Here is a 144,179-nt window from a genome sequence, read left to right as displayed (position 1 = left end):
GCTATTGACTTGTGACCTTCTATGCCTTGTTCCGTATCCCGAGGGACCTCGGTTGAGATAGGCTGATTGACCGGAGTATAGGGCTGGACTTGTTCCAAAATGAATTCACTGGATACAAGTTGGGCATAAGCATTCCCTTCTATCATTTCCTGTTCAGGTGCCTTGGTATCCATGATATCTTCATCTACTTGTATGGTGTCAGTAGGGTCTTGCTCAGTGATATCAGGATCTTGCTCGGTGACATCAACTATTTCAACTTCAGCTTGCTCACCAACATTCTTGATTCGAAATATTTCCTACCATTTTTCTTTGGTCTCATTCTCTACATCCAAGTAAAGGCCATTCATCAATTTCAGGGCTCTTTGCTTGACTAGGAATTTTGTGTGGTAGTTTTTCAGATGTTCGGTGATCTCATCTACCGACATGTCTGGGAAAAGATGTACCAGACTTCTTTCTCTCATCTATTTCTCTAAGTCCATTGCATACTTCCACCTATTGTCAATATGCAAATATAATTCATTTGGAAGAGATTTACATAATTCCAATGGGACCAATCAAAATTTCAATAGTGTGCAGATGACAGCTTATTCTATTTGTCTCTTTTCATCATCAGATCTGGATTCATATTTTACATATCTGAATGATCCAAATCCACCATATTGCTTCATATTAGCACAAAAATTTTCAACACTATGTACATTTACCTTTGTACTCTTGACAATCTGAAATTTGTTTTTGTCTTTGGATTCAGTATCACTAGACTCTTTAGTCAAAATGAGTCTCCGAGTAGATTTCTTGTAAGTTTTTGTTACCTTGGGTGCAACAACATTCTTTGGTTTCTTACTTAGTGATGCTGCAGATGCTCTTGTGTTAGGTCGCTTTGCTAGAGGAGTCGGTGACACTTTGGATGTATCTTGTTTGTTTCTTTTCAAACCTTTCCCTTTAGGCAATTTAGTGCTCAGTGTTATAGCTGCCTCTTGGGCTTCAGATTCCTCTTCGGTGATGGCTATAGTGCCCTTGACAGGTGTGGAGGAAGAACCTTCTCCAAATTTCTCTGTTAATGCCTTGATCATTTTTGTTGCCTTCCTTGTAGCTTTGGGTACTACAATGCTCATTTTTACTTTTTCCTTCACTTCTTCATATGTTCCATACCTCAGCTCGGTAGCATGCCTTGGTAATGTAAGAAAAGCATCTATCTACTATTGTGTGATGTCAAAATCAATCTCATAACCCATAGGTGGCAAAGATTGAGTTCTTGGTTCCACAACATTAACATAGCAGTAATCAGTGTCCACTTCAAAACATATGTCATCCTTGTATTTTTCCACTAACTTGGGTGGAATTCTATATCTGTTATACATCTTCTCCTGAAACTTGCAGAAATAATCATCCATAATATCATTAAAATTATCACCTAGCTTCTTGATGAATTCATTGATTTGATGGGTGATTGGTCGGTGTAGTTCCCAAACAACTTTACCGACTGATGGAAAGAATTTTTCAAAATAGAAAAACATGCATACCAGAAGTGATCCAAATTTTAGTGTATTAGCCAAATTGTTCTTCTTTGGCTTCCTTATGGTATTGAGATTATCAAATAGGTTTTTCAACAATACCTCACATAAATCAATTTTCATGTCTTTCTTCACAATTTTATATGCTAAGTCGACTGCTACATAGGGTACACTGTTTTCCCTTGCTGATGGGAAGAAACAATAACCTATTACTCTAATGGCAAACTTTAGCTCTGCATCAGTGAGGTTGTTCAATTTTAGTCCCCTGCAATCAGATTCTACTCCGGTTAAACTGATCAATTCCTTCTGTGATATCATTTTCTGAGCTCGGGCATGATCATAAATAGGGTAACCGGTGATCAAATGAATGATTTCCTTGGTGATCTTAAACAGTTGCTCTTCTAGCCACATGAAGTCATCATGAACTCTGCTCAAAACAAACTTGACCCATTGGGGTTTGAAGACACGAGGATAGGTTAGGGCTTCGGTCAATCCCTTAATTTTGATGTGTTCATATTTGCTATCTATTTTACCATCGGTACGCAACTCATCATATGTGTCTTTGATCTCAACATGACCTAGTTCTTCAACTCAACATTTAGTAAAGAATCTCACATCCTCGAATAATAAAACTATCTGGAATGAGTGAAAATGCAGTTTTGTCATCCGGTTCAGATGCAATTTTGGGAGTTAAAGAGTATTTCAGTGAGGGATTTTTGATGTTCTCAACAACAACGGGATTCTAGATTTTAGGCGCCATTGCAGAATTCAGATAAATACTAACAAAAGATCCTTAGGGTTTGAAGACTTTCAAACAATAGATGCTTTCTACTTAGCAGATAATAACAACTGGATATGATTGGTAAACTATCTTGATAATGCATTGTGATTGATGTAAATACCTTTGAATTTTCTTCGGAGGAGGTTTGATCACCTTTGATTCGCTTTTCTTTGCTTTCTTGAAAACTTGGTGAGTGAAAAATGACCACACAATAGCTTTAAGTATTCATTATACCTCATGGAGCTTCATGTAGTTAGGTCAGAAAACATTAAATGCACTAGGTACCACTACTTCCCTTTTTATGCTTTTACCGAGTAGCCAGACTTCCTGCATTTACCGACTTGACAGGCTTCCAAAAGACTTTGATAAAATTTCAAATTTTCTAATGCATCTTTAATTATGCAGATTTTGAATTAAGTACAAAATAAAATAGGAACTATTAAGATTTGACCTCTGAGATAATGCAGTCCCTTCATACCTTTACCGATTAATTTGGAATATGTGCACCTAGCTCGGTAGGTAAGGTGCTTTCTTCATTTGACACAATTTCCTTCTTTTTCCAAATCATCTGTAATTTGCCTTTTATTTCCTCAGTGTCTCCTCTAGGTTGATCTCTGCAATCTCCAGCCAAGTGTCCAACTTTGTGACAATGAAAACATGCCATACCAGGATTTTTCCATGATCTTCGGTTGTTCATTCTAAACCTTATAAAGCAGTTGGCACTTATATGTCCATATCTTCCACAAAATTCACACCATATCATTGTATTGTAATCCCATGGTACTGGTAAGGATCTGTGTGAGTTCGGTAGTCTCTAGTATTTGCTCGGTGTGTAGACCACATATAGTTTTTCTGCTTAAACCAACACTCCTCGGTACTATGTCCATATCTATTGCAGTTTTTACAAAACCCTTTGAATTTTGCCTTCTTATAATTGCTAGTAGACTTTTTCCTACATTGGTTAGATGTGTGACCATATTTGTTGCAATTGTGACAATAACCATTAGACCTAGTGACATTCGGTTGCTTACCTTTTCGGATTTGACACATGTTAGCAGTGTGACCTTGTTTTCCATAGTAGTTGCAAACAAGCTTCTTTCCTTTGATATTCTTCTTATTTCCAGCTTGCTTTGATGATTCTCCTCTCTCGGTTTTATGAATTCCCTTCTCGGTAGAGTCTTTTCCTTTGTAACTGAGTCTTGTTTCTTTGTTGGGTCTTCTTGTATTCAGTTGCTCATCCAACATCTTTGATGCTTCATAACTCTTCTTCAATGTTTCTTTGGATTTATTCTCTGTTTCAAGTTCATCGGTCAATCTTGATATTTCGAATTTCAATGCTTGATTCTCATTATCCTTCAAATTTGCTTCATGATGTGCATAACCCAATTGATCTGACAGATTACTTTGTATTCCAATCATCCTAGTGATTTCATCATTCTTTTTAGATACTAATGCTTCAAGATGTTGTTTTTCTCTTTCTAGATCTCTTACTTTATCCTCAGCTATCCTCAATGCATCAAGATTTTTAGTCATCTGTGTGCTGAAATGTTCATGTCCTCTTTTCATTGCTTTTAGCTGATCAGTCAGTGCTTTGTTCTTCTCCTTTAGTTCTTCAATCATCTCTTCAGTCTCTTCAGATATACTGTTCTCAGATGATGTTTCAATTTGTTCCACTAACTCTTGAGAGTCCTACAAATCATCAGATAATCTCCTTCTAACTTTCAATGATTTTTGCATTTGTCTTTGCATGTCTGCAATCACTTGATTAGCATGATCCAGCTCTTCTTACAGATACACAATTCTCTGAGATTGTTTATAGCCTTCCATTGATAAGATCTTTCTCTTTAGGTTGTTAATCCTTTCTCCAAGATTCAAGCTCTGATACCAATTGTTAGGCCTAATATGGAAAGCTAATGTACTGAGAGGGGAGGGGTGAATCAGTACTTCAAATCCTTTTATCAACAATATCTTTACTGTTATGCATAAACCACAAACTGCTGTAACATAACATAAATCTAAAACAAATAAATAACAATCATACATGATTCACTGCATAACACATATATTTTGGTTACGCAGAAACTCTTGGTTAGAGAGAAAAATTGCAGTGACGATGGCACCCACAACTTCACTACTGCAATAATAAAGGTTGCTCGGTTAGAGCTACATGTTCAACTATTTCTGATAGCTTACCCTATTAGGAGTATCAAGATCATTAGATCTACCTTGCTAAAGGATTTTACAACACTTAAACTAAATGCTACACCTAGTTAAAGGCTTTACAATTTATAGACTTTGTTAGAGTCGTTTACCCTGTTAAAGGTTTCTCTTACAACTTCAAAATATTACAATAAAATCTTTACAAATATCTGCAACTTTACATCTGTAATGTTATAGCAGATTCTATGTGCTCAAAATGAGATTACCTTGCTTATAGCATACCTCGATAACCCATAGAATAACTCGGAAAACCCTTCTGTTTACTCTATTCTTTGACTGTTCTCTGAAATCCTTCTCGGTGACCTCTGTGTCTCTGTAACAGTCATAACACTTAGTGCTTTCTTATGTATCACACACGTCTTTCTTCATACACCTATATGTATCTCTATCTGATCTCAATCCATGTTGTATAAATAGATCTCTTATGTTGGTGATCAGGTTCATTGCTTCGATCTTACAAACATGATTTATTGAATGAATAACTATACAAAATATTTCATTGGCTAGATGACCTCAAAATCATACACAATCTTTAAGTGCAATTTCCAATATGACAACGGTTCTATGTTCTTCGATCTTGTAACACATTTCCCATGCATGCCTAGATTCAATGAATCTGGTAACATGTTTCACTCGGTGTATATCAACTCGGTGTATCATTGTTTCTGTTCGGTAGACATGGAATATTACTCGGTAGACATCTCGGTGAATACTAGGCTCTGTGACTACTTTCTTCTATAACCGACTATTTTGTGCATATCGACTGAATGTTTTGGTAGTAGTAACTGACTAGAGTATATAGAATGACTTTGGATATAAAACTAATGACAACTATAATAAGTAGTAACAGAAAGAAGTTGAGCATACAACTGTATACACTCTAAACATAGCTAAATTAAGAGTTAAATCCAAGCACAAACCTTATAAATTATGGTATGGTTTAAGTCAACTTCTGTCAAGTATTTAAATAATTTTGGAAGTAAGTGTTTCATTAAAAGAGATGATGAAGACTTAGGGAACTTTGAGTCAAGATGTGATGATTGGATTTTCCTTCGCTATTCTACACATAGTAAGGTTGCATACAAGTGTTACAATAAAAGGATAATAAAAATATTGGAGAGTGCTAATGTAAAGGTTGATGAGAAGTTGTAGGTTAGTGAGAATCAAATGAAAACTATTGAGGAAGAATCTGAATCTAAAACACAAATAGAAGTTTCAAAGGAAGAAGAAGGGACATCAAGCAAACTTGTGGAAGAACCTAAGGTAGAAGAGTTAGCAAGAAAACTAGTGGAAACACTTGTTCCTATCACCAAAATCATAGGATATAAAAATCCTTTCAAAAATCTTCTAAAGAATCATCCTCAAGATCAAATAATTTGAAACAAAGAGGCAGAAGTTCACACACGAAGAAGGGCAGAAAAATTAGGAGACCAAGTAAATTTTTGTCTATTATCAAAAATAGAGCCTAAGACTTACACTGAAGCCAATAAAGATGAATGTTGGATCAAGGCTATGGAAGCTGAGTCAGATCGAAAAGAACAAGGCATGAGAACTAGTTCCTAGACCTAAAGGTAAGAATGTTATTGGTGCAAAGTGGGTATTTAGAAACAAGCTAGATGAATGTGGTAAAGTTGTAAGAAATAAAGCTAGATTTGTTTATAAAGAATACACTTAGGTTGATGGTATAGAATTTGATGACACATTTGCACTGATGGTTAGACTTGAAGCCATAAGGATATTCCTGGGCCTTTTAGTTTATAAAAACTTCAAAATCTATCAAATTGATGTTAAAATAACCTTTCTTAATGGATATCTTGATGAAGAAGTCTGTATAGAGCAACTTGAACGTTTTGTATGTGAAGATAATTCTGATCATGTCTATAGGATAAAAAAAGCCTTATATGGTTTGAAGCAAGATCCTAGAACTTGGCACTCTAGGTTAGATAATCATCTATTGGAACAAGGATTTACAAGAGGAGGTGTTGGTAGCAATTTATATGTAATAATGCAAAGTGAGGATGTTCTTATTGTATAAGTTTATGGAGATTACATAATATTTGGTTGCAACAATGATGATATTTACAAAATGTTTTCAAACCTCATGCAATCAAAAATTGAAATGTCCATTCTTGGATAGTTGTCCTTCTTTCTTAGATTCTAGATTTATCAACTTGAAAACAATATATTCCTATCTAAAACCAAGTATGCAACAAATTTTCTTAACAGGTGTCAAATGAATGAATGTAAACAAGTGGGAACACCCATGGTAACAGTCTGCATGTTGAGTAAGACTGATGATTTACCTGATGTTGAGTAAGATTGATGATTCACCTGATGTTGATCAAGCTAGCTATAGGTCTATGATAGAAAGTCTATTATAGCTTACAACATCTAGGCCTAATATCATGCAAGTAGTGTGTTTAGTTGCTAGGTTTCAGTCCTCTCCAAAAGTGTCTCATGTTATTGTAGTCAAGAGGATATTTAGATTTGTTCAAGGCACATTTTACCATGGTTTGTGGTATCCTAGACACAATGATTTTTTAATAACTACCTATACCAATGTTGATTAGGCAAGGTGCCTAGATGACATGAAGAGTACTAGTGGAACAACTATCTTTTTAGGAAATAGACTTGTGTGTTGGCATAACAAAAAATGTGAGGCCCTACCCCGAGCCGTCATAACATTGCAGTTATTTCTCATGTTTTGGACCTATTATTGATACTTTATTTTGATGCATTATGGACATAGATTCTATATGATCCAGTGATTGGATAATATTGATATGGTGTATGCCATTTATCTCTGATTTGCACTACTTTATTTTGATGCGAGAAATTATGGATGCATGCTTTATAAATGATTAAATTTCATGATGATTATGATGATGCCATTTAGTAGATTATTTTATGTGGATTTTATTGGATAATTGGATATTTGATTATTATAATTGAAATTGTATGCAAATATCTGAATTGTATTCTTTTCATATGTTAATATTATATGTGAGTATTGGGATTACTAATGTACAAAGTGAGATGTGTAGCAAAAGTAATCCATGTGACCATGAAAACTATTTGAAGAATCAAGCTAGACCTATGTGCGTTTGTGAAGTCAAGGGTTGTCTATTTGGAGAGACAACACCTCGTGTGTAAATGTGTTTTATTTGTAAATGTTTATGATTGAATGTGTGTTTAATTTGAATTTGTTAAATTTATTAATTCCAAAAAAGGGACATTGCCATGTGTATTTAAGTATTGTGTAATTGTGTGATGTCACTTGACACATGTGTTGTGAAGCGAGTTGGCAGTGACATGTCCCTTGAAGGGAATTTGTTTTATCGATGCAATTTTCAAAATATCTTAGTATGGTCCCAACAAAGCCTTGGATATGGAGCCATTAGAAAGGTCAACTCAAGGTTGACCCGTAGGTAAATTTTGGGTGAGTTTCTAGAGGGTTAAACTAACTCTTAAGGTTAGGTTAGGGGCATTTTTAAAGGTCCATATATTATACCTATTGGTAAAGGATAATTTTAGCCATGTGTCCACTCCCAAGTGTCTATCTAGTCACCTCAAAAGTTGAGTTTTTTAAAATGCCCAAATTTAAACTTTTGAGAATCTTACCTAGGTTAGACAACCTCCCAATTGAGTGATATTTGCTCTTCCCCATTTCTCTTTTACCTTTTTGGGTTGCCTTGTTTAAAGAGTTTGTAACGTGTTGAGAAGAGCAACCTATGAAAATCTCTCACCCTTCCCAAGAGGATTGGAAAGAGTGAGGAGAGTCTTCTTAGGGAATGGTTTGGGAGGGAGAATTTTGATCACCCACTCTCCATTTTTGGAGACATATAATTTTTGTTCAATTTTTTTTAAGTTTTTGGAGTTGGATTCTTCTAAGTCTTGAGAAGGAAAAAGAGTAGTGGATTGGGCAGCTCTCCTATAAATTCTTCTCATTTTCATTTGTAGATTTTAAGGCTAGTTGAAATACTTCTTTACATATGCATGTATTGTTTATGTGAAAAGATTGTTTGTGCTTTTCTATGGTTGTTTTCTTTTTAGGCTTGGGAAGATTGTTTTTAGTCCTTCCTTGTGTATTTTCTTGCATGTTGCATGATATATGTTTTTGGGTGTTTCAAGGCCATACTCACCCTTTGGAGGGTAGAGTAGCCTTGGGAGTGAAGGGCTGTTTGACAACCTAAGAGTGTAGAGACTCTCTTCTTGGAAGAGAGTGACACATAAGGGTTATGGGGCCCTTGCTGCATTGCTATTTTTTATGTTTATGCAATGGGGGTCATAAGGGGAGATTTTGGACTTGTATGCCATGGGGGACATAAGGGTGGTCTAGGACAAGTTTGTGGCTTGTGATGGTTCTATTTTGGCAGCCTTGTAAAGGCATTGGGTTCTCCATATTGCAGATTCTCCTCTAGGTATTTGGTCCACCTTCACCCCACAAAGAAATAGTCACTTGGTGACTTTGTTTATCCTTGAGATGAGAGTTCTATGGTTGTGAGTCTTCTTGTGTTATGTTTGCAATGGTTGTATCCCATTTAGCCTTGGTTCTCCTAGCTCGGGGGTGGCTTAATGTAAGCCTAGGTTGGGAGGTGAGCCTCCATGGTCACAACCTACAAATGTTATTGTAGGTTTGCTTAGAATAAAGAATGGAGTGAAGTCTACTTGCAAGTTCCTATTTTTAATATGTTGAGTTTAAAAAAAAGAAGATGTATTTTGACAAGCCCTCAGTTGGTTGAAATGAAGAGGCTTGAGTTTGTAATCTTCCTATTTTGTGTAAAGGAAAAAAAAGAAGAAACAGGTATATTTTTAATTGAGTAGTTCATTTCTAGAAATAAAAAAAGAAGAAAGACATTTGAGTTACTTTTATGTATTTGTTTATTGCTTGAAAAAGATGGAAATAAATCTGTTATGTTTTATTAGTTAATAAAATGTATGCATGTTGGAAATGGAAAAGAAAAAAATAGATGAATATTTAAGTTGTTTCATTCTGTTATTTTTATCATTCTGCCAAAATAAGTGTTAGAAATGCAGTTATAAATAAAAAGGAAAAGCTATTTCTGTCTATAGTTTTAAGAGGAAATGTAGGAAAAATACTTTTAAGTGTTAGTTTAAATCTTCTTTTAGATTTTCATCTTGCTGTTTTATTTATCAAAAAGAAATGAGAAAGAATTAGTTGCAGCTGCTAAATATATTATTTCTGTTATTTCTCATACTCGTTTTTAAGTTAGTGTAACAGAAAATAAAAGTGCAGATTTAGGAATATAAACACACACACACACACACACATGTTAAATATTCTAAATACCTATTATTTTGCATCAATCTAATCTGCTATTATAAGAAAAATTAAATAGATCTGTTACTGCATCTAAGTCAAAAAGAAAGATTTCATATATATTAGATTTTACATGCATTTAATATTCTGAAAAAAAAAAGATAAGATTATTTAAATATGTATAAAGATATTTTAACATTTAATATTCTAGTTAAATAGATCAGATCATTTAAATTTGAATAAACATATTTGTGCATATATATATATATTTGAAATATATACCCTGAAATACACATATCCCTTTGGTCGAATACATACATACATATATATATATATATATATATATATATATATATATATATATATATATATATATATATATATATATATTAAAGCTGCTGTTAAAAAAAAAAAAAATTGCATGTGAATTTTTTTTTTGGAAGGGCGGGGTTTTTGTTGTGTGCCCACGGGCCGCGACCACATAGTGGTCCGCAACCACTGTGTGGGTTGCGACCCACACAGGAGGCCATGCAACCCCTCTGCTCCCTCTCACACTTCAGCCCCTCTGTCTACCACATCCTCCCTCGGCCATCCTTCGGCCATGTCGACGCCATGCTCACCTGCACACACACACACACAAAAAAATAATGGTAAGTATTGCCCAATAAAACCCTAACCCAATTTCAGGTTAGGGTAAAATAAAATGAAAAAGAAAAGAAAAGAAGAGAGTATTAGGTTTTTAAATAAACCCTAGTTAGGGTTGAAAAAAAAAAAAGAGATAATAATAAAAGAAGGAAAATAATAAAGGAGAGGGAAAATATTTCTTTTTAAAATTTGAAATGGGGATTTGCCCCATTTAATTTAAGTTATTATTTTGTTTAGTTGACTATTTAGGTAATTTAATGGAAGATATAAAGAATTAATTATATAGCAATATTATACTCATGTTGGGTAAATTTATTAAGATGTTTTGTAATAAATTTTTTAAACAGTATAATGATTAAATTTAAGTTAAGGAGGCATTTTAAATGTCAAATATTAAATATTTGATTATTTGAATGTTAAGGAAGTAGTTTCATGTCAAATAGTTTAATGTCAAATATTAAATATTAAATATTTAATGTTGGGGAAATTTATTTCGTCAATTAAATGAGGTTATTGGCTAGGTTATTATTATATTTGATTTAGTTAATTTTAATAGACGGATTTAAACACGTTATTACTATTGCTTGATTAATTATTTTAAATTCAATGAAATATGTGTTAACATTATTTAATTAGTCCAAAAGCAATTAAATACTATTTGGGATGATTAATACCTCTGGATTAATAATTGAATAATTATTTGGGGTAAATTGATTAAATTAATAAACAAAGATGTGATGATCCCTTGGGGTAGGATTATTCAAGTTAATAAATTAAATTGTAAATGTTATGTTTGTGGAGTTAATTAAATTAACTTTAGGAACCCATTCTTTTAACACATGAGATAACCCTTAGTATAGCCAAACTTATTTATCTCATCTTTATCGTAGAGTATCTAGTGTTTTTAAATTGTTTTAAAAAAATTTGATGTTGCATTTTTGCCCAAAAGTTTGGGCATGACATTTTGGTATCAGAGCAAGCTTTCTAACACTAGGAACCTTTCTCCATCACGTTTCAATTTCAATATTATTTTCTTTTAAAAATTATTATTTATTTATTTATTTACTTTATTTTATTTTATTGATCATTAAAGATGCCGCTTATTACGTGACAAGCTCATAAGCACGGTAGGGGTTCTAGACGTGCTCGTTTGACACGCAGAGATGTTTTGCGCGATGAGCCAGTTCCAGAAGGGGATCATGAAGCTCCTCCCGAACAACCGATTGACCCTAACCGAGACATTTTGGTTGCACTTCAGAACCTGATAGGAATAGTTTAGGATAGAATCCCTATAGTAGATCGTCAGGTAGAGCACCAGTTTTCTGAGCTATAGATCAACAACTAGGGAGTGGAGTAGGAGTCCACCTCCTAACCATATAGAGGCTCAGGCTGAGCATGAGCCTGAGCCTGAGTCGGTCCATCTACCTGAACCACCTCCAGTTGTGGCATTAGTAATTTTAGAGAGAGCACCCCGTGATCTTGGGGATCAGATCAGAGAGATTTTACATCTTCAATCACCATCATTTGTAGGATCTACCGATGGGGTAGAGGCTGAGGCTTGGCTATTGAGTCTAGAGAGGTGCTTTAGATTACATCCCTATGAGAGCAATGTGAAGGCACACATTTCTATTCACCTTTTGAGAGGGATGACTTCCACATGGTGGAGGTAGGAGGAGTACAAGAATGATATAGTTGCAGACACCGTCACTTGGGACATCTTTACAGAGAGATTCAGAGACAGATACATATTAGAGCACTTTAGGCAGTGTAGGATTGATGAGTTTTATGACCTTTAGCAGAAGGGTCTCTTATTGTCCCAGTATGAGAGCAAGTTCTTCGAGCTCTTACCCTATGTTGACTACCTGAATGATGAGAAGCTATGTGTCAACTGGTTTATCAGAGGATTGAATGTCAGTATAGCAGGACCGGTTAGGATGACAACTCCAAGAAGCCTTCGGGTTTCCATGGAGAAGGCCTTGATATCAGAGGAGATTCAGGGTAGAGCTCAGGACAGGCAGGATCGACATCAAAACCAAAACGCTATACCTCAGTCTTTTGGGTTTCAGAAACCCCACTGGTGTTAGGTCGCAAAGACAACTGAGAGGGGGGGGGGGCTGAATCAGTTGTCAAATAAATTCAAACCAAAAAAAACTTAATCAACTTAATGCTTAATTGCTATATCGGTAAGGATTAGTGCATGAAACATAAAGACAAAGTCATCCACAACACATAACACCAATATTTGTACATGGAAACCCTGTAAGGGAAAAAACCACGGTAGGAAACCTTACCCACAATTAGATGATACTACTGCAGATAGTAAGTGTACATAAATGGGGTCTGCACATGCAGAAAGGCCAAGCGCCTATAGCTCACTGCTCAATCATAAAATGGGAGTCACACTGACTACAGTTGGATGGTTAAATCCAATAAGAATGTACTGCACAAAATAGCATCTTCATATGTTGGATTCAGTACCGGTGTAGTTCTGATTGTCTTCACAAAAACCCTTCTTCAATCTTCAAATGATGTTTACGTATATAGCTTTGCTTATTCTCGCATATACCTTCACACAATCCTTTTTCACATTCCGCATTTGATCTTACATTTATACCATAACCTAAGACCAATTTTAGTAGGTCGACTCTACAAGATATTACAATAAAAACATTTTACAAACAATACAATATCCGATGCAATAACCGATTGAACATGTTGGCTTAATGCATTTACAACAATAATTAATCATTTCCATAGTGTGCCATGCTGATCTAGAAAAGATAAACCTGCCAGTGTAACCCTGAACCTATTTGCCGGTAACAACAAATATGCGAATGCTAATGTACCAATAAACAAAACTCCAAAACAAAGTATTCACACAATGTCTTCGACATAACCAAGTGTTTTCTATATCATTCCAAGTGCCAGTGATCATTATATCTTGCTGGTGTACCAGATACCGATGACTATGCATGAGTCACTTGCTTGTCGATGAATGTTGCTGATTCTCCAAAGTGCTAGAGTTTTAGTAGGTGTTGACATCAATGACAAAACCATACCAAAATATTAACAACTAGAAGGCTAATCATAGACATTCATCGGGGTCCTTCAAAACCCCTCCTCCTTAGCAGCCACAACAGAATCAGAGGCAAGGGCCTCCAGAGGGTCAGCAGGGCTTTAAGCCTAAGTAGTGGCAGACACAGGGTTCTAGGCGCGATCAGCGATCACAGGTTCCATACACACCTCCGACACAAAATCAACAATCCTCTAGGGGTGGTTTCAGTGGATCAAGTAGGCCAAGAGGACAAGCATACTCTAGGCCACAGGGTGTTCAGTTTTAGAAATGTGGTGCTTGTTTCACTTGTGGGGCCATGGGACACATGGTGAGAGAGTGTCCACAAGATCAGATGGTTGGCAGTCAGCGGATGACAGGTTCAGAGCCTACAATTGGGGACATGGGTAAGTCCCATAGAGTCTTCGCAGTGGTTGACAACTGCCAAGCAGAACATCAGGCCACAATCATAAGGCTGCATGTATGATTAGAGATAGCAATGTTTCTATCTTGTTTGATTCAGGAGCTACAGATTCTTTTATATCTCTATTGGTTGTGGAGTGTTGTGAGCTAGTGGCAACTAGGCAAGGTGTTAGTTGGGAAGTGGAGTTGGCTTTAGAAGCTAGAGTGTTAGTTGGGTCAGTGGTTAGGGATTGTCAGCTTCAGATTGGGAGTACAACCACCTTAGTAGACCTCCGAGTCACGCCTCTAGGATCTTATGGAATTATTCTTGGCATGGATTGGCTATAACCCCACAAAGCCAAGATGGATTGTTGCCAGAAAAAGATCGAGTGTGTGGATGATCATGGTACCTCCATAGTAATTTCAGGGATTCAGAGACCCGTATCACTTAGTATGATTTCTGCTATGCAGCTTAAGTGGAGCATGCGAAAGGGATGCTAGTTATTTGCCATCACCATCAGTGATAGAGAGGAAGAGAATGAAAAGGAGGCTTCCCTAGACAATGATCCTATCCTTAAGGAATTTGTAGATATGTTTCCTTCCAAGCTACCTAGTATGCCACCTAGTAGAGAGATTTATTTTCATACAGATCTTGTACCAGGAGTTGAGCCAGTTTCAAGAGCACCATATAGGATGACCACTAATAAGTTTAATGAGCTCAAGATGCCGCTTGAGGAACTCTTAGAGAAAGGTCACATTCATCCTAGCGTCTCCCCTGGGGCGCACCAATCATCTTTGTAAAGAAGAAGGATGGATCCCTTTGGCTATGTATGGATTACAGACAGTTGAACAAAGTGACCATCAAGAACCGATACCTTTTGCTCAGGATCAACGACTTATTTGATCAACTTTAGGGTGCCAAAGTATTTTCTAAGATAGATATGAAGTCAAGGTACCATCAATTGAGGATAGTAGAGAGCAATATCCACAAGAGCACTTTACATATTAGGTATGGTCACTATGAGTTCACCGTGGTTCCTTTTGGTCTTACGAATGCTCCAGCTGTATTCGTGATTCTCATGAATGGGGTATTTTGCACTTTCCTTGACCGATTTGTGATTGTGTTCCTTGACGACATATTGATATATTCTCAGAATGAGAAGGAGCACGAGGAGCACTTGAGACAGGTTTTGCAGTGCTTGAGAGACAATCAGTTGTATGACAGTTTGTCAAAGTGTGTACTCTTTAGAGAAGAGGTCAGATATCTAGGGAATGTTATATCCGGTGATGGGATCTCAGTTGACCCGAAGATTAGAGCTATTATGGATTGGCTAGTGGCAACTAGTGTGACAGAAGTCAGAAGTTTCATTTGTCTAGTAGGGTACTACATATGCTTCATTAAGGGGTTCTCTAGGGTTGCACATCCTATTACATCTCTTTAGCGAAAGGGAAAGAAATTGGAGTGGACAAAAAAGTGTGTGAGGGCCTTTCAAGAACTCAAAAGAGCACTCACTAGTGCACCTATTCTTGTTGTGCTAGATCCCTCGGCCGATTTCATAGTATGTATAGATGCTTCCTTGGATGGTTTAGGAGTAGTCCTTATGCAAGAGGGTCAAGCTATAGCATATGAGTCTAGGAAAATTAAGACTCACGAGCTTAGCTACCCTACTCATCACCTTGAACTTGTAGTAGTAGTGCACACACTTGTGAGCTGGAGACATTTTCTTTTGGGTTATCATTTTGTGCTTCATTTCGATCATCAGAGCTTGCAGTACATATTTACTCAGCCTAATCTTAATGCTCGTCAGAGAATATGGATGGAGTTTTTATGTGAGTATGATTTTGATGTTCACTACATCAAGGGGAAAACATAGTTGCAGATGCCTTGAGTAGGAGACGTCATGAGATATGCTCCATGTCTATAGACGCAGAATTGAGAGGTTGTATATTGCAGCAGCTGCTAGAGGATGAGTGTTATTTAGAGGTATGCCAGGTAGTGCGATCTCAGGAGACCCTAGAAGGGAAGTATGCAGACTATTCATTAGAGTTTGATGGACTACTACACCATAGAGGGTGCATCTTTTTACCTTCTTCTGAAGGATTGCATGATTTCATTGTGATGGAGGCTCATAGAGCTCCTTATGCAGCACATCCCGGAGTTAAGAAGATGCATGCCGATTTGAGGCAATTATATCATTGGCCAGGTATGTGGCAATTCATTGCTGTACTAGTAGCCCAATGCCTTGAGTGCTAGAGAGTCAAGGTGGAGCACCGCCATCCAAGTGGGTTTCTCCAATCTCATGCAATAGTAGAGTGGAAGTGGGATACTATATCAATGGATTTTGGCATTGGTCTTCCTATGTCGTCGCGTCATCATGATGCCATCATGGTGATAGTTGACAAGTTGACCAAAGTGGTCCAATTTTTGCTAGTTCAGACTACCTTCACAGCACTAGTAGTGGCACAGGTATTCTTGTGGGATATTGTCAGACTTCATGGCATTCCATGTAAGATTATTTTAGACAGAGATTCCCTCTTCACTTTTTCCTTTTGGAAGGTGTGATAGGTAGCAATGGGTACTAGACTCAACTTTAGCGCAACCTATCATCTCGAAATGAATAGACAGACATAGAAGGTAAACCAGGTGTTATAAGACATGCTCTGTATGTACATCATGGATCATCAGACCAGATAGGAAGAATACCTTCATTTGGTAAAGTTTGCCTATAATAATGGGCATCACACTTCTTTGGGGATGCCACCTTTTCAGGCTTTGTACAACAGACCTTGCAGGACACCTTTGAGTTGGAACCGCATTGAAGATAGAGTATCTATTGGTCTTGAGATAGTTCGAGATATGGAGCAACAGGTGGATTTGACTAGATAACGCCTTAGAGAGGCACAAGATAGACAGAAGAAGTATGCAGATGCAAAGATGATAGATCGTAGCTTCATGGTTGGGGATAGAGTTTTCTTGAGAGTGCGACTGCATAAGAGTCCAATCTGTTATGGAAAGGATTCTAAGCTCACACCTCGCTTTGTTGGGCCATTTGAGATCCTTGAGAGGATAGGACTAGTTGCATATCATCCAAATTTGCCACCTAGCATGTCACGCATTGATGATGTGTTTCATGTATCAATTTGGAGGAAATATATTTATGATGAGTCTCATATTCTAGATTGGGATGCCTTGAAGGTGGAGTCGGATGGGTAGCTAGCTTTGGAACCCATTCATATCTTAGATCATCGGACGCTAGCTCTTCGAGGCAGAGAGATGGACTAGGTTAGGGTCTAGTCAGATTGTTATGACGAGGTTACGACATCATGGGAGGAAGGAGCACAAATGAGATCTCAATACCCCCATCTTTTTGATGAACTCTAGGAGGATGTTGATGCCTAGAGGGGGAGGGTGTGAGGCTCTACCTCGAGCCATCATAACATTGTAGTTATTTCTCATGTTTTGGACCTATTATTGATACTTTATGGAAATAGATTCTATATAATCCAGTAATTGGATAATATTGATATGGTGTATGTCATTTATCTCTGATTTGTAGTACTTTATTTTGGTGCTAGAAATTATGGATGCATGCTTTATAAATAATTAAATTTCATGATGATTATGATGATGCCATTTAGTAGATTATTTTATGTGGATTTTATTGGATAATTGGAAACTTGATTATTATAATTGAAATTGTATGCAAATGTCTAAATTGTATTATTTTCATATGTTAATATTATATGTGATTATTAGGATTACTAATGTGCAAAGTGAGATGTGTAGGAAAAGTAATCCATGTGACCATGGAAACTATTCAGAGAATCAAGCTAAACCTATGTGCATTTATGAAGCCAAGGGTTGTCTATTTGGAGAGACAACACCTCGTGTGTAAATATGTTTTATTTGTAAATGTTTATTCTTGAATGTGTGTTTAATTTGAATTTGTTAAATTTATTAATTCCAAAAAAGGGACATTGCCATGTGTATTTAAGTACTGTGTAATTGTGTGGTGTCATTTGACACATGTGTTGTGAAGTGAGTTGGCAGTTACCCGTCCCTTGGAGGGAATTTGTTTTACCAGTGCATTTTTCAAAATATCTTAGTATGGTCCCAAGAAAGTCTTGGAAAGGGAGCAATTAGAAAGGTCAACTCAAGGTTGACCCGTAGGTAAACTTTGGGTGAGTTTCTAGAGGGTTAAACTAACTCCTAAGGTTAGGTTAGGGGAATTTTTAAAGGTCCATATGTTATACCTATGGGTAAAGGCTAATTTTAGCCATGTTTCCACTCCCTGGTGTTTGTCTAGTCACCTCAAAAGTTGAGTTTTTGAAGATGGCCAAATTTCAACTTTTGAGAATCTTACCTAGGTTAGACAACCTCCCAATTGAGTGATATTTGCTCTTCCCCATTTCTCTTTTACCTTTTTGGTTTGCCTTGTTTAGAGAGCTTGTAAGGTGTTGGGAAGAAAAACCTATAAAAATCTCTCACCCTTCCCAAAAGGATTGGAAAGAGTGAGGAGAGTCTTCTTAGGGAATGGTTTGGGAGGGAGAATTTTGATCACCCACTCTCTATTTTTGGAGACATAGAATTTTCGTTCAAGTTTTGTTTAGTTTTTGGAGTTGGATTCTTCTAAGTCTTGAGAAGTAAAAAGAGTAGTGGATTGGGCAGCTCCTACAACTTCTCCTCATTTCCATTTGTAGATTTTAAGGTTGGTTGAAATACTTCTTTACATATGCTTGTATTGTTTATGTGAAAATATTGTTTGTGCTTTTCTATGGTTGTTTTCTTTGTAGGCTTGGGAAGATTGTTTTGATCCCTTCCTTGTGTATTTTTTTGCCTGTTGCATGATATATGTTTTTGGGTGTTTCAAGGCCATACTCACCCTTGGGAGGGTAGATTAGCATTGGGGGTGAAGGGTTGTTTGTTGGCATTATGTGAACCGGTATAAGGACATAATGATATTGTATGTTGTCATTGATGTCAATATGTGATACAAAGTGAACTGACATATGTGATATGTGAGAAGAGAGAATCGACATATGTGTGAACCAATATATATGCCAAAGTGAAGCGGTGTATTTGCTCAAGGTGAACCGACATGTAGTTATGGGAACCAGTACATGGAAGCATTGTATGGCTACCGGTTGGTAGGCAGTTTCCACTTTAGGATTTCCAGTTGGAATACCTCAAGCCTGTGTGACTCAATCGGTGATCTTTGTGTGATGAGTTAGCAGTATAACGGAGAACAGGTCATGTTGCCATGTAAGCCCTAAGCGCGTGAAGGATCTTGCATGAAGAAGACTATTCCTATCTACCTCGGGAATGTGTGAAGTTTGTCAAACAGTGATAACGCATGATGGGTTATCAGTCGCCATGAAATCAGTGGATAATGGACGATGGAGAATGTCTTGAGATCGATTAAAGATTGTTGCATTTAATGCAGTATGATTCAACGGCCAAGATTGAACCGCTTGAATTGCTTAACTTAATAGGTTTAGGGTTTAGGGGTTTTGCTACCGATCTGTCTGTTTCCTATAAGGTCGATGTTGTGTTTCTTTCTAAGGTTGTTGGCAAAAGTTGTGTATGTGTATCCAAGGGAAGTGATACGTGATTCTTGCCAGACAAAAGGAGAGAAGAGATACCTACAAAGTGAATGTGCAGAAGGTGAAGAGGAGCCAAAATGGATCCACATTAGCAATGAGTGCTGTTACCAGATCATTGTAATTCCTATTGATCTTTAACCACTTCAACAGTTGTGAAATCCCTTAACAGGGTAGCCTTAACCGGGTTGATACAAATCCCTTAACAGGGTAGCTTTAACTGGCTTGATTCAAATCCCTTAACAGGGTAACTCAAAGTTATTGAGTTCTGGGAAGCTATAGAGCTCTAGAGATCATTTAGCTATTGAGTTCTTGAAATCCTCTAACAAGGTAACCCTAACCGGGTTTAACCCTTAACCAGGTATTGTAGCCATCCCTTAACTAGGTGATCCCTAACAGGATCGGTTCCTAGCAGAACCTATTGTAATGTCTTTAACCGGACAAGGCTCCTAACAGAGCGGACTTCTAAAGAGTTCAAAAGCAGCTTGTGGGTATTCATCCCCACCGTGGTTTTTCCCAGTTGGGTTTCCAAGTGAAAAATATGTGTGTCATGTGTGATGCTTTTATCTTGTGATTCTTTGTTATTACCTATTGAGCATATGATGGTTCTGTGTTTTATGCCTATCTATAAAACATATTGAACTAACTATTGTGAAGATCTGATGATAGTTTACCTATTCATGCATGAGGGTGTAATGGTACTATAGTATTGAGCTAAGAGGAAAGCTTAGTGAGTGACTAGTTTATGATTGTTTTACTTATTCTAGGTCTTACCGGTTGCACTCTGTTTCAACTAGTATCACTGCTTGCCTGTCATTTGAAGTATTTGCTGTTAAACTGGTTTTGGACTGTATTTTTGTTTGTACTGATTCACCCCCCCCTCTTAGTACCAGTGTAGACACCTAAAATTGTCATGTCTAATTAAATAAATATTTTTATATATTTAATTATTTTAGCCTAATTCTTCTATTAATTAAATAAATCCTTATTTATTTAATTAATTCATTTATCCTCTTCTAGCCTTATTTCTCATTTAAATAAATACATTTATTTATTTAAATTATCCTTTTCCTAAATTAAATAAATATCCTATTTATTTAATTGATCCCACTTACTCTATTAATTAAATAAATCTTTATTTATTTAATTAATTCATTAGCCTTTTCTACCTATGACACATGTCATTCATCTCTTAATTCATACACTACCTACCCTTTCATTATTTTATTATTTTCTTTACCTACCCTCTAATCATAGCCGACCTCTTTTACACCTCTCAATCTTATCCCTCCATTTCATATAGTGTCTTCTATATAAGGAGATGCTTCCTTCATTATCAAACCTTGGGTAATCAATTTATGCACTTGAATACACTACGCTTTTCATAGGAGATCCTACTTGCAACCACATTTCTGTTCTTTGTTGAGCTCTTGTGCACATAAAATCTGAGAGCAAATATATCAAGCAAGATCAATGGAGATAGGAAGAATGGAGATTCAAACCCTATTGGACATGTGATGATATAATCTTTGTGATTTCATTTGATTTGCATTGTCTTAGGTAATCTTCATATGTTATGGTGGATCTTTGTTGTTGTTAGGCTAGGGTTTTGTGGTTGAATTCATTTAGCATTTCAATATCATTGTATGCATTTTCACCATATACATTTTGGCACACCCGGTGGGACTCTTGTCCCTTTTGCATTTAACATCCTTGTTGCAGATTTTGTGTATTGAAGTTGCAGATCTGACATTTTCGACAGTATTTTGGTATTTTCGCGTCTACGTACTTTTGGATTGAGTTTTTGGTTTTATACCATGTCTGCGAGATCTAGGATCGCGTCCACACCCTCGACAGTATTTTATTTTATTTTTTTTGCAGATTCCAGAAATCGTGTCTGTGTTCCTTAGTCGCGTCTGTGGGGTTTTTAGGCACGTCTACATCTAGAAACTGCATCTGCGTTCCGGAGCCGCATCTGTGTTTCACAGAAGCGTGTTTGCATCCAGAAGCCACGTTTGTGTTTATGGTAACCGCGTCTGTGTGCACTAATTTCATTTTTAGGGTTTTCAGTGATTTAGTTTTTAGTCATTCAATTTTTTTTTTTTAGATCTGGTTTATTTTGAGCTAACATTTTCAGATCTAGCTAATGAAATTGGTGCAGCTTGTCTTGAGAGAAAAATCGTTTAGTCGAAGGCCCCCATTTCAAAAAGTCTTTTGGATCTAAAATTTACCTAACTTGTGTGTTTGCAGGAAGGGGTGATCATTTGAAACAATCCAAACTACTAACAAATCTTTGTTGTAGGACCTTGGCAAGGGTTTTTGATCTTTATTGTGTGCCTTGTTCTCATAGACTAGAAAACACTTCAATTGGTGCTTTAAAATTGAATCATTGTCTTTTGTGTCTTGAGCAATAGGCTCTTTTTGTTTAATCTTTAAAGGGCCTGTCTCCCCGTGTGGTCATTAGGACTACTAGTGAGGAGAGAATGACCCAAGTGGTAGCAAACAAAAAGCCATCTTCTTCCAAACCACTATAAATAACTGTATTCATGGTGAAAACTATGAATAATGTGTGCTGATTAGTTCATACCAACACTATGTCTCCCCATAAACCCGTTTGATCAAATTTATTTGATCATTTGTAGGGCGTAACCCCTACCGGTTAGGAGCCTTCTGTATTTATAGAGCTGAAAGTGCCACATGTATGGCCACATGAGAAGATGCCCTTACTAGTACCTTTTTGTTTTAGAAGCCAAAATCCTTCTAGTTGTTGGGGCAGGAGGTCGGACCTTTGGTAGCGGCCCACACACATACGGTTCTTAGTAGAGATACAAAGTTCGCCATGAGGAGTTTTCGTGGGGACTGATGCTTGGCTACCCCAAGAAGTGAGTGCCGAGGGTGGAGCCAGTGGGGTCAAGCATCTAAGTATCTGCTCTGAATGGCGTAGCCTCGGGGGATACTCCATGTGGGATCAACAACTATTGTCTTGGCCAGGCATAAGAATTGTGCTTGACTTATTTTAAACATTCAAACATTCAAGACTAAACATTAAAACATTGTGTCTTTTGTGTCTTCAAGTGTATGCAAAACAATTTTACATCAAACAAAACACTTTCTTTGAGTCATTTTTCAGTCTAAACACTTGCAAACATTGAGTCCTCATCAACATTATGTCCTCTTGTCACGAAAAAATAGTCAAACATTCAGATTTGGTCACAACAAAGCAACTTCACAGATTGGTAAAAAAATACACAAATTTTGCAGAAACGCGTCTGTGTCTGACATAATAGTGTCTGTGTCGTATAACTGCGTCTATAAGGGCATAAACACATCTATGTTTTGAGAAACTTCGCATTTACAAAATCTCAGAAATGCATCTGTGTCTATCAGAGTAGCGTTTGTGTCATTTAAGTGTGTCTTTGAAGTATATAGACACGTCTGTGTTCAGGATTGAGAACTTTCATAATTCAGCAAACAAGAACAGTCAGTTTCGGACTTATTGAGCTTCCTAGGTTATCTCTTCAGGTTTTCACCTAGCATTCAACCTGTCTTTGGGTCTCACAAAGTCCATCATTGCTTTACACCTTACATTATATTCATATTTGTCTAAACTTGAGTCAAAAGGTCACTTGCTTGTCCTCATCATACTTTGTCAACACACTGCATACAACAACATTTTGCTAAGTGGTCCCTCATCAAGGTCTATCACCTTTGGGTCTCATTTGGTCTTACTTAGAGTCAAGGTCAACTTACCTCATCAAGAGAAACTATCATCTCTTTGGAAGCCATGCCTACTCTACTACATACATACTTGGTTTTACACTTTGGACATTGCAAGTAAACCTTAGATTCATTTACATTCCATCCAACTCTTGGTCTTCCATACTCTTTCCATTTTTCATCTAGTCTCACACATCTTGGTCAGTACCTAGTTCATGGTTGAAACTCGTTCCCAAAAATCTAGGAGAGAAACTAAAGAGGCTCAAGAGTCCGCAAACATGAATGTCTATGAGTATGACAATGATATCTTTTTCAATTCTGATCATAACACATTACCTAACATGGATGCTTATAGAAACATTCCAAATGTTGAGCACATGGACACTAAAAACAACAATGATACACACAATGATGATATGGACAACTTTTCAGTACATTCAATAGAAGTGGAAGGATCCATTATGGATCCCCATTTCAATAAATTGGTTGAGGAAATAATGAGGGATAGACAATATTTTTTACAAATGATGGCACAAAGTGGAGCCAAGATACCTCATGATTTTAACATGTCTCAAATAATGGAAACTCAACCTTTGCAACAAACTCACCTCAACATGGATCAAAGGAGGCCTAATAGTGGAGGCAATAGAGGACCCCATCTTGTGCTTGAATCACCATCATCTTTGTTTCAAAAACCAGAGGTCCCATACACACATGGTCAAGCATATGATACTTATCTCCGCAGACCATTATGGAAGTCTTATGCAGAAAAATATGCTCAATCACATACCAATGCTAAGGAACCACCAAAGCAATTGGATATTCAAAGGCATGCTCAGAATTTGGACACAAGGAAACCCCGCATCAAATTTGGGGGCAACACACTAGAACAAACTCATGACATTCCTATAGAGTATGGTATACATGGACAAAGTAGATATTCCATTCCTCACCATGACTCTATACCAAGTGGTTCATATATGCAACATCATTATAGAGCTCCTCCATATGAACATGTGTATGATCAATATCATACATATATGCAACATGCTCCTCCTCCAATTGGTGCCTCAAGCATGGGGTATGGTCCAAGAAGTCGATCTCCACCTAAGAACAATTTGGAGCAACAAATCAGGGACTTACAAAGGAAAATGGAGGACATAAATACACTGAAGCCAACATACACAATGAGAGATATATGTCCTTATCCATTTGACAAGAGCATTCCAATGCCTCCTTTTCCTACACACTTTGTGACACCTAAGTTTGATAAATACAGAGGCAAAGGGGATCCTAAGGCACATATAAGATAGTTTTTCATAGCTTGCATTGAGGTAGCTTGAGAAGAGACATATTTGATGAGATTATTCCCACAAAGCTTAGGTGATCAAGCTATGGAATGGTTCTCCCAGCTTCCACCTGGAATTAAGTCATGGGGTGACTTAGCAGAGGCATTTATCCAACATTTCTCATACAACATAGAGACAGACATATCAGTCACTACTTTGTGTAACACCAAGCAAAAGGATGGAGAGTCTTTTTCATCATTTTTACAAAGATGGAGGAATCTAGCTAGTAGATGCTCCTATGAAATTCCACAAAAACAAATGGTGGATATGTTCACCCAGAATGTTAACAAAGACATTGACTATGATTTAAGGAAAGCTTGTTTGTCCACCTTCAAGGACGTCATTGAAAAAGGCTTAGCGACAGAAAAGGTCCTAGTTGAACAAGGAGTCATTAAGATATTCAAGGAAAACAAAGATGACTTTAAAGGAAAAGATAAGCCAAGATTTTGGAATAAAAACAAGAACACAGTCAATGATGGTGTTGTTGATGCCAATACAGTGCGACCCAAAATCATTTTTTTGGGATCAGGCTCTACAAACAATCAAGTGAATACTCAAACAACTTCTAGATCATGAAGGAAGTACACCCCATTGGGAGAACCACTTGAGTCAGTTTTCAAGAAGCTAGTGGCAAACAAAGTAATCACAATTCCAGATTTTCCTCCATATGAGCCAAAGGTCAAACCAAATTGGTGGAATGATGATGAGTATTGTGAATTCCATAAGAGAAAGGGTCATAAAATAGGAAATTGTCATCGACTGAAGAACATCATACAAGATCTCATTGATAGAGGTGACATTGAGATTGAAGGACACTCATCCAACCAAGAACATGAAATGTTTAAGGAACCATTCCGAAAGCATGACAAGGGAAAAGCTGCAGCCACAAATGACCAGACCAACTATACCAGAGCATCCTATAACTATTATTCAACTATCAATCATATTTCAATGGATAATTATGTCTCTACTATTATCATCAAGGACAAAACCCCTGAGAATTCTACCCAGAGACCTAAGATTGTCCTAAAAGGCATTGGATCTTCTTCCGAACCTACCTCTATATGTAATATCACAACTCGTCGAGGTAAATTCACTTTGCAAGGTGCTCCAGCTAAAAACACCGCTTCTTCATCAACCAAGCCTGAATATGACCTTGTAGAACAGTTAGGGAAGACACCTACGCTTATCTCCATCCTTGATCTCTTACGCATATCCCCCGCACATAAAGCTATTCTTGACAAAATTTTGAGAGACACTGCTGTTCCTACTGATTTTAATGTGGACTAGTTTCAAGCCATGGTGGGATACCTTTCCATTACACACTCTCTTACATTCACAGAAGCCGATGATGCCTCCGTAAGTCACCCACATAATGCACCATTACACATTGAAGCCTTCATACACAAACATAGAATCAAATGAGTCCTGATAGATGGAGGAGTAGGTCTAAACATTTGTACATTGAGCACTATTAAACAATTGGGATATTCTGACAAAGCTGTGAATTCTACAAACAAAATTACCATCAAAGCATATGATGATGAAGAGCGTTCATCCAAGGGCACAGTCACCTTACCTCTCAGAGTTGGGCCAGTTACAAAGGATGTGGTTTGTCAAGTACTAGATCTTGATCTCACATACAACATATTGCTAGGATGTCCTTGGATTCATGAAATGAGGGCGATCCCATCTACATATCACCAATGCATCAAGTTTCCTCACAATGGAGTTGAAATAACAGTTAATGGAGATCCTAATCCATTCATATATTGCAATAACTTGAGACCAAAAACTGAGACCATCATTCCCAGTAATCACGAAGCTATTCCTTCTTCTACATACATTGATCCTGAGTCATTAAAACCTTCGACATCAAAACAAGGTGAACTTAAGGGCAAATTCCAGGACAAGGGCATGGGTGAATACACTTTGAATCAGACCATGTACTTACAACAAGTCATGAGTTCACCAAAAGAATATGGAAGACCACATCCTAATAAGCAGGTTTCTATCATTATACTCAAATGGGACCCTACTATCTTTCAAAGATGGGGTGAACTAGAAGAGGAAGACTTATACAAAATGCTTTACAAAGACCTTGAAAATGATACACAAGATCACATCAATATACCATGTGAGAAGTATGGCAAAGGGTTCAAGATTCTACAAAAATTTAGGTATGATGGCAAAAGCCCTCTTAGGTTAAGAAAGGAAGGCATCATTGAACCTTTACAACCTAAATTGACATTCAAAAAGGAACGTTCGAAGGGACTTGGTTTCGTGACTTCCAAGGTCCACACTCAAAGGACAGAAGAAGCATTACAGATCAAAGCTGCCAAAATTCAACAAGAGAATCGCTATTCCACAGACTCCAATGAATGGGAATGGGGTTTAGACAAATCCTCTAGTGACTATGAGCTCACCGAGACATTCAGAGAACCAAGTGAACCAACAGAAGAAGAGGAATTTAATAGGAAATTCAAAGTTGGTCAAGAAACAACCCCAGAGGATCCCATAGAGTCTTTGCCTCTAGGTCCTGGGTTGAAATCACATAGAATGAGAACACCTATCCCGAAATGCGCTACTAGTGATGATAATTTGGATTCGTTCATGATCGAGACTGATGAGGAGAGTGCCAACGATGACCTTGATAACTACCTCGACATACCTGAATATAACTGCATCTTCACTCTTAACCCCGCTAACTTTGAAGACATCAAAGGCCTTCCCCTTGTTCACCACCAACTTATTGACTGGGACCATGCAGGACCTGCACAGTTTGACACATTCCAAAATGATGAAGCCCTTATTGACTATCTTGGCATATGAGAGGATATTCCTCTTGGGGACCATAAAGTGGGATACACTATAGAACTCAACAGTGTGGCATATTTTGGTGAGGGTGTCGGACCTTCCAGTCACAAAAATATAAAAATAAAAACAAACCAAGGGTCTTATGGCAAAAACCACATTATGGCCCTGTCTGACCCCAAAAAAGTAAAAAGAAAGGATGTATCTGAGGGCAAAAACCTCTCTGAGGCACCTGAAGATGGAAGGCTCGACATTCTCCCAACATCATATGAGGAAAAGTCATCCATGTTGGTAGAGGAGACTATTAAAACAAACATTGGCACCGAAGAAGTTCCACACAACATATTCCTGGCTCAATCTTTGACAGAGTCAGAAAGGTCAAAATTCATAAGTTCCTTCATGGAATGACAAATCAACTTTGCATGGTCATACGCTGATATGCCTGGATTGGATCCGGATTTGGTAATGCATCATTTGATAGTTAATCCAGGGGAAAAACCAGTGAAACAAAAATTAAGAAAGATGCATCCACAAGTGGCATTACTAGTCAAAGCAGAACTTGAGAAATTATTGGGTGTTGAATTCATACGTCCAATTGATTATCCTGAATGGATCTCCAACTTAGTACCTGTCAATAAACCAGATCGTAGCATCAGAATATGTACAAATTTTAGAGACATCAACAAAGCTTGTCCTAAGGATGATTTTCCATTACCAAATATGGACTTAATCGTCGATCTCACAACAGGTCATGCGATGTTATCTTTGATGGATGGATTCTCTGGTTACAATCAAATAAAAATTGCATCCGAGGATCAACACAAAATGACATTTACTTGTCCTTGGGGAACCTTCTTCTGGAATGTCATGCCCTTTGGGCTAAAAAATGCAGGTGCTACATATCAAAGAGCCATGACTACTATCTTTTATGATCTCATGCACGTTACTGTGGAAGATTATGTTGACGACCTCTTGGACAAATCAATAGATAGAAATACACATTTGGACATACTTTCAGTCATCTTTGATCAGTTGGAAAAATATAAAGTAAGATTAAACCCCAAGAAATGTGTCTTTGGAGTAACCTCCAGGAAGCTCTTGGGATTCATTGTATCAAAAAGAGGAATTGAAGCCAATCCAGCAAAAGTCAAGGCCATCCTAGAGATGCAACCACCATGAAACATCAGTCAACTTCGATCTTTGCAAGGGAGACTTCAATCCATACGAAGATTCATAGCACAACTTGCAGATAAATGTAATCCCTTTCAGCACTTGCTACATAAAAACATCAAATTCAAATGGGATGATAACTATCAATAGGCTTTCCAGATACTCAAAGATTATCTTCTGAATCTGCCAGTTTTGATGCCACTAGTTCCAGATCAGCCTTTATTACTATACATATCAGCTACTTCAATAGCATTGGGGGCACTCTTAGCACAACAAGTTGCTGAAGGCAAAGAAAAGGCAATGTACTATATCAGTCGTACATTGGTGGGAAATGAGCTAAACTACACACCAATTGAGCATGCATGTCTCACCGTGGTCTTTGCTTCGCAGAAATTACAACATTACATGCTAACTCATAAGACTAAGTTGGTTGCAAGGATCGATCCATTGAAATACCTTCTCAATAAAGCAATGCTTACTGGGCGACTAGCCAAATGGGTAATGATCCTGAGTGAATTCAACATTGAGTATGTGGATAGAAAAGCAATAAAAGGAGAAGCTATCATAGATCAATTAGGAGATGCCCCCATGATAGATGATGTTCCTCTAATTTTAGAATTTCCATATGAATCCATTTTAACAGTGTCACATGCAAAGCCATGGCAACTATACTTTGACGGCTCATACACACAACATGGGACAGGAGCTGGCATCCTCTTCATAACTCCTCAAGGGGATTCTATACCAAAATCATATCGATTATCATTTCCCTCCACTGATAATATAGTAGAATATGAGGCATTAACAACAAGATTACGGATTGCAGTTTAGTGGAAGATCCAGGAACTTCTTGTTTTTGGGGACTCTCAACTTGTAATTCATCAAGCAACTGATGATTACCAAACAAAGGATGAGAAATTAATTCCTTACAAAAGAATGGTGGATGACCTAAAATAACATTTCACAAAGATGGACTTTGAGCAGATACCAAGAGAGCAGAATCAAGCCGCAGATGCCATGGCTACAATTGCTTCACTGATCGATCTACCTCCAAATGAGACCCGCTATGAGTTCTTGGTGGATAACCTTTTGGTTCCTTCATATGAAATCACTCCTACTGAGATAATATGTGTCATTGGTCCTGAGTCCTAGTTATATGGTTCCATTTTCACATACCTTCATGATAATACCTTTCCTCTTGACCTATCCAATAACCAACATCGCACTTTCATTCGCCAATCTTCTCGATACGTTATTTTAGCCGATGTCCTATACCATCGAGGTCTAGATGGTACTCTTCTTAGATGTTTGGAAAGCAACGAAGCTCAGATTGCATTACGTAAAGTACATGAAGGGATATGTGGTCCACATTCTAGTGGTCCTACCTTAGCCAAGAAACTTATCAGGACTAGATATTATTGGCCCAATATGGAAAAAGATTCATATCAGTTTGTTAGGAAATGTAAGCAATGTCAACTTCATGGAGACCTCATCCATGCGCCAGCACAAGAACTTCAACCAATTGCAACTCCTTGGCCCTTTTGTCAGTGGGGACTCTATCTCACAGGCAAGATTCACCCTCCATCCTCCAATGGTCATAAATTCATTATCACTGCCACAGAGTATTTCACAAAATGGATCGAAGTCATGCCTCTCATGCAAGTCACTAGAAAACAAATTGCTATATTCATTCTCAACTATATCATTTGTTGATATAGTATTCCTGTTTCCATTAACACCGATAACGGGTGTCCCTTGAAAAATTAGGATGTTCGTGAACTCTGTGACCGCTTCCATATTTCCCATCGTTTCTCCACACCATATTACCCCCAAGGTAATGGTCAAGTTGAGGCATCTAATAAAACAATCCTTAAAATATTAAAAAAGATAGTCGACGACGCTGGCCGTGATTGGCATATCCAACTTAATCCTGCACTTTGGGCCTACCACACAAGTGTCTGCACACCTACAGGAGCTCACCCTATTCACTTGTCTATGGCGCTGAAGCTATCTTGCCTATTGAGGTCAAGCTACCCTCTTTATGAGTCTCTTTGCAAAACATTATCAGTGATGAAGACTATAGGGTCTCTTGCTTACAAGAACTTGAACTATTGGATGAATGAAGACAAATTGCTTTTAATCATCTCAAGGCTTATCAACAACGAATGAGTCGCAGCTACAATCACAAAGTCAAGCCTCACACATTTGAGGTAGGTGATTTGGTTCTCAGAGAAAACCCCAAAAATCAGCAAGACAGAGAGAAGAAGGGCAAGTTCGAACCAAACTGGCTTGGTCCTTACATCATTACAACAACATATGGATCTGGGGCATATCTGCTCTCAACCATGGAGGGTGAACATTTAGAGGATCTTATCAACAACATATGGATCTGGGGCATATCTGCTCTCAACCATGGAGGGTGAACATTTAGAGGATCTTATCAACAACATGCACCTTTACAGGTTTTACACATAGCTCTTCTGAGTATCCTAATTCAAAATACAAAAAAAATCATAAAACAAAAAAATTGTTACTTGGTGAAAACCTGGCAAATAGGCGCCTTGTGACAACAAAAAAAAATCAAAAAAAATAAAATAATGAAGAGAAATAAATTCGTCCAATGGTGAAAACCACTTCGGTGGTGCCTTGGGCAAGTACCATGATGAAAACCGGGTCACCGGCACCATGCGTAGAGACATTTCTCCTCCCTCCTTCAGGATTCCATTTCATCCTTTCACTTTGCACACACTCACAACCTCTCCATCCATAATAAACTTACCCATTCCCATCATGGCTTGTTATTGATCTACCCAAGATTGGTTAGCCATTTATAATAAACATTCCTTTTTGCCCCTTTTCCATCCATAATAAATTAGCTCCTATCTGTGGCTAAGGAAAATCCTACGTCTAGTAATGGGTGTGGAACTAAGAACATCACATGTTTCGAGGAGTATAGTTTCTTCCAGTTTTCTTCAGTCTATTCATGCACAATCTACAATAAAGTAGCATTTGCATCACAATCCGCAATAAATTTCCGTCTTCTCTGCAATAAAGTATTGGTTTCATGGATTCAGTCAGTTTTAGATGAGACACAACAACAACAACAATGGGCTTCAACAAATCAAATCTTTCAACACACTCAGACAACTTATGGTTCAGTACTATCTATCCTTTTTGTGAAAGTAAACATTGTGACCACAATCAAATAAGACTTATACAAGTGACAAGAGACACTAAACTTGAGGACTACAGTGGATGTTGGTGTCGAGTCTTGGTTTTCTTTTGATTTAATCTTTTTGGTGACATGTCTTTTAGATTTTCCAGGATGTCTCTAACTAGAGATTTTTATCTCCAGGATGTCTTTGACTAGAAAGGCGAGGATGGGGTATTGTCACCTATTTTTCTTTGCTGTCTATGGATTGTCTCTTAGTAATGCTATGACTTGTCCAAGGATATGAGGACCCTGTGGGTCTAGTATGAACTGGGTCATTCCTTGTTTGTGACTGTCTTATCTCCATGCAAACAGGTACAATGACTTTCTGGATTGAACGTATGCCTCGATTGTCATAACCTTGCCATAATAAAGCTCAATGATGATAAAGCACAAGAAGCTCTTTCACTTTCATATCTTCTATTTTCCATCCCCCTTTTTGGATTGACTTCCATCATCCTTCCCGAGTCCATGTAGCCCATTATCACATGACTGAGTACAATGACACACCAAAAACATTTGCATTTCATCTAGTTGCACTTGCATTACCACATATTAGCATTTCATACATACATATAGATATCACAATTGCATCACATCCTGCACACAACTCATGTTAGCACATTTTATATTTTCATCATATAAATAATCATTTGCATTATCATATTTATTTGCATTTCATACATTCACATTTGCATTGGCATAACATATAAAACATAAAAGAACAAAAATATTGCATTTCCTCATATACATATTTGCATCCCTATCATAAGCATCACATAGAAACATACATCATTGAAACACACATCACATAGGTACACATGCATATAACTGCCGCAAGGATGAATCATCTCATATATATATCTCAAAATCATAAGTGTCATGATACAATGATGTCAAAATCATATGGCTACAATCACCTGAAGGTGTCATAATACAAAATGGTACAAAACTGATACATAAGAATCCATTGATCACTCCTGCCAGTACTACTAGTAGTGCTAACCCTGTCACTGTCATCGTGTCCCATGCCACATGTCCAGCTCTCATCTCTAGGCCTAGATCTTGAAATACTCATCTCAGGGCCTCCCTATCTCCCTCTCGATCATAAGGAATCAGCTCCCCATCAATTGGTATCCGCAGAATCCTGTAAACATCCTCTAAGGTGACTGTCATCTCACCCATCGGTAAATGAAACGTACAAGTCTCTGAGTGCCATCTCTCAGCCAACACAATCAGCAACCCCATGTTTGCCCGAAACTTAGGCACATACATAATATGTCGCAAACCCATACCCTCAATAGTAGCCCTATCCTCGAATGTCAACTCTAGTCGCAACCTCTGCGTCGATGGGAATCTCTCTCACGACTCCAGCATAGGCAAATACTCCAGTAGTCAAGCAAATCAATCACGTCAGTCATAGTGGCATTCACTGTTTATCACAAAATGCTACTTTTTTATCTAAGTGCATATGGTACTCTATCCTAGTAACACTCACTACTCATCACAAAGTGTTGCTTTTATCCTAGTGACACTCACTATTCATCACAAAGTGTTGCTTTTTATCCTAGTGGTACTCCTTGTTCATCACAAAGTAGTACGTTTTTTTGCACTCCCTGTTCATCACAAAGTGTTGCTCATATTTTCACTCACTATTAATCACAAAGTGTTGCTCCTTTTAGTACTCCCTGTTCATCACAAAGTACTATGTCTTGGTACTCACTATTCATCACAAAGTGCCTCGATCTATCCTGGTCTTCCCTATAGGACCTTCTTGAGTGTATCCTCTCAGTAGCTTATCCAATCGACAGCGTATGTTCATCACAGAACTGCCGATTTGACCTTGAAGACATAAACGCGACTTGATGACATAAACGTGCTGATGGATTGCATAAATGCACCTGCTCTGCACAGACGCGTCTACAATACACAGATATGCCTATGCTCTACATAGATGCGCCTGTCCTACACAAACGTGCCCACATTTCACAAATGCGCCTGAACAACGCAGATGCGCTCGCATTTGACATAGACGCTTTTCCTAGCATAGACGTGCCTAGCACAAACACAGACACGCCTAGCCAACATAGACGTGCCTGGCACCTACGCAGATGCACCTACACATTTTTGGACATTTTTGACATTTCCTAAACATGAATTTGTTGTGCTACCTAACATGCATTAATGACAACAATTATTGCAACAAAGTACAAAGAGGTTTTGTGGTACTCACCGACTCTCCTGCCTCTGCTGGCCTCTGAAATTGGCAAACGCGATCGAATCTGTGAACCAATGCCATTGCTCTTGACTACTGCTACTCTATCTCGCTCTGCACTCTGATCTCTTGGATGTGTGGATGACAATGAAGATGTTTTCCCGTCATGGTCTATCTTATAGACTACCCTAGCCCTCATTTCCCGAGTCAATCTTTATTATCCTGTGACTCTGTCACTCTATCCGGTCAGTCCATGCTAGCCTTTCTTTCTTATCGAGAGATTGTCTGAGATCTTTCTAGACATTTTCATCCAATCTCTCGAGGGGGCATATCATTCCCATCTAGGGGCAACATTGTATTAGTTCATCTAATCTTCTTTGAAACAACGCGACAAGCTGCATTGTCTCAAAGAGGGGCAAAATGTAGACACCTAAAATTGTCATGTCTAATTAAATAAATATCTTTATTTATTTAATTATTTTAGCCTAATTCTTCTATTAATTAAATAAATCCTTATTTATTTAATTAATTCATTTATCCTCTTCTAGCCTTATTTCTCATTTAAATAAATACATTTATTTATTTAAATTATCCTTTTCCTAAATTAAATAAATATCTTATTTATTTAATTGATCCCACTTCCTCTATTAATTAAATAAATCTTTATTTATTTAATTAATTCATTAGCCTTTTCTACCTATGACACATGTCATTCATCTCTTAATTCATACACTACCTACCCTTTCATTATTTTATTATTTTCTTTACCTACTCTCTAATCATAGCCGACCTCTTTTACACCTCTCAATCTTATCCCTCCATTTCATATAGTGTCTTCTATATAAGGAGATGCTTCCTTCATTATCAAACCTTGGCTAATCAATTTATGCACTTGACTACACTATGCTTTTCATAGGAGATCCTACTTGCAACCACATTTTCGTTTTTTGTTGAGCTCTTGTGCACATAAAATCTGAGAGAAAATATATCAAGCAAGATCAATGGAGATAGGAAGAATGGAGATTCAAAACCTATTGGACATGTGATGGTATAATCTTTGTGATTTCATTTAATTTGCATTGTCTTAGGTAATCTTCATATGTTATGGTGGATTTTTGTTGTTGTTAGGCTAGGGTTTTGTGGTTGAATTCATTTAGCCTTTCAATATTGTTGTATCCATTTTCACCATACACAACGAGTTTGGTACTATTCATTCAGCATTGAGTTATCAATTGGTATCAGAGCTCTCTAGGTCCTTTGTGTTGTAAGCTTAACCACTTGAGGTAAAGATCCCAGTCAAATGATGAAGAGGGAAGGTCCAAAGTTTAACAGGGAAAATTTCGGTATATGGAAAGATAGGATGAAGATATTCATCAGAAGCATGGGTGCTCAACACTGGAGTTATGTTGAGAATGTCTATGTTGTCCCTACCGGTACTCTCACGGATGACCAAAAGAGAGAGATACAAGAAAATGGGCAAGTCATGGAAGCCCTCATTAGTAGTCTATCTGACATTGAGTTTATTGATGTTCAGGACAAGGTAAATCCCAAAGAGGTATGGGATGATCTTGAAAATATCTATGGTGGTGATGAACATGTAAAACAGGCTAAGGAAGAAAGCCTAAGAGGGAAGTTTGAAGATATGCGGATGGTTGAAGGTGAGACCATTCAGCAGTATGGAATAAGAATCAAAATGGTTGTTGGAGAAATCAAGAGTGCAGGTGGTAAAATAGAAGATTCCACTGTGGTAAGCAAAGTCCTGAGATCCCTGTTGCCGGTCTATGCAATAAGGGTTGCTGCTATTCAGGAGCTGAGATCAATAGACAAGACTAAGGTATCCTTGGACTCCATCATAGCCAAGCTAACAACCTATGAGCTAAATAGTTTTTATGGCATTGTTCAAAAGACTGAATCAACATTTAAAGCCTCTGCTTTACCGTCCAGAAAAGGAAAAGAAGCTACCACTAGTGGTGAACCTAGTCAGAGCAGAGAAATGAATGATGAGGAGATTGTGATGGCATTTGAAGCTCTCCTTGCCAGAAAGCTTCCTAAAGGAACCGGTAAATACAAAGGTAAGCTACCTTTGAAATACTTTTCTTGTAACCGGATAGGACATATTTCTATAAACTGTCCTAATGGCGATAACAAGGACAAACCAGAAAGGTTCAGGAAATTCAAAGGAGGAAACCAGAGAAACTGTTTTGTGGCAGTTGATGAAGGTGTCACAGATGAGGAATCAGAAGATGAAGAGAATGAAGACATTGTGTTTGTTGCTGTAAAGGAAGATGTGGCAGACAAGAAGGCTCTTGTCTCTAGGTTTGATAATTCCAATGAGTGGATCATTGACAATGGCTGTTCTCACCATATGACTGGTGACCGAAGCGAGTTTCTATCCTTGGAGGAGTATGATGGTGGTGTGGTTCTCTTTGGAAATGATGTACCATGCATGGTCAAAGGAAAAGGGTCCATCTCTCTAAATGGAAAGAGCAGTGCTGACAATGTGTACTAAGTTGATGGTCTCAGACACAACCTTCTGAGTGTTGCCTAACTAAATGACAATGGCCTCACTCTGGAATTCAAGAATGGAGTTTGCAGAATCAAAGGAAAAGATGGTGAATTGGTGGTCACTGGCATGCAGACCAAAGGTAACCTATTTCATCTGAATGCAAATATAATTACATGTCTTACGGCTAAGCTTGATGATAGCTGGATAAGGCATATGAGACTCTACCATGTAAACTTTGATAACATTGTGAAGGCTAGTAAGATCAAGGCAGTTAGAGGGTTGCCAGTGCTAAGTAAACTGGATAATACCTTATGCAGAGAGTGTCAATTGGGGAAAATGTCTTCCTCAACTTTTAAAGGTAAATATTTCACTGCTGACAACTTGCTTGATCTTGTGCATACTGATTTGTGTGGTCCTATGAAAACTAGAAGTGTGCAGGGTGATAGGTACTTCATGATTCTCACTGATGATTGCTCAAGAATGATGTGGGTCACATTCTTGAAAGACAAGTCTGAAGCTTTTGTGAAATTCAAAGCTTTTAGAGCATTAGTGGAGAAGGAAAGTGGTAAAAGGATCAAGTGTCTCCGAACTGATCAAGGAGGGGAATTCACTTCCGATGAATTCAACAAGTATTGTGAAGAATTTGGCATCAAAATGCAACTATCTGCCCCCCAGACTCCACAATAGAATGGCCTAGCAGAGAGGAATAACTGGACTATGGTTGAAGTAGCTAGAACCATGTTGATTCAAGGAAAGGTAGCTCACACCTTTTGGAGAGAAGCGGTGAGCACTGCAGTCTACACTATGAACCGGGTACTCATCAAGAAAGGTAAGGACAAAACTCCTTATGAGTATTGGACCGGTAAGACACCTATGGTTAGCTACTTTAAGGTATTTGGCAACAAATGTTACATCAAGAGGAGTGAACATCAGGGTAAATTTGAAACTAAATCCGATGAGGGAATATTCTTAAGATATTCCACCAAGAGTAAAGCTCTCAAGTGTTACAACAATAGGACTTAGAGAATTATGGAAAGTGTCAGTGTAAGAGTTGATGAATCCTCTGAGAAAATTGAGGAAACTGGTAGTGAGCAAGCTGTAAATGAACCGGTTGCAACCTTCTGAGAACTGGTTGTTAGTCAACCAAGTACCAGTAATAGTGTTCCTAAACCGGTGAATGCTGATACTGATGAAGATGAGGATGAAGAGGAAAAGCAAGAAGAACTAGTCAAGACCATTCCTCGGTATGTCAAGCTGAATCATGATCCTAAGAAGATCATAGGAGACAATGATGCAGGAATTCTTACAAGAAGAAAGGTCAGAGAAAAGTCATGTATGATCTTTGAATTTGAGCCTAAATCATTCAAAAAGGCTCATAAAGATGGAGACTGGATCAAGGCAATGGAGGAGGAACTTGACCAGATAGAGAAAAAAGGTACATGGTCCTTGGTACCCAGATTAGAGCATAAAAATGTCATTGGCACCAAATGGGTGTTTAGAAACAAGCTGAATGAGGATGGCACAGTGATTAGGAATAAAGCTAGATTGGTGTGCAAAGGATATGCTCAAGAAGAAGGAGAAGACTATGGAGAAACCTTTGCTCTTGTAGCCAGATTAGAAGGAGTTCATATGCTTCTTGCATATGCAGCTTTTAAAGAGTTCAAAGTATATCAAATGGATGTAAAATCTGCATTCCTAAATGGTGTACTTGAAGAGGAGGTGTATATAGAGCAACCAGATGGGTTTTCCCTATCTGAAGACAGTGATATGGTGTGCAGGCTACATAAAGCCTTATATGGTCTAAAGCAAGCACCTAGGGCATGGTATGAGTGCCTACATTCCCATCTTGTAAAGATTGGATTTGAGAGAACAAGTGAAGATAGCAATATCTACTTGAAGCTTGAAGGAGATCAGATCCTGATCTGTGAGGTTTTTGTTGATGACATTATCTTTGGTGGAGATGACAAGATGAGTCATGAGTTTGCTGATGAGATGAAGAAAGAGTTTGGGATGTCACTCATAGGGGAGATTAAGTTCTTCATTGGACTGCAGATCCAACAGATGAAAGATGGAATCTTTATCACTCAGTCCAAAAATGTCAAAGACGTGTTGAAGATCTTTGGCATGGAAGATAGCAAACCGGTTGGTACACCGATGGTGACGGGTTGCAAATTGACAAAAGAGGATGATTCCGCATTGGTTGATGAGAAGGAATACCGATCAATGATTGCTAAGTTGTATTATGTAGTGCATAGCAGACCGAATATTGCAAATGTAGTTGGCATTACTGCAAGGTTCTAGAAAAGTCAAAGAGAATCCCACTTAGTTGCAGTCAAGCGGATTCTCAAGTATCTGAAGGGAACCATTGACTATGGATTGTGGTACCCATACAACAATGATTTCATTCTGAAGTATTCATAGATACTGATTGGGCAGGTAATGTGGATGACTGGAAAAGCACAACCAGTGGTGCATTCTTTCTTGGTGGTAGACTAGTCTCATGGATGAGTAAAAAGCAGAGTTGTATCTCTCAGTCTACAATGGAAGCGGAGTATGTTATAGCTTTCATGAACTGCACTCAGACAATCTGGATGAAGCATGTTTTAAATGGCTTCAAAATCCTTGTATCTGAACCGATAAGTATATTTTATGATAACACAAGTGCTATCAATATCTCAAAGAATCCGGTTTTACATTCTAGAACCAAGCATTTTGAGCTTAAGTATCATTTCTTGAGGGAAAAGGTTCAGAACAAAGAGATTGCACTGGAACATGTTTCTAGTAAGGAGCAGTTAGCAGACATATTCACCAAGCCTCTCCTAAAGACTACATTTGTGCATTTAAGAGGTGAATTGGGGGTACTGCCCCTTCAGGAGGTGAACTAAAAGTACATGTTCCACATCAGTCAGGTATTGCATAGTCAAATTTTTTGTTGATTGATGTGTTGAAGGATGCTACTCCTTAGGAGGAGCAACATAATGGAACAGGGATGCTTGTGCCTCCACTTTGGCATTGTTGTCAAAGGGGGAGAAGGAGTGAAGCGGAAAAGATATCTGCAGAAAATGGGGGAGAAGATGTGAAGCAGAGAGATATCTTTGTATATTGTCATCAATGCCAAAGGGGGAGATTGTTGGCATTATGTGAACCGGTATAAGGACATAATGATATTGTATGTTGTCATTGATGTCAATATGTGATATGAAGTGAACTGACATATGTGATATGTGAGAAGAGAGAACCAACATATGTGTGAACCGGTATATATGCCAAAGTGAAGCAGTGTATTTGCTCAAGGTGAACTGGCATGTAGTTATGGGAACCGACACATGGAAGCATTGTATGGATACTAGTTGGTAGGTAGTTTCCACTTCAGGATTTTCGGTTGGAGTACCTCAAGCCTGTGTGACTCAATTGGTGATCTTTGTGTGATGAGTTCACAGTATAACGAAGAATAGGTCGTGTTTCCACGTAAGCCCTGTGCGCATGAAGGATCTTGCATGAAGAAGACTCTTCCTATCTACCTCGGGAATGTGAGAAGTTTGTCAAACGGTGATAACGCATGATGGGTTATCAGTCGCCATGAAATTGGTGGATAATGGATGATGGAGAATTTCTTGAGATCGATTCAAGATTGTTGCATTTAATATAGAATGATTCAACGGTCAGGATTGAACCGCTTGAATTGCTTAACCTAACAGGTTTAGGGTTTAGGGTTTTTGCTACCGATTTGTCTATTTCCTATAAGGTCGATGTTGCGTTTCTTTCTAAGGTTGTTGGAAAAATTTGTGTGTGTGTATCCAAGGAAAGTGATACGTGATTCTTGCCAGACCAAAGGAGAGATGAGATACCTGCAAAGTGAATGTGCAGAAGGTGAAGAGGAGCCAAAACAGATCTGCATTAGCATTAAGTGCTGTTACCAAATCATTGTAATTCCTATTGATCTTTAACCACTTCAATAGTTGTGAAATCCCTTAACAGGGTAGCCTTAACCGGCTTGATACAAATCCCTTAACAGGGTAGCTTTAACTGGCTTGATTCAAATCCCTTAACAGGGTAACTCAAAGTTATTGAGTTCTGGGAAGCTATAGAGCTCTAGAGATCCTTTAGCTATTGAGTTCTTGAAATCCTCTAACAAGGTAACCCTAACCGGGTTTAACGCTTAACCGGGTATTGTATCCATCCCTTAACTGGGCGATCCCTAACAGGATTAGTTCCTAGCAAAACCTATTGTAATGTCTTTAACCGGACAAGGCTCCTAACAGAGCAGACTTCTAAAGAGTTTAAAAGTAGCTTGTGGGTATTCATCCCCACTGTGGTTTTTCCTAGTTGGGTTTCCACGTGAAAAATATGTGTGTCATGTGTGATGCTTTTATCTTGTGATGCTTTGTTATTACCTATTGAGCATATGATGGTTCTGTGTTTTATGCCTGTCTATAAAACATATTGAACTAACTATTGTGAAGATCTGATGATAGTTTACCTATTCATGCATGAGGGTGTAATGGTACTATAGTGTTGAGCTAAGAGGAAAGCTTAGTGAGTGATCGGTTTATGATTTTTTTAGTTATTCTGGGTCTTACCGGTTGCACTCTGTTTCAACTAGTATCACTGCTTGCCAGTCATTTGGAGTATTTGCTGTCAAACCGATTTTGGACTGTATTTTTGTTTGTACTGGTTCAGCCCCCCCTCTCAATACCAGTTTGGTAATATTAGTTCATCATTGAGTTATCATTTGGGTGTTTCAAAGGCATACTCACCCTTGGGAGGGTAGATTAGCATTGGGGGTGAAGGGCTGTTTGACAGCCTAAGAGTGTAGAGACTCTCTTCTTGGAAGAGAGTGACACACAAGGGTTATTGGGCCCTTGCTACATTGTTATTTTTATGTTTATGCAATGAGGGTCATAAGGGGAGATTTTGGGCTTGCATGCCATGGGGGACATAAGGGTATTTTGGGACAAGTTTGTGGCTTGTGATGGTTCTATTTTGGCAGCCTTGTAAAGACATTGTGTTCTCAATATTACAGATTCTCCTTTAGGTATTTGGTCCTCCTTCACCCCACAAAGAAGTAGTCACTTGGTGACTTTGTTTATCCTTGGGATGGGAGTTCTATGGTTGTGAGTCTTCTTGTGTGATGTTTGCATTGGTTGTATCCCGTTTAGCCTTGGTTCTCCTAGCTAAGGGGTGGCTTCAAGTAAGCCTAGGTTGGAAGGTGAGCCTCCATGGTCACAACCTACACATGTTATTATATGTTTGCTTGGAATAAATAATGGAGTGGAGTCTACTTGCAAGTTCCTATTTTTTATAAGTTGAGTTTTAAAAAAAGAAAATATATTTTGACAAGCCCTCATTTGGTTGAAATGAAGAGGCTTGAGTTTGCAATCTTCCTATTTTGTGTAAAGGAAAAAAATGAATAGAAGTATTTTTAATTGAGTAGTTCATTTCTAGAAAAAAAAAAGAAAAGAAAGAAAGACATTTGAGTTACTTTTATGTATTTGTTTATTCCTTAAAAAAGATGGAAATAAATCTGTTATGTTTTATAAGTTAATAAAATGTATGCATGTTAGAAATGGAAAATAAAAAAATAGATGAATATTTAAGTTGTTTCATTCTGTTATTTTTATCATTTTGCAAAAATAAGTGTTAGAAATGCAGTTATAAATAAAAAGGAAAAGCTATTTTTGTCTATAGTTTTAAAAGGAAATGTAGGAAAAATACTTTTAAGTGTTAGTTTAAATCTTCTTTTAGATTTTCATCTTGTTGTTTTATTTATCAAAAAGAAATGAGAAAAAATTAGTTGCAGCTGTTAAATAAATTATTTCTGTTATTTGTCATACTTGTTTCTAAGTCAGTGTAACATAAAATAAAAGTGCAGATTTAGGAACACACACACACACACACAGATATATATATATATATATATTCTAAATACTTATTATTTTGCATGAATCTAATCTGATGTCATAAGAAAAATTAAATAGATATGTTACTGCATCTAAGTCAAAAAGAAAGATTTCATATATATCATATTTTACATGCATTTAATATTCTAAAAAAAAAGATAAGATTATTTAAATCTGTACAAAGGTATTTGTAACATTTAATATTCTGGTTAAACAGATCAGATTATTTAAATCTGAATAAACATTTGTGCATATATATATATATATATATATTTGAAATATATACCCAGAAATACACATATCCCTTTGGCATAACACACACACACAAACACACAGAGATATATATATATATATATTAAAGCTTCTGTTAAAAAAAATAATAAAAGAAAGAAATTTCCTTAAAAAAAAAAAAATTGCATGTGAATTTTTTATTTGGAAGGGCGGGGTTTTCGTTGTGTGCCTGTAGGCCACGACCACACAGTGGTCCACAACCATTGTGTGAGCTACGACCCACATAGGAGGCCGTGCCTCCTGTGTGGTTCGCGACCCACCGATGGCACCATGACCACTACCGCCTTGGCCTCTCCTTAAACTGCAACCCCTCCACCCCCTCTCGCACACCACCGCCACCCTCTCTCGCACTTCAGCCCCTCTGTGTGTCACATCCTCCCTCGGCCCTCCTTCGGCCATGCCGCTGCCATGCTCACCTGCACACACACACACACAAATAAAATAATGGTAAGTATTGCCCAATAAAACCCTAACCCAATTTTGGGTTAGGTAAATTAAAATGAAAAAGAAAAGAAAAGAAGAGAGTATTAGGTTTTCAAATAAACCCTAGTTAGGGTTGAAAAGATAAAAAAGAGAGGAGATAATAATAAAAGAAGTAAAATAATAAAGGAAAGGGAAAATATTTTTTTTTTAAATTTGAAATGAGAATTGCCCCATTTAAGTTATTATTTTCTTTAGTTTACTATTTAGGGAATTTAATGGAAGATGTAAAGAATTAATTATATAACAATATTATACTGATGTTGGGTAAATTTATCAAGATGTTTTCTAATAAATTTTTTAAATAGTATAATGATTAAATTTAAGTTAAGGAGGCATTTTAAATGTCAAATATTAAATATTTGATTATTTGAATGTTAAGGAGGTATTTTAATGTCAAATATTAAATATTTAATATTTAATGTTGGGGAAATTCATTTCGTCAATTAAATGAGGTTATTGGCTAGGTTATTATTATATTTGATTTAGTTAATTTTAATAGACGGATTTAAACACGTTATTACTATTGCTTGTTTAATTATTTAAAATTCAATAAAATATGTGTTAACATTATTTGATTAGTCCAAAAGCAATTAAATACTATTTGGGATGATTAATACCTCTAGATTAATAATTGAAGAATTATTTGGGCTAAATTGATTAAATTAATAAACAAAGTTGTGATGACCCCTTGGGGTAGGATTATTCAAGTTAAAAAAAATAAAAATTGTAAACGTTATACTTTTGGAGTTAATTAAATTAACTTTAGGAACCCATTCTTTTAACACATGAGATAACCCTTAGTATAGCCAAGCTTATTTATCTCATCTTTATCATAGAGTATCTAGTATTTTTATGTTGTTTTAAAAAAAAATGTTGTTGCATTTTTGCCAAAAAGTTTGGGCATGACAAAAAATAAGTCAATACCTTTGTCCATAGCAGAGACACAGTATATAGCTGCCACTTCATGTTGTACACAAGTTCTTTGGATGGTGCAAACACTTTCATAAATGAAGGTTCAAGTTCCTAAATCATTTTCCATCTTGTGTGATAACACAAATGCAATCAATATTTCTAAAAATTCTATTCAATACTTAAGAACAAAGCACATTGATATTAGACATCACTTTTTGAGATAGCAAGCTATAGCAACTATAGTTACTATGAGTTATGTTTCTATTTCCATAGACCAAGTAGCAAATATTTTTAATATACCCTTTCCCAAGGAGGATTTTGCAAGTCTGGGATAGAGGTTGGGTGTCTTACCCTTCTCCTTTATTCACTAATTCATCAAATTATGTTTTGGTTTTAGTGGGAGCATATGTCTATTTTTCTTCTTTGTTACCTGAAACCCCTTGTTTCTCCTCATTGTCATTGATGTCAAAGGGGGAGATGAGACCAATAATGGATGTTATTATTTCCTATAATAAAGTTCTATCATATGCTTCGGACAATGGGTTGTTTTATTTTGATGATAGTTGGTGATTCATGTGCAACATATACTAGGAAGTGTTTGTCCTGTTTTAGAATGGCAGTAGAGGAGGATAGATGTGTCTTTTGGAATCATCTTGTAGGTTGATGGGTAATGATGTGAATTGAAATGATGATCTTTGTGCAATCTAATATAATTTAGATAAGGGGGAGTAAGAGTGCAATTACTATAGATGTTGACATCAATGCTAAAGGGGGAATTTGTTGGCATTGTGTTTGTCATTGATGTCAAGCACTAAGCATTGGATGTTTGCGGTGAAATTTTTACTTCTTGTCATCATGAGGACAAGAGAAAATCAATATGTAATAGGAACAACCAATTAGGAGTATGTAATAGTAATAGGAACTTTGTATACTGTTTACATCTTAAATATGTTTTCTTCAAGCTCTCGTGCTGAGAAAGTAATCATAGTTTAGCAACTAAGGATTGCAGTGAGTGCATGTAGTTTCTGTACCTATCATGACATAATGATCACAAAAAGTAGTTACATCAACAAGAACTTTATATCATTGCAATTGAAACTTTATTGTTTATCTTTATTAGCTTAGTCATTATAATATTAATCATTTTGAAAATCCCAATGGTTGATGTTTGTCGAGTGTGATAGTTGAGTTTTCAAAAGTTCAAATAGCAATGCTTAGATACTAAAACAAATCTTAATGAGTGGTTTTTGGTTTAGCTCGGTGAATAACTCACTTTTTAACCACTCGTTGAAGATTTAAATAAGGATGGAATATTTCATGAAAAAGTTTCTTCTTGTGGTTAAAAGAGAGTGATAAAAGTAAGAAACATTTTCTTTGCATTATATATGAAGATCTTTATAGATGTAAATATTGTGTAACAATAAAATGTATTGTGTATATCTGTTAATTGTAGAGACAAGGAGTTGACATTTGATTTGTTGATCATGTTTGAAATTTTTTATTAAAGAACAAATATATATGAGAGGAATGCGCTTGATAGAGTTGTAATCTCTGGTATTAATGTTTTCATAAATAAGTTCATTTTTTCAAATTTGTGTTACTAACAAAGGCTATGTAATAAATGATTTGTAGTGAAATAGAGTTATCCTTTATATCAGTTTTGTTTTGTATGGAGGAGTTTGTGCTCCTAAATTTGGAAGGGCTTGGTGCCCTGAAATTGTAACCTGTGAGGTTGCTAGTGAAGTATAATAAAATTTATTTTTAGAGTATTTTTTAACTTTTCAAGGGTTTTCCACTCATATATCTCTATTATGTTGTACAGACATAAATTATTTTATTCATGGATTGATACATGGTTCTATGTTAATTGAGTGTTATGCAACTATTAGATATAAATTTATTTTTCATTAGCGTATGCTTGCAAAGAGTGTTTATTTTATAGACCACTGATTCAATCCCCCTCTCAGTGGTATGAGAAACCAACACATGTTTTATTCACCTCATTTTCAACATGCCTGATCAAAAAGTATGTGAAAAGATTCTTTCCTATTTGAAACAAACATGCATAAATTCTTATCACCAATTTTCTTCCCTCCTTTTTTGGTTGCTATGGATCATAAATGTCAATTTGGGTTTTCTTCTATAAAAGTCAATTTTTGGATAGCCATATCATCCATAAATGTGAAACATTGTGGATAGAAGAAAATATATGGTAGACATACAAACTATGGATCGGGAAATTATTGATTTGGAGGTTAGATAAATCAAACCAAAGCATAACCTAAATTAAATCACAAACTTCTGAAACAACTATGCTAATCTATCCTAATCCTACCAATAGAGATATTGAAAAAAAATATAAAGAACATGAAAAATGAATGTAGATATCACCATTCCTTCAATGTGGCTCCATTGTTCTTTCTTTCCTCTCTAATTTGATGTCGCTCTCATTGTGCAGGTGTAAGTATGAATGAAAGCAAGGTGATAGCAAGGATACATCGAAAGTGAGATTCTTAAGATGAAATGATGAACTTATATTGCATGAAAACTGGATTATTAAGCTATTTTCGATAGAAGGATAATACTGAAAAATTAGATGAATTGATTGAAAGAGAAGTTCCAATTTATAGAAAACCAGAGAATCGACAGAGGGGCAAGATCAAAAATATTTTTGATTATAACGACATACCTAATTGAATGCACGATAGCTACCATTCGAGGAAAGTGATGAAATAGCTCTGATGCCAATTGATGAAAAAGGGCAAACAATTAAGAGAGGGGGGGTGAATCAATTATCACAAAAAAATACACTTCTTAAACTTAATCTCGAATTTGATAATTAGACATAAAAGCATAAATCATCAACACACATGAACACACATAACACCAAGATTTTTGACGTGGAAACCTGGTTAAGGGGAAAACCACGGTGGGGATGAACCCACAAAATAGGTATACTCTATAAGAAGTATTACAATGTGGAATGTACACACATTTAGGCACACTTCCTAGAGCTCATTGCTCAAAATAAAAAAAAGGGCTACAACCCAGGGAAGGCTCACTGCCTTACAAATAATCACAAATTACTTTCAGAATTCATGAAATGAGAAACAAAATCCTTAATGTCTGGTTACAGTTTCGGTTAAGCACATAACAACTTTGATTTTATTCTTCACACTTATTCTCTACTATCAAAAGATCAATACATTATTCACTCATATACTCACACTCATCCACTCTTTGTGCCTCACACAAGATTATTACATTTATTTATACATGACATCAACGTTGGAAAGATCAACAAGGTCGGCACAACACACATAGAACAATTTAAATGATATAGCTATTGATCAGATACAAATGATCACATGTGGATTGTTATCTAAATTTTGAATTATCAAAATTTGATAGGCTTATGATCAACCTTGCACATCAAATGAAAGAAAGGTACACAAAAAAATTTCTTCATATTTCAATACTTATCAAATTTGAGTATACAAATGAAGGATTCCTTCAATTGCAATGTATTTCAATAATGTACATTTCAAAAATTGCTTATGAAAGAAACTTTTTATTTGCATAAAATGTGTAGGGACCCACGCAAGCCATGGGTATGATTGAGATACAACATCTATAATGATAAGAATATGTATAAATAAAAGAGATAAGAAGAAAGATCCGTCATTTCCTTTGAATGACGAACCATTGATTTGATCAAGCTGCATCCTCACATCTTTGTGCTCCTAGTGATCCTAGAGTACCTGCAAGGAATATGGAATAGTTATGTTAGAGCTCAGGATCATTAATATTCTAATAATCTACCCATACACATGTGCATTATGCTACAAATCAGAAAGAAATTAGATTAGATCAAGAAAGAGGATCAGAGATATCAAAGTGACAAATCATTAGAAGTTTCATGAGCTTCTTATTTTTTCTAACTTGTTTTTTTTTTTGAATAAAAGGGGTACAAAATTTATGGAAAATCAGAAAAGATAAATTCAAAGAAATCACAGAGCTCCAGGCTCAAATAGAAAAGTCTCCAACATCACCCAGCATTATAACAATCTATATCCCCCACAAAGATCCTCTCTAAATCCTAGAAATAAATAGGAGAAAGATTCCCCAACCCTCAATCTTCCAATCACCACCATGATCATAAGTGCACTCGGCAAGACAGTCAACAACCCTATTCCACTCATGTGGAATATGGAAAAAAGTTACTTGTTCCATCCTAGAACTACTTTGTAAAATCTGCTGAATAACCAATGCAAGTTGCCCATTCATGTTAGTCATCCTCCTCTCAATTAGCATATTGACAATAACCTATGAATCTGATTCACAAATAACATTACGCCACCCCAAAGCATAGGCACATTTAAGGGCATAAAGAATAGAAAGCCCCTCCATAAAATTATTAATTTGCTACCCTTTATGAATAGAAAAGAAGGAAACAACCTTACTCGATCAGTCTCTGCCCACCCCACCAATCCTACTTGCTCTAGGATTACCATGCGAGGAACCATTAGTATTGATTTTCAAGAAATCCATAGGATGGGGCAGCCATCTACCCTCCCTATGAACCTTCTTCCTCGCACGTGCACCTCTCCTAACATAAGGAGAAACCAGAGACAATCCTTGAAAACCAAATCTGCCCATAATATCAGCATCCCCTATATCTAGAGGAAACATCACCTCACACTTTGCTTCCATCGTCTCTTGGATCATTCCCACTACTCCGTGTCAAACTTGTGGGCCTAAAATACTTTCTCCTCAAAATATCCTATGATTCCTCTCCAACTAGATCTATCATAAAATGAAAGTAGGCCCAATATTCCACACAATCTGGAGAAAAGTAGTCAAGGTAAGAGGCTTACCCAAAATTAACCGAAATTCCACCAGGGAAGAAGCATGAACACAAGGGTGTTTCCAAACACCCCACCAAGAGTGCCAGAGCTGAAGGGAAAGAGGGCACCTAAAACACAAGTGTGAAGAATCCTCTTCTTTAGTGCTGCACAAAACACACATAGAAGGTCCTTGAAAGCCACACTTTTAAATATTATCCCAAGTTAAGCATTTATTCAAAGACAAATTCCCAATAAATCAGTTGCACTTTGGCCAAGAAAATTTGTTACAAACAAATTTCCACCACTGAACCTCCACACCATCCAGCCGTTAGGACAACAATTTTTGATATCCACTAGAAACAGTGAAAGCACCCTTAGGATTCGGGAGCCAAGCTAGTCTATCCTTCTCCTTAAGGGAGCTACAATACATCTTGTCTAATATGTCATACAAATCTATACAATCCTCCTCCATACCAATTGCAGGCCATTCACTAGGGACCTTCCATCTTGCCACCTCCATCTACCCATTCTGCGAGAAGGACTTGAAGTCACTCACTCTTGACCAAATAGCCTTAAGAAACTATTAGCATAAGTTTAACAAATTAGGATATTGGGTAATAGTGGGGGGAAAGCCATCCCAGGAGTCAAACCAAAAGATAGCCTCCTCTCCCCTCTTACAAATCCATAATAAACCCTCCTTAATCAGTGCTGCTCCCTTGTTAAGCATGATCCAAATCACTATACCCTTCCCATCAAGAGGGTACCTTGGGATATCCTCCTTTGGAACTCCCGACAAATACTTGTGAGCCAAAATACTAGCCCAGACTTGATCTTGATCCACACACCACCTCCAGTACAACTTTGCTGCCAATGCCAACCTAGTCAAAGTAGTCTGCCTTAGACCTAACCCTCCAAACTGCTTCAGACTACAAACTATCTCCCACTTGACAAGGCTCCACTTAGAAGAAGACAAGTTTCCTATCCAAAGGAACCATCTTGACAAGGTATCTATCTCCTTAACAAATCCCATAGGGGCCACCTAGATCAGGCATCTATAAATAGGAAGATCCTGCACCATCGACTTGAGTAACGAAACCTTCCCAACAAAAGATAACCACCTCTGAGTCCAATGGTTCACCTTCAAGTAGAACTTGTCAATGATGTGCTGCCAAGACTCCCTAGGAAGAATACTTGAAGAGATCAGGATACCCAGATACTATAAGGGAAGAGAGATAATCTAGAACCTCAAAATATGGGAAATCCTCAACTAAATAGGCCTTGGTGTATTGAAGAAGAAGATGAAAGATTTATCTTCATTAATAAATTGACCAGAAGCTACCAAATAGACATCCAAAACCTTGCACAAATTTGAGGACTCTCTAATATGAGCCAGACCCATTAAAGAAGTATCATCCACAAACTAAAGGTGAGATTGCGACGACATGTCATCTCCCCATCTCCATCAATGGATAAGACCCCTCTCCATATTATTCTTCAAAAGTCTCCCTAGCCCTTCCGCAAGTAAAATATACAGATAAGGCAAAAGAGTGTCCCCCTACCTTATATCCCTAGTATTGTCAAAAAATTCAGTGGGCTCACCATTGATCAAGACTAAAAAAGATGTAGAAGTGACACAACTCATAACCCATTGGATCCAATCCTCAACAAACCCAAAGGAACCAAGAACTTTTTGAAGAAAGGACCACCTAACTTTATCATAGGAATTCACCATATCTAGTTTGATGAACAAAGCCTTGGCCTTGGAAACAACCATAGAGTGAATAGTTTTAGTTGCAATAACCACCCCATCTAGAATCTGTCGTCCTTCCACAAAACCACTATGCTCCTTCGAAATTAGGTACTTAAGCCACTTTTTTAGTCTATCAACAAGCATTTCAGAGACAACTTTATAGATGACATTGCAAAGAGCTATGGGACAAAACTAACTTAATTGATAAACACCCTCACACTTGGGGATAAGCCTAAGGAAAGTAGAGTTCAAGGCACAATGCATCTACTTGTTTCTTTGGGACTCATGAACCACCTATAGTAAGTCCATCTTAATAATATCCGAGAATTCCTAAAAAAATTCGATGGGGAAACCATCTGGCCCAGGAGATTTCCCTTTCTTCATTTGGAAAACAATCCTTTCCAACTCATCAAGAGTGATATCACCCATAAGATTCTCATTCATCTCCCTAGTGACCAAAGCGGTGATGCAAGATAAGACCTAGGCTTCCTCCTCCGAGCCTCCTTGAGCTTCCTCCATGAAAAGAGAAGAAAAGTAATAGAAGGCCTCTCGAGAGATATCATGCAAAGAAGCCAGTTGCTCACCCCTATCATTGACAAGAATAGGGATATAATTGCCCTGTCTCTTGGCTCTCACAAAATGAAAGAAGAAAGCAGTATTATTATCTCCTGCTTGCAACCACTCAATCCTTGCCCTTTGTTTCTAATAAATCTCCTCCCTAATCTCACATTCTTCCAGATTGTTTACCGCCTTAGCTTCTTTTTTGCTTAAAACCTTCAATAACCCAAACTCTCTTATTTCCCTAGTAATGCCATCCAAATCGGACTAGGCAACAACCTTAGCATGAAAGATATTTCCAAAACACTAGCGGTTCCAACGTTTAAGTTGATACTTAACATATTGCAACAGTTTGGCAAAGGTATACATAGCAGTACCAAAGGCAGGTCTACCATTCCTCCACCACTGCACCACATAATCATGGAGAGAAAGGTCGCGAAGCCACATAAGTTGAAATTTGAAGGGAGGATAATGAGAGATCTGAGTAGAAGAGACCGAGAGCTTAATCGGCTAGTGATATGATCCCCTCCAATCCAAGATCTTAGAACTAGTAGACCAACCCCCACCAACCGAGAAACAAGAATCTAGAAAGCAATGAAACCTCTCAGTAATACAATTCTTCCCAATTATTTGATTGTTCCATGTGAATTGACCATTGTTGGGTTTGATGTCTACAAGGTTCAATTATAAAATGTTATCATGCATAATTAGAGAAGAAGGCTCCAACCACATATTACCCCCTTTCTTCTCAGTCAACTCCAGTATAACATTAAAATCCCCAACCATAATCCATGGATATAGGAGAGCTATGCTACAGATAAAAGTGATGTGAGACCATAAAATATGCTTACCCTGAAGGTTAGTAGGCACATAAATATTGGAGAAAATAATAGATTCTCTTGTCTCAAGATTGGCTGTAATCATTGATAATGATGATTTAAAAGACATCCACCAAAGTGGACGAACCTTACAAGGGTTCGATAGATAAGCCACCCCCTGTGAAGAGCCATTAGCCCCAATGCATTGGTAATCTCCTATCCTCCACAACCTTAGAAGTAACCCGATCATACTTTCCACTGACAATTTGGTCTCTTGTAGAAAAAGAACATCAGGAGAATGATTTCTCACCAAGTCATGAACATATTTTTGTCTAGGGCCACTTTTCAAGCCCCTTACATTCCAAGAGAGAACTATCATTTCAGGGTATTTGAGAAGTGAGAATCTAGAGTCTTCACTGACCCTGACTCAACCAAGTTCTTCCCCATCAACTTAATATTTTCCAAATATTTCTTTCTATCAGTCTTAGATGTCTTCTTTGCTGGTCATTTTTTAATATCTTTTTGAAGAAGGCCTAGCTGGAGAGAAGCCTTATTTATTTTTACCTCTTGTGGACCTATTTTTAGCACCTGAATAGGATTTACTGCATCATCCATCTCAACCTCCATAGTAGAAATCGGTTTCTCCTGAGCCTCCTGTTGGGCATCAATGTCCATTTGCAACCCACTAGTGTCCTATGGATCTTGAATAACATCTAAAATAGTCCCCTCCTATCTTTAAATTAGAGCATTATGGTCGAAGCTTAACAAGCTCGGGTTGACTTCCTACTGACTGAGATCATCTAAAGCTTCAAATTTGTTGAAAGTATCCTTTTCCTACCACTCCTTCTATGTTCTCTTTTGACTCCGGTTCTTATTATGAGTCTTGACAGGAACAAAGCCATCTACCCCAATAACACCACTAGAAATGAGAGCCTTTCCTTTATCCAATTCTGAAGGATTGTGAGGTTGCTAAGAGGGTTGAGAATCAACGAGTTTGGATCTTGGACATCTCTATTGTAAATGTCCATATTCATGACATAAATGACATCTAAAGGGTAAGGTTTCATAATCAAGCGGTTGCACCCAAGAATAAGAGCCCACACAAATATCCATATAATGGAATGACTTACTTAAATCAATTTCAACATAATTGCGAGAAAATGTCATTACCTTTTTGATCCAAGTTTGTTGAGAGGATCCATCCGAATTTCCTAGCAAAAAAGCCACCATATGCAAGATATCGTCCCTCCAACATTTGATTGGAAATTTAGGAAGCCAAACCCACATGAGAACACTATTCAAAAGATGCTCTGACATATTAAAACCCACATGCCAATGTCCATTTCTCCCTCTAGCGCCCATGTCCGCTGAGCCCATATTTTTATAAATTGTAACGAAACCCTCATTCCCAAAACTACATAGTACAGAATGTTGTGAATAACAAGCAATGCATTTAGCGATCCATTTCGGCTGAATGACTAGCTTCAACCTCTTCGTGGATCTTTCCAAACATCCATTAACCTTCGAGATCCAAGATCCATCATAAGATCCCAACCCATCGCTTCCTGAACCAGTAAAAAATAAATTTTTATTAAACACCTTCGTAGCTTGAGAAGGCATCTTAGCTCCAATCACATCTCAAAAATCCATATCCTGAAAACCTCCACATGTCTCATCCTGAGGCAATGAATAAGATTGGTCCAAGATAGCCATGCAAAACATACCCCTAATGAAAACAAAAACACAACCAAATGGATGAAAATAAGCACTCCACTACACAGTGAGGCAGCCCCAAGCTCAGATCTTTCACAAATAGTTGCATGCAAGGTGATCCACTCACATGCAACACAACCCAAAAAAAATCCACACTGAACTCTGCAAGCTACTGAGACAAGAAACACTCCAGCACAAAGAACCCCCTCGAAACCTAGAATACCCCCCCACCAAGCACATGCAACCAATGAGAAAGTCAATTGAAAGGAGATAGGGCTCAAACACCCTACTTGTACCAGGAAAATGCCCTCTTCATCTGCCTGTAGTCACCATCCTTCCCCAACTTCTTTCCAACTTGTTTGTTCACTGTGTAGGTATATGAAAAATTTCTATTTTATAAATATCAAGTATGTGGGATTAAATGAGGCTCCCACAAGGGTTGAGCCTAGAATACCAATATGTCAATATCTCTCCATTGAGAAGGGACCCATAGTTCACAATAGTGAAACTTTCAAGATCACTATTATGGATGACGTTCCTATGACCAATATAGAGATATTGGCATATCAACACCCAAAAAACCCTAATGGGGTCTCACAATATTATTGTAGTCATAAGGACAACATACAAGAGTTATGAATCACAATCCAAAAGGTAACAATAGAATTGCAAAGAAAGCATTTAGGTTTGTGAGGACACTAAGGTCTTCAGGATAAAAATACCAACATTATAGACCTAACTGTTAAATACAATGAGACACATGATTTAGAGCAGCAATCAGTTCATAAAGCTCATAAAAAAAAGAATACATATCTTGTGTGATGGCATATAAGACAGTGCTAAGGAGTTTTGAAAGACAAGTCTCAGCCATAAATCTCAAACAACCCTAAGAATAGGTGCACACATAACAATGAATAAGAAGAACTTGTTGGGACTAATTAAAAATGAGTCGAGTTTATAGGCCCATTTCAAAAATTTGCCCAACATTTCCGAATGATTAAAATAAGTCAGTTTGAATGGCCTAGTTGGAGAGAGGGAAAGTAGAGCCGACTGATTTTCAGAGGGCAAGGCTCAGGATTCATGTCCCACACCTTTCATTTGGCCTATTCAGCAATGTGCAACTTTCAGAATTCAATTTGGATAAGTTTATGAGGTACCCATTTTGAGGGGTGAGCTAGAAGTGCATTTTAGGCACAAATGCAGATTTTATTGAGTAGCCTACTTTGAGCAATTATATCTTTTGCCCTGTTGATCATCATGAAAAAATTCAAAGTGGATTCAATTCTATGCATAAATGTGAGTGAGCTCACAAAATTTCAAGTCCTTATGAATCCGTTTGTTCAGTTTTCAAAGCTCAATCCGTTTGTAGTTTGTGATATTTGCACAAGTGTAAAAATATCCCGGTGTGCATCATGTCAGAATGTTTGTTCCGGGCTAATGTTGGTATAAATGGTGAGCTACATTTCAAATTTCAAGCTTTTATCAATCCGTTTGATCGGTTTTCAAAAGGACTCATTTTGCCATCAAATTCAGTTATCCGCACTTCCAGTGTTATATCAGTTAATGTAGCCGTTTTGGTGAGCACATCGTTTGCATCCTGTTAGTCGGGTGATCAAATTGAGAATTCAAAGATTTAATATGTACTTAAAGGTACCTATGTTCCAAATTTGAGGGCCTACGGAGGTCGTTTGATATTTTTGAGAAAGGCATCATGTGTTGCCAGAACATTGACTTCATCAGGTCTGCAGTGTCGACAAAGCCAATTGGCCATTTTCGGAAATTAATATCTCTTCGCTCGGGACTCATCTTGAGAAAACGTTTGGTAGATGTCATCCTTGTATATCAAAGTACATGCCTGTCAGATGGCGAGCTCCAGAAAGGTGTTTTGACGACATTGAAAATTACGTCTTCGCGATTAAATGCGAAAATTGTGGCGTAATTGCCTGAAGGTTGTAAAATGCGGATTAATGATCCGAAAATGATGCCGATCATTCCCAGAGGTATTTTTGAGGTCCGTGAAGCATTCCAGAGGTCAGTTGCATGAAAACGAAATTTTTTTAGTCGGACCCACTTTGGGGCCCGACCTGGCTCATGCCCGCGGATTGATTTTATTGGCGATTTTTGTTTATTGGGGGAATTTCAGAATATTTAGATAATGATGCAATCCACAAGTCACAGTCAGGTAAAGTTCATATTGGTAGCAGCCATTGGGGATTCAAGGTTAAAGACATTGTGAATGTCAAGGGTGTCTCCTTTGATTTGTCAGCATTCTTCTAGATTGCAAGATTTTTTTTTAATGCAGCAGAGGATAAATATTGTGACTGAGGATGGAATGTAGTGTTCTCTTTTATTGAGAATGGAGTTTTCATTTTTATTGTGATATGTCAGTGTTCTCTTTATATGAGAATGAAGTTTTCCAACTGCAGTTTTAGTGGTAATAATTACATCTCCTCCCAAATACCATTTTCTAAAATGGAAATAGCAGACCAAGATTCATATCAAAAACCAAAGATTTTCTTCTGTGTGGTGTTTCGGAGCTGCAGTCAAAAGCCAAGCTTGCTCATGTGGTGAAGAAAGAGACCATCAAGCACTCAGCAAAATGCAATCAACAATTTCCAAGTCTCCTACATGGTGTATGAAGTTCCCAAGCTAATTCAATTATCTTTTAACACTATTATCTCCTCCCCTCTGCGTGAATTGGAAGGATGGTATCCTCCAACAAGGCTGCATGGTATGCTGGGAGGTATACAGAGGATGTCAACATGGCAAATGAAAAGCACCATTCTCCTTCCTTGCGTGGACCCTTTATATGTTGTTGGAGAAGGCATTGAAGCTTAAGGTAATATGAAACAACAGACAAACCTTTCAAATAAATGCAGATAAAAATCGTTGAAATTCCCAAGCAAATGCCATGGTAGCGTAGAGCCCAGCCTCCACCCCTGTGCGTGAAATCTGATTGTGTGAAGCATGTGGAGGGTAGCTGTTGATGTATGGTGGGATAAAAGGTAAAGCACCTCTAACTGAAATGCACTTGGTTTGCATTCCAATCCTCATTCCTCCTTCCCAGATGCTGCAACGTGATATGCAAAAGGGATTGCAGAAAGTTAAATGGTTGAAGCCCACTATTATCTACTCCCTTGCGTGAGACACCAAATGTGCACATTAATCTTTTCCTTCTCCTGCATGGTGAGTGAAGGGTTGCGTAGCATAAAGGAGCCATGGAAAATGGTTCAAAGCAAAATGAATTGCAACGGCTCCTTCCTTCCACGCGAAGCCTCCAGCAGGTGATTGAAATCATTGCATTTCTATAAAGTGAGTCTTCCCTCTCTTGCATGACTTTAACCAGTGGAAAATGCCCCCTGCGTGGATTGTGTGGACAGGAGAGGGAAATATGGAAGTCTGCAGAATCCTCCAACAAATACTAACCAGCTCCCCCCTCTGTCTGCACGAAATTGGAAGAAGGTGCATGGTAATGCTGCTATGTGATGGCATGGGCATTCAAAGAACAAAATCCACGAACTCTAGCATCTTCCAAATTCCACGAACTCCAGCATCTTCTAAGTGCCGTGAGTTGATAATATATCCCAGTATGACGTGGTTGAGAAGAAAGACCATTGAATGCCAGGCAAATTAAAAGAATCACCATGAAAGCACTCAGGGAAAAGCTCCAAAGTGCAGCTACAGGCATAACGTTTTATCCCACATGCACTGGGAGGTAGTTCTTTTTAATGTTTATAAGCAAAAAAAAACCCATCTATAATGTCTAAGCCTTAAAGGCTTTTGACACATGGTGCCCAATGGCGCCCAAGGCGGGCCCACGCGTGAGCATGCTTCCCAAGGTGATGGAGGAGTTGACTGGATGAAGACCAAGTGGACCCCATGCAAGCACACTTCCCAAGGCAAACAGGCAAAATTTTGCAGACGAAGGTCGGGTTAACGAGCGAGCAAGTTTGAGAGAGATCAACGGCTCGCGCTATTTCGCGAAGGGAGATGCACGTAGTTTAAACCCCGCAAAATAGCGAAAGTGAACGAGAGCCGTCCATGTGGCACACAGGTGGCGGGTACAGTTAGCAGTCCAGCAAGCGGGTCTCGGTGAGGTGGCACCCAGTGGCGATGACGTGGCATACAAGCAAGCAGCCCAGTGGCGATGACGTGGCCGACAAGTGGCAAAAGATGAGGTGTCATCCCAGGTGGCGCCCAGTAGACCCCATCAGCAAATCAGAGGCCACCACGTGGCAAGGCGTCAAAGCACAAATGGAGGCAAAAATCAAAATTAAAATGAATAAATGATATAGTTTAAACTATAGAGAAATTCAAAAAATTTAAATGATGGGTCCATGTTGAGGATTAATTCGCCCAGGGCTCAATTTTTTGCCAAAGTATAAAGTGTTATATGTTTTTGGAAAGCTCTCGGAATGAGGAATTTGATTATGAAGTTAGTTTTGGTGAAGATCAGATATTTTGGAAGTAGTTTGGCCGGGAGTAAAATTCAGTTAGAGAGAAGATATTTGATATTTTCAGTTGCAGATTTGATTTTCTTCCCTCCTCTTTTTATTCCCAATTCTTCTCAATTGTAAGGGTTCCAGAATTCTATGAGAATGGCTCCAGTTTTCATGGCTTCCAATTTTGAGCATTCTTGAAGATTGTACAGGGCAGGGCTTTTCCTTTAGTAATGGAGTTCAATTCTTGCTATAGGTGTTTTTAGTTGCAGGGTCTTGTGTATGTAAGGCATACATAAATTCACACAGGATTGTCTCTAGATTTGTATTTCCATTTTATCAAATCACATCCTCAAGGAGGATGAAATTTGTTATCTCAAGGAGATAGTTATGATTGTTTGTAGGGATTCTTCAAGGAAGGATTTAAATTCTACAATAAATCATAAAAAATGGAATATAGTTTCAAGATCTGATGATTTTGTGAATGATCTTAGTAATGCATTTATGCAAAGCATTAATGCATGAATATTTAATAATGGAGATGGATTTGCAATCAAAGCTTTCATTTATAGTTTGATGTATGACTCTGTTTCCCTTGGATAAGGCACTGATCTTGCAATTAAAGGGGTTCTCAAACCAGTTTAAAATCCAATCAGAATACCTTTAGTTTGTGTTATGTTTTGAAATGTTTCATCTATCTCATGCTCAAGTATAGTTGAGTTTTATGTGTAGATCTAGCCCATCTGCAATAAACTACTTGTTTTGGAGCCTTAGTGAGATCTATCTGTTTATGTTGATGTTGTCATAGGTGTGTAATAGGTTTAATTCTAAGCATCAAAGGTATACCCGCCTAGGTTTTGCAGAGCCTGAAGAGTAGAAGGATTTATATCCTTGTCATGTTGTCCAAGCCCTAAAGTTCTTCATAGATTGAATTGGCTACTTCATAGATCAATTGCAGGTGTTCTTGGGTTATCACTTTTGGTGAACAACAGAACTAAAGGCAAAGATTGCATGTTTGATTAAATTCAAAATAGTGGTACAAGTCACCATGGACTATATGCTGTCAACTAGGATATAAAGAGGACTGATGATAAAAGCTCTAGGAGAGAATAAGATTCAAATACAATGCCTCACTATCAAAAAGAGAGTCAACAAAAAAACTATAGTAGTCAAGAGAAGCCTTTTCTCAATTTATTACCAAAATCAAATCAAAAGTTGATAAGATGCAGTCTCAAATATAGTGATTAGATCTAAATATAGGAAGACAATGACATCTTGATGATAATGTCAAGCCTTAATGAAGATCATGATAATGCATCTCTCTGTTAAAGTTGCTCTATTTAATAACTACACACTATTGTGTTCTTTCAAATCTGTCTTTAGGACTATCAATTTCTCTTTATCTCTGCTCATTAAATTTAGATGCTTCTCAAAAGAAAGTAATAAAGCTTTTTCACAAAGTGGAAATAAGATAGAGGTCTGTTAAGACAATCAAGGTATAAAAGATAAAGATCATAGCTGCATGAATGAGATATGTTTAAGCTTCAAACCATAAGTCATGATAGAGATAACAAAGGTCTTGTCATAAATCCAACAAGACCTATCAAGTGAGACCCAAATATTTACCAAGAAGATAGAGTTTATATGAAAGAAGCAATGAACAACCACTATGATCAAGAGGTACAATTTTTTTTTTTTTTAAGGATAAAGATTAAAAGAAAATTCCCTCAGATCAGAGGATATAATTTTGAGATCTAATGAAAAAACAATCCTTATCACTATCATGGTACCAATAATCAAAGATGGAGTGTTAGAAGAGATAAAGGATTACATGACAAGGGATCATATAACATGGATATTGAGGTCTGAGATAGAATGGGGTTTGAAGCCATAAATATCTCTCAAGAAAAGATTTCAACATCAAGGCCTTAGACAGAGGTTAGAGTAGTAACATGGTTAGAACAACAAAAGCAATCAAAATACATCTTCAGGGATATATAAAATAGTCATATCTATGGTAATGGTTTTCAAAGCATAAGAAGTACAATGATTAATAATAATCTATTTTAAATGTACGAGCAACCTACAACATATGAACAATAAAAAAAGATATTGTTATAGGAGTTTCTTGGACCACAGCTTGTCAAAAGACAATGCACATGAGGGGTATAATGAGGATTGGTGTTTCAAGAAGAGACAAATAAGTCCATCAAAGTCTGCTTATAGAGAGGACTCTCTTTGATACACAAAATAAGCATTCAATAAAGTACAACAACAACAACCAAATTTTAATAGTCTAAAGAGCAATAAGGTCCTCAAATTTCATAGCAGAGAGGTTTCCAACAACTATGACAATGATTGATATAATTTTGACATTAAGGTAGTACTCGGAGAAGATAAATATTAAGAGTGGATGGTTGTTTTTTCAAGAAACAAGTCATTCACAAGCACAAAATATAGTCCACACAATTAGTAAGGAAGTATCACCTACAACCATAGAGAACGAAAGGAAAAATAAGTTTCCATGATAACATAAACACAATCACAAAGCTTCACATATACAGAGCCTAATTAGCACAATGAAAATTATGGGTTACTCAACAATGCTACAAGGAATATGAAAGCAATGATTGGTGGGCTGCCAAACCATGAATAAAATCATGAGAAACAATTATGACATAGCAACCATTAAAGTGGTATGATAGAAGTCATGAAATGATGAAGTCTTCAATAATAATTCAAAATCATTATAAATATGCTAAAGAACCCAGCCATGACCATAAGTAGATAAAAATCAGAGTCTAATGGAGTCATAAGAGGTGGACAGTCATATAAATCCTTCTTCCAATAAGTAAAGCAGCCATCAGCAACATCAGAGCTTCAAAGCATGACTAATTGAAGAGCGACTTCATAGAGATATTGAGCATATGAACATTGCTAACATAGTCAAAACATTAAGAGAAGTGAAGGTAAAAGATAAATATCAAGATAAGTATTCAATACAGTTCACAGTGCCGTGAAAAGGACTTAGTGCAACATGTAGGTCCAAAGAAAAAAATCAAACCCATGAAAGGAGTAGTGATCCTATATGTAGTCACAAGTCAAAGCTTTGTACATGGAGTAGAAAATTGAAGCAAAGAGTTGGCAACATGCAAATCTCTATCATAAATCTCTATAGAGGTAGACCAAAATAATGTTCTAAGATAGATTAAGTATGAGTGGATCGAACCAAAGATGCAATCACAAGAGGACAGTTAATAGATATTTTTGCAGTCACAATATAGATCCAATAACTAAGCACACATCCCATCATAAAAAGCATGAACAATCACAACCATGAGGTAGCAATGAAAGATGCAAGTGTTAAAAGATATATAGCTAGTACCCTTGAACTAGAGAATGTAGTGCAAACATATTCCCATCATTGGACAAATATAATTAATTTCCCTTTCTAGTAGATAGAAGCCACTATCACATGTCTATATTCATAGATAAATCTAGCCTCAAAGGGCTATAAACACAGAGCTATTGAAAGTTCAAGAATACCATAAAGAAATTTCTCGCACATACAAGAACCTTCAAAAACATAATGACAATCTACATTTGACAGTGTCAATAAATAGAGTAGTTTTAAGAGATGCAATTAGTTAGGGTATCACTCTACATGTGACAACCCTTGATAGCCCTGGAAATTGATTGCATAGAATTTTCAAATTTTAGCCCAAAAAAATGATTTTCCAGGTTGTTACTTATATCCTCTGAGAATTATTCAAGGCTTAGGGTTTAGGATTTAGGATTTATCAAGACTTCTTATATTTTTGTGAAGAAAACCCTAGAAATGATATATTTCATTGTTACTTTTTTCCACTTAAACCAAGGGTACCCTTTCCATAAACGAGGCTATTTTTTTTCCCCTAAGTAAAAAGTTGGTCAACCGGTTCGTGAGATGAAATTTCCTAAGTCAAGTGCATAACTTCCCTATTACCGGTCCCCTTCTAAATATTTAAATTCCTGCACTTATTCTTTTCCTAAGTCCGGCAAGTGCTAAATACCCTAACCGTCTGTTAAACAATGGATAGATCCAACGACTAGCGCTTCCCCATGATCAAAGGTGCAAGGATTTTAATGACCACGACATCATGAGATGATGCCGCGTGTTATTAGTGGAAACCAATAGGGTTAGTAGCATAACCACTTGAAATATTTGTAATACCGATTCATAGGCAGTAAAGGTTAGTCTACTAATAGTCGCATCAATTTGCACATGCTAAGAGTGAATAAGGATGTCTTGTCCTAAGGTAAAAGGTTCTCAATTTTTAAGTCCTGAGGGAGATGACGGGAAGTATGCAAAGTAGTAAAGATCAAACAGATCAAACAACCTCTGTATTCTCATGATGGAATTTGTAGGGTGGTTAAGGACCATGAAATCATGAGATGATGCCATGTGTCCCTACCTGATCAGGAGGGCTTGCAGGGAGGTTGCTAACGGAGCTTGGTTAAAGAATGATATGGTGCTATCCAGTCAAGATTTTGCGGTTCCATAGACACAGTTGGAAAGTCAAACTTATAAGTTGGCAAGAATTGACCATAGATTTGCCAAGTAAGATGAGATCTGTGGCTGAGTTTGAAATGAGAAGTTTGGAGGGATTTCTGGAGGCATCGTTTGTAGCTCGCGAGAAAGGGAAAAATGAATGGGATTCAAACTTGTCGATTCAGGATTGATTTGATAGTCAAAGATGATAGCTCAGAGATGTGAAAGGATTTGGATAAGCTTCCAGTTCAGGTTTGATGAATCATGATTTCTCTGATGATTTCAAAGATTTACTTGTTGACAGAAATCCTAAAGCAGGAGATTGTGCACTAAAAAGAGGAATAAGATCAGAATAAAATCATTTGCATCGAGAGAAATTTGATAGAAGAATGCAGTAGATGTGATATGCATGAATTCTAGTGTCTATAGCTGGCAAAGAAAATTGAGAACACCAGAGTGATGATATTTCAAGAGGAAGCACTACTTGATGAAGTATGGTTCAACTATAAATACATCAAGGTGGTGATCGAATTGGTAGAAGGGTATGAAGCCTTTTCATTTTCTAGGTGTAGTTTTTTCTTTCTAGAGAAGAAATGATGTTTGAGCAAGCTTATAGATGGAGTTGCAATATACTCTATGATACCAAATGGAATCTCTCATTTATGTGTGAGTATGTCTAATGCCATAGGGGATGTGAAAGTGGGGAGGATCGCCAGTGGGGGCGTGGAAGCCCTTTCTTGTAAAGAAAGGTCACACATAACACAACCTCTATGTCTACTCAGTCTTTGGGTGGCAGAGGGTTCTAAGACAGAGCCCACAAAGAAACAAAAAAGGGACATGTTTGGGTAGGGAGTGGTAGCAATCCATCCATGTTGCTACATGGAAGCTGTGACCCCTCCCCAACATATTATGTTTCCCCTCTAAATTCACCTCCCACTGCCTCCGATCCTGGGCATGAAGGTTGAGTTCCCCCTCTATCTTGAGGGGCGACTTTACCTCTTTTCGGGGTCCTATTTCCCTTTCTAAGGAAGGGAAATTCTCTATGGGACAAAAATGCAACATCTCACACACCATCCAAAGGTGTCAGGGCGATAACAACATGACTCTAACAATTTTGCTTCTACCAATTTTTGGTTCATGAATGATGATTCACAGGTGCCGGTGCATAGACATGTGAGTATTTTAAAATAGAATTGTACATAGCCTTTAGGGATAATTATCAAGGAATGAATCTGCTATTGACAAGTGTCTTATGGCCTAAAGCTTGTCGGTGCCTTATTTTCTATAAAAGGGAATTCAAGGCCATTAGTTAGGGTCCAAATTTTTTTGAGAAAGATCTCTATAAAATAGATCTTGTCTACAGGGTTAGGTCCAAAATAGTTCTAGAGAGTCATAGGAAATAATAGGGACTGTAATGTTATTTTGTAGAGAAAAATTGTAATAGAATAGTTGCAGTTTCCCCTTTTCAAATGGGTCACTCTGATAAAAGATAGCTCATAATATTAATGAAAGTATAGTTTCCTAATATTTACTCTCCTGTGTGCGATTTTATCTTCCTTTAAGCAAATGGGATAAAGGGTTTCTTTTGTTTATTGCAATGTTATGATGTATGTACTCTCCTATTCAATGCTTTAGTCGAAGGGGTTAAATAATATGCTTGAATAAAATTATAGAGAAAATAAGGCTCACCATAGGATTTGATAAGTAGTTCAGATAAAGGATCATAAGCAGATTAATACTATAAGGCAGTATTATTTCAAGCAAGACCAGCTATTAGATGAAGTTTTATCAGATTTTCAACAAAAAATTTCATAGACTTTGTAGCCCAAATGAATAAGGCATTGATATTTGCTAGAAAATCTCATTAGATTATCAGTTTTCCGGTTTTATCTTCTTCATGATATCTCAGAATGAATCTTATGAACAATCACAACAATCATTTGCTAATATTTATGTATTTTCTGAAAATAGTCTCACCATCTCTCACACTCTGTTGGCATTTGTGCCGAGTATGTTGACATGATGATATTATGTTGTCATTGATGTCAATATGTTAGAGAGTGAACCAGCAATATGTTGAAATGTGAACCGATACAATATGGTGAACCAGTATATGTGCAAAGAAGTGAATAGGTATATTGAAGCTAAACAGTTGGCAAAGTGAACTAGTATAGTGGTATAAACCGGTATATTGAGCAATAGGTGAAGTGGTATTTTGTGCAAGAGAACTGGTATGATGAAATGTGAACCGTCATATGGAATGTTCTCTATGAAGACTTAACATGATATGACTACCGATTGGTAGTCTTAGCTTAAGGGTTTCCGGTTGAAGTGTTCCAAGCCTGTGTGACTCAACCGATGATATTGTGTGATGAGTTAGCATTGTAATGAAGATCCGATTGTGTTGCTACGTCACCCTAAGCACGTGAAGGATCTTGCATGAAGGAGATCGATCCTATCTACCTCGGGAATATGCAAAGTCTCTATAAACGGTGGAGAACACATGATGGGTTATCGCTTCCATAAAGCAGTGAAGAACGAGCGATGGAGAATGTCTCAAGATCTGTTCAAGACCGTTGTACTCAAATGCAAAGTGTTCAATGGCCAGGATTGAACCACTTGAATTACTTAACCTAAATGTTTAGGGTTTAGGGTTTATGCTACCGACCTATCTGTTTCCTATAAGGTCGATGTTGTGTTTCATGCTAAGGTTGTTGGTAAATGGTGTGTGTGTATCTAAGTGAAGAGATACGTGATTCTTTCTAGACCAGATGAGATAAGAGGATTGATTCCTACATTGTGTGTGTGGAGAAGGAAGGAACTTAAGCGGATCTACATTAGGCATTGAGTGCTATTATCAGATCATTGTAATACCTGTTGATCTTTAACCACTTCAACAGTTGGAAAATCCCTTAACTGGGTAGCTTTAATCAACTTGCTGTAAATCCTTTAATAGGGTTACTCAAACTAATTGAGTTCTTGAAATCCTCTAACAAGGTAACCTCTAATAGGGTTTAACCCTTAACCGAGTATTTAGCCATCCCTTAATCGGGTGATCTCTAATAGGATTGGTTCCTAGAAGAACCTGTTGTAACAGTCTTTAACTAGACTAGGCTCCTAATAGAGCGGACTTCTAAAGAGTTTAAAAGCAGCTTGTGGGTATTCATCCCCACCGTGGTTTTTCCTAGTTGGGTTTCCACGTGAAAAATCTGTGTCATGTGTAGTATTTTTCATGTGATGATTTAAGTGATTTGTGTCTGAAGGTAAATCATGCTGAGCTAGTTGTTATTATATTTCTGATGATAGATTACCTATTCATTCATAAGGGTGAAATGGAAATGTAGTATTAAGTTAAGTGGAAAGGTAAGTGATCAACCGATTAATGCTTCTCACAGTTATTCTTAGCTTTACCGGTTGCACTCTGTTTCAAACCGGTGTTACTATCCATTAGACATTTGTAGTGTTTGTAGTCAAACTGGTTCGAGAAAAGTTTTTGTGACTGTACTGATTCAGCCGCCCCCTCACAGTACCGGTTTGGTACTTATTATTCATCACTGAGTTATCAATTGGCATCAGAGCATCCTGCAGGTCCTCTGTGTTGTAAGCTTAACCGCTTGAGGGAAAGATCCAATTGTAATGATGAAGAGAGAAGGTCCAAAGTTCAACAGAGATAACTTCAAAATTTGGAAGGACAGAATGAAGATTTACATCAGAAGCATGGGTGCTCAACACTGGAGCTATATTGAGAATGTTTTTGTTATTGTTAGGTCTCGGAGACGACTGAGAGGGGGGGTGAATCAGTTGTCAAATAAATTTAAACCAAAAACAACTTAACCAACTTAATGCTCAATACCAGTAAACCAGTTAAGTATGCTGGTAGACAGTTTTAACAGTTAATTGCTATACCGATAAGTATTAGTGCATGAAACATAAACACAAAGTCATCCACAACACATAACAACAATATTTGTACATGGAAACCCTGTAAGGGGAAAAAACACGGTGGGAAACCTTACCCATAATCAAATGATACTACTGTAGATAATAAGTGTACATAAATGGGGTCTGCACATGCAGAAAGGCCAACAGCCTAGAGCTCACTGCTCAATCACAAAATGGGAGTCACACTGACTACAGTTGGATGGTTAAATCCAATAATAATGTACTACACAAAATAGCATCTTCATATGCTAGATTCAGTATTGGTGTAATGCTGATATGCTTCCACAAAAATCTAGCTTCACCTTCAAATGATGTCTTCATGTATAGCTCTGCTTAATCTCGCATATACCTTCACACAATCCTTTTTCGCATTCCACATTTGATCTTACAAATAGGATCTTACATTTATACCATAACCTAAGACCAATTTTAGTAGGTCGGCTTGACAAGATATTACAATAAAAACATTTTACAAACAATATAATATCCGATGCAATAACTGATTGAATATGTTGGCTTAATGCATTTACAACAATAATTAATCATCTCCATAGCGTGCCATGTTGATCTGGAAAAGATAAACCTGCCGGTGTAACCCTAGACCTATTTGCCGGTAACAACAAATATGCAACTATGAATATACCAATGATCAAAACTATAGGACAAGATGTCCAAATGATGTCTTCGACATAACCATGTGTCTTCCATGCTATTCCAAGTGTTGGTGATCATTATATCTTGCTGGTGTTCCATATACCAATAACTGTGCAATAGTTACTTGCTTGCTGGTGAATGTTGCTGGATCTCCAAAGTGCTAGTGTTTTAGTAGGTATTGACATCAATGACAAAACCATACCAAAATACCAACAATCTCCCCCTTTGGCATTGATGGCAGCACAAGATGGAAAAACCATCAAAGTACCAAAATAGAAATGCCAAGTATCAAAAACCAACAATCTCCAAAAAGATCATAACCAGAAATCAGAGAGTAATAATCTCTCCTAAACAACAATCTCTCCACCTGGGATAAACATGTGTTTTCTATACCAATCTCTCCAAAATAACATATGTTTTTCCATATATATCTCTCCCCCTTTGACATCAAATGCCAAAGCTATAATAAAACTAAGTTCATATACAAAATACCAACCAATTTAATATACCAACTACTCCCCCTTTGAAGTAGCTTCCTCATTAAAGATCGGAATAAAAGATTTCTCTATTAATTCTCCCGGTTGATGACAAACATCAACTATCTAAGTCTCTACTGGTGGTGGTATGACTCCAAAATGATCTCTGAGATATTCAAAAGTCTCCTTAGGCAAAGGTTTAGTGAAAATATCTACAATCTGCTCTTAAGTATTCACATAAACCAGTTTTATCTCCTTTGCTTTAACTTTTTCCCTTAGAAAATTCAGTTTGATAGAAACATGTTTGGTTTTAGAATGTAATATCGGATTCTTAGATATATCAATTGCTGCAGTGTTATCACAATAGATAGTAATAGGTTCCTTGCATTTTACTTTTATGTCTTTCAACATTTTCTTAAGCCATAGTACCTATGTACAATTAGTTGCTGCTACAACACATTCTGATTTTGTTGTTGAGAAAGATCTACAACTCAGTTTCTTACTCAACCAAGAAACTAGTCCGTTTCCAAGAAAGAATTCTCTGCCGGTGGTCCTTTTTCTATCGTCCACATCTCCTGCCCAATTTGTATCTGTGTATGCACATAATTCAAAGTTTTCATTTCTAGGATACCATAATCCAAGATTTATAGTGCCTTGTAAGTACCAAAAAATCCTTTTTATTGTTGATTCATTATTTTCTCTAGGATTAATTTGAAATCTTGAAACAATACATACTGCATTCATAATATCAGGTCTCATTTGTGTCAAATACAGTAAACCTCCTATCATAGATTTGTATCTAGTAGATTAACAGGTGTAGATTCATCCCTTTGTGATAATTTGTCATTTGTTGTCATAGGTGTGCTTACCAGTTTAGAGCTCTCCATCCCAAATTTCTTTAGTAACTCTTTTAAGTATTTGGATTGACTCAAGAATATACCTTTATCAGTTTGGGAAATCTGCAATCCTAAAAAGAATTTTATTTCTCCTATCATAGACATTTCAAATTCTTGCTGCATTTTAATAGAAAATTCCTTACATAATCCATCTTCTCCTCCAAAGATTATATCATTAACAAATAGTTCTATAATCAAGATGTCATCATTAGTTACTTTATAATATAAATTGTTGTCTGCATCTGCTTTAGTAAAACCAATTTTTAAAAGATACTTATCCAATCTTGCATACCAAGCTCTTGGGGCTTGTTTTAGTCCATACAGAGCTTTTCTTAACCTGCATACCATATCATTGTCATCTGTCAAAGAAAATCCATCAGGTTGTTCAATGTATACTTCCTCTTCAAGATCTCCATTCAAAAATGTACATTTAATATCCATTTAATAAACTTTGTAGTTCGTGTGCTGCAAAAGCCAAAAATAATCTGACTGCCTCAATTCTAGCTACCGGTGCAAAGGTTTCATTGTAATCAACTCCTTCTTTCTAAGAATATCCCTTACACACTAGTTTGGCTTTATTTCTGATAGCCTTACCATCTTCATTAAGTTTGTTTCTAAATACCCATTTGGTTCCAATTACATTTTTATCTTTAGGTTGGGGAACTAATGTCCAAGTGTTGTTTTTCTCAATTTGTTCTAATTCTTCTTCCATAGCTTTAATCCAAAATTTATCTTCAAATGCCTCATTAATAGATGATGGTTCAATTTGACAAATAAGACATACCTCTTCATTTGCCAATCTTCCTCTTGTCATAACTCCTTTAAACTTGTTTCAAATTATTTGATCTTCAAAATGATTCAGTCTTACATACCGGGGTGTCTTAGTTTGTTGTTGTTCCTCAATTATTGTGGAATCTTCAGATGGTACCGGGGTAACTGGATATTCATTCTGTACCGGTGGATTTAGAGTAGGTTCATTTGTCAAAATTTCTGTTGCTGGTTAAGAGTCTATATACCTTGAAGTTCTTCTAAATTGTTCATCAATCTTTACATTTGTACTCTCAACAATTTTCTGCAATCTCTTGTTAAAACATCTATATGCTTTTCTCTTAGATGAATAACCAAGAAATATTCCTTCATCACTTCTAGGATCAAATTTTCCAATATACTCATCTCTTCTAATATAACATTTACTTCCAAAAATTTTGAAATACTTAAGAGTAGGAGTATTACCAAACCATAGTTCATGAGAGGTCTTACCAGTTTCACCTTTGATGTGAACTTTGTTAAATGTATAGACTGTTGTGCTGACTGCTTCTCTCCAATACACATGTGGTAAATTTTCTTCTGATAACATACTTCTTGCTGCATCCAAGATAGTTCTATTTTTTCCTTTCAACAACTCCATTCTGCTGTGGTGTCCAAGGTGCTAATAGCTGTCTTTTGATTTCATTCACTTCACAGAATGTATTAAATTCCTTAGATGTAAATTCACCTCCTTGATCTGATCTTAAACATTTGATTTTCTTACCGATTTCATTTTCAACCATTGCTTTGAACAATTTGAACTTTCCAAGTGCTTCTGATTTTTCTCTGAGAAAAGTAACCCAACACATTCTAGAATAGTCATCAATGATTAGCATGAAATATCTATCACCTTGTAAGCTTTTAGTTCTAGCTAGACCACATAAATTAGTGTGAATCAAATCAAGAGCATTATTTGATTTTTTTGGAATACTTTTGAAACTAGCTCTAACTTGTTTTCCAAATTGACATTCTTTGCATGTTGTATTATGAGGTTTGACAATTTTACGTAAATCTCTACCTGCCTTAGTAGTACTAATCTTTACCATGCAATCAAAGTTTACATGACAGAGTCTCTTATGCCATAACCAACTTTCATCTATATGTGCAATTAAGCATGTCTTTTCATTGTTATTCAAATGAAAGATATTACGTCTAGTCTGATTACCGGTTGCAATTTCCAAACCAGTTCTGTTCATGATTTTGCATTTGCCATTTTTAAATTGTAACTGAAATCCTTTCTCAATTAATTGACCAACACTCAAAAGATTATGCTCTAATCCTTCAACATAGTATACATTGGAAGTGTTATGCTTACCATCAAGAGATATTGAGCCCTTACCTTTGATTGAACAAGCTTTATCATTTCCAAATCTCACTAAACCTCCATTGTATTCTTGAAAGTTCAAGAATTTACCTTTGTCTCCAATCATATGATGTGAGCATCCTGAATCAATGATCCATTCTTCCTTTACTTAGACTTTAGCTGCCAGAGCTTGTACTATCAGTGTCGGTTGATCTTCTATTATAGAAACAAAAACCCATCCATTGTCTACCAAATCCTCATCAGAATCATCAGTCACACCCTCATCAACAATGTAACAAGATTTGTTTTTATTCTTCTTAAATATGTATCTCTAATATTCAGGGTTAGGCTTGTATGTTCTTCTAGCTTCTTCTCTTAGTCTAGCATGTCTATCAGGGCATCTTGAAGCCATATGACCAATCTTATTACAGTTAAAACATTTAAAGGGTGCTTTACCTTCATACTTACTTCCAACTGGACCTTTAGGCATTTTCCTTGCAAATAGTGCTTCAAGTTCTTCATTTTCTTTCCTACTTTCTTCAAGTTCTCTTGCATAAAAGGCTTTCCAATCAGATTTGTCAAATGATGGAGCAGATGATGTTGATGCTTTAAAGGCCAAAGCTGTCTTTATAGTAGCAACAAGATGAAATTCTTCAATTTCAAAAGTTGAAAGTTTCCCAATCAATGTATCCCTAGTAACTGATGTATTAGGCATTGTTCTTAATTCATTTATAGCAGTGACTTTCATTTTATATGCCGGTGGCAATCCTCTTAAAACTTTTGAAACAATTTCATCCTCACTTAAGGTTCCTCCACAACATTTAATACCCAAAACAATCTCATTTACTCTTTCCATAAAAGCAAAAATCCTTTCAGCTTCTTCCATTTTCAAATGTTCATACTTGACCTAGAAGCTTTCAAGTTTTGCAATTTTGACTATGGAATCTCCTTCATTCAGTTTTTCCAAATGATCCCAAATAGCTTTAGCAGTAGACCTATTTGATAGTTCCATGATTTGTTGATCTGATAATGTGCTCAAAAGTGCTTCTCTTGCTTTGCAATCATTTTCCTCATCTTTTGTTAAGTTAGTTGGACTGGGCTGACCTGGTACAGCAGCAGTATAACCATTCTTTGTAACTTCCCAGATGTCTTTTCCAATGCAATTTAGATGTGTCTCCATTCTGATCTTCCATATGCCATAGTTGGTTCCATCAAGTTTAGGACTGTCCTTCCTGAAATAATTAGTAGACATTGGATCTCCTCAAGCTGTTAAACTTCTGCAAAAGAGGACTAAAGCTCTGATACCAATTGTTAGGTCCCGGAAACAACCGAGAGGGGGGCATGAATCAGTTGTCAAATAAATTTAAACCAAAAACAACTTAACCAACTTAATGCTTAATACTGGTAAACTAGTTAAGTATGCTAGTAGACAGTTTTAACAGTTAATTGCTATGCCGATAAGTATTAGTGCATGAAACATAAACACAAAATCATCCACAACACATAACACCAATATTTGTATGTGGAAACCCTATAAGAGGAAAAACCATGGTGGGAACCTTACCCACAATCAGATGATACTACTATAGATAGTAAGTGTACATAAATGGGATTTGCACATGCAAAAAGGCCAACAACCTAGAGCTCACTGCTCAATCACAAAATGGGAGTCACACTGACTATAGTTGGATGGTTAAATCTAATAATAATGTACTACACAAAATAGCATCTTCATATGCTAGATTCAGTACCGGTGTAATGCTGATATGCTTCCACAAAAACCTAGCTTCACCTTCAAATGATGTCTTCATGTATAGCTCTGCTTAATCTCGCATATACCTTCACACAATCCTTTTTCACATTCCACATTTGATCTTACAAATAAGATCTTACATTTATACCATAATCTAAGACCAATTTTAGTAGGTCAACTCTACAAGATATTACAATACAAACATTTTACAAACAATATAATATCCGATGCAATAATTGATTGAATATGTCAGCTTAATGCATTTACAACAATAATTAATCATCTCCATAGTGTGCCATGTTGATCTGGAAAAGATAAACCTACCAGTGTAACCCTAGACCTATTTGCCAGTAACAACAAATATGCAACTATGAATATACAAATGATCAAAACTCTAGGACAAGATGTCTGAATGATGTCTTCGATATAACCATGTGTCTTCCATGCCATTCCAAGTGCCGATGATCATTATATCTTGCCGGTGTGCCATATACCAGTAACTGTGCAATAGTTACTTGCTTGCTGGTGAATTTTGTTGGATCTCCAAAGTGCTAGTGTTTTAGTAGGTGTTGACATAAATGACAAAACCATACCAAAATACCAATAGTTATTCCTACCGGTACTCTCATCGATGATAAAAAGAGAGAAATACAGGAGAATGGGCAAGTCATGGAAGCCCTAATCAACAACTTATTTGACATTGAGTTTATTGATGTCGAGGATAAATATAATTCCAAAGAAGTATGGGAGACTCTTGAGAATATCTATGGCGGTGATGAGCATGTAAAACAAGCTAAGCAAGAAAGCCTTAAAGGGAAGTTTGAAGACATGCAAATGGTTGAAGGTGAGACCATTCAATAGTATGGAATAAGGATCAAAATTATTGTTGGAGATATCAAGAGCACAGGTGGTAAAATGGAAGATTCCACTATGGTAAGCAAAGTTTTGAGATCCTTATTACTGGTCTATGCAATAAGGGTTTCTTCTATTCAAGATTGAGATCAATAGACAAGACTAAGGTATCCCTAGACTCCATCATTGGAAAGTTGATAGCCTATGAGCTAAATAGTTTTGATGGCAGTGTTCAAAAGACTGAATCAACTTTTAGAGCTTCTGTTGTACCATCTAGAAAAGGAAAAGAAGCAAGCACCAGTGGTGAACCAAGATAGAGTAGAGAAATGGATGATGAGGAGATCCTGATGGAATTTGAAGCTCTTCTTGCTAGGAAACTTTCTAAAGGAACCGGTAAATACATAGGTAAGCTCCCTTTGAAATGCTTTTCTTGTAATCGGATAGGACATATTTCTATAAACTATCCTAATGGTGACAACAAGGACAAACTAGAGAGGTTCAAGAAATTCAAAGGAGGAAACCGGAGAAGCTGTTTTGTTGTAGTTGATGAAGGTGTCACAGATGAGGAATCAGAAGATGAAGAGAATGAAGATATTGTGTTTGTTGTAGTAAAGGAAGATGTGTCAGACAAGAAGGCTCTTGTCTCCCGCTTTGATATTTGCAATGAGTGGATTATTAACAGTGGTTGTTCTCACCATATGACTGGTGACCAGAGCAAGTTTCTATGTTTGGAAGAATATGATGGTGGTGTGGTTCGCTTTGGTAATGATGCACCATGTATGGTTAAAGGAAGAGGGTCCATCTCTCTAAATGGAAAGAGCAGTGCTGACAATGGGTATTAGGTGGAAGGTCTCAGACATAATCTATTGAGTTTTGCCCAACTGAATGACAATGGACTCACTCTGGAATTCAAAAATGGAGCATGCAAAATCAAAGGAAAGAATGGTGAATTGATGGCTAGCAGTATACAGACCAAAGGTAACTTATTTTAGCTGAATGCAAATTTAAGTACATGTCTTATGGCTAAATTTGATGATAGCTAGATATGGCATAGGAGACTCTGCCATGTAAACTTTGATAAAATCATGAAGGCCAGTAAGACCAAGGCAGTTAGAGAATTGCCGATGCTGAGCAAACCGGAAAATCCTTTGTGTAGAGAATGTCAACTGGGGAAAATGTCTTCCTCAACTTTCAAAGGTAAATCTTTCACAACATACAATTTACTTGATCTTGTGCATACTGATTTGTGTAGTCCTATGAAAACTAGGAGTGTGCAGGGAGATAGGTATTTTATGATTCTTACAGATGATTTCTCAAGAATGATGTGGGTCACATTGTTGAAGGACATGTCTGACACCTTTGGAAAGTTCAAAGATTTCAGAGCATTGGTAGAAAAGGAAAGTGGTAGAAGAATCAAATGCCTTAGAACTGATCAAGGAGGGGAATTCACTTCCAGTGAATTCAACAAATATTGTGAAGGGAATGGTATCAAGAGGCAATTGTCTGCCCCCCGGACTCCACATGAGAATGTCTTAGTAGAGAGAAACAACCGGACTATGGTTGAAGTAGCTAGAACTATGTTGATCCAAGGAAAAGTTGCTCACACCTTTTGGAGAGAAGCGGTGAGCACTACAATATACACAATGAACGGGGTACTCATCAAGAAAGGAAAGGATAAGACTCTTTTGAGTATTGGAGTGGTAAGACACCAGTGGTAAGCTACTTTATAATGTTTGGTAGTAGATGTTATATCAAGAGAAGTGAACATCAGAGCAAGTTTGATGCAAAATATGATGAAGGAATATTCCTAGGATATTCCACCAAGAGCAAAGCTCTCAAATGTTTCAACAACAGGACTCAGAGAATTGTTGAAAGCATGAATGTTAGAGTTGATGATAATTCTGGAAAACCTGAGGAAACCGGCAGTAAGCAAGTAAGAGATGAACCAGTAGTAACCTTATGGGAACCGATTGCTAATCAGCCAAGTATTGGTAATAGTGTTCCTACACTGGTAGATGTTGATGCTGATGAAGATGAGGATGAAGAAGAAAAGGAGGAATCAGTCAAGAGCATTCCTCGATATGTCAAATTGAATCATGATCTAAAGCAGATCATAGGAGATAAGGATGCAGGAATCCTTACAAGAAGAAAGGTCAGAGAGAATTCTTGTATGATCTTTGAGTTTGAGCCTAAATCATTCAAAGAGGCACATAAAGATGAAGACTGGATCAAGGCAATGGAGGAAGAACTTGACCAGATAGAGAAGAATGGTACATGGTCTTTGGTACCTAGACCGGAGCATAAAAATGTCATTGGTACCAAATGGGTTTTCAGAAACAAGCTGAATGAGGATGGCACAGTGGTAAGGAACGAAGCCAGACTAGTATGTAAAGGATATGCTCAAGAAGAAGGAGAAGACTATGGAGAAACCTTTTCCCCAGTAGCCAGATTGGAAGGAGTTCATATGCTTCTTGCATATGCAACTTTTAAAGGTTTCAAGGTATACCAAATGGATGTAAAATCTGCATTCCTAAATGGAATACTTGAAGAAGAGGTGTATATAGAGCAACCAAATGGGTTTGCCCTATCAAAAGACAGTGACATGGTGTGTAGGCTACATAAAGCCTTGCATGGACTGAAGCAGGCACCTAGAGCATGGTATGAACACTTGCACTCCCATCTTGTGAAGATTGGATTTGAAAGAACAAGTGAAGATAGCAATATCTACTTGAAATCAGAAGAAGATCAAATTCTGATCTATGAAGTATTTATTGATGACATCATCTTTGGAGGTGATGACAAGATGAGTCATGAATTTGTTGATGAGATGAAAAAGGAGTTTGAAATGTCACTCATAGGGGAGATTAAGTTCTTCATTGGACTATAGATTCAACAAATGAAAGATGGAATCTTTATTACTCAGTCCAAGTATGTCAAAGAGGTGTTGAAGACCTTTGGCATGGAAGATAGTAAACCGGTTGGTAAACCAATGGTGACCGGTTGTAAGCTATCGAAAGAAGATGACTCAGCGATGGTAAATGGGAAGGATTACCGAGCAATGATTGGTAAGTTACATTATGTAGTGCATAGTAGACCGGACATTGCACATGCAGTGGGTATTACCACTTGGTTTCAGCAAAGCCCTAGAGAATCCCACTTGGTAACAGTCAAGAAGATTCTTAGACATCTGAAGGGAACTATTGACTATGGGTTATGGTATCCATACAATAATGATTTCAACCTGAAAGTGTTCACAAATGCTGTTTGGGCTGGTAATGTAGATGACCAGAAGAGCACAACCGGTGGTGCATTCTTTCTCGGTGGTAGATTGGTCTCATGGATGAATAAAAAGCAGAGTTGTATCTCTCAGTCTACAGCAGAAGCGGAGTATGTTGCAGCTTTTATGAACTACACCCAGACTATTTGGATGAGGCATGTATTGAATGGCTTCAAAGTTCCTATATCTGAACCGGTAAGCATATTTTGTGACAATACAAGTGCAATTAACATTTCCAAGAATCCAATTTTGCATGCTAGAACCAAGCACTTTGAGCTCAAGTATCATTTCTTGAGGGAAAAGGTTCGGAAGAAGGAGGTTGTACTGGAACATGTTTCCAGTAAGGAGTAGTTAGCAGATATATTCACCAAGCCTCTACCAAAGGCTTCATTTACCTATTTAAGAGGTGAATTAGGGGTGCTGCCCCTTCAAGAGGTGAACTGAAAGAATGTACTCCACATCAGTCAGGTATTGCAGTGTCCAAATTTTTCCGGATTGATGTGTTGAAGGATGCTACTCCTCAGGGAGAGCAACATAGTGGAATAGGAAAGCTTGTGCCTCCACTTTGGCATTGTTGTCAAAGTGGGAGAAGATGTGAAGTGGAGAAGATATCCACAACAATGGGGAGAAGATGTGATGCAGAAAGAGAGATCTTTATATATTGCCATCAATGCCAAAGGGGGAGATTGCTGGCATTTGTGCTGAGTTTGTTGACATGATGATATTATGTTGTCATTAATGTCAATATGTTGGAGAGTGAACTGACAATATGCTGAAATGTGAACTAGTACAATGTGGCGAACCGGTATATGTGCAAAGAAGTGAATAGGTATATTGAAGCTAAATAGTTGGCAAAGTGAACCGATATAGTGGTATAAACTAGTATATTGAGCAATAGGTGAAGTGGTATGTTTGTGCAAGAGAACTGGTATAATGAAATATGAACCGACATATGGAATGTTCTCTATGAAGACTTAACGTGATATGACTACCGGTTGGTAGTCTTAGCTTAAGGATTTCCGATTGAAGTGTTCCAAGCCTGTGTGACTCAATTGATGACATTGTGTGATGAGTTTGCATTGTAATGAAGATCCGATCATATTGCCACCTCAGCCTGAGAACACGAAGGATCTTGCATGAAGGAGATCGATCCTATCTACCTCGAGAATATGAAAAGTCTCTGTAAATGGTGGAGAATGCGTGATGGGTTATCGCTTCCATAAAGTGGTGAAGAATGAGCGATGGAGAATGTCTCGAGATCTGTTCAAGACCGTTGTATTCAAATGCAAAGTGTTCAATGGCTAGGATTGAACCACCTGAATTGCTTAAACTAAAGAGTTCAAAAGTAGCTTGTGGGTATTCATCCCCATCATGGTTTTTCCCAGTTAGATTTCCACGTGAAAAATTTGTGTGTCATGTGTAGTATTTTTCATGTGATGATTTAAGTGATTTGTGTTTGAAGGTAAATCATGCTGAGCTAGCTGTTATTATATTTATGATGATAGATTACCTATTCATGCATAAGGGTGAAATGGAAGTGTAGTATTAAGTTGAGTGGAAAGCTAAGTGATCAACCAGTTAATGCTTGTCACAGTTATTCTTAGCTTTATCGGTTGCACTCTGTTTCAGACCGGTGTTACTGTCTGTCAGACATTTGCAGTGTTTGTAGTCAAACCAGTTTGGGAAAATTTTTTGTGACTGTATTGATTCACCCCCCCTCTCTATACTAGTTTGGTACTTATTGTTCATCATTGAGTTATCATACTCTAGGTTAAGGTTGAGGATCACTGAAGGATTTGCCATCCTTGAGAATTCTCCATTTCTGTTGAGTTTTATTAATGAGATGATCTACTTTGTTTTCAGTAAGTTCCTGAATATCCTTGAGAAGAGTAGGTATTTCTTACTCAAGGGACCACCCTCCCTGGTCCTGCAGAGCCTAAAGTGCAGGAGGACCCTCCATCCTTGTTATTGTTGGTCCGATCCTGATAAATATTGATAGTTGGAGGTGGCTCTCTATAGATATTTGGAGGAAATTAGCTTGGTCTCTGCCCTATAAGCATTGTAAACCCGTCATCCATTTTTGGGAACCAACAATCCTAATAGACCAAAAGATCAGACACATAGATCATTAATGCAGTCATAAGAGTAGCCACAGTGATAATGTTCACTTTCAACTACATAAGCTTATTATTCACTATCAATAAGAGTCATAGTGGTGATGTTCAAAATATTATTTGAGACATAACAAGGGGATGAAGAATGAGCATTTATAATAATTTGAAAAACTATATCTTGAATGCATTCTAATGAATTGTGATTGATGATAAATTACAGTAAAAAACCTAGCATGATAAAAGAAGGTTACAACTATATAAAAAACCCAGTAAAAAAGAAGAGATATCTTTGGTCATAGTCCTTAAAGACAACAAAGTGCAGTCCTATTCCTAATGGCGAATGGAGAGAGAATCACATAATCTTTCAAAATATAAACCCTACGAATAGAGATGATGCTTCTACAATAAAAATCATGCATGTGTAAAAGATTCTAAGGAAAACCCTGAATGAATACATTTAACAAAGAAAATTTCTGTAATAAATCCTTCCAATGAGATAAAATGGCAGATTCAAAGGATGAAATAATACTTACATGCAAAATTCATGCTTATAGTTGTAGTTAAAACCTTCAAGTCTCACACTCTAGTTCAAAATTGAGAGGCACAAAGTATGCATGGCAGCTGCAGAAACACTAGCTCTAGTTCGAGAAAAAGAGAAGTGTGCATGGCGACAGAAGCAACATTGTTTTTTCTTTGTAAAGACAAAATGAAAGAATGCAATGCATATTTTAGGGTTTCATACCCTTTTTACCTCCATGCCCTAATTCCTTTCGAATTATGATGGGCTTCCTTTTTTTAAGTTCTCTAAAACTATTATTATGTATGGTCGAGCCTAGGGCTGCCACTTGATTATTAATTAAGTGCTTTAAAATATAACGAATACAAGTCATACTTGTATTAATATATTCTTTATTTATTATTATATTTAATATATTAATAATGGTATTAAATAAATAAATAAAATATATACCATTGTTAATATAGTAAATATAATTAATAAAATATTAATTATTTATTTACATAAATAGAAGTAAAGGATAAAAAGCAACATAAAGATTATTTTAATCTTTAATTTTATACTTCTATTTATTTAAATAAAATAATTAATAACTGCACTTAAGAGATTTTTTTTTAATTCTATGCATGCAAGCATTATTGAACAAATGTAAAATAAATATTAAAGTGATGTTCTTATAAATCACTATTAATATTTATCATATAGACACAATAAGGGATGAAATAATGCATATGTAGTAAATATTAAAGGTGAAAGTCATGTTGACTGGACTTTAATATTTATTCTAAAATTCCCCTTATTACACATACTTATTGTAAATATTTATTGATGAAATCATGCATATACTAGAAAGAGTGGTTCAACAATAGTTTGAGTGGATATGAGGTAGTTCTCAGCTTGGGGTTTATTTTGGAGATATTTTTGGTTACACAATCACTTGAGGGCATGTTGGCAGTGATATGGCATCTTTTCATGTAGTTTTGACACCTATTTTGGAGGCTTTTCTTTTGAGCTTAGATTTTAGACTTTAATTGGCTTTTTGGAGAGTCCAGTTCTTCCTTTTAGGGTTTTTATGCCCTATTGTTGTATATAGAGGAAAACTTGTTGGTTTTTCCTCAGTTCTGGCCTTTGTTATTATCTTGCCTTAAGAGAATTTTCACATATTTGTAACTCATGATTCATTGATATAGAGATTGACAACAATTTTAGTTCTATATTATTGCATAGACTCCTTTTATTTGCAGAATTTACTAGGTTCGCCTTTGTAATTGTGTTTGTTCATGACAGTATTGATAGAAGTAATTTTTGTGTTTCATCTAAAGCCTTGAAATTTCCATCACTTTAATGTGCATGCATTATTGCTTTTCACCAAATCACAGGTTTTATGTTAAGTTTGGTTGTGAAATCTCTTTTTCCTTCCAAGTTTTGCTAATTCCTTAACCTTTCTAGGAATCCTTTTTGTGATTGAAAAGATAATTACCTTGTGTGAGCATAATTCTGTGGGTTTTTTTGAGTTGTTATTGTGAGTTTTATCATTATAGTTTGGTGTATCACCTCCTAGAGTAGTTTTGAATTCAACATTGTAAGTAATTTCTAACTCTTTTCCACACCAATCCTTTAGTTTTAGGAGATATCCAAAGGGAGCTGACACATAACCTAGAGATTCGATCTCATTATGAGCTAACCAACATGCTCGGTTTCATTTCCATGTTGTACAGGGTTTCTTAAGTATTGGTATTGATTTAGTTAGCAGAAGCAGGTACATCCTCCGTGACAACAATTTTTGGCACACTTGGTGGGACCCTAAGCTAATTCTCAGTTCAAGACAAAACTTATTTTATACTGCTATTTTGGATATTGAATAATAACTTTCATCCTTTTAGAGGTTTTCAGCGTAAATACCTAGTGAGTTTGTGATCTTAGTTTCAAGGACAGATATTACCAACAATCAAAAGATGTGCCAACAATACCAACACTAATTCAGATAGCTCAAAATCCACCAAGGAATCAGCCATTGGTGTCATTTGATCAAGGCAAACCCTTGATTTTGACATAGTATGATGACTTACCTTTGGTTGCCTTAAAGAATATTCCATTTTTTAGTGGTGAAGACCAAATAAAAGTGGTAGATCACATCAAAGATATTGCATCACTGTGTGCAATTCACCATATCACACATGAGAATGTCACCATCAGATTGCTTTCCATGTCATTCAAGGGAAAAACATTGCAGTGGTTTAGACAACTACATGTAGCTTCTATCAGAACCTAGGATCAATTAGGAGCTTCTCTAGACAAGCAGTTTGAGGACAAACCTGGCCTATTGTCCCTTATAGAGAAACTCACCAAAATAGAGAGAGCACACCACGAGGTCATGCCTAATTTCAATGATAGATTCTAAAGGACATGGAGAAGGATTCCAGCATCGGTAAGACCCACCAATGACCATGCTTTCTTATATTATTTGAGATCTCTTAATATTGATATATTTATAATGATTCAGTCTATGGGAGGTTTTACCTTGCCAGATGATTTTAATGTCGCTATTAGAGAAGAGAATAATATAATTCTAGCTAAAAATTTCTCTCCTAGAGCTCTTATGCCAATTCTTCCAGAAGTACAACCAAATATTCTTTTACCAGCTGCACTTTTAACTACTATCCTAGCCCTAGAGTATCAAGCAACACCTCAAAGTCTTGTTGTATCAACCCCATTCTAGGAAATACAAGAGTTAAAATATATGTTACAAACTTATAGAGGGAAGTCAGTTCTTTGCCAGCCTAAGATTCATAATCACCACACTTACCTTGATGAGATCCAAGGTCAAGCCCTTATGGTGCATTCTAATCCCTTAGTTTCAAAGTACCCAGTGTAGGAAACTTATGAGGAACAAGGTCCACAACTTCAAGAATATCTTCCTATTTTTGCATTTATGAACTGGCAAGAAGATGTATGTGTAGAGAATCTAGCAGAAGGAGAGACTAACATGATTTCTAGATTCAGTAGGTTGATAGTATCGAAGAGAATGAGCTGGCCTATCAAATTTATCTTTGCGAGTAGGAGATAAAGGATCAAAAAAGACAATATGAAGAGAAGCTTACGAAGGTGATGGCAGAAAAAAAAGAGCAAATGAAGGCTTTGTCAGTTCAATTTTAGAAAGATCAGATTCTTTCTGTGCCTAGTTTCAGCCAAGCACCTCTAGCCACGGTATCTTCACTTATGAGAAAAGAGGTAACACTTGTAGATAATGTTCAATATGATAAGGAAGATCTATTGTTTGAGGTAGAAATGGTTAGAAGTCAAGAACATCAAACCCAATAGAAAGGAATGATTCATGTCGATCTATTTGCTGAGCTTCCTTTGTTTGTTAATGATGATCAAGATATATGTGAGCCAATTTTTATAGCAGGAGGCAATAATGAAATAATTCATCAAGGAGAAATAGGTATGACATAGGAGCCTGGACTCTCAAGAGCCTGTCCTATTAGGCACTTATCCAGAGAAGAGGACAACAAAGCATTGCAAATCATTCTTACAATTGAGCATGAAAGTCTGAAGGCTGAAGATCTTGATCATGAACTTATAGCAGAAGAGGTTTTTATCCCAATCATCTCTTCATTTGCAAAGGGATGTGAGTATGAACAACTGGAAAAGGTATAAGATCTATTTTTTATTCTTAAAGAAGTTATACAGTATGGTATAAGGCATATCTTCAGCCTGATTCTCTTTGTAGCTGTCGAAACACATGCATAATATGGCATTTTGTAAAAAAAGGGCAGTTACTTTTTAGAAACAGTCAATGGTTTTGTTTAATTCACTACCATGCTAGATAGCTTAGGTTAGAGTAGGTTTATTTTTAGTTTGTTTCAATAAGTGCATTTGTCACACATCTTTCAGTTCTATTTTAGGCTTGTTTGTTTCAATAAGTAGCCGTTGCACAACTTGTAGGCTCATTTGTGGAGCCATGTTTTGTTTTTTATTTCATTTTTTGCTACCGATTTGTTTTCTATAAGAGCTGAGTTACAAGTGATTTCAAGATCAAAGGTGAAGAGGCATGACTCTACACCCAATGGATGCAACACAGACTACTAGTCAAGTTTACTATGTTTAGAAGGCAAACACCCTTGAGAGGTCGCCAAATTGTTATCTAAATTTTGAATTACAAAATATTGATAGGCCTATGATTGACCTTAGACATCAAATAAAAGAAAGGTACATAATTTTTTTTATTCATATTTCATTACTTATCAAAGTTGACTATACAAATGAAGAATTCCTTCAAATGCAATGTATTTCAACAATGTACATTTCAAAAACTGCTTATGAAAGAAGCTTTTTATTTACATAAAATGTGTAAGGACCCACACAAGCCATGGGTATGACTAATATACAACATGTAGAATGATAAGAATATGTATAAATAAAAAGAGAGAAGAAGAAGGATCCATCATTGCCTTTGAATGATGAGCCATTGATTTGATCAAGATGCATCTTCACATCTTCGTGCTCCTAGTGATCCTAGAGTACCTGCAAGGAATATAGAACAATTATGTTAGAGCTTAGGATCATTAATATTCTGACAATCTACTCATACACATGCACATCAAACTACAAAATTGAAATAAATCATATCAGATCAAGGAATAGGATCAGAGATATCAAAGTGACAAATCATCAGAAGCTTCATGAGCTTCTTAAAATTTTCTAACTTGTTTGTTCACTGTGCAAGTATAGGACAAATTTCCATTTTATAAATATCAAGTATCTAGGATTAAATGAGGCTCCCACAAGGGTTGATCCCAACATGCTAATATATAAATATCGCTCCATTGAGCAGGGACCCATCATTCACAATAGTGAAACTTTTAGGATCACTGTTATGGATGACATGCCCGTGACCAATGTAGCCATATTGGAATATCAACACACAGACAACCCTAATGGGCTCTCACAATATTATAGTAGTCATAAGGATAGCTTACAAGAGTTATGAATCACAATCCAAAAGGTAACAGTAGTAGTCGAAAGAAAGCATTCAGGTTTGTGAGGACACTAAGGTCATAAGGATAAAAAATGCCAACATTGTAGACCTAACTGTTAAATACAGTAAGACATATGATTTAGAGAAGCAATCAGTTCATAAATCTCATCAAAAGAAAGAATACTTATCTTGTGTGATGGCATATAAGATAGTGCTAAGGAGTTTTGAAAGACAAGTCTTAGTCATAAATCTCAAAGAGCCCTAAGAATAGTTGCACACACAATACCGAATAAGAAGAACTAAAGGCAAAGATTGCATGTTTGAATAAATTCAAAATAGTGGTACAAGTCACCATGGACTATATGCTGTAAACCAGGATATAAAGAGGACTTATGATAAAATCTCTAGGAGAGAATAAGCTTCATAATAAAGTGCCTTGTGTTGTCAAAAATATAGTCAACAAACAAACCATAGCAGTGAAGAGAAGCCTTTTCTTAATTTATTTCCAAAATCAATTCAGAAGTGGATAAGCTACAATCTCAAATACAGTGATTAGATCTAAAGATAGGAATATAGCGATATGTTGATGATAGTGTCAAGCCTTAATGAAGATCATGATTATGCATCTCTCTGTTAAAGATTCTCTATTTAATAATTTCACAGTATTGTGTTCTTTCAAATCTATCTTTAGGACTACTAATTTTCCTTTATCTCTGCTCATTAAATTTAGATGCTTCTCAAAAGATAGTAATAAATCTTGACCATAGAGTGGAAAAAAGACAGAGGGCTATTAAGAAAGTCAAGGTATAAAAGATAAAGATAATAGCTGCATGAACGAGATAGGGTTAAGCATTAAATCATAAATCATGATAGAGCTAACAAAGGTCTTGTTATCAATCCAACAAGACCTATCAGGTGAGACCCGGAGCTTTACCAAGAAGATACAGTTTATAATAAAGAAGCAATGAAAAACCACTGTGATCAAGAGGTACAATTTGTTTTTTAAAAAAGATAAAGATTAAAAGGATATTCCCTCAGATCAGAGGATACAATTTAAAGATCTAAGGAAAAAATAGTCCTTATCACTATCATGGTACTAATAATCAAAGATGGAGTGTCATAAAAGATAAAGGATTAGATGACAAGGGGTCATATAACATAGATATTGAGGTCGGAGATAGAATGGGGTTTGAATCCATAAATATCTCTCAAGATACATATTTCAACATCAAGGCCTTAGACAGAGGTTAGAGTAGTACCATGGTTAGAACAACAAAAACAATCAAAATACATCTTGAGGGATATATAAAACACTCATATCTATGCTAACAATGTTTAGAGAATAACAAGTACAATGATTAAGAAGAATCTATCTCAAATCATGTATGAGCAAGCTACAACATAGGAACAACCACCAAAAATATTATTGCAGGAGTTTCTTAGACCACAACTTGTCAAAAAACAATGCACAGGAGGGGTATAATGAGCATTGGTGTTTCAAGAAGAGACAAATAAGTCCATCAAAGAATGCTTATAGAGAGGAATCTCTTTGATACATAAAATAAGAATGCAATGAAGTACACCAACCATAGTCAAATTTTAATAGTCCAAAGAGCAATACGGTCCTCAACATTCATAGCAGAGAAGTCTCTAGCAGTTGTGGCAACGATCGATATAATTTTAACATTAAGGCAGTACTCAGAGCATATAAAGATTAAGAGTGGATGGTTATTTTTTCAAGCAACAAGTCATTCACAAGCATAGAATATAGTCCACAAAGTTAGTAGGGAAGCATAGTTAGTTGCCATAGAATCTCCTCAAGCTGTTAAAATTTTGTAAAAAGAGGACTTGGCTCTAATACCAATTGTTAGGACCCAGAGGCAACTGAGGGGGGGGGGTGAATTAGTTGTCTATTAATTTCAACCCAAATATAAATTAACCAAACTTAGTGTATAATACCAGCAAACCAAACTTAATGCCGGTAGACAGTTTAACAGTTAATAACAATACCGGTAAAGTTTAATGCATGAGACAGAAAGACAAACAACATCCACAACAAATAACATAGATATTTGTACGTGGAAACCCTGTAAGGGGAAAAACATGGTGGGAAACCTTACCCATAATTAGATCATACTACTGCAGATAGTATGTGTGTACAAATGGGGTCTAGACATGCAGAAAGGCCAACTGCCTAGAGCTGACTGCTCAATCATAAAATGGGAGTCACACTGACTACAATTGGATGATTAAATTGTTGGCATATGTGTAGAGTGTGATGACATGATGATATTGTATGTTGTCATTGATATCAATATTTTGAAGTATGAATCGGTATATTGAAGTAAGCAAACTGGCAAGAGAACTGGTATGATGATGTGACCTGGTATATGGAAAGTTTTGTATCAGGGTTTCATTTGGTATGACTACTAGTTGGTAGTCTCAGCTTCAGGGTTTTTGGTTGATGCATTTCAAGTCTATGTGATTCGACTGATGACATCCTGTGATGGGTTAGCATTGAAATGGAGATCAGATTGTGTTGCCACATCAAACCTGTGCACGTGAAGGATTTCCTTGAGGATCTTGCATGAAGAAGATTGATCCTATCTACCTCAGAAATGTGCGAAGTCTCAGTAAATGGTGGAGAGCGCGTGATGGGTTATTAGCTTCTAGAAGCGACAAAGAAGAAATGATGGAGAATGTCTTGAAATCTGATAAAGACTATTTTATTCAATGCAATGTGTTTTGAATGGTCAGGATTGGACCGACTGTATTGATAACCTAAATATTTAGGGTTTAGGGTTTGTGCCACTGACCTATCTGTTTCATATAAGGTTGATGATGGTTCATATTGTGAAGTTGTTGGAAAATGTTGTGTGTGTGTATCCAAGTGAAGAGATACTTGATTCTTGCCAGACCAAAGAAGTGTGTAGATACCTACAGAGTGTGATTGTAGAAGCAAAGGAACTAAAGTAGATCTTCTTGGGTATTGAGTGCTGTTATCAGATCAGTGTATTACCTGTTGACTTCTAACTATTTCAGCAGTTGGAAAATCCCCTAACCGGGTAGCTTTAACAGGCTTTGTGTAAATCCTTTAACATGGTGACTCAAATTAATGAGTTCTTCAAATCCTCTTGTGAGGTAACCTTTACCAGGGTTCTAACCTTTAACTAGGTATTTAACCATCCCTTAACCGGTTGATCCTGTTGGGAGTATTTAAAATTGAGTCAAAGTTTGTAGGCCTATTTTAAATTTTTGCTCTGCATGTCAGAAAAGTACCTAAATAAGTTAGTTTGAATGCCTAGTTAGCAAGGGGGTAAAATGGAACCGGTTGATCTTCGAAGGGTAAGGCTCAGGATTCATGTCCCACACCTTTCATTTGGCCTATTCAGTGATGTGCAACTTTCAGAAGTCAATTTGGATAAGTTTACTAGGTACCCATTTCGAGGGGTGAGCTGAAAGTGCATTCTAGGCACAAGTGCAAATTTTATTAAGTAGCCTAATTTGGGTGTTTATATCTTTTGCCATGTTTATTATCATGAAGAATTTAAAAATGGATTGAATTTTATGCATAAATGTGAGTCAACATGCAAAATTTCAAGTCCTTATGAATCTGTTTGCTCAGTTTTCAAAGCTCAATCCATTTGTAGTTGTGATGTTTGCACAAGTGTAAAAATGTCCTGGTGAGCGTCATGTCAGAATGTTTGTTCCGGGCTAATGTTGGTATAAATGGTGAGCTACGTTTCAAATTTCAAGGCTCTACCAATTTGTTTGATCGGTTTTCAAAAGAGCTTATTTTGCCATAAAATTCAGTTATCCGCACTCTAGTGTTATATCAGTTAATGTAGCCATTTTGGTGAGCGCACCATTTGCATCCTGTCAGTCTGGTGATCAAACTGAGAATTCAAAGATTTAATATGTACTTTAAGGTACCTATGTTTCAAATTTGAGGACCCACGGAGGTCGTTTGATATTTTTGAGAAAGGCATCATGTGTTGCCAGAACATTGACTTCATCAGGTCTGCAGTGTTGACAAAGCCAGTTGGCCGTTTTTGGAAATTAATATCTCTTCGCTCGGGACTCTTCTTGAGAAACCGTTTGGTAGATGTCATCCTTGTATATCAAAGTACATGCCTGTCAGATGGCGAGCTCCAGAAAGATGTTTTGACAGGTTTGAAAATTACGTCTTCGCGATTAAATGTGAAAATTGTGGCGTAATTGCCTGAAGGTTGTAAAATGCGGATTAATGATCCGAAAACGATGTCGATCATTTCCGGAGGTATGTTTGAGGTCAGTGAAGATATTCAGAGGCCAGTAGCTTGAAAATGAATTTTTTTTTAGTCGGACCCACTTTGGGGCCCGACCTGGCTCATGCCTGTGCTTTAATTTTAATGGTGAAATGTTCTTTTTTCCTGGCAATATATGTGTATCCATATTGGCTCGAATGCAATTCACCAGTCAGACAGTGAGAGAGAAGAGAAACTCCAATACCAAATGCAAATTGGTATGTGGAAAATTGAAAGGTTTTCAAATTAAATAAAGCTGGCATGTTTTGATGCAAATGCACTTGGCAACCATGGAGTGGAGTATGGTAAAGTTTTAACGTGCAATATTGAAACATTCAGCAAAAAATGAAATTGGCATGAAGTTAATCCCCTCCCTACTGTGCATAAGAGCTGAACTAAAAGGTCTTTTAAACTTCCCATCAAATGCAAATTGGGCAGGTATATTGCTGCTAGTATCCTCTACGTATGGCTGGAGGAGAGTATTTAAAAAAAAAAACTTGATAATGTGAGTGCAAGCTGCAACCTGAATGTTCCTTCATGCTGTGAGATGGAAGGTGGAATTCAATGTGGTTTTAAAGCACAAAGTCTTCCCTGCGTGGCATGTGAGAGGATAGAGTTTTCAAATGAAATGAAATTGGTAAGCATAGTGAAAGGGAGAAGAGGAATAAGCTTTAAAACAAATGCAATCTGTAGATGCAAGCAGGAATGAAACCCTCCCTCCACATGAGCCCTCCAAGAGAATGCAATTGGTGTATGCCTGAATCCTCCCATGCTGTGTGTGGAAATTGAAAGACATTAAAAATTCAAAGCAATGCAATCAATAGGTGTCTCCAGCTGCTGAATCCTCCCTTGGGTAGAATGGAATGGTGTATAAGTTTTATAAATCTTTCACAAGTGTATTTTCAGATGGAGGAAGCATTGAAGTTACCAGCAGCAAGCGTCCAAACAAATTGAAAAATTATAGCAGATGGTGGTGTTTGAGAAGGCTGCATAAACCATCAAGCAGATAAAATTGGCAGGTGTGTGAGCTTTTGTGAGGTGGGTGACTGCAGAAGGAGGTTTAATGGCATTCAAAACCTTCAATTTAATGCAATTAGCAGCAAATAGAAGCTTCAGCCAATGCAATGGGCAGTTTTGAAACCTTTAGGAAATGTAGAAGCTTTCAAGCAAGTGTAATAAATCCACAATATTTGCTAGCTCCTCCCTCACGGTGCTATTTGGGGTTGGAGTTTGAAGGTTTCAAAACCTTAAATGCAAAACGCCATTGAAGAACACTCAAAAATCTTAAAAAATACACAGTCCCAGGCTTAATGTTTTAATCCCACATTGGCTAGGAAGTGGTATTTTATAATCTTTATAAGCAAAAATGCACAGTAGTAATATGCCTAAGCCATAAAGGCCTTTGACGGATGGTGCTTGATGGCACCCAAGGTGGGCCCACATACGAGCATGGATCCCAAGGAAATGGAGGAGGTGAGTTGACGGTGACCAAGTGGACCCCATGCAGGCACGCTTCTCGAGGCAGATAGGCAAAATTTTGCAGAGAAAGGTTGAGTTAACGAGTGAGCAAGTTCGAGATGGATCGATGGTGCATGCTATTTTGCGAAAGGAAGATGCACACGAGTTACACCCTGCGAAATAGAGAAAGTGAACGAGAGCTGTCCATGTGTCGTGATAGGTGGCAGTCCAGTGGTGATGACGTGGCACTGAGGTGGTGTACACGTGGTGGCCAAGTGGTAGTGACAAAGCAGATGATGTGGCAGTGATGAGGTGTCATCCTAGGTGGCGTCCGGTCAACCCCATCGACCAATCGGGGGCCGGCACGTGGAAAAAGCGTCAGGACCAAATGGAGGCAAAAAATCAAAATTAAAATGAATAAATGATATAGTTCTGACTATATTAAAATTCGAAATATTTAAATGACTGAGCACAAATGGGAATTAATTTGCCCAGGGTCTAAATTTTGGCCAAAATATAAAGTATTATATATCGCCCGAAAGCTCTTGGAGTGAGGAATCTGATTATGAGGTTAATTTTGACAAATGTGGGATATTTTGGAGGAAGTTTCCATGGGAACAAAATTCAGTTAGAGAGGAGACACTTGGCAATTCAGTTGCAGATTTGATTTGGTTCCCTCTCCCTTTTATTTCCAATTCTTCTCAGTTGTAAAGGTTCCAGAAATTTGGAAAATGCTCCAGATTTGATGGCTTCCATTTTCTGAAGATCTTAACCCAAGTTTGTAAATGCTTCTGTTTGGTTTCAGGGTATAGAGATTGCAGTGCACTGTTGTAAATATGGTTTTAATTGCAGGTCTTACTTGTGTCAGACATGAGTAATTTCCCACAAGATTGTCTCTGTGATATATTTTTTCATTATTATGAATTCAATCCTCAAGGAGGATGAAATTTGTCATCTCAAGGAGATTGAATGATTGTTTGTAGGCATTCTTCAATGAAGAGTTTAAATTCTATAGTCAGTCATAAATAATGAAATATGTATCTAGATCTGATGAATTTGTGAATGAATCAAATAGTGCATTAATATAAGGTATTGATGCATGAATATCTTGTTTAAGGAAAACAAACTTGCATCTATGATTCATATTTGTAGTTCTGTGAGTGACTCTACTGCCCAATGAACAAGGCACTAGTCTTTGACAGATTTGGGAATGGTCTCAGATATACATTTTAAAAGACAAATCTATTTCCCTTTATGTTTAGGGGTTAATGTTCTATCCTTCAAAAGCTCTATTTCACCTATTATTTGTATAAGATCCAGCCCATCTGTACATGTTACCTAATTTGGTGAGCTTGTGGAATAGTTTGTTTGCTCATTGTTGATACAGTCTTATGTTTGTGATTGTTGTATTCAATGCATCAAAAGGGCGTCCCCCCCTAGGTCTAGCAGAACCTGAAGTGCAGGAGGATCATTAGGATCCTATGTTATGTTGTCCAAGCCCTGAGGTGTTTCATTGATTGAGATTGGCTATCTCATAGATAGATTTATAGGTGTCTTGGGTTATCACTTTTGGTGAACAACAGATCCCTAGCAGGATCGGTTCCTAGCAGAACCTATTGTAAAGTCCTTAACTGGACTAGGCTCCTAACAGAGCGGACTTCAAAAGAGTTCAAAGAACAACTTGTGGGTATTTATCCCCACCGTGGTTTTTCCTAGTTGTGTTTCCACGTGAAAAATTAGTGTGTCATGTGTGATGCTTTTTCATGTGATGATTAGTATTTTCTGTTAAGTGGTAATGCATGCTGATCTAGTGGTCTTTATATTTCTGATGTATTACTTGTTTATGCATATGGGTGAAGTGGAAAGGAGAGATTAGGTTTTGTGAAGATCTAAGTGTTACCGGTTTATGTGTTTCACAGTCTCACTGTGTTTTACCGGTAGTGCCCTGTTTTAGATCAGTGACACTATTTACCAGTTTGTGCAGTCTTTACATTCAAAGTGGTTTAGAGAAATTTTTGTCTATACTGATTCACCCCCCCATCTCAGTATCTGTTGAGTACTCACTATTCATCGCAATTCATCAATTAGTATCAGAGCATCCTCCAGGTCCTCTATGTTGTAAGCTTAACCGCTTGAGGAAAATATCCTATTCTAATGATGAAGAGGGAAGGTCCTAAGTTTACTAGAGATAACTTTAAGATATGGAAGGATAGAATGAAGATATACATTAAAATCATGGGTGCTCAACATTGGAGCTATGTTGAGAATACTTATGTTGTCCCTACTAGTACTCTCACTGATGATCAAAGAAGAGAAATTCAGGAGAATGGGCAAGTAATGGAAGCTCTTATCAACAGCCTATCTGATGTTGAGTTTATAGATGTTCAGGAAAAAGCCAATCCCAAAGATGTATGGGATACTCTGGAGTCTATCTATGGCAATGATGAGCATGTGAAGCAAGCTAAGGAAGAAAGCCTTAGAGGAAAGTTTGAAGACATGCAGATGGTTGAAGGAGAGACCATTCAACAATATGAGATAAGGATTAAAACTATTGTTGGAGACATCAAGAGTGTAGGAGGTACAATGGATGATTCCACCATTGTTAGCAAAGTTTTGAGAACCTTATTACTGGTCTATGCAATAAGGGTTGCTGCTATTCAAGAGTTGAGATCTATTGACAAGACAAAGGTGTCCCTAGATTCTCATTGCTAAGTTGACTGAATATGAGCTAAATAGTTATGATGGCAGTGTTCAAAAGACTGATTCAACCTTTAAAGCATCTGCTGCACTATCCAAAAAGGGTTAAGAAGTTAGTACCAGCTATGAACCTAGACAAAGCAGAGATATGGATGATGAGGAGATCTTGATGGAATTTGAAGCTCTTCTGGCCAAGAGAATTCCTAAGGGAACTGACAAATACATAGGTAATATCCCTTTGAAATGCTTTTCTTGCAATAGTATAGGACACATTGCTGTAAACTATCCTAATGGTGATTATAAGGACAAATTGGAGAGGTTCAAAAAGTTCAAAGGAGGAAATAGGAGAAACTATCTTGTTGCAGTTGATGAAGATGTCATTGATAATGAATTAGAAGATGAAGAAAGTGAAGACATAGTATTTGTAGCTATCAAGGAAGATGTGTTAGACAAGAAGGCTCTTTTCTCCCGATTTGATAATACTAATGAATGGATTATTGATAGTGGTTGTTCTAACCACATGACTGGTGATCGAAGAATGTTTCTATCTCTAGAAGAGTATGATGGGGGTGTAGTCCAATTTGGTAATGATGCACCTTGTATGGTAAAAGGAAAAGGGTCCATCTCTCTAAATGGAAAAAGAAGTGCTGATAATATGTATTGGATAGAAGGTCTCAAACATAACCTTCTGAGTGTTGCTCAATTGAATGATAATGGACTCACTCTAGAATTCAAAGATGGAGTGTGCAAAATAAAAGAAAAGAGTGGTGAACTGATGGCCATCGGTATGCAGACCAAATGTAACTTATTTCAGTTGAATGCAAATATCAGTCAATGTCTAATGGCTAAGTTTGATGATAGTTGGATATGGCATAGGAGACCTTGCCATGTAAATTTTGACAATATTGTGAAGGCCAGTAAGATCAAGGCAGTTAGAGGATTGCTTGTGCTAAACAAACCAGAGAATCCTCTGTGCAAAAAATGTCAACTGGGGAAAATGTCTTCCTTAACCTTCAAAGGTAAATTTTTCACAACAGATAATTTACTTGATCTTGTGCATACTAATTTGTGTGGTCTTATGGAAACTAGGAGTGTTCAAGGAGATAGGTACTTTATGGTTCTTACTGATGATTTCTCAAGAATGATGTGGTTCACATTCTTGAAAGACAAGTCTGAAGCTTTTGGAAAGTTCAAAGCCTTCAGAGCACTAGTTGAAAAGGAAAGTGGTAAGAGGATCAAATGCCTTAGAACTGACCAAGGAGGTGAGTTCACTTCTAGTGAGTTCAATAAGTACTATGAAGAAAATAGCATCAAAAGTAAACTGTCTTCCCCCCGAACTTTACAACAGAATGACCTAGTAGAGAGGAACAACCAGACTGTAATTGAAGCAGCCAGAACGATGTTGATTCAAGGGAAGGTTGCTCACACTTTTTGGAGATAAGTGGTGAACACTGTAGTCTACACTATGAACTGGGTACTCATTAAGAAAGGTAAGGATAAAACACCTTGTGAGTATTGGATCGGTAAGACTCCTGTAGTAAGCTACTTTAGAGTGTTTGGTAGCAAGTGCTATATCAAGAGGAGTGAACACCAGAGCAAGTTTGATGCAAAATGTGATGAGGGAATATTCCTAGGGTATTCCACCAAGAGCAAAGCTCTCAAGTGTTTTAATAATAGGACTTAGAGAATTGTTGAAAGTATCAATGTTAGAGTTGAAGAAACCTCTGAGAAACCTGAGGAAACCGATAGTGAGGAAGTGGTAGATGAATGAGTTGTAACCTTCTGGGAACCAGTTGCAAAACAACCTAGTACAAGTAACAGGGCTCCTACACCAGTAGATGCTGATGTAGATGAAGTTGAAGATAAGGATGAAGAGGAAAAGAAAGAGCAATCAGTCAAGACCATTCTTAGGTATGTAAAGCTAAATCATGATCCAAAGTAGACCATAGGAGATAAGGATGTAGGAATTCTTACAAGAAGAAAGGTCAGAGAAAATTCTTGCATGATCTCTGAATTTGAGCCTAAAACATTTAAAGAGGCACATAAAGATGAAGATTGGATCAAGGCTATGGAAGAGGAACTTGACTAGATAGAAAAGAATGGTACATGGTCTTTGGTACCCAGACCTGAGCATAAAAATGTTATTGGCACCAAATGAGTTTTCAGAAATAAACTAAATGAAGATGGCACCATGGTAAGAAACAAAGCCAGACTGGTATGTAAGGGATATGCTCAAGAAGAAGGAGAAGACTATGGATAAAAATTTTCTCCAGTAGCTAGATTGGAATGAGTTCAAACGGTTCTTGCATATGTAGCCTTAAAGGGATTCAAAGTGTATCAGATGGATATAAAATCAGCATTCCTGAATGGAATACTTGAAGAGGAGGTGTATATAGAGCAACTAGATGGGTTTTTCCTATCAGAAGATAGTGACATGGTTTGTAGGCTACATAAAGCCTTGTGTGGATTGAAGTAGGCACCTAGAGCATGGTATGAACGTTTACACTCCCCTCTTGTGAAGATTGGATTTGAAAGAACAAGTGAAGATAGAAATATCTATCTGAAGTCAGAAGGAGATCAGATTCTGATCTGTGAACTATTTGTTGAAGACATAATTCTTGGTGGAGATGACAAGATGAGTCATGATTTTGTAGATGAGATGAAGAAGGAATTTGAGATGTCACTAATCAAAGAGATTAAGTTCTTCATTGGACTACAGATACAAAAAATGAAAGACGGTATCTTTATCACTCAGTCCAAGTATGTCAAAGAGGTGTTGAATATCTTTGGCATGGAAGACAACAAACCGGTTGGTACACCGATGGTGACCAGTTGTAAATTGTCAAAAGAAGATGACTCAACGTTGGTGAATGAAAAGGAAAACTGATCAATGATTGGTAAGTTGCACTATGTAGTACACAACAGACCAGACATTGCACATGCAGTGGGCATTGCTGCACATTTCCAGAAAAGTCCAAGAGAATCCCACTTGGTAGCAGTCGAGCGGATTCTTAGATATATAAAGGGAACTATAGAGTATGGATTGTGGTATCCATACAGTAATTATTTAAACCTCAAAGTGTTTATAGATGTCGATTGGGTTGGTAATGTGGATGACCAGAAGAGCACAATCAATGGTGCATTCTTTCTTGGTGGTAGACTAGTCTCATGGATGAGTAAGAAGCAGAGTTGTATCTCTTAGTCTATAGAAGAAGCATAATATGTAGTAGCATTTATGAGATGTACTCAGACAATTTAGATGAAGCATGTACTAAGTGGTTTCAAAGTCCCTGTATCTAAACCGGTGAGCATATTTTGTGATAACACAAGTGCAATTAATATTTCCAAGAATCTGGTATTGCACGCTAGAATAGCGCACTTTGAGCTCAAGTATCATTTATTGAGGGAGAAAGTTCAGAACAAAGAGGTTGTATTGGAACATGTTTCCAGTAAGGAGCAGTTAGCAGACATATTCACCAAGCCTCTACCGAAGGCTACATTTACCTATTTAAGAGGTGAATTAGGGGTGCTGCCCCTTCAAGAGGTGAACTAAAGGTATGTGCCCCACATTAGTCAGGTATTGCATTGTCAAATATTTTTAGGATTGGTGTGTTGAAGGATGCTACTCCTCAGGGGGAGCAGTATAGTGGAACATAGCTGTTTGTGCCTCAAATTTGGCATTTTTGTCAAAGGGGGAGAAGATGTGAAGCAAAGAAGATATTTGCAGTTGTAGACACCTAAAATTGTAATGTCTAATTAAATAAATATCTTTATTTATTTAATTATCTAAGCCTAATTCTTCTATTAATTAAATAAATCCTTATTTATTTAATTAATTCATTTATCCTCTTCTAGCCTTATTTCTCATTTAAATAAATACATTTATTTATTTAAATTATCCTTTTCCTGAATTAAATAAATATCTTATTTATTTAATTGATCCCACTTCTTCTATAATTAAATAAATCTTTTTTTATTTAATTAATTCATTAGCCTTTTCTACCTATGACACATGTCATTCATCTCTTAATTCATACACTACCTACCCCTTTCATTATTTTATTATTTTCTTTACCTACCCTCTAATCATAGCCGACCTCTTTTACACCTCTCAATCTTATCCCTCCACTTCTTATAGTGTCTTCTATATAAGGAGATTTTTCCTTCATTATCAAACCCTCACTATGCATTCAACCCCGCTTACAACTCAACTACACTATGCTTTTGCACTTTCATATGCGATCCTACTTGCAACCACATTTCCGTTCTTTGTTGAGCTCTTGTGCACATAAAATATGAGAGCAAATATATTAAGCAAGATCAATGGAGATAGGAAGAATGGAGATCCAAACCCTATTGGACATGTGATGGTATAATCTTTGTGATTTCATTTGATTTGCATTGTCTTAGGCAATCTTCACATGTTATGGTGGATCTTTGTTGTTGTTAGGCTAGGGTTTTGTGGTTGAATTCATTTAGTCTTTCAACATTGTTGTATCCATTTTCACCATATACATTTTGGCATGCCCTGTGGGACATGGATTTTTATTAGATCTGTATTTTTTTGCAGAGTTTTCTAACCCTATATTGCTGTTTTGGAAAATAATTTGGAGAATAACCTTGTACAGCTAGGGTTTTGGACACAAAATCAAGATCTTGGAGAGATTTGATCATATCTCACAAACGGCTTGGAAATTTTGCACCAAATGTTTTTTGTAGGTTGAAGACAATATCAGAAGCTCTCAAAGAAAAATTCAGATCTATTGGAGCATATTTAAATTTTCTATGATTTTTTTATGAATTTTGATAAAAAATTAATTTTGAGAGCAAATGAGCGAATTTTTTGGATTTTCTTACATTTTTGGAAATCTTTCATAATTATACATAGGATCTGTTCTTTGTGATTTTAATTTTGATGCAAAATATTTCCCTCAAAATCGGATCTTTAAAAATTAGGGTTTTTCCTTATTTTGATCAGATCTCACAAAAGACTTCGAATTTTGGCATCAAATTTTGTTGGCAGGTCAGGAAAATTATCAGCAGTGTTCAGTAAAAGTTTCAGATTTTTTTGATCAGAGTTTCATTTTATATGATTTTATTATGATTTTTCATAAAACATTAATTTACAGAGTACATTAGCGAATTTTTCAGATTTTCTTACATTTTTGGAAAGATCTTAGAATTATACATAGGATCTGTTGTTTGTGAGTTTAAATTTGGTGCAAAAAAATTCCTCAAAAATTGGATCTTTGAAAATTAGGATTTTGCATTTTATATGATTTTTTTATGTTTTTTCATATCAAATTAATTTTTGGAGCAAATTAGCAATTTTTTTGGATTTTCCCTTCATTTCTGGAAATCTCTTGAAATTTTACAAGTGTTTTTTTATTTATGATGAATTAGATCTTTGAATTGGTCAACAAAACACATTGTTGAAGGCCCCTATTTCACAAAGTCTTTTGGATCTAAAATTTACCTAACTTGTGTGCTTGTAGGAAGGGGTGATCATTTGAAACAATCGAAACTACTAACAAATCTATGTTGCAGGACCTTGGCAAGGGTTTTTGATCTTTATTGTGTGCCTTGTTTTCATATATTATCAAACACTTCAATTGGTGCACTAAAATTGAACTAGTGTCTTTTGTGTCTTGAGCAATAGGCTCTTTTTGTTTAATCTTTAGAGGGCCTGTCTCCCCGTGTGCTCATTAGGACTACTAGTAAGGAGAGAATGAACCAAGTGGTAGCATAAGAAAAGCCATCTTCTTCCGCACCACTATAAACAACTATATTCATGGTGAAAACTATGGATAACGTGTGCTGATTAGTTCATACCAACACTATGTCTCCCCATAAACCTGTTTGATCAAATTTATTTGATCAGTTGTAGGGCGTAACCCCTACCAGCTGGGATACTTCTTTATTTACAGAGCTAAAAGTGCCACATGTATGGCCACACGAGCGGATGCCCTTACTAGCACCTTATAGTTTTAGAAGCCGAAATCCTTCTAGTTGTTGGGGCAGGAGGTCGGACCTCTGGTAGCAGCCCACATACATACGGTTCTTAGTAGAGATATAAAGTTCACCATGAGGAGCTTTCATGGGGACTGATGCTTGGTAGGCCTGAGAAGTGAGTGCTGAGGGTGGAGCCAGTGGGGTCAAGCATCTAAGTATCCACTCTGAATAGCGTAGCCTTAGGGGAAACTCCATGTGAGATCAACAACTATTGTCTTGGCCAGCCATAAGAATTGTGCTTGTCTTATTTTGAACAATCAAACATTCAAGACCAAACAACAAAACATTGTGTCTTTTGTGTCATCAAGTGTATACAAAAAAATTATTACATCAAACAACACATTTTTCTTGGAGTCATTTTGAGTCTAAACACTTGCAAACATTGAGTCCTCATCAACATTGTGTCTTCTTGTCATGGAAATATAGTCAAAATTTTAGATTTGGTCACAACAAACAACTTCACAAATGGGAAAAATTTACAGTCCAACAAACAAGAGAAATCAGTTTCCAAATTCTTCAGCTTCGTAAGCTATCTCTTCAGGTTTTCATCTAGCATTCAGCCTATTTTTGGGTCTCACAAAGTCCATCATTTCTTTACACCTTACATTACATTCACATTTGTTTAAACTTGAGTCAAAAGGTCACTTGCTTGTCCTCATCATACTTTGTTAGCACACTACATACAACAACATTTTGCTAAGTGGTCCCTCATCAAGGTCTATCACCTTTGGGTCTCATTTGGTCTTACTTAGAGTCAAGGTCAACTTACCTCATCAAGAGAAACTATCATCTCTTTGGAAGCCACACCTGCTTTACTACATACATATTTGGTCTTACACTTTGGACATTGCAAGTACACCTCAGATTCATTTACATTCCATCCAACTCTTGGTCTTCCATACTCTTTCCATTTTCATCTAGTCTCACACATCTTGGTCAATACCTAGTTCATGGTTGAAACCCGTTCCCAAAAATCTAGGAGAGAAACTAAAGAGGCTCAAGAGTCTGCAAACATGAGTTCCTATGAATATGACAATGATGTCTTTTTCAATATTGATCATAACACATTACCTGACATGGATGCCTATAGAAACATTCCAAATGTTGAGAACATGGACAATACAAATAACAATGGTACACACAATGACAATATGGACAACTTTTCTGTACATTCAGTAGAAGTGGAAGACACCATTATGAATCCCCATTTCAATCGTTTGGTTGAGGAAATAATGAGGAGAGATAGACAATACTTTCTACAAGTGATGGCACAAAGTGGAGCCAAGATACCTCATGATTTTGACATGTCTCAAATAATGGAAACTCGACGTTTGCAACAACCTCACCTCAACATGGATCAAAGGAGGCCTAATAGTGGAGGCAATAGAGGACCACATCTTGTGCCTGAATCACCATCATCTTTGTTTCAAAAACTAGAGGTCCCATACACACATGGTCAAGCATATGATACTCACCTTTGTAGACCATTATGGAAGCCTTATGTAGAAAAATATGCTCTATCACATACCAATGCTAAGGATCAACCACCAAAGAAATTGGATATTCAAAGGCATGCTCAAAATTTGGACACAAGGAAACCCTACATCAAATTTGGGGGCAACACACTAGAACAAACTCATGACATTCTTGTAGAGTATGGTATACATGGACAAAGAAAATATTCCATTCCTCATTACGATTCTATACCAAGTGGTCCATATATGCAACATTATTATAGACCTCCTCCATATGAACATGTGTATGATCAATACCATCCATATATGCAACATGCTCCTCCTCCACCCGGTGGTTCAAGCATGGGGTATGGTCGAAGAAGTCGGTCTCTACCTAAGAACAATTTGGAACAACAAATCAAGGATTTACAAAAGAAAATGGAGGACATAAATACACCAAAGCCAACTTACACAATGAGAGACATATGTCCCTATCCATTTGACAAAAGCATTCCAATTCCTCCATTTCCTACACACTTTGTGACACCTAAGTTTGATAAGTATAGAGGAAAAGGGGATCCTAAGGCACACATAAGACAATTTTTCATAGCTTGCATTGAGGTAGCGGTAGAAGAGACATATTTGATGAGATTATTCCTATAGAGCTTAGGTGATCAAGCTATGGAATGGTTCTCCCAACTGCCACCTAGAATTAAGTCATGAGGTTAGAGGCATTTATCCAATATTTCTCATACAACATAGAGACAAACATATCAGTCACTACTTTGTGCAACACCAAGCAAAAGGATGGAGAATCTTTTTCATCATTTTTACAAAGATGGAGAAATCTAGCCAGCAAATGCTCTTGGGAAATTCCACAAAAACAAATGGTAGAGATATTCACCCAGAATGTTAAGAAAGACATTGGTTATGACTTAAGAAAAGCTTGTTTGTCCACTTTTAAGGACGTCATTGAGAAAGGCTTAGCAATAGAGAAGGTCCTAATTGATCAAGGAGTCATTAAGATATTCAAAGAAAACAAAGAGGACTTTCAAGGAAAAGATAAGCCAAGATTTTGGAACAAAAACAAGAACATAGTCAATGATGGTGTTGTTGATGCCAATACAATACAACCAAAAATCATTTTTTCTTGATCAAGCTCTACAAGCAATCAAGTGAATACTCAAACAACTTCCAGATCATGAAGGAAGTACACCCCATTGGGAGAACCACTTGAGTCAGTTTTCAAAAAGCTAGTGGCAAACAAGATATTCACAATTCCAGATTTTCCTCCATATGAGCCAAAGGTCAAACCAAATTGGTGGAATGATGATGAATATTGTGAATTTCATAAGAGCAAAGGACATAAAATAGGTAATTGTCATCGACTGAAGAACATCATACAAGATCTTATTGATAGAGGTGACATTCAGATTGAAGGGCATTCATCCAATCAAGAGCATGAGATTTTTAAGGATCCATTCCCAAAGCATGACAAGGGAAAAGCTAAAGCCACAGATGATCAAACCAACTATACCAGAGCATCCTATAACTATGATTCAACTATCAATCACATTTTAATGGATGATTTTGTCTCTACCATTATCATCAAGGACAAAACGCTTGTGAATTCTACCCAAAGACCCAAGATTTTCCTAAAAGGCATTGGATCTTCTTCTGAACCTACCTCTGAATGTAATGTTACAACTCATCGAGGTAAATTCACTTTGCAAGGTGCTCTAGCTAAAAAAACCACTTCTTTGTCAACCAAACCTAAGTATGACCTTGTAGAACAGTTAGGGAAGACACCCGCGCTTATCTCAATCCTTGAGCTCTTACACATATCCTCCGCACATAAAGCCATTCTTGACAAAATCTTGAGAGACACTTCTATCCCTACTAATCTGAATGTGGACCAGTTTCAAGCCATGGTGGGATACCTTTCCGTTCCACACTCCCTTACATTCACAGAAGCCGATGACGCCTCCGTAAGTCAGCCACATAATGCACCTTTACACATTGAAGCCTTCATACACAAACATCAAATAAAACGAGTCTTGATAGATGGAGGAGAAGGTCTAAACATTTGTACATTGAGCACTATTAAACAATTGGGATATTCTGATAAAGCTGTGAATTCTACAAAAAAAATCACCATCAAGGCATATGATGATGAAGAGCATTCATCCAAGGGTACAATAACCTTACCTCTGAAAGTTGGGCTAGTTACAAAGGATGTGGTTTGTCAAGTCCTAGACCTTGATCTCACATACAACATATTGCTAGGACGTCCATGGATTCATGAGATGAGCGCAGTACCATCTACATATCATCGATGTATCAAGTTTCCACACAATGGAGTTGAAGTGACTGTCAAAGGTGACCCAAATCCATTCATATGTTGCAACAATCTGTGACCTAGATCAGAAATAACAATTCCAGTCAACCGAGAAGCAATTCCATCATTAGCATATGTGGATCCAGTATCCTTGAAAGCTTCTACATCAAAACAAGAAGAGCTAAAAGAAAAATTTAAGATTAAAGACATGGGATGTGGTGAGTATATCTTTCATGTTGATCAACTCCCATTGTCTCCTAAGGTATTCAGTCAACAGGAACAGTCTAAAAGCAACTTCCAATACCAAGGAATTGGGTGTGAACCACCTAGTGTTGTGGCTACTAAGTCTAAATGTAAATCTCCTCCAGTGGTGCAAGCAACTCTTGATATCAATAATCCTAAGAGTGGTTCCAACAAAGAATCTATTGAGTGTATCGCCAACCCTCTTAAGAACTCACATAGCCTTACCATATGATCCACTCATTCTATTTCCACTTCTCTCCCTGACTTGGATCAACGAGAATCAGATAAGCCCTTACTCATTGGGGATCAAAAATCAAGCTTTGAAAAGAAAAATATAAAAGTCAAAAATAAAGAAAAGTCCTTTAGTCCAAATCAAAATCAAAAGCTATTGGACTCTACAAAAATCAAAGTCAAGGATAAAAATCCTATGAAAGAAAAAGAACAAGAGATGATCTCCCATAATACCAAAATAACTGGGGGCAAAAGCTCTAAAATTTTAAGTCAAAAAGCATACTTGTTGATCCTAAGTCTCCATCATGCTATCCTACTTTCACTTCTTTTCACAATCATAAGCCTTCATAACTCATTCACTTGTTCCACACATCATTTCCCTTCTGGTGATACATCATGGACCTTTAATGGAACTTTCTTGAAGGACTTTGTTGTCAGGGATGCCCAAACTTCTTTAGGTGACATGCATACAGGCTTGTGTAGTCCACACACTAGTAATTCTATCTCAATTCCTTCATCAAGGAAGACAGTCACTCGAGCTATAGATCAGTCAATCAAGGAACAATGTAGCTATAATCATAAGATAAAGCCTCATACATTCGAGGTGGGTGACTTAGTTCTCAAAGAAAATCCTAAAAATTAGCAAGACAGAGAGAAGAAGGGCAAGTTCGAACCAAATTGGCTTGGTCCTTACATCATCATAACAGCCTATGGATCCAGTGCATATCATCTCTCAACTACAAAGGGTGAACCTTTGGAGGATCTTATCAACAGCATGCACCTTTGCAGGTTTTACACATAGCTCTTCAGAATATCCTAATTCAAAAATACAAAAAAAAAAAAATTCAAAAACACAAAAAAAAATTTCATAAAATAAAAAAATCGTTACTTGGTGAAAACCTAGTGAACAGGCACCTTGTGACACAAAAAAAAAAATTGAAAAAATTGAAAAATAGAATAACATTTCGTCCAATGGTGAAAACCACTTTGGTGGTGCCTTGGGAAAGTACCATGGTAAAAACTGGGTCACCAGCGCCATGCATAGAGACATTGTTCCTCCCTCCTTGAGGATTCACTTTCATCCTTTCACTTTTTGCACACACTCACGACCTATCCATCCATAATAAACTTACCCATTCCCATCATGGCTTGTTATTGATCTACCCAAGATTGGTTCGCCATTGATAATAAACATTCCTTTTCACCCTTTCCATCCATAATAAATCAACTCCTATCTATGGCTAAGGCAAATCCTACGTCTAGTGATGGGTGTGGAACTGAACATCACATGTTCTGAGGAGTACTGTTTCTTCTACTTTTCTTCAGTCTATCCGTGCACAATCCGCAATAAAGTTTCATCTTCTTCACAATAAAGTATCAGTTTCATGGATTCAGTCAGTTTCAGATGAGACACAACAGCAACAATGGGCTTCAACAAATCAAATCTTTCAACAAACTCAGACAACATTATGGTTTAGTGCTATCAATCCTTTTGTGAAAGTAAACATTGTGACCACAATCAAATAAGACTTATACAAGTGACAAGAGATACTAAACTTGAGGACTACAGTGGATGTTGGTGTCAAGTCTTTATTTTCTTTTGATTTTATCTTTTTGGTGACATGTCTTTTAGCTTTTCCAGGATGTCTTTGACTAGAGATTCTATCTCTAGGATGTCTTTGACTAGAAAAGCAAGGATGGGGTATCGTCACCTATTTTCTTTTCTGTCTATGGATTGTCTCTTAGTAATGCTATGACTTGTCCAAGGATATGAGGACACTGTGAGTCTAGTATGAATTGGGGCATTCCTTGTTTGCGACTGTCTTATCTCCATGCAAGTGGGTACAATGACTTTCTGGGTCGAACATATGCCTTGATTGTCATAACCTACTTGTCATAATAAAACTCAATGATGATAACGCACAAGAAGCTCTTTTCACTTTCATATCTTCTATCTTCCATCCCCATTTCTTGATTGACTTCCATCATCCTTCTTGAGTCTGCATAACCTGTTATCACATGACTGAGTATAATGACACACCAAAAACATTTGCATTTCATGTAGTTTGCACCTGGATTACCACATATTAGCATTTCATACATACATATAGATATCACAATTGCATCACATCCTGCACACAACACATGTTAGCACATTTCACATTTTCATCATGTAAATAATTATTTGCATTATCATATTCATCTGCATTTCATACATTCACGTTTGCATATGCAAAACATTTAAAAACATAAAAGAACAAAAATATTGCATTCTATCATGTACATATTTGCATCCATAACATAAGCATCACATAGACACATACATCATAGAAACATAAGCATCACATAGGTACACATGCATATAGCTGCTGCAAAGATGAATCATCTAATATATATAATCATAAGTGTCATGATATGATGATGTCAAAATACATATGGCTACACAACCAATCCTCATGTCTCCCTATCCGGACACAGGAACCCACTGATCACTCCTGCCAGTATTGTTGGTAGTGCTAATCCTGTCCATGTCATGGTATCCCATGCCACATGTCCCACCCTCATCTCCAATCCCAGATCCTGGAACACTCATCTTAGTGCATCCTTGTGTCCGTCTTGATCGTAAGGAACTAACTCCCCATTGATCGGCATCCTCAAAATCTTGTAAACATCCTCTAAGGTGACTATCATCTCACCCATCAGTAAATGGAAAGTACAAGTCTCTGAGTGCCATCTCTCAGCCGGTGCAGTCAGCAACCCCATGTTCACTTGAAACTCAGGCACATACAGAATATGGCACAAGCCCATAACCTCGATCGTTGCTCTATCCTCAAATGTCAGCTCCGGTTGCAAGCTTTGAGTCGATGGGAATCTCTCCTGTGACTCCAACATAGGTAAGTACTCTTGCAGTCAAGCAAATCAATCATGTTAGTCAAAGTGACACTCACTGTTGATCACAAAGTGTTCCTATCTATCCTAGTGACACTCACTGTTCATCACAAAGTGTTGCTATTTATCCTAGTGGTACTCCATGTTCATCACAAAGTACTACGTGTTTTTGCACTCCCTGTTCATCACAAAGTGCTGCTCATATTTGTACTCCTTGTTCATCACAAAGTGCTACTCATATTTGCACTCCCTGTTTATCACAAAGTGTTGCTCATATTAGTACTCCATGTTCATCACAAAGTACTATATCTTGGTACTCCTTTTTCATCACAAAGTGCCTCGATCTATCTTATCCTAGGGCCTCTACTTGAGTGTATCCTCTTGAGTAGTTTCCTAATTGGTGATGTATGTTCTATCACAGAAATGTCAATCCTAGCCCTATTTGCTATCCTAGTCTTCCCTAGAGGACCTGCTTGAGTGTATCCTCTCAGCAGCTTATCTAATCGATAGCGTATGTTCATCATAGAACTGCCGATTTTCCCTAGAAGACATAAATGCACATTTTTGACACAGACGCGCCTGCATGTTTTTGACATTTTTGACATTATCATAAAGTGCATTTATTGCACTACCTAGCATGCATTAATGACAACATATATTGCGACAAAGTACAAGGAGGTTTTGCGGTACTTACTGACTCTTCTGCATCTGCTGGCCTCTGAAATCGGTGAACGCGATCAAATCTATGCACCAATGCCATCGCTGCTGACTGTTGCTGCTCAATTCTCTCTCTACACTTTGATGTCTTGGATGTGCGGATGACAATGAGGATGTATTCCCCTCATGGTCTATTTTATAGATTTCCCTAGCCCTATCCCTAGCCCTCGTTTCCTGAGTAAGTCGTTATTATCCTGTGACTCTGTCACTCTATTCTATCCGGTCAGTCCATTCTAGCCTTTTTTTCTTATCGAGAGATTGTCTATGACCTTTCTAGACATTTTCATCCAATCTCTCGAGGGGGCATATCATTCTCATCTTGGGGCAATTTTGTATCAGTTCATCTTATCTTCTTTGAAACAACGCGACAAGCTGCATTGTCTCAAAGATGGGCAAAATGTAGACACCTAAAATTGTCATGTCTAATTAAATAAATATCTTTATTTATTTAATTATCTAATCCTAATTCTTCTATTAATTAAATAAATCCTTATTTATTTAATTAATTCATTTATCCTCTTCTAGCCTTATTTCTCATTTAAATAAATACATTTATTTATTTAAATTATCCTTTTCCTGAATTAAATAAATATCTTATTTATTTAATTGATCCCACTTCTTCTATAATTAAATAAATCTTTATTTATTTAATTAATTCATTAGCCTTTTCTACCTATGACACATGTCATTCATCTCTTAATTCATACACTACCTACCCCTTTCATTATTTTATTATTTTCTTTACCTACCCTCTAATCATAGCCAACCTCTTTTACACCTCTCAATCTTATCCCTCCACTTCTTATAGTGTCTTCTATATAAGGAGATGCTTCCTTCATTATCAAACCCTCACTATGCATTCAACCCCACTTACGACTCAACTACACTACACTTTTGCACTTTCATATGTGATCCTACTTGCAACCACATTTCCGTTCTTTGTTGAGCTCTTGTGCACATAAAGTTTGAGAGCAAATATATTAGGCAAGATCAATGGAGATAGGAAGAATCGAGATCCAAACCCTATTGGACATGTGATGGTATAATCTTTGTGATTTCATTTGATTTGCATTGTCTTAGGTAATCTTCATATGTTATGGTGGATCTTTGTTGTTGTTAGGCTAGGGTTTTGTGGTTGAATTCATTTAGTCTTTCAACATTGTTGTATCCATTTTTACCATATACAACAGTATTGGGGAGAAGATGTGAAGCGGAGAGATATCTTTGTATATTGCCATCAATGCCAAAGGGGGAGATTGTTGGCATATGTGCAGAGGGTGATGCCATGATGATATTGTATATTGTCATTGATGTCAATATGTTGAAGTATGAACCAGTATATTGAAGTAAGAAAACTGGCAAGGGAACTAGTATGATTATGTGAACCGATATATGTGAAAAAGTGAAGCGGTATGTTGGAATGTGAACTGATATATGGAAAGTTTTGTATCAAAGTTTCATTTGTTATGACTACTGGTTGGTAGTCTTAGCTTTAGGGTTTTTGGTTGATGCATTTCAAGTCTGTGTGATTCGACTAATGACATCCTATCATGGGCTAGCATTAAAATGGAGATCAGATCATGTTGCCACGTCAGCCTTGTGCACGTGAAAGATTTCCTTAAGGATCTTGCATGAAGAAGATTGATCATATCTACCTTAGGAATGTGCAAAGTCTCAGTAAACGGTGGAGAGCGCATGATGTGTTATCAACTTCCAGAAGCGGCAAAGAACCAATGATGGAGAACGTCTTGAGATCTATTCAAGGCTGTTTTATTCAATGCAATATGGTTTGAACGGTTAGGATTGGACCGACTGTATTGATAACCTAAATGTTTAGGGTTTAGGGATTATGCCACTGACCTATCTATTTCCTTTAAGGTCAATGATGATTTGCATTGTGAAGTTGTTGGCAAATGTTGTGTGTGTGTATCCAAGTGAAGAGATACTTGATTCTTACCAGACATGAGAAGTGTGTAGATACCTGCAGAGTGTGATTGCATAAGCAAAGGAACTAAAGTGGATCTACCTTGGCATTGAGTGCTGTTATCAGATCAGTGTATTACCTGTTGACTTCTAACCATTTCAGCAGTTGGAAAATCCCCTAACCGGGTAGCTTTAATAGGCTTTATGTAAATCCTTTAACAGGGTGACTCAAATCAATGATTTCTTCAAATCGTCTTGCAAGGTAACCTTTAATGGGGTTCTAACCTTTAACTGGATATTTAGCCATCCCTTAATCGAGTGATCCCTAGTAGGATTGGTTTCTAGCAGAACCTATTGTAAAGTCCTTAACTGAACTAGGCTCCTAATAGAGAAGACTTCAGAAGAGTTCAAAGAACAACTTGTGGGTATTCATCCCCACCGTGGTTTTCCCTAGTTGGGTTTCCACGTGAAAAATCAATGTGTCATGTGTGATTCTTTTTCATGTGATGATTAGTATTTTTTGTTTAGTGGTAATGCATGTTGATCCAGTGGTCTTTATATTTCTGATGTATTACTTGTTTATGCATATGGGTGAAGTGGAAAGGAGAGATTAGGCTTTGTGAAGATCTAAGTGTTACCAGTTTATGTGTTCCCCTCTTAGTATCTATTGAGTACTTACTGTTGATCATTATTCATCATAAATCCAATGATAATGTACTGCTCAAAATAACATTTTCATATGCTGGATTCAGTACCAGTTAAGATCTGATTGTCTTCTTCATACCTTCCTTGAATCTTCAAATGATGTCTACGTTTATAGCTCTGCTTATATCTGCACATACCTTAATACATTTCACTACCACACCTTTCCACTTAATCTCACAAATGAGATCTTACATATATACCAAAACGTAAGACCAAATGTGTAGGTCGGCTCACTAAGAATATTACAATTAAATCAATTACAAATGAATCAATATGTGATGCATCATGTCATCTCAATGCATTTACAATAATAACCAATCAATAAAACATCTCTATAACGTGTCGTGCTGATTTGGAATAGATAATGCTTGCCGGTCCATAACCTAGACCTATTTGCCAGTAACAACAAATACGCAAACTCAATTAGACCAAGTGTCCAAACAATTTCTTCGACATAACCAAGTAATCTCCAGATGATAACAAATCATCTTCAGTGTTGGTGAACAATATAACCTGTCGGTGAACCGAATACAGGTGACTATGCATAAGTCAGTGAACATGCCGGTGAACATAACCAAAGATCTTCAGTGCTGATAAGTGTTGACAAGTGTCAATGAGAAAACCAATGCAACACATCCATAATACCAACAATCTCTCCCTTTGGCATTGATGGCAACAAAAGATGGAAAAACAATCTAAGTGCTAAAGCAGAAATGCCAAAAAACAAAAACCAACAATCTCCCAAAGAGATCATTAACTAGAAATCAAAACATAGATATAGAGAGTAACAATCTCTCCCCCAATGAATAATCTCTCCCCAAAAGTGAATGTGTTTTTCCATACATATCTCTCCCCCTTTGACATCAAATGCCAAAGCAATACAAAACTGAAAAAATATTTCTTTGTTAATTCTATCGGTCTGATGCCATACTCCAACTGTCCAAGTTTCTACCGGTGAGGGTATAACTCCAAGCTGATCTCTTAGATATTCAAAAGTTTCCTTAGGCAAAGGTTTAGTAAAGATATCTGCAATCTGTTCTTTAGTATTCACATAAACCAATTTCACTTCTTTTGCTTCAACATTCTCTTTAAGAAAATTGAATTTGATAGAAACATGTTTAGTTTTAGAGTGCAAGACAGGATTCTTTGATATATCAATTGCTGCCATTTTTTTTTTTTCAATAAAAGTGGATTATTCCATTAAACTTTTTTATTAATATTTTTTATTTTTTACACAGGATTCAAAGAGCATACCGGAGGAAACAACCTTGAGAAGAAAATCTCTAGTCACAGCTCATAAAATAAACCTATAGTATCTGATAGATTAGTTTATGCACCCTGCCCAAAATCACATACAAAATGCGGTCACAACACATATAATATCAGTTTTGCATAGAGCCCATATGACAATTTGCCAAAAAAATCCATCGAATAATTTTCAAATGTAGACTCTATAGCTGCTACCAATGGAAGAAGACAAAATTTTCCAAAGCCCTATGCTAAATCCCATGAGCCAAAAACCTTCCTGCCAAAAAAGAAAGTATCAAAAAACCTTTGGAAAAACACTATTGTATCAAATACCATGAGCTCGAACTCTCCTCTAGACAATGAACATGAATACTTGAAATGAAAGGGGAAAGCGGGAATAGATATCATCATAAAATTTTACATCAACATTACTCAAGAAAATCATATAACTATTGCTGCAAACCTTCCCATACCCTAGAAGGAATTTCCTCAAAACCCACCTCTCGCTAATTAGCATTGCTATCAATGGCTAAATTTTCCAAATAATCCGCAATCTTATTAACTTCTCTGTAACAATGGGATACCAAGAAAGATTCAAACAATTCTAATTTTTGTAAAATGGGATCATGTATATACTGCAAATTCCAACAATTCAATTTTTTTTTCATAAAACACTGAATAATCACCATCGAATCACCTTCAATTATTAAGTCCTTAATTCCCAAAGAGATTGCCATATCCAATCCAAAAGACAAACCATGAAATTCCACATAATTGTTATTTTTAAAAACAATGGCATGACACTTAGCTCGAATAAAATTTGCATTGTGATCATAAATTACCATGCCTACCCCAGCCGACCCAGGGTTACCATGAGATGCCCCATCAAAATTCAGTTTAAAGTGCCCCTGCGAAGGAGGTTTCCATCTAGAAGAGCATCTCTTACCTATTGCATCATTTTTTTTAAAAATTGAACCATGAGAGGGTAAAACTGACAGTATCTTCCAAACTCTAGTAACTCTACTATCCTATTGTGAAAAAGAAGGAAGATTTTCCAAATTCTTATAAATAAATGACAAAGCAACCTCAGAGATTGAAGACTCAATTTTTAAGAGAACCTCAAACATGGGAGACCTTGTTTTTTAAAATATCCTATTGTTTCTCTCTAGCCAAATATTCCAAATCACAATAGATGGAAATATGATCCAAAGGCATGCATAAAAAGATGAGGAAAACATAAAGGGCCAAGATCTGAAATGGGAAATGAGATCCTTACCAATAACAAAGGATATATTTAACTTCTCAAACAACCACTGCCAACATTCATAAGCATAATCACAATGTAGGAACATGTGTGAAGAAGATTCTAAATTTTGGTTACAAAGGACACAAGGGAAAACAACAGTAATACCAAGCCTGTCTAGTCTCATACCTGTAAGGACTTTGTCCTGAACTGCCAACCAAGCAAAGGCTCCAGCTTTAGGAAGACAAGCCGAATGCCAAAAAAATTTACAAGGACAAGGTGATAAATCTTTAGCAACCATAAGAGAGTTGGAACCATCTTTAATAGTGTACTTACCAGAAATATTCTTTGTCCAAATAAGTTCATCCTCAAAATCAGAAAGAAATACAATTCTATCCCCCAAAATCTTCTCAAAACTAATTTCATGCTTTGATCAACATCTAAGAAATCAATCGACTTCCATCTAGCTAGCTTAAGGGGCCCACTCGTCATAATTTCAAAATAATTTGCTACAAAAACACCCCAAAGGGAGGAAAGAACAGTGATCAGAGGAGACCAATCCCTAATATTCACCAAAGGTGTGTGTCCATTCCATACTTCATCCCAGAATCTAACCTTTCTACCATTATGAACAATCCATGAGAGATGAGGCAAAATAACTGATCTACATTTACAAAGGAAATTCCAAATAGCAGAACCTGAAGGAAAATTTGAGACTTTAAAAATGTACTCTCTCGGTCCATTATTTAAATATTTGGCAAACATAATCTGTGCCCATAAGGAGCTAGGCTTGTCATATAATTTCCAAACCAACTTAGCACCTAAGGCTAAATTTTGATTTTCCAGACTCCGAATTCCTATTTCCCCAAGTTCCTTAGGCAAACATACCTTATCCCATGAAACTAAAGGGAGTTTCTTCTTGCCATCTTTATTATTGTTCCAAAGAAAATATCTAAGAGTATCCTGTAAACTAACAATAGCTGCTTTTGGAGACTTCAAAACAGACATGAGATATATGGGAAAAACATTCAAAAGAGACTTGATGAGAACAATTTTTCCCGCCAAAGTTAACCATCTATGATTCCATGAGAGAATTCTTTTAGAAATGACCAAAATAATCTTATCCCAAAAACCAATCTTATCTTGTTTAACAAAGAAAGGAATCCCAAGGTAAGTACATGGAAGATTTCCAGTCTCAAATCTCCAAAAGGATTGCAACCTATGTTGAACCAGTTGTGATGTATTAAGGAAAAAAATCTTTGTTTTATCACCATTCACTTTCTGACCAGAAAACGATGCATAATTTTGTATTATTTCTTTAATCACTTTTGCCTCTACTAATGAAGCATGTCCAAATAATAGAGTATCATCTACAAAGAGACAATGAGAAATACTTTGGGGAATATTCTGAATCCTTATACCTTTCCAAAGGCCCCCCACTTTAGCAGCCCTAATAGCCCAACTAAAGGTTTCAGCTAGGAGAATAAACAAAAAGGGAGAAAGGGGATCTCCCTGTCTCAAAACTCTAGAGGAAGTGAAAAAACCACAAGGACAACCATTAATTAAAACTGAGAATCTTGCAGAAGAAATACATGCATGAATCCATTTGACCCAGGCCTTGGAAAAACCTAACTTCTCAAGAACAGAATATAAAGCCCCCCACTCTACTCTATCATAAGCCTTCATCATGTCTAGTTTAAGTATCATGCCTAGGGTTCTTTGGGTGGAAATAGAATGCAACACCTCATGTATAGGTTCTTTGCATTTTACCTTTATTTCCTTCAACATTTGCTTAATCCATAATACCTGTGTACAATTAGTTGCTGCTGCAACATATTTTGATTCTGCTATTGATAGTGATGTACAACTCAGTTTTTTGCTCAACCATGAAATTAGTCTGCTACCAAGAAAAAATGCTCCACCAGTGGTGTTTTTTCTGTCATCTAGATCTCCTACCCAATTTGCATCTGTGTATGCACATAAATCAAAATTTTCATCTTTAGGATACCATAAACCAAGATTTGTTGTGCCTTGTAGGTACTGGAAAATACTTTTCACTACTGATTCATGATTTTCCTTAGGATTACTCTGAAATCTTGAAACAATAGATACTGCATTCATAATATCAGGTCTTGTTTGTGTCAAATACAGTAAACCTTCAATCATAGATTTATATCTTGTTGGATTAACAGGTACTGATTCATCATTCAATGATAGTTTATCAGTTGTAGTCATAGGAGTGCTTACCGGATTAGAGTTTTCCATGCCAAAGTTCTTAAGTAATTCCTTCAAGTACTTTGATTGATTTATGAATATACCTTTATCAGTCTGTGAAATCTACAATCCTAAAAAGAATTTTATCTCCCTAATCATAGACATTTCAAATTCTTCCTGTATCTTATTAGAAAAGTCTTTACACAATCCTTCTTCTCCTCCAAAAATGATATCATCAACAAAAACTTCAATAACCAAGATGTCATCATTAGTCACTTTGTAATATAAGTTACTGTCAACATTACCTTTAGTGTAACCAAGCTTCAAAAGATATTTGTCCAATCTAGCATACCAAGCTCTAGGAGCTTGCTTCAATCCATATAAAGCTTTTCTTAACCTGCGAACCATATCTTTGTCACCTGTCAAAGAAAATCCATTAGGTTGTTCAACGTAAACTTCCTCTTCAAGATCACCATTCGGAAATGCACATTTAACATCCATTTGATATACTTTATAGTTCTTGTGTGTTACAAAAGCTAAGAATAATCTGACTCCCTCAATTCTAGCTATCGGTGCAAAGGTTTCATTGTAATCAATTCCTTCTTTCTATGAATATCCCTTACACACTAATCTTTCTTTGTTTCTGATTACCTTACCATCTTCATTAAGTTTATTTCTGAATACCCATTTAGTTCCAATTACATTTTTGTTTTTAGGTCGGGGAACCAATGTCCATGTGTTATTCTTTTCAATTTGTTCTAATTCATCTTCCATAGCTTTAATCCAATGTTTATCTTCACATGCCTCATTAATAGTTGCTAGTTCAATTTGAGAAATTAGACATACCTCTTCATTTGCCAGTCTTCCTCTAGTCATAACACCTTGATACTTATTCCCAATTATCTAACTTTCAGAGTGATTCAATCTTACATACCTGGGTGTATTCACTTGCTGCTATTCTTCAATCACTATGTAATTCTTAGATGATGCCGGTGTGATTGGATCTACATTCTGTACCAGTGTATTCATTGTAGCTTCATTTGTGATTATCTCAACTGCTGGTTCAGAGTCCACAGACCTTGAATAACCTCTAAACTGTTCATCAATCTTCACATTTGCACTCTCAATGATTTTATGCAATCTCTTGTTAAAACATCTATATGCTTTGCTCTTAGATGAATAACCAAGAAATATTCCTTGATCACTTCTAGAATCAAATTTGCCAATATAATCATCTCTCCTAATATAACATTTGCTTCCAAATATTCTAAAATATTTAAGAGTAGGAGTATTACCAAACCATAGTTCATGAGGGGTCTTACCAGTTTCACCTTTGATGTGAACTCTGTTGAATGTATAAACAACTGTATTCACTTCTTCTCTCCAATACACATGAGGTAGGTTTTCTTTTGATATCATGCTTCTAGATGCATCCAAAATAGTTTTGTCCTTCCTTTCCACAACTCCATTTTGCTGGGGTGTCCAAGGTGCTGATAATTGTCTTCTGATTCCATTCACTTCATAGAATGTATTAAATTCCTTAGATGTGAATTCACCTCCTTGATCTGATCTCAAACATTTGATTTTATTACCGGTTTCATTCTCTACCATGACCTTGAATAGTTTGAATTTCCCAAAAGTTTCTGATTTCTCCTTGAGAAAAGTAACCCAACACATTCTAGAATAGCCATCTATGTTTAGCATAAAATATCTATCTCCTTGTAAACTTCTAGTTCTTAATGGACCACATAAATCAGTATGAATTAAGTTAAGAACATTATTGGATTTTTCTGGAATACTCTTAAAAGTTGCTCTAACTTGCTTTCCAAATTGACATTCCTTACATACCAGATTGTGAGGTTTAACAATTTTAGGTAAATCCCTTACTGCCTTAGTTGTACTGATTTTCACAGTGCAATCAAAATTTACATGACACAGTCTTTTATGCCATAACCAAATTTCATCAATATGTGAAATCAAGCATGTCTTCTCATTGTTATTCAAATGAAAGATATTACCTCTAGTCTGATTATCTGTTGCAATTTCCAAACTAGTTCTATTCATGATTTTGCATTTACCATTCTTGAATTGTAACTGAAACCCTTTTTCAACTAATTGACCAACACTCAAAAGATTATGCTTCAAACCTTCAACATAATAAATGTTGTTAGTATTGTGCTTACCATCAAAAGATATAGTGCCTTTTCCTCTGATCAAAAAAGATTTATCATCCTCAAATCTTACTAGACCTCCATTGTATTTCTAAAAAGTTAAGAATTTACTTTTATCACCAGTCATATGATGTGAACATCTAGAATCAATGATCCATTCATCCTTTTCTTCAATTTTAGCTTTCAGGGCCTGCTCTACCGATTGAACAGTAGGTGTTGGTTGATCTTCTATTATTGAAACAAAAGCCCATGCATTGTCTGCCAGTTCCTCATAAGAATCATCAGTAACTCCTTCATTAGCATAGTAACATGATTTATCTCTATTCTTCTTAGATCTATATCTTTGATATTCAGGGTTAGGCTTATATGTTCTTTTAGCTTCTTCTTTTAATCTTGCATGTCTACCAGGACACTTAGATGTCATATGACCAATTTTATTGCAGTTAAAACATTTAAATGGTGCTTTACCTTCATACTTACTTCCAACTGGACCTTTAGGCATTTTCCTTGCAAATAGTGCTTCAAGCTCTTCAAGTTCTTCATTCTCTCTTTCGATTTCTTCAAGTTCTCTAGCATAGAGTGCTTTCCAATCAGATTTTTCAGATGATGATGATGATGCTGCATATGATGAAGCTTTGAAAGCCAAATCTGTCTTAATTGTAGCAACATGACAAATTCCTCAAGTTCAAAAGCTAAAAAATTTCCAACCAAAGTGTCTCTAGATACTGATGTATTAGGCATTGTTCTCAATTAATTAATAGCAGTTACTTTCATTTTTTATGCCAGTTACAATGCTCTTAAAACTTTAGAAACAATTTCATCTTCACTTAAGGATCCTCCACAAAATTGTATACCCAAAACAAATTCATTAACTGTTTCCATAAAAACAGAAATCCTTTCACCGTCTTCCATTTTCAGATTTTCATACCTAACCCGAAAGCATTCCATTTTAAAAATTTTGACAGTGGTATCACTTTCATTCAAAGTCTCCAATTTATCCCAAATAGCTTTAGCAGTAGATCAGTATGATAATCCCATGATTTGCTGATCTGATAATGCGCTCAAAAGTGCTTCTCTTGCTTTGCAATCATTCTCCTGATCTTTAGACAAGGTTGGTGGATTAGGTTGACTCTGTGTAGGACCAACATAGCCATTCTTTGTAACATCCCATATATCTTTTCCAATGCAATTCAGATGTGTCTCCATTCTGATCTTCCATATACCATAGTTAGTTCCATCAAGTTTCAGACTATCCTTCCTGAAATAATTAGTTACCATAGAATCTCCTCAAGCTATTAAACTTCTGAAAAAGAGGACTTGGATCTGATACCAATTGATAGGACCCAGAGGCAACTGAGAGGGGGGGGGGTGAATCAATTGTCTATTAATTTCAACCCAAATATAACTTAACCAAACTTAGTGTATAATACCGGTAAACCAAACTTAATGCCAGTAGATAGTTTAATAGTTAATAATAGTACCGATAAAGTTTAATGCATGAAACAAAAAGACAAATAACATCCACAACACATAACACATATATTTGTACATGGAAACCCTATATGGGGAAAAACCATGGTGGGAAACCTTACCCACAGTTAGATAATACTACTGCAGATAGTATATGTGTACAAATAGGGTCTGCACATGCAGAAAGGCCAACTGCCTAGAGCTCACTGCTCAATCACAAAATGGGAGTCACACTGACTACAATTGGATGGTTAAATCCAATGATAATGTACTACTCAAAATAACATCTTCAAATGCTGGATTCAGTACCGGTTAAGCTCTGATTGTATTCTTCATACCTTCCTTGAATCTTCAAATAATGTCTACATGTATAGCTCTGCTTATATTCGCACATACCTTAATGCATTCCACTACAACACATTTCCACTTAATCTCACAAATGCGATCTTACATATATACCAAAACCTAAGACCGAATGTGTAGGTTGACTTACTAAGAATATTACAATTAAATCAATTACAAATGAATCAATATGCGATGCATCATGTCGGCTCAATGCATTTATAATAATAACCAATCAATAAAACATCTCCATAACGTGTCGTGCTCATCTAGAATAGATAATGCTTGCCGATCCATAACCTAGACCTATTTGTTGGTAACAACAAATATGAAAACTCAATTAGTCCAAGTGTCCAAATAATGTCTTCGACATAACCAAGTAATCTCTAGATGAAAATAGATCATCCTCAGTGCCGGTGAACAATATAACCTGTCGATGAACCACATATCAGTGACTGTGCATAAGTCACTGAACATGCCGGTGAACATAACCAAAGATCTTTAGTGCTGATAAGTGTTGACAAGTGTTGACATCAATGACAAAACCAATGCAACACATCCATAATACCAACAAAAGTCTCCAGTTATAATTCAAAAGCATTATAAATATGCTAAAGAACCCAATCATGACCATAAGTAAATAAAAATAAGAGTCTAATGAGTCATAAGAGGTAGTCATATAAATCCTTCTTCCAATAAGTGAAGCAACCATCAACAACATCAGAGGTTCAAAGTATGACTAATTGAAGAGGGACTTTATAGAAAGATTGAGCATATGAACACTCCTAAGACAATCAAAGAATTAAGAGCAGTGAAGGTAACAATTAAATGTCAAGATAAGTATTCAATATAGCTCACAATGCCATGAAAAGGAATTAGTGTAACATGTAGGTCCAAAGAACAAAATCAAACCCATGAAAAGAGTAGTGATCCTGTATCCAATCACAAGTCAAACTTTTGTACAGGTGGTAGAACATTGAAGAAAAGAGTTGGCAAAATTAAAATATCTATCATAAAGCTCTATAGAGAGAGATCAAAATCATGTCCCAAGACAAATTAAGTATTAGTGTATCAAACCAAAGATGCAATCACAAGAGGAAAACTAATAGATTTGTAGTCACAATATAGATCCAATAACTAAGCACATAACCATGAGAAAAAGCATGAACACTCACAACCATGAGGTAGAAATGAAAGATGCAACTGTTAAAAGATATATAGTCAGTACCCTTGAACTAGAGAATGTAGTGATAACATATTCCCATCATATGACAAATACAGTTCACTACCCTTTTTGGTAGATAGCAGCCATTGTCACATGTCTATATTTAGAGATAAATCTAGCCTCAAAGGGCTATAAACACAAAGCTATTAAAAGTTCAAGAACACCATAAAGTAATTTCTAGCAAATATAAGAACATTCAAACACATAATAACAATCTAAATTCGGCAGTGTGAATAAACATAGTTTTAAGAGACGCAATCAGTTAAAGTATCACTCTACATGTCAACCCTAATAGACCAAAAGATTCAACACATATATCATTAATGCAATCATAAGAGCAACCAAAGTGATAATGTTCACTGCCAACTACATAAGCTTATTATTGACTATCAATAAGATTCATAGTGGTGATGTTCAAAAGATTGTATGGGACCAAATAAGGATATGAAGAATGAGCATTTATAGTAATTTGAAAAATTATAGCTTGAATGCATTCTAATGACTTGTGATTGATGATAAATTATGGTCCCAAACCTAGCATGATTCAAGAAGGTTACTGCTAAATCAAATACCTAGTCAAAAAGAAGAGATATCTTTGGTCATAGTCCTTAAAGACAACAACATGCAGTCCCAAACCTGATGACAAATTGAGATAATATTACACATTTTTTCAAAATATAAACCCTACGAACAAAGATGATGCTTCTACGGTAAAATCACATGTGTAAAATATTTTGAGAAAAACCCTAAATGAATACATGTAAAAAACAAAATTCCTACGATAAATCCTTCCAATGAGATTAAATGGGAAAAACAAAGGAGGAAATAATAATTACATGCAAAATGCGGGCTTATAGCTGCAATTAAAACCTTCAAGTCTCTCACTCTAGTTTAGAATTGAGAGACACAAAGTATGCATGGCAGTTGTAGAAACCCTAGCTCTAGTTCGAGCGATAGAGAAGTGTGCATGGTGGTAGAAACAATAGTGTGTCATCTTTGTAAAGAAAAAGTGAAAGAATGTAATGCATATTTTATGGTTTCTTACCTTTTTTACCTCGATTTTGTTTCCATGTTGCATAGGGTTGTATAAATACTGGTATTGATTTACTTAATAGAAGCGGGTGCATCCTCCCTAACAACATGGACCAAAGAAATGTTTGCTAAGACATAGCATGAACCTAAATCATCACTTTTAGCATGAAACACCTCCAAAAATTACGCCTTGATCATACGCAACATGCTATAATCATTTGGTTGGCAAAGAACATGACGATCACCAACATACTAAAAGAAATCATCAATTGCAAGCTCAATGATCACTGTGGACCACCAAAAAAAAAGGCACACAATCCATAAACATCCATAAGTATCATGAATCACCATAGCATCATTAGCACCAATACAAATTACTAGAATCACCAGTATCTTCATACCACACCTCAAGAAAACTAACTGCAGTGACTGTTAACATTGAAAAATCGCTTGTGGACCTCCAAACCATAAACGACTTGAATTGAGGACACAAACCAATGTCCCAAACATATCTCCAAATCTCCAAAACAAGATATTACAATGCAGAGTAATGCAGATCAAAATACTATCACTCTAACATCACTGAACAATTGAAAAATCAGCCACAAGACAGATACTCATAACTCAATCAAATATTCATGCAGACCTCCAAGACTTCAATTAATCAAATATAGACATACCTCTAAAAACCCTTTAATCTGCAAACTCTGATCTTAAACATGCTGAACAAACTAACTCACTAAACTTAACTGCATCATTGTCACAGACAAAAAAATATGTTGACATCAATGACAAAACATCTCTCAAATATCTCCTAAGCACATATTTGTATCATCTTCCTACAATGTCCCCCTTTGGCATTGATTGAAACATATGATGTGAAAAACAATCAATGAAAAAGAAAAAATAAATTACTCTCTCCCTCTTATAGTTTTTCACATGACTCTATCCCCCTTTGACATCGATGGCAATGGCACATATTTGTAATCAAACTCACTAACTCTCAAAACCAAATCTGAACATCTGACTCACAAAACTGACTACTCCCCCTAAGTAGAAACCACTAACCATCAATCTAGATCACAAGATATGACTATGAAATGCACCAGACTGATGCATAACAAATGTATCTTAGTTCCGATCAATAGGGGAAATCACCCCTAACTTTCCTCTCAGATACTCAAAAGTATCCTTAGGAAAAGGCTTCGTGAAGATGTCTGCAATCTATTCCTTAGTAGACACATACTCCAATATGACTTCCTTCTCATTAAGCTTTTCTTTCAAAAAGTGAAACTTGATGGATATATATTTAGTCTTTGAATGCATTGCCAGATTCTTAGAAATGTTAATTGCACTTGAGTTGTCATAGTAAATAGAAATATTCTTATCATATACTACTTTGATATCTTTTAACATCTGCTTCATCCATACCACCCGAGTATAATTGTTTTCAACAACAATATACTCTGCCTCTGTAATAGATAGAGAAATAGAATTTTGGTTTTTTCTCAAGCATGAAACCAATCTTTTTCCCAATAAAAATGCACCACCACTAGTACTCTTTCTTTCATCCACATCTCCTACCCAATTAGCATCAGTAAAATTACTCAAAGTGAAATCATCATCTTTAGGATACCATAGACCAAAATTGACTATTCCTTTCAAATATCTGAGAATTTGTTTGATAGCTACAACATGAGATTCCTTAGGATCAACTTGAAATCTAGCAACATGATAAACAACATTAATGATATCAGGCCTGGTCTGAGTCAAATAGAGCAATCTACCAATCATAGATTTGTATCTAGTCTAATTTTCTTTAGGGGAAACATCATCTTTAGTCAACTTACATCCTGTTACCATAATAGTATCAACTGGTTTTGAATCTTCCAAACCAAACTTCTTCAACAAATCTTTTACATACTTGGATTGAGTTAGGAATACTCCTTATTTTGACTTCGTGATTTTCATCTCTCCAATCATAGACATTTCAAATTCAATCATTATTTCTTTAGCAAATTTTTTGCACAAACTGTCATTTCCTCCAAAGATAATATCATCAACAAAAACTTCAACAATAAGAATGTTATCATGATCAATCTTGAAGTACAAATTACTATCAGTACTACCTTTGTTAAATCCTAGCTTCAGCATATAGTTATCCAATCTAGCATACCATTCTCTTGGGGTTTGCTTCAATCCATAAAAAAACTTTCCTCAACCAAAAAAACCATATCTCCTTGATTAGTCAATTAAAATCAGTCTGGTTGCTCAATGTACACCTCTTCTTCCAATTCACCATTCAGGGATGCTTACTTGACATCCATCTGATAGACTTTGAAATCCTTGTAAGGAACAAAATAAATAAATAATCTTACATCTTCAATCCTTGTCACAGGGGCAAAAGTTTCTTCAAAATAAATTCCTTCCATTTGTGAATATCCTTTGCAAAAAAGTCTTGCTTTGTTTCTAACAACTTCACCTTTCTCATTGAATTTGTTCTGGAAGACCCATTTGGTTACAATTACATTTTTGTCCTTAGATCTGGGAACAAGATTCCATGTATTACTCTTTTCAATCTTCATCAATTCTTCTTCCATTTCTTTTACCCAATGTTCATCTTTATAGGATTCATTAAAATCCTTAGGTTCAATATTCGAAATCAAACAATACTCAACTTGATCTTTAACAATTCTTCTTCTTGTTTTAACACCTTTTTTTCTATATCCTATGATTTGATTTTTAGAATGATTCAACCTTACATACCTAATAGTCTTAGGATTCTCATGAATTTTAGACTCTTGTGTCTTTTCTTCAATACTTGCACTAGTTCCTTCTCCTTGGGGCACTGGATTCACTAGAATGATCTAAACTTGATTCTGAGTTTGAGGTTGCTTCCCATTATTTTTATTTTAACTTTGATCATTTGAATCATATCCACAAGATATGAATTATCTTTCATTGCTTTCATCAACCTTGACATTTGCACTCTCAGTTATCTTTCTTAGTCTGTTATTATAACACTGATATGCCTTGATTTTGGTAGACTAACCAAGAAATATTCCTTCATCACATCTAGCATCAAACTTTCCTAGATATTCATCCTTCTTGATATAACATTTACTTCCAAAAATTATGAAATATTTAACCGTAGGAGTGTGACCACACCGGAATTAATAAGGAGTCTTACTGGTGTAGACACCTAAAATTGTCATGTCTAATTAAATAAATATCTTTATTTATTTAATTATTTTAGCCTAATTCTTCTATTAATTAAATAAATCTTTATTTATTTAATTATTTCATTTATCCTCTTCTAGCCTTATTTCTCATTTAAATAAATACATTTATTTATTTAAATTATCCTTTTTCCTAAATTAAATAAATATCTTATTTATTTAATTGATCCCACTTCTTCTATTAATTAAACAAATCTTTATTTATTTAATTAATTCATTAACCTTTTTCTACCCATGACACATGTCATCCATCTCTTAATTCCTACACTACCTACCCTCTTATTATTTTCTTATTTCCTCTACCTATCCTCTAACCATAGCTGACCATTTATCTTTTACACCTCTCAATCTTATCCCTTCATTTCTTATAGTATCTTCTATATAAGGAGATGCTTCCTTCATTATCAACCCTAAGCAATCATGCTAATCAATCATTCTAATCAATTTATGCATCTTGACAAACTCACTATGCATTCAGCCCCGACTACGCTTTTGAACTTGCATATGCAAGCAAGCCTACTTGCAACCACATTTCTGTTCTTTGTTGAGCTCTTGTGCACATAAAATCTGAGAGAAAATATATCAAGCAAGATCAATGGAGATAGGAAGAATGGAGATTCAAACCCTATTGGACATGTGATGGTATAATCTTTGTGATTTCATTTGATTTGCATTGTCTTAGGTAATCTTCATATGTTATGGTGGATCTTTTTTGTTGTTAGGCTAGGGTTTTGTGGTTGAATTCATTTAGTCTTTCAATATTGTAATCCACTTTCACCATATACAACTAGTATCACCTCTGATATGCACTCAGTTAAGAGTGTAAATAAGAGTACTCACAACTTCTCTCTAGTAATAGACATGCGGAAAATTTCTTTCCATCATTGTCCTAGCAGTTTCTTGAATGGTTCTGTTCCACAACTCCATTTTGTTGAGGGGTTCTCAGAGCAGATAATTGTCTTCTTATCCCATGTTCTTCACAAAATGCATTAAACTCACTGGAAGTGAATTCACCACCTCTATCAAATCTCAGACACATCAGCTTAAAATTTGTATCTATCTTAACCATAGCCTTGCAAATGTTGAATTTGTCTAGAGCTTCAGACTTCTCCCTCAAGAAAGTAACCCACATCATCCTAGAATAATCATCAATCAACAACATAAAATATATGTCTCCTTACAAACTCCTAACTCTAGAAGGACCACACAAATTAGTATGCACAAGATCCAATAATCCACTTGAACAATACTTCTTACTCTTGAAAGTAACTCTGATTTGTTTCCCTAACTGACATTCCTTGCACATAGTGTTAGCAAATTCATCAACCTAGGAAGATCTCTCACAACCCGAGTAGAACTTATCTTAAAAATATTATCAAAATTCACATGACACATTCTTCTATGCCACAACCAACTTTCATCAATTTGAGCAATCAAACATATTTTACCAGTATGATTTAAATGAAAGATATTAGCTTTAGTCTTTGTACCTGATGCAATCTCAATTCTGGAACTACCTAAGATTCTACACTTCCCATTCTTGGATTGAAGATCATATCCTTTGTTAACCATCTATCCAACACTCAAAATAGTATCCTTTAGACCTTCCACACAATAAATCATTAGTCTTGTGCTTACCATCAAGAGAAATGGAACCTCTACCACATATCATACTAGCTTTATCATCACCAAACTTCACAATGCCATCTTCATACTTTTCCAAGCTTACAAACTTACTCTTATCACTCGTCCTATGGTGAGAGCATCCATTGTCAATCACCCATTCATTTTTCTCTTCAACTTGTGCAACTAAAGATCTTTCCACATTTATGTAGCTAGAAGAACCAATAGACATTGGATCATCTTCCTTGATAGCAATAAACACCCATTCATTATCACTTGAACCTCCTTTATTAGATTCATCATCTATCACACCTTCATCAAGAGCATAATAACATCTCTTTTGAAATCTAGGTTTGTTGGGTCTTAGCTTAGGAACTCTTTCTGGACACCTTAAGGCGAAATAACCTATCTTATTGCAAGAAAAATATTTAAGAGGTAATTTTCTTTCATACTTACTAGTTCCTTTAGGAAATCTCTTGGAAATAAGCACTTTGAGCTCCTTAACCTATCTCTCTTCTTCTTCAATTTCTTTTCTCTCCTCATATATAGACACTATTGAAGAACTTTCTCCCAGATGATATCTCTGCTTATCCTTTTTGAAAATAGTAGCTTTGAATGCAGATTCTATCCTAGGAAGAGAATCACCAAACTCACTCATCTCAAAGGTTGAAAGATTACCAATAAACATGTCCTTGATTACCTCTATCACAATTCTGATCTCCTCAATAGCAACAAATTTATGCTTGTAGGATATAGGTAAAGATCTGACCACTTTAGCAACAATCTTTGATTCTTCTAACTTTCCACTGACACATCTGATATTGCATACAAGTTCATTCACCTTCTTCATGTAAGAAGTGATGTTATCATCTTCTCTCATCCTCAACATCTCATATTTTCCCTTTAAGTTTTGTAACTTGTCAATATTCACATAACTATCAACTTCATACCAGGTTTCCAACTTCTTTCAGATTTCATGAGCAGTCTGCAATTCCATAACATTTGTCATCTTAGAATCAGTCCGAGCACTTAACAATGCTTCCTTAGCCCTAATATTGTTTTCAACACTTTTGATCTAATCTAGAGTTGAAGGACCATTTGTAGAAATAGTATACTTGTTTTTAGTAATATCCCAATAAGGTTCACCAATGCATCTCAGATGACACTCCATGCTACCTTTCCAAAGAGAGTAGTTAGTACCATCAAGTAAATGAAATCCACACTATAAAATAAAACAAAATAATATAAACAGGATGAAGCTAAGGAAAAAATGAAATCTTAGACCTGAAATGGGAAGAAAATAAAATGATCCTAATGGAAAATGGGAAAGGCGAAGCAGGACATGATCTTGTGAATAATGAAGATTATATGTGCAATTATATTAAAAATAAAGAACACAGAGGATTACCAATTTTTAGTGTCTAATTTTTCCCCTCTTTGAGACAATGTGACTTAGAATGTTGTTTTAAAGAAGATGAATAAAAAACCACAATAAACATGCCCTGGGGATGATAGGGTATAAGGATTTTCCCTCATAAAATTAACCAAAAAATCTATAAAAAAAGATTAATTTGTCGACAATGACACCAAGATTCCAACAACGTGAACAAAAGTGAAATTGGAGTTAAGACGTAAAAGATACAAGTTGGGGAAGGTGAAAACAACCACGACTGATACAAAAGGTGTTGGAATCCAATAACATTGAGAGGGGGGGGGGTGAATCAGTGTTATACAAGAATGATCCATTTTAGCCTTATTAAAACATGCATACACCAACAGGTATACTGGTACATACAAAATTGAAAGAAGTAAAGCAACCAATAAGCCAATAACATAAATGAGAACCATAACACACATAATTATATGTGGAAAACCTTGAAGAGGAAAAACCATGATGGGATTTGTGACCCACAATATCAATCCACTGGCCATATGAAGAGATATTACAAAATATAAGGGGCTTGCACTTGCAGGAAGGCTTACAACCTAGAGCACACTTCTCAATCACAAAAGGAGCCTCATTGACTACATATAAATTAAGACTACATTCTGAAGAAGTGTTGAACTGCAAAAGATAACATCTTCTATGCCATAATATAGTTCTGGTTAAGCTCTGTTTGTTCCGGTCTGAAACCCTAAACCCTTTACCAAAATAACCCTTACATAAATATCCTTACATACATAATCTCTCTGATATATTTCACATTACATCACATCCACATATTCCATTTTCATTACCATGATGATATAAAAATGATCTAATCCAACTGACCTATATACCCTATAAAAATTATCATGCATTATGTTGGCTTACAAGGATAATTACAATATCAAATTATATGTCGGATAGATAACATAAATACATGAATATAAAAAATAGTTGCCGATGCCAGATCCAAGAGATGTCGGCCTCCAATACCGATAACCTTATTCTAAACCATGGTGGCCTGTATTGTCGATAACCAAAGAAATCCATCTATCCTGTCAGTGCTGGTGTAGTGTCTCCTAAGTGCCTTCTGATACACAAGTAAATCAAAACAAGATGCCGAAACAAGATACCATCTTTCCATCAATGACAACATAGTGAAACCAACCAATTGAGTGTCAATTGCCAACAATCTCCTTCTTTGGTATTTATGGCAACACTCATGTGAAAATGGTCATGGTTTCATCTGCCGGTTTCATTTTGCCTTCTCCTCCTGAGCTGAATATTCATCAATACAAAATACTCCATACTCCATGTCTCAACCTAATGTATATAGCTCCTTTTTCTTTTTCACATCTATATCACTCCCCCTTTGACATCAATGCCATCAAAAATTTCGAAAACAATATCAAAGATCCAAAAACTGTACAATGAGTATCCCAAAAATATCTTTCCGGAGCTTAACAAATTTGAAAATTTCTAGATAAGTATTCTCCAATAGCTCAAGATAAGTATCCCAACCAGATTTGAAAGTGCCAGAAATAGATACAAGTCCATTTAGTATATGAGCAAATGATTCTTTCTCACTTATCTCTGCTGGTGTGGGATTTCCAACCATATCCATAAACTCTTTCTTATGTACACTGAGTGAATCCAACCGGGGACTCATCAAGCCTCTCCAACTTCTAGCTCTTCTTATGATCTTGGCTTTTTCCTTCTCAAGAGCATAAATTTGAGCTTCCAAAACCAAAATTTGACCATCAATGGATGTAGTTAATGAAGTCAATCCATCAAAAGAATTAGCTAAACTTGCAATTTTCTCCTGAAATTCCTTAATCTTCTTATCCATATTAACTGCAAATATATATGTGTTACAACATACCTTATATATATTTGTACATTGTTTCAAAGAATTGTCTATCAGTTTCATCTTTTCATGAATCTTCTTCTTCTCAGATTCAATTACCTAATCAAATGCAGGTCTTTTAGCTTGTGTGAACCTCTCTAGTGCTTGCCTGTTTGAAATCTATTGCAAGGATTGAAAATCCTTTGAAATGTGCTCAGTAATTATCTTTAGCTTGCTGGATGGGCTCACTTCTTTGTCAATCTTGCAATCTGGGACTAGTCTATTTAAAACAATGATAGACTGATCAATAATCCCTTTATCCATAGATCCCTCCTTCATTAATTTCTATGCAACCATCATCATGAGTTCAGTAGGACGCATCACGGTTATGTTTTTCTTTACAACCTGTGAGGTGTCATTAGACAACAATGATGGGCCTGCTATCGGTTCCCTGCTAGATTCGTCTTTATTATCCTCTAATGATTTATCCTTTATAGCTTCCTCACTTGCACTGGTGGCTTTGCTACTTGGTGCAGTCTCTGTAACTGTCGGTTCCTTTATAGGAACTGTAACTTCAACCTATACATTTGTATCCGGAGGACTGTTATCCTCAACATTTGTAGGTACACTTGTATCTACTAGGGGATTTATTTCCACTATCTTAATGTTTTTCAAAATTGAGGGTGAAGTACCCATAATACCCTTTCCTTTTCCTTCAACCGGGGTGTCTGCAGTATCTATCTTTGATTTCGGTGAAGTAAAGAAACCTTGGTTCTCTCCAAAGAACTTAACCCATGCCTTGTGTGTCTCCTTTATTATCTCATTTACCCTTCCTAGTATCAGACTAGTTATTCTATGTTTGTTGTTAAATACTTTTCTATCTGCCACCTCAAGTGTGCTTTCCATTTCCTCTAGACTAATAGAAAGACAAACATATGGCAACTCTTAAATTTTAGGTGTTTGTCTTCTTGCATTGTTGACAGTCTCCTAGCATGTAACATATCATACAATTTTTTCAATATTTGATCTTCAATTTCTATCAAGGCTTTCTTATAAATATCCAAATATAGGACACTGCTTCCTCTACCTCTCTTTGTTCATCATTCTCTAAAGGATCATAGTAAAACTATACATTATTTAACATGCCATCCTTAGTTATTTCATCAACTAATTCTGAGCAAGTTTTTGGTGGAATGATAGTTATATTACTAGTTTGAATAGCTATATCAATTTCATTCTTCTTCTTCTTCCTTTTTGCAGTACCAGATGAAGCTGAAGGTGTTGCTTATGGTGTTTTCTTCTATGTTGGTATCTTGAATGTAACTTTCCTAACTGATTTCTATTTAGCCTCCACCTTGGTTTCCTCTATTTTCTTCCTTACAACCCTTTTGAATGTGAGGGGTGTGTCATCCTCAGATTCAAACTCAGCTGTGATAGACTCAATGAGAACTTCTAGTTCTTTCCTCTTCCCGCCTTTCTCTGGGACAACATCAATTAATGATTTGATATCTTGTGAAATCTTCTCAACAAACTTACTTTCATTTCTTTCTTGTTTCTCTCTTTTCTTTCGATTCAACTCTGTTTCAACCTCTTGTGTTTTCTGTTTTGCAGTACCACAGGGCTTCTCAACCTCATCAACAAGTGCATTAATCAACATTTTTGCATAAGCATCTAGGATTCGTGCATCAACTTCATAGCTCATTTCCTCAATCCAGATCTTCCGAGGCTTGACCACTTCCATGATCATTTCATCCTTCTTCACCATGAAGCATATGTCAGTTGAGTATTTCTTAATAATATGCTTAAGAACCCTTTCCCTAGATTTCATAGCCTTCTAGAATCCCTTAAAATATCTCCATACTTTATCATCCCTCTGACTGCCTAAAGTAGAAATTGACTGTTTCAATTAACTCCCTATCGGGATATCAAATACCCATTGTTTATTTCCAAAACTGGGAGTGTCATTCATGAAAAATAATATTAAGTAGACAATTAAGTTTCCGTACTAGAAAGTTCCTTTCTTTTCACCTTTAATCTTCCCTAGGTTTATCAATAATTCATCTAACATCCAACCGCATAGATTCAATTTCTTATTTTCTCTCATCATTTTGTAAGCTGTGAAAATGCAAGAGCTAGAAATAGAATTATGTTAGTTTGACCATGTTACCTTATAACCGATGATCATGCTACCGAATCTGATGTCTGTGTCGGTAATAGTTCTTATTCTCATAGATCTCCTGTCAGATATTACGCCAGTGATTTTATTGACATAATCATTAGAGACCTTCTTGTTTGGACGTTGCCCAATCTATGGTAAACCAATGATTGCCCTGAAGGCTTCCTTGGTGATCTTGTAAGGTTTATCCAACCAAATAAAATCTCCATGCTGGATAAGCATCTCCAATGTCTTGAACATCTTCCATAACCTCTTCTTGGGGCATATGCAACATCTTCATGAATTTTGCCTACCCCTAAGACATCTACCTCAGTTACTGGATGAGCTATCTGTCGGTGCAAGAGAAACCTCCTCTGTCGAATAAGTAACCAGTGCATTCCCATCTGTAGATTGTTCTTTATTCTTCCTAACCCATCTCTAAGTATGATCTTGCCAAATTTCATTAACCTTTTCTTTCCCTTTCTCATTTGATCCTCCACTACCAACTGATGGATTCCTACTTCTACATAATTTAGCAATATGTCCAACCTCATTACATGCATAACATATAACATTATTCTTTTGAAATGCTTTGCTAAAACTAGTATAATTGCTTGGCCTACATTGATTAGCCATATGTCCAAATTTTCCACATGCATAGCATTTAACATTCTTTCTCCAATCTTCTATCTTATGACCATACTTATTTCATTTAGAACATTGACCGAGAGAAAAATCAAGGTTCTTATTTTCTCTATTTCTACATTGCATAGCCATGTGACCAAATTTATTGTAAACATAACATCTACCATTAAATTTATAAGCATTAAACTGCCTTATCGGTGCCTTATGGTTTTGATCTTCATTAGCAATACCGAAACTCTATCCTTGCTCAAATCCAAGTCCACTGGAATCTCCATTCTACCTTTGTCTCTTCAATAACTCATCTAGTTGTGTTGAACTAATCTTGAATTTCTCTTTGTACTCACTTGTAGTAGTTATATCTTCTCTTAGAATAATCATTTGTCTTTCAAGATCTTGTTCATTACTCTAAGATTGTACTAAATCAGTTCTCAACATATCATTCTCATGAACCAACCTACCACATTCTTCAAATTTGTTCTTTAGGGATACAACGATAATTTCTTCCTTTTTCTTTTGGTCTTAAATCCCTTAAGACATTCTCATAGTTATAGCTTGCATTTAATTTCTCATAACCATGTTCTCCTGACTTAGTTTCTGACATTGTTCCTTAAGTGCATCTTTCTCTTCATCATCCTCATTTTGCAAAAGTTCCTTCCTCCTAGCTTGAACAAATGATAGTCTCTCCCGTAGAACAAGAATGAATTCCTTAGCAAAATTAAATTCATCTTGTAGCTTTAAGTTCTTCAACCTTTCAACATCATAATCTTCAAGTGCCATCTCAAGTTGCTTTTCCAAACCCATGTCCATGGATTCCATATTCAGGATCCTCGTCAAGCTGTTAAACTTCCTCCGAGGCACAAGGCTCTGATACCAATTATTGGAATCCAATAACATTGAGAGGGGGGGGGGTGGGGGGTGAATCAATGTTATAACAGAATTATCAATTCTAACCTTATTAAAACATGCATACACCAACCGGTATACCGGTACATACAAAATTGAAATAAGTAAAACAACCAATAATCTAATCACATAAATGAGAACCATAACACACATAATTATACGTGGAAAACCTCAAAGAGGAAAAAATACAATGGAATTTATGACCCACAATATCAATCCACTGGCCATATGAAGAGATATTACAAAATAATAGGAGCCCGCACTTGCAGGAAGGCTTACAGCCTAGAGCACACTACTCAATCTCAAAAGGAGCCTCACTGACTACATATAAATCCAAACTACAATCTAGAGAATTGTTGAACTTTAAAAGATAGCATATTCTATGTTAGAATACATTTCCAATTAAGCTCTATTTGTTCCAGTCTGAAACCCTAAACCCTTTATCAGAATAACCCTTACATAAATATCCTTACATACATAATCTGTTTGATATATTTTGCATTATATCACATACACACATTCCATTTTTATTACCATGATGATATCAAAATGATCTAATCCAACTGACCTATATACCCTATACAACTTATCATGCCTTATGTCGGCTTAGAAGGATAATTACAATATCAAATTACATGTCGGCTAGATAACATAAATACATGAATATAAAAAATAATTGTTGATGCCGAATCCAAGAGGTTTTGGCATCCAATATCGATAACCTTGTTCTAAACCATGTTGTCCTATATTGCCGATAACCAAAGAAATCCTTCTATCCTGCTAGTGCCAGTGTAGTGTCTGTGAAGTTCCTGTTGATACACAAGTAAACTAAAACAAGAAGCTGAAACAAGATACCATGTTTCCATCAATGAAAACATAGTGAAAGCAACCAATTGTGTGTCAATTGCCAACAAAAGGGAGTGAGTGCATGTCCATTTAGACAAGCAAGAGGGATATAAAAGGGGGTGGGAGGGTGAAAAGAGATCATTTTTAGTCTTTTTTTTTGGAATAATTGGAGCTCTAGAATAAAGGAGAAGATAGTAGGATGGTGCAAATTTTGAGGGAACCATCATGGTGAGTGTATGCCAACCTATTAGCAACCAAAGGGTGGAGGACCAATGGTATGTACTCCAAATCCAACTTATCAATTTCAGTTTTGAGCACACTTTCCTAGGTTTATTTTCCTCATTTTTTATGCATGTCGAGGGTGTCTGGGTTAAGACCTATGTAGTTGAGTGCATTATCTATGCAACTAGCTAAGATTGGGGCACTTGGTTGATGGATATGTTTAATTAGGGGTAAGAACTATGTAGTTGGTTCAAAAAACTTTGTAGTTGGTCAATGGAACTATGCAATTGGTCAAGGGAACTGCACAATTGGTTAGGCAAACAAGCAATTAGATGGGGTTAAGGGTAGTGATTGGCTAAAGATGACCGAGGTTGACGTAGGATTAGACCTAGGGTTTAGGGTGGATGGATTGGGATTTGAACAAACAATTACTTGATTAGGGGACCGAATTAGGGTTGATGCAATCATGGTTTAGGCATAGTTGATTGGGTAAGGTATCATGATGGAAGGGGTTAGGTATAATGTTTTCCCCTTTATTTCATAGGTTAATCTCCCAACATTACAGACTCCTCAGAGTCGATCCTCATGTTTATCATTGCATCATCAAATATGACGGTGAGAGAGAGATTTCTTATTACACTTAAGGTTACTTCATATCACTTATATGCCCAAGATAAGGGCAAATAGGGACTTGATTACTACATTGATAAAGCGGTGGCACTCACAGAAAAGTTCATTTCATCTATCAACATGAGAGGTGACAATCACATTGGAGGATGTTTGACAGATAATTAGGATTCCTATTCATAGGGAGCTAGCTGTGTGTGAGCCTTATACAAGGAGGGAGGCATTGAGATAGATATTATAGGTGCATGAGAATGAGTTATGCATCATTGACTATAAGATTAGATGGGAGACTATGGCAACTCAACACTTGAGATTAGCGACCATCATTAGTGTAGTGATAGAAAGATTGGTAGCAGTAGACAAGAGAGGTCATGGATTCCCTATCAGATGGGAATGAGTGTTTGATAAGATGGATATGGAGGGTACAACATTTGCATGGGGACCATACCTATTAGGAATGTTATAATTTCATTTGTACTAGGTGGCATATAGACAAACTTTGACTATCAACATGTGTTTGACTCTATTACATGTGTGGGCTTTTGGGCACATAACAATGTACATACCTATTCCAGACAGATGGGTATGACCAAGATGACCTATGCATATTGCTATGATGGAGCATTGTCACAGGGGCCATTGGGTCAAACATTGTACTAGAGAAGTCAATTAGACTGCTTGAGGGAATTGACATAGGGACCATATAGGGATTGCAAGTGTTGGCTGGATGATGATAGTGATCTTCTGTAGTGTAGATAGGAGAGGTACTTGATAGGTAGGACCATTATGAGATAAAGGATTATTGAGGTAGAACAACTAGAGAGAGTTTGGAGGTATTTTGGGAAATGACAGGATGTTGCTACAAGCAGTGCATATTATGCATGATCCAAGTAGGAGATTGGAGTTTGGGGGCCAGTTATGAGACCACTTGTAGGTTTCATAGATTTTGAGTAGTTGCAACTGAGACAGTGGGTTGTGGGTCCAAATTTTATAGACATAGGGATGACAATAGATTATGATAGGTGGTTTATAGAACACACACATGTGCCTTTGATAGATCTAGATGTTACAATTTTGATAATGCCACTATGATAGAGATAAAGGAAAGGGCGGGAAGAGGTCAAGATGGAGGAGGTTGAAGAGTATGAGGACAAGGAGATAGATGAGGATGAGGACACATAGCTGGATGAGGAGAATAGGGATATTGAGTTAGCTAAGGAGAATGGGGAGACCAAGTCAGATGAGGAGAAAAGGGAGATTGGGGATTAGGATGTCACACTAATAGAGTAGATTGATGATATACAGGATGTAGAGCCCCTCCTTGATCAAGCTCTCATTAACCTAGTTTTTCCATGGTTGACCTTATTAATAGATACTATAATTCAATAGGATGGGCTATGTTAGATGGATAAATCAGTGAGAAAATTAATTGAACCATGTTATGGAATCGTTTTACCTTGCGGTGCACATTTTGATGTGTTATGGATTTAGATCCTATATGATCCACTGATTGGATAACCTTGATATGATGTACGTTAGTTATCTCTGAATTTGCAGTACTTCATTATGATGTTAGAAAACATGGATGCATGCCTTATTAAAGATTGAATTTCATGATGATTATGATGATACCATTGAGTAAATTATTTCATGTGGATTTTATTGGATAATTGATAAATTGATTGTTATAATTTAAGGTGTTTGCAAAGCATCTTCTTTGTATTATTTTCATATATTAATATTGCATATGATTATTTGGGATTACTAAAGTGCAAAGTGAGTTGTGTGGGAAAGCTAATCCATGTGACAATGGAAACTATTCGGAGAATCAAGCTAAACCTATGTGCGTTTGTGAAGCGAAGGGTTGTCTATTTGGAGAGACAACACCTCCAATGTAATGTGTTTTATTTGTAAATGTGAATGCTTGAATGTGTGTTTAAATTGAATTTGTTAAATTTGTTAATTCCAAAAAGAGACATTGCCATGTGTATTTAAGTATTGTGTATTTTTATGGCGTCACTTGATACTTGTGTCATGAAGTGATTTGGCAGTGAAATGTCCCTTGGAGGGAATTTGTATAACCAATGCATTTTTCAAAATATCTTAGTGTGGTCCCAAGAGAGTCTTGGATAGAGGGCCATTAGAAAGGTCAACTCAAGTTTGACCCGTAGGTAAACTCTAGGTGAGTTTCTAGAGGGCCAAACTAGCTCCTAAGGTTAGGTTAGGGGTACTTTTAAAGGTCCATATGTTATACCTATGGGTAAAGGTGAATTTTAACCATGTGTCCACTCACATGTGACTGTCAAGTCACTTCAAAAGTTGATTTTTCCAAGATGACCGAAATTCAACTTTTGAGGTTCTCTCCTAGGTTAGACAACCTTCCAATTGAGTGATAGTTGCTCTTCCCCATTTTTCTTTTACCTTTTTGGGTTGCCTTTTTTTGAGATCCTGTAAGAGGTTGGGAAGACCAACCTATGAAATCTCATAGCCTTTCTAGGTGGTTGGAAAGTGTGAGAAGAGTCTACTTACGAAAGGGATTCAAACTTATGATTTTGATCACCCACTCTACATTTTTGGAGACTTAGAATTCTTGTTGGAAGTTTTGGTTTTTGGGTTGCATTTTCTAAGTTTTGGGAAGAAAAAGAATAGTGGATTTGGCAGCTCTCCTTCAACCTCTCCTCACTCCATTTGCAGGATTAAGGTTGGTATAATTTCATTCTTCCATTCATTGTGAAGGAAAGATTGTATGTGCATTTGCTTATTGTTATGTAGATTGGGAAGTTCAGTTTTGGAGTTCTTCCTTGTGTTATTTTTTGTGTTGAATGGTTTATGTGTTTTGGGTGTTTCAAGGCCATACTCACCCTTGGAAGGGTAGAGTAGCCTTAGGGGTGAAGGGTTTCTTGACAACCTATGAGTGTAGAGACTCTCTTCTTGGAAGAGAGAGATACACAAGGGTTATTGGACTCTTGCTGGATTGTTTGTATGCTTATACAAAGTGGGTCATAAGGGGATATATGGGATTTTAAGCCATGGGGGACATAAGGTTTGTTTCAGGTCAAATATGTGACTTAAGATAGTTGTAATTTGGTAGCCTTGTGAAGGCCTGTGTTAGTTTTCTTGTAGATCTCCTCTACGTACTTGGTCCACCTTCATCCCACAAAAGAAATAGTCACTTGGTGACTTTTTTTATCCTTGGTTTGGGATTTCAATTGTTTTGAGTTTCTTACTGTTTTGTGGTTGAGATGTTTGTAACCTGTTTAGCCTTGGTTCTCCTAGCTTGGGGGTGGCTTCATGTAAGCCTAGGTTGGGAGGTGAGCCTCCATGGTCACAAGATACAAGCTTTAATTGCAAGTTTTTTTGGGGAATAAAGGAAGAAGAAAAGTCAACATCATGTGCATGGTCTTGTATTAGACTTATTTGAAATTTTGAAAATATGTAATGCAACAAGCCCTCATTTTTGTAGAAATGTAAGAGGCTTGAGGGTGTGATTTTAGTTATTATTGTATAATGGATTTGAAAAGAAAAGAATGTATATTTACTCTTGGTTGTATTTTCATTATAAAGAAATCAAAGAAGAAATTTAATAGCATTCCTATATTGTTATTTATCATCATGAAATAGAGTAGGAAAAGTAAACTTATTTTCTGTTCTAATGTTTATTGAAAGGAAATATATATATAAATAAAAGGGTAGATTAACATTTTAATAAAATGGAGTTTATCTGTTTACTCATTTTGAATGGTGTAAACTAGTTTAGTATGAGTTATGAATATGCAGTGTTGAGTAAAAATATTTGCAAGCATTTATTTATAGTCCTTATGTTAAAAGTTGTTAGGAGTAAATCTGCAGTAGATCGAAAATAATTAGCAGAATGTAAAATCAGCAAGTTAAAGTTTATATTTAATTCTGGTGATTCATTCATTATGTACACTAAGTTATATTGTTGGTTAGTCTTATAGAAAATAAAATCATCACTGTTATAATATACCATTCTAACTATTTCCTAGTTAAAAGTTTAGATTTATTTCCTACATTAGCATTCAATGAAATTTTTGTTACTAGAAATGTTAAATCTAAGGGTATTCATTTGGAGCTTTATAGTTATTTATTTTGCTTATATTCTGATTTGTATTTAAAACGAGTGATTAAGTTCTGTTACTATTCATGAAACTAACTAATAATATCCTAAAATCTGAAAATAAATTACATTGTAGCATTCTATTAATTCTAGTAAACCATTTATACATTTGGAGAATACTATAAATCATCTATTGTGTAGAAAAATATATATAATGATAAGATCTGCAAAATAAAACTTTGTGTTTACAAACAATGAATAGATTTATTTCCTGAAACTATATATATATACCTATTTATACCCAAAAATAAAATAAAATATATGAAGTCCATAAATACATGTATTTTTAATTTAAGAGTTAATGAAACTAATGCTGCCAAAGCTAAACAAACCATCGTAAGAATACAATGAATATAAATTCAGAGTGTGTGTACACACACACACACACACACATATATTAGCCATTTAAAGAATCTATTTTAAAAAAAAATTAAAAAAATAAAACTAAAAATGAAATTTAGCAGATTGAGGAATCAACAGTGGGGAGCCGTGAACCCCTCACTCATTGTTGGGGCTTCACTTCCCTATGGGTGCCACAGTGAGTGAGCTCCCGCTCATTGTGAGCCATCCGCAGTGAGCGGGGTGAAACCCACCACTGTGTGTGGTGGCCCCTGTGGTACGCCATAGTGGACAACAACCGCCACTATGGTAACCCATAGTGGACGGCGGCCGCCCACTGTGGCATATCACAGGGGCCATCCTCGCCTATCCTTTGTCATCCCCAAAATGCAAGGTGTGGAGCGAACATCACTCCCCTCCATAGAATCCTCTCCGTCGCCATTCCTCTTCCATACATGCAACAAACAAATAATCCACCATTGAAATATTTCATGGTGGAACCCTAATCTGACTTAGGGTTAAGGGGTTATTTTTTTTAAAAAAGAGATAAAATATAAGAGGATAGACTCTTCTTTTAAAAAAAAAAAATATGGGGAAACCCTAAATAGGGTTAACCCATTATGAATAGAATTTTGAATAGGGTTTTAAATTAAAAATGTAGTTAAATGGGGGGAAACCTCATTTCAGATAAAGGAAAATTTAAAATGAAATAATGTGCTCACTTTTATCTTAGGAGGTTTTAAATATAATGAGGCATTGATATATTCCTCAAGGAGGAATTCATAAAAAATTGATTAAAGTTATATAAATACATTTTGGAAATTTTAATGGTATATAATTAGAGGGAATAATTTAATGAAGGTTATTAAATGATTATTTTGTTTGTAAGGGGGTATTGTAGAGGGATAATATATTTTTTAAAATAAGATCATGGACTTTTACCTTTTGAATTTATTTAACCCAAGTGGAATCTTTTATTAAATAATTTATTTATTATAATGATGTTTGACACTTTATTTTTATTTGCTCAATTAATTATATTAAGGTACTGAATTTATATAAATATTGAGTTAATGGATTCTAGAATTATTTAAGTTATAAAAGAAGAGATTAAATTATCAATGATTTTGGGAAAACTTGGTATTCCTTTACTTAGATAAATAATTTATATTAATTCAAGAAATTGTATTAATGTCAATTCAGTGGAATTTGGACTATTTAAATATTGTTAAATGTAATTAAAATTGAAGGACCATTGGACGAAATTATTTAAAATTTAAAAGGAAAATTGTCCTTATAAAATTAGTTTAATCCGCTTTTGAGAATGGGCATTATTGTAATTGTTACGTATGTAAAAATCTAATTTGATCGCTTAGGAGTTAGAGATGAGACTTAAGACTTCTAGTTAAATTTTAATTCATCGCTCACTTTAGAAACCCATTCTTAATGTCTAATAAGATTTCTTTTAGTGCAACTTATCATGTTGTCACATCTAATTAAACGTAGGTCACTAGCAATTAAGTGTTTAAAATAAAAAATAAAAAATTGTTGTTGTCTTTTTTCCCTAAAACTTTGGGCATGACATTTTTGTATTAGAGCCCTAGGTTCATACACTAGAGAACATGGACTACATTTATAACTTAGTCAATCCGAACTATGACTTGAGAATGTAACACCTAGGTGAAAACTTGTGTAATAATGAAATGAAACATAAGTGAAAATTCTTTTTAAACTAAAGGATCAACATATATCAATTCAAGGGGTTCCAAGGGTCACCAAAAGCCCTGAAATTCAAAACCTTATTGGTCATAATGGTTATGGCATAATAAGACCCCTAAGACTATGAAATTTAAAAAATTTATTTATATATAAAAAAATATTCCCGATGTTTCATAATTAAAGAGAGATCTCTAGTACCTATGAGGTTACCATTCAATTGGAACCTAAATGCAATGATTGCCCTAATCAAATCAAGTATGAGGAGTTAATTCTACAATAAAATACTCATAATAGTAACTAAGGGAATACCATTAGTCGGGATGTGTTCTTGATGTGGAAAGTCAAGAAAGCTAGATAGACATGAGATGAAGGCACAATAAGCAAGATAATTGAGATAGAGACAGTTTTAGTTAACATTTAAAGCTATGCGAAATTGTGGTGGTTTGAAAACCATGACCGCTATTTTAGGCACCAATGAAGAAGAGTTAAGAGGTACTCTTACAAATCTTAGGAAGAAGCATTAACGTATCCTAATGGATAGGTACCTTAAGCATGTGGCCATGCTAGGTTACTTATTGAGAACATTTGTTAGAGAATTCTCGTATCAATGCAAAGAAGCTAGTGATGGATAACTTTGAAGATGAGGACTGAAATGGTGAATGACAATCTCCTTGATAAGTAAACCCTAGTAATACTATAGATAAATTGAAATAAGAAGAAAGGAGACATGACCCTCTATAGGTTAAATCATGTAATTGCAATAAACCCTTAGTCCTTCCGTAGTTATATAATTGGGGAATCGAGAAAAGTAAAGTCACAACTAGTTCCTTTATGGCAAGATAATCTTGAAAGGACTAAGTAAAAGGCAAGGAGAATAGAGATGGTTTGGGAATCACACAAAATTCCTATTAAAGTACAAGGAGTGTAGAAGAAACATGATAAAAAAATCAGGTAAAAATAAAGGGTAGCTTACATCCATTTAGAACTTAAGGAGAAGAGTGCAACCCAATCATGACTAGTAACTAGATACAAGACAATTAGGAACATTTTTACTACTTTGGCATGATTGAAGGAGGTTTACAATATTAAGGCACTTAAGTGTGAAAGTATGCAAAACATTAGGTATGGATGAGTTAACATGCAATTGGATAAGGCACGTGGAAGGATAGTATAGCAGTATAATAATACCAAAGTTTTAATGAGAAATAGTTGGCAGTGTAATATGTTGTTCTAATACAAGGATTTATGATTACAATGATAAGGAGCTGAATTATGTGGTTAGCTAAGGGAGAACTTGGAAATTATGGGAGTCTTAAGACATTGGTAATTATTGTACACCTTTATGTTATGTCGTAATGGGGTAACTTGATATTATGATAATAAGGCGATTTTATTGGATGGAAGGTAATCAAAAGTTGTGATATGTCATGATCGGCTAGCAAGTAAATATAAAAAAAGCAATATGGAAAATGATAATTTCCTTTTTATTGAAATTTAAATTAAAAGGTGGGTGTTGGTTTCTATGCTTGTCACTTCTCGAGTGCGCACCCCCTTGTTTTCTTAGTTGCACAAGTGGAGTAGGTGAGAATAAGTCAATTCTCTGCATCATTTGAGAATAGTCATAATATGTGTGGAGTAGGAACTAGTTGTCAAGCATCATTAATTTTACTTGACAATTATTCCACCCTTAATTGTTCTTAACCATAAGTGTTAGTAATTTGGCAACATGTTCCTATTTTATGGGAACAAATGGATGATTAGAGATGAAAATACAAGGAGCTAGCAAAAGGTGCTAAGAGAACAAATGATGTCCCTAGTAGAAATTATATGATTGCATTATACGAATCCTAAGTGGTTCTAAGTATACAAGTACCAACTTTGTACCAAACTATCTACCCCACTAGTAAGAGAGACATAAAAGTGTCGATGCATGAGTTACCACGTATCATTGAACCAAGATTTAACATATTAAGATATTTAATGGAAATCCAAGAAGAATTGATGAAGGAAGGTAGAGTTAGTGCATTCACCTATTAAAATATAATTTTGGTTCTTGATAATCCTAAGTGGATAGCAGATTATATTGGAAAGTGGTGCTTGTAATAGTAATCACATGAAGGTTAAATGGAACATGACCTATAAAATGATTGTAATCTCTTGTGTATAAGATATTTCATAATAATAAAGAAATATAAATGATCTAATAACCTTAAGAGTCTAATAATCACTTCCTAATGCACCCAGGACGTGTGATCTTGGGTGATGTGCTATGGTTACTCCCTATAGTGTGGCTAAAATGGCCACGTTGTTTTGAGTTTTGATTTCGACGATGTTTTGACTATCTTTTGAATAGTATATTGTGACCTTTGGGATAGTACCTTCTTTTATATATTTTTTTTAATGATGGAAGGACCACTAAATTTCCGTTTCTTTTCATTTGAGCTAAGGCACTTGTCATGTTGCTAATTTTAACATTTTTTGATTGCCGATATTTTTCTTTTTCCTTATTGAACTTGGCAAATTTGACTTTTATCTTTTAAGGTGTCAAGTGGTCTTTTTGAATGTTTGATTTAGCTAGCCCTAGTAATGTGTTTAGTGTAATGTCTATCATGTTCATTGAACCATTGATAGTGTGTCAAGGGAGAGTACCGCAAGGAGTGAAATTAGGCACAAGGAATGAATAAAAAGTACTATATCTGTGTGTGGGAAAAGCGGGTCGATGAAACTTAAAATGCAAAAATGCGGTTTCAAATAGGCTTGTTCACACACCCACGAGACTTCTTGGTGCAAGTTATGGAGTCATGCAGAATGAATCAACTTCCCAAGGTTGGTTCCATAGTTCTCTATCTCACAAGGTCCCTCAAGCCAATGCCTTTGCTCTAAGATAACTGAGCAAAGTGGCTTAGGGATGATGAATGCAAGAACGAGGGATGCTTATGATTGATTTAATTATGAAATACATCCTATCTATGCATGATTCTACAAATTCAATAAACTAGATTATAAGATGACAAGATTAGTAGCAATACTATCCTAACATGATATACTAGTTCACGATTTAAGCTAATTATAAAGGAAATAGTCTAAAGTGCTTATTAGATTAATTCCTATTACAAAGAGAAGCTAGATGTATTGATAGATTTGAGCATAAATGAGATACTAAAAGCTTGCATGGATGTTAAAGTGGAGGAATCAGAGCTCTATTTATAGTGAAAATAGGGCAATGGATGGTCAAGATTGAAGGAGTCAATCAAGGGTCAGGATTGAAAGTTATCAATCCATGTTTATAATTTTCACCAATGAAATGGTGACAATTGTCAACATAAGACTGGTTGAGAGGGGATGAAGGAAGCATTAAATGCTTGAGAAGACCTTATGGTTACCTTAGGAGGTAAGGGTTCAGGTTAGGTTAGGGTTATCCAATGGATAAAGCTTTTATCCACGGGGTAGACTCTTGTGCAAAGGTTAAAGGGATAACCATGGTAAAAGCAATGAATGCTTGATGAGAACCCTAGGTTAGATGAGGGTTAAGTTAGTCAAAAAGTCTCTAACCATGCCACTAAGGGTTAGTTAACCATTAATGGTTTGAAGACTTTGGGGACAAATTTGTAAGAGTCCTTCCAAATTTGGGGGTATTCAACAAGTTAGCTTGTTGAATGGATAAAGGCTTTAATGCTTTTAGAAGACTTTCCTCCAAATTTGAGAAGTGACCTCCTCAAATTTAGCGAAAAGGGATAATGGATGGGTTTGGGCTAATTGATTAGGATTAGATGGATTCTAGAAGAAATTAGGAATAGGGTTTAGGATACAAGTGGGAGATTTAGGAAAATGCAAGTGGGTGGGGAAAATAGAATTTAATTAAAATAAAATTAATTTATTTCAATTGGTTACAATTTGGGAAATTGAATAAATTAGATTTATTCAATTTGGGATAAACTATTAATTAAATGTAAATTGAATTAAAAGTAAGAAGAAGGGTTTTAATTAAATAAAATGATTTATTTAATTAAATGATGCAAAGGTCTTTAGTGAATTTAATTAAATAAACTGAATAATTTATTTATTTAAATAGAAGAATGTGGGTTATTTAGTTAAATTAAATTTAACTAAATGGAGGAATGGGGATAAAATGATTATTAAATATTCATTTAGGAATACAATCATTTTTATATGTCTAAATTTTGCTCCTCTTTGAAGTGACGTGTGTGCACATGTTGATTCAAAGAACATGATGCGTCGTCATGATTTAGTTATGATCAAT

Source organism: Cryptomeria japonica, chromosome 6, assembly GCF_030272615.1.
Source record: "Cryptomeria japonica chromosome 6, Sugi_1.0, whole genome shotgun sequence".
NCBI classification, from domain to species: domain Eukaryota; kingdom Viridiplantae; phylum Streptophyta; class Pinopsida; order Cupressales; family Cupressaceae; genus Cryptomeria; species Cryptomeria japonica.
Note: the sequence above shows the minus strand (reverse complement) of the source record.